General features: G+C 47.5%; 6 protein-coding genes across 11 annotated transcripts; 3 read left to right on the top strand and 3 right to left on the bottom strand.

Annotated features, from left to right (window-relative positions):
- The first annotated feature begins 38446 nt into the window (after positions 1 to 38446).
- Positions 38447 to 41231, top strand: HYI (hydroxypyruvate isomerase (putative)). Its single transcript, XM_019643804.1, has 8 exons — positions 38447 to 38740; positions 38820 to 38931; positions 39968 to 40082; positions 40288 to 40366; positions 40454 to 40503; positions 40606 to 40675; positions 40813 to 40947; positions 41072 to 41231. Exons 1-8 carry the CDS (start codon positions 38542 to 38544, stop codon positions 41143 to 41145), a joined length of 834 nt encoding a protein of 277 aa, XP_019499349.1. The 5' UTR covers positions 38447 to 38541; the 3' UTR covers positions 41146 to 41231.
- SZT2 (SZT2 subunit of KICSTOR complex) lies at positions 41223 to 91871 on the bottom strand. Of its 3 annotated transcripts, XM_019643801.1 has the most exons (72): positions 91781 to 91871; positions 82336 to 82461; positions 81849 to 82022; positions 81382 to 81552; positions 77535 to 77666; positions 76668 to 76809; positions 76141 to 76247; positions 72261 to 72471; positions 71871 to 72041; positions 71196 to 71430; positions 70875 to 71004; positions 69942 to 70084; positions 69540 to 69692; positions 69284 to 69398; positions 68892 to 69109; positions 68576 to 68791; positions 68107 to 68185; positions 67770 to 67864; positions 67319 to 67487; positions 67051 to 67165; positions 66824 to 66937; positions 66445 to 66615; positions 66189 to 66280; positions 65830 to 65953; positions 65564 to 65728; positions 65269 to 65473; positions 64872 to 64987; positions 64492 to 64738; positions 63434 to 63575; positions 63183 to 63275; positions 62950 to 63028; positions 62553 to 62846; positions 62243 to 62384; positions 61959 to 62066; positions 61808 to 61871; positions 61396 to 61581; positions 60863 to 61030; positions 60688 to 60775; positions 60483 to 60554; positions 60111 to 60312; positions 59189 to 59288; positions 58330 to 58459; positions 56355 to 56507; positions 56169 to 56271; positions 55974 to 56079; positions 55773 to 55884; positions 55037 to 55155; positions 54760 to 54924; positions 54407 to 54491; positions 54092 to 54256; positions 53837 to 54004; positions 53334 to 53467; positions 52719 to 52885; positions 52506 to 52603; positions 52282 to 52414; positions 52030 to 52160; positions 51801 to 51901; positions 51554 to 51730; positions 51086 to 51353; positions 50903 to 50982; positions 50692 to 50817; positions 50365 to 50564; positions 48255 to 48345; positions 47939 to 48019; positions 47783 to 47857; positions 45243 to 45456; positions 44697 to 44850; positions 44424 to 44546; positions 43910 to 44315; positions 43670 to 43786; positions 42234 to 42302; positions 41223 to 42093 (listed from the first exon to the last, which is right to left on the bottom strand). In XM_019643801.1, exons 1-72 carry the CDS (start codon positions 91805 to 91807, stop codon positions 41950 to 41952), a joined length of 10296 nt encoding a protein of 3431 aa, XP_019499346.1. In that variant the 5' UTR covers positions 91808 to 91871; the 3' UTR covers positions 41223 to 41949. The 3 variants fall into 3 exon arrangements, with proteins under 3 accessions (XP_019499346.1, XP_019499348.1, XP_019499347.1); XM_019643802.1 differs by lacking the exons at positions 41223 to 42093; positions 42234 to 42302; positions 43670 to 43786; ... (2 more) ...; positions 44697 to 44850; positions 45243 to 45456 and adding an exon at positions 46090 to 46377; XM_019643803.1 differs by lacking the exons at positions 71871 to 72041; positions 72261 to 72471; positions 76141 to 76247; ... (4 more) ...; positions 82336 to 82461; positions 91781 to 91871 and adding an exon at positions 71518 to 71587.
- A 60-nt stretch (positions 91872 to 91931) lies between these two features.
- Positions 91932 to 96902, top strand: MED8 (mediator complex subunit 8). Its single transcript, XM_019643840.1, has 7 exons — positions 91932 to 92017; positions 93397 to 93515; positions 94203 to 94347; positions 94641 to 94781; positions 94989 to 95070; positions 95432 to 95680; positions 96521 to 96902. Exons 1-7 carry the CDS (start codon positions 92012 to 92014, stop codon positions 96583 to 96585), a joined length of 807 nt encoding a protein of 268 aa, XP_019499385.1. The 5' UTR covers positions 91932 to 92011; the 3' UTR covers positions 96586 to 96902.
- Positions 96903 to 102094: 5192 nt separating this feature from the next.
- ELOVL1 (ELOVL fatty acid elongase 1) lies at positions 102095 to 113282 on the top strand. Of its 3 annotated transcripts, none has more exons than XM_019643839.1 (8): positions 102095 to 102234; positions 111118 to 111177; positions 111361 to 111551; positions 111689 to 111769; positions 111904 to 111960; positions 112048 to 112153; positions 112242 to 112378; positions 112550 to 113281. In XM_019643839.1, the coding sequence occupies exons 2-8, from the start codon at positions 111132 to 111134 to the stop codon at positions 112769 to 112771; spliced, it is 840 nt and encodes a 279-aa protein (XP_019499384.1). In that variant the 5' UTR covers positions 102095 to 102234; positions 111118 to 111131; the 3' UTR covers positions 112772 to 113281. The 3 variants fall into 3 exon arrangements, with proteins under 3 accessions (XP_019499384.1, XP_019499382.1, XP_019499383.1); XM_019643837.1 differs by lacking the exon at positions 102095 to 102234 and adding an exon at positions 108339 to 108496 and having other exon boundaries at positions 112550 to 113282; XM_019643838.1 differs by lacking the exon at positions 102095 to 102234 and adding an exon at positions 110191 to 110419.
- Positions 113283 to 113385: 103 nt separating this feature from the next.
- CDC20 (cell division cycle 20) lies at positions 113386 to 125566 on the bottom strand. Of its 2 annotated transcripts, XM_019643835.1 has the most exons (12): positions 125517 to 125566; positions 117206 to 117404; positions 116843 to 117036; positions 116579 to 116727; positions 116398 to 116494; positions 116082 to 116210; positions 115790 to 115986; positions 115596 to 115690; positions 115219 to 115447; positions 114942 to 115067; positions 114044 to 114161; positions 113386 to 113704 (listed from the first exon to the last, which is right to left on the bottom strand). In XM_019643835.1, the coding sequence occupies exons 2-12, from the start codon at positions 117340 to 117342 to the stop codon at positions 113526 to 113528; spliced, it is 1650 nt and encodes a 549-aa protein (XP_019499380.1). In that variant the 5' UTR covers positions 117343 to 117404; positions 125517 to 125566; the 3' UTR covers positions 113386 to 113525. The 2 variants fall into 2 exon arrangements, with proteins under 2 accessions (XP_019499380.1, XP_019499381.1); XM_019643836.1 differs by lacking the exon at positions 125517 to 125566 and having other exon boundaries at positions 117187 to 117268.
- Positions 120934 to 135042, bottom strand: MPL (MPL proto-oncogene, thrombopoietin receptor). Its single transcript, XM_019643834.1, has 12 exons — positions 134964 to 135042; positions 134682 to 134814; positions 134189 to 134367; positions 133375 to 133673; positions 132807 to 132969; positions 132425 to 132551; positions 128552 to 128733; positions 128247 to 128389; positions 125517 to 125676; positions 125222 to 125318; positions 122608 to 122695; positions 120934 to 122406 (listed from the first exon to the last, which is right to left on the bottom strand). The coding sequence occupies exons 1-12, from the start codon at positions 135040 to 135042 to the stop codon at positions 122119 to 122121; spliced, it is 1938 nt and encodes a 645-aa protein (XP_019499379.1). The 3' UTR covers positions 120934 to 122118.
- Between the last annotated feature and the right edge of the window lie 5001 nt (positions 135043 to 140043).

Below are 140043 nucleotides of genomic sequence, written 5' to 3'. Positions count from 1 at the left end.
TTCCAGAAACATTTGGAGTGAGCTGTTTGATGAGGTGCACAGCACAGCGTGGAGAATCGGGGATGGCTGAAGCTAGTCATTGTTGGAAGGATTTAGCCAGGCTTTCCTGAACAATCTTAGCTCCTCCAAGAACCTGGAGGGGCCAACTGCATTCCAGCTGTTAGTGAAGGGAAGAAGACGTAGGTTGGGATCAGCGCTGGGATCAGAGAAGGACACACATGGGGAGCTGGAGGTGATACAGGTCAAATTCTCAGTAGATGAGGCCTGGGGAAGGAGGGGATAAGCCCTTAACCTGAGGGCCTCTCAGATAGGCCCTGGATCTGGCTAGATACCCCTCCCCAGTTTGTCTTTGGGGTGGCAAGTTTGATCCATTGGGATTACTAGGTCTCTTTACAGGCACCCCACAGGCCTCAGCAAAGGCCAGATAGCCTCAGGGCTTTGTGGCATGAAACCCTCCACCCTCTTCAGCCCTGCAAATGTGTAGGGATCGTGGCAGTGAAGGGTATCTTATAATAGACTGCCTGTGGAGAAGAGCTTGGTGAACACCACATTTCTTGTGGGGAGACTGAAGTGGGCAGAGCAGCTGTCCAGGCTGCTGCTTTTGGAGTGGGGGGTGAGAGACATGGAGTGGGGGCGCAGACGAAGGGCACTGGGAGCCTGGCGTAAGATTCAGCTTGCTGGCTCAGTTCGCAGTGAATCCCAGGATTTGTGGGTTTGCCTCCACAGCAGTCACACAGCCTTGACTTCAGGGCATCATCAAAGGCTTTGGTGACTACTAAGGGTCCCCTGCCTGCCCGCTGGGGTCTGAGAAGAGGCCCTGGAGGAGAGAGTAGCTAAAGGATGGGGCTGGTGGGAGCATCCCTAAGCAAAGCTTCAGGGATGAAGACACGGATGGGGTGGCAAGCAGGGGGTAGTGGGCTGGGCTTGAGCCAGAAGGGACTCTAGGACACAAGCAAATAGCACACCCACTGCTCTTTGCTAAAGACCACAGCATTTCCTGAGGAGGAAAGGGTGGGGAGATGAACCAAAGCCTCCCAGGGTAAGTGGCTGGTGGCCTCTGTTAGGCTAAGGATGCTGGCGTTAAACGCACTGGTTCTGCGGGGTGGGGTGGGGGTGGGGTGGCGGTGGCGAGAGCCAGGGAGAAAGGTCAGAGAGCAGAGGGATGTGCAGCCACTGTGGGCAGAAGGACTTGTGGGGAACATATGAGTCCTGTCATCTCACAAACCCTCAGGAAAATCCACATGATCCCTCTCCGCCTTTGGAGGTGGAATTCTGTTTATCTGGGATGCAGGGAATGGCCTCAAGGTTGTCAGAGGGAGAGCAGGCACAGCCCTGTGTGGCCCACTCACACTCAGGTGACATGATAAGCCCGTGAGATCCAGAGAAGGTTCAAGTGGGGGCGTGAGAGAGGCCCTCGTGCTTGGAATCTAAATGAGAACCTCCTGTTTCTGATCCTCCTTTTCCCAGGATAAACAGGACTCCATGCAGTCAGAGATGGGTTGTTTGGTGCGGAAGAATAGCTTCAGGACTCCAGGAGGCCCCCAGCTCTGGTCCAGCAGGACGAAGAGGGAGGCGTTGCTGCTTGGAGACCAACTCCAGCCTGCCCAGTTTCTGGCTGCAACCTCAGCTATATCAGACAGACCTGGCCTAGGGGACATTTTAGGGAACACGGGCCTGGGGTAAAGGGGGTGGGGGAGCCCACAGTGCCTGCCTTTAATTTGATCCTAGTCTCATAGAGTGTCCTTCAGAGCTATAGGAGCTTCAGAAAAAAAAATGGATGGAATTGGCAAGACCGCAGGGAAAGCAGTGGGCTTGAGCAAGTCATACAGGCCACTTCTGAGTGAGGGAGGGGCCCTCTTTCCAAGCCTTTGTGAGTCTGTCACTGCCAGGGCTCTCATCTCTAGGGCTGGCCACTGGGGAACAGGAATGTCTAGGTGTGATGCTTGTGAGGGGAGCAGGTGGAGAAATCTGAATTATGACTGCTATTGGGACCCCACCCAGGAGCATCAAAGGCTGATAAGTCTGGTGAAACGCAGGTTACGCCTTTTTTTTTTTTTAAAGATTTTTATTGGGGAATTGGGGGGATGGGAACAGTGCTGGGGAATTAGGGGAAGGGGAACAGACAAGTTGCTGTCGTTTTGTTCTTCAATCTAGTTGTGGAGGACGTCGCCCCACTGGCCCAAGTTGGCACCATCATTGCGCTCTTCGCTGGCGAGGCAGATCAGTCGCCGGCTTCTGGACGGCCGCTCACTGCGGCTGCTGGCCGCTCACGCTGGCTGCTGGCTACACACGGTAGCCCATGGCAACCCACTGCCACAGGGACTGCAGCCTACGCCGTCGCCGGCGACTCATGGCAGCCCAGCTCCAGGTTGAGCTGTTGTTCAGCATCTCAGCTGCAGAGGGCAGTGTCACTGGCCCTCACATGTGGGATCCGAACCGGGGCCCTCCGGCATCCCAAGCGAGTTCTTAACCATCGCGCCACTCGGCCGGCCCCAGGTTACGCCTTTATTATAGGTCTGTGATAAAAGAAAGATAGTTCTGAACAGGAGAATATTCCTTCTTGCTGCTGACATCTGCCAAACTTCTAGAGTTGTCAGTTTCAATGCTAACACACCCAACACACACTCATAACAAATGTTTTGTAACATCCCCTGTACTATCCTGAAAAAAATGCATAGGTAGTATTACCTACTATACAGTTTCAAATGTCCAAACTCTTCGAATATTAAAAATGTCCAAATAAGGCCCCAGCCGTAATAGAAAGGAGAAATAAAGGGAGAGTGAGTATGTGGTGTATCATTATGGAAGTGCTCAGGCACGACTGCACTAAGACGTAATGAGGGTCAGATGCTTACATGAATGTGGGATCACTTGTGAACAACATGGCTACAAATACAGTGTTGGGCATGAAAATACCTCAGAAGGCTTTGCTGTAAGTAGTTTTCCATAGTGTGAGCTGCTATTAGAAAAGTTCTAAGCAAAATCAAGGTCCACCTTCCCTGGATCTACACTGTAGTAGCTGCATTCCTGGAGGGGTTGCCCGTGAGGACAGTGAAGTCACTCAGGATACTGGCGGAACCTGGAGGGGGGTGGTGATGGGGGAGAGCAGTCAGTCCCGGTTCAAAGTCTTCAAAAGATGAGGAATAGCGTGTACACAATCCCCCAGGAGGTGTTCAGAAAATGTGTGGGGCCATTCTTGGTTGTCCTAATTGCATGCCTCAACTGCAAGGGGCCAGGGATGCCAGATGCTCTGCAAACTTAGGACAGCCCTGCACAGTGAAGACTTGTCTTATATCCTGCCCAACTTGGGAACAGCCCACTGGACTGTTATGCAAGTCAATAACCTGTTTATAATGATCTGAACCTAGATCCTAATGCTGTATCGCATGACAACAAAATATGCAGTGCCGTCAAAACAGCGTGGCCCTGGTAGTTGTAGCCTCTAACTTGATGCAGAAAATGCTGAGGGTTCTGGCTTCAGACAGACCTGGACTAGGGGACATTTCAGGGGACACTGCACATGCACCAAGTGGAGCCTGGTCTGGGCTTGACCCTTGAACAAAGCCAGGGAACTGGACATCTGGACAGCCCCACTCTAGATGAAGAGCCAGCTCCTCAGCATGTGAAATTGGACTGGGAGGTCTACGAACCTGGTCTTCAGGTCTGGATGACAGAGGTGCAAAATGATTTGACTGAGACTGGGTGGCACTTCTCCAGTGGAGCATCACTATGGGACAGAGCTCCTCAGTGTATGAAAGAGTCGTCTGAAGCCACTGTCCTCAGAAGGTAGCTTTGCACATAGCAGGCTCAAGTTCCTTCCATCGCCTCTTCTCAGCCGTTGGACAGCACCTCCAGGAAACAGCTATTCAGGAGAAGACAGAATAGGCTAAGAGAGAGGAAGAGATGCAAAAGCACTGGCTACAAAAAGTAAAGAATGCAAGGAAACCTGTCATGCGATGGGGGCAAATATTGCATTTGTATGAGTAGCACATTTCTTTCTTTTTGTTGGTAACACCTGCTATTCCTCTGGGGAATACTTCCAGAATTCTGAAGACATCTTGGTGTGAAGGTCATCAGGTAGAGGTGTGCTGCCCAGGCCTGGCCAATCAAAAGGCCCCATGCTCTCGGACACAGCGGTCAGGACAGGGGAGGCATGTTATCTAAGATGGACCAGTCATCAGTTGCCTGGGCCCTGCAAACATACAGATGCTGAGAAAAACAAACGCTTTTCCCCCTGGTGTTGCTAAGCTGAGGGAGAATATGTGAATTTGGAACTGTCAGCACTGATCTCCCCTGGCAACATGGAGGAAATCCATCTAGAGCTGAAGAGGATAAGTTCAACACACAGAGGGAAGCAGAGGGCGCCCTGCTGGCAGCGAGCAAGGCTTTGGATCCGGCTGTGCACAATGCTAGAGCTGTCCACAAACTTCCTACTGGAACAGGCTGACGACTCCACGCCCACTTCCTTATTTTCCTGCTGTAGCTAGCTTGAGACAGATTGTAATTGGAGGAGCCCCAACTTCTACAAATAGCATTAATTGATTAATTCATTCATTAAACATTTACTGAGTGTCTATCATATACCAGGCATTGTTTTATATCCTAGAGCTACAAGAGTAAACAAGTGGATTTGATCCCTGCCCTCAGAGAGCTTACTGTTTTGTGGGAGAGGCAGAATGAAACAATTCCAGAATCAATTATTTTATATAAGAATTCTAAAAAGTGCTATGAGGAATACCTGTAGAATTAGTTCCAAGAAGACATGGGAACTTTGTCTCTTTTGCTCACTGATGTGTCCCCAGGGTTCTAGAACAATGCCTCGTACATAGTAGATACTCAATAAATACTTATAGAAAAAAATGAACGGAAGACAAAGTTCTGGACATAACAGAGTGGAGGTGCAAGAGTCAGGGAGTTTCCCCAGGAAGCAACATTTAAGCTGAGATCTAAAGAACACAGAGGAGCTGGCAGAAGGAGGGGAAAGTGTGAGGGTGGGGCACGCGGGAGCAGGCCTGTGTGAAGGAGGAGGAAGAGGCTGGCATGGCTGGAGCATTGGGAGCAAGGGGGAACGTAGTGGGAGATGAGGCAGTGGGTGGGGGGCACTCACCAGAGGCTGCAATGGCCGCACTCAGGATTTAGATCATAATCTCAGAGCAGTGGGAAGCTAGTGTTCACAGAAGCGAACAAACCAGTCAGGGTCCTTGTCCTCAAAGGTCTTAAATGGAAGCAGAGAATAAAAAGGGAATAGGAAGCCAAGTGAAAGCAGATAGACTAGTTTTAAGGTTGTTGCATTCACCCTGGTGCGAGATGAGAGAGGAATATGAGAGAGGAAGGCATAGCCAAGAGATGTTTATAATCACTACAATCAAATGAGCAGAAGTAGTACTCACATACCCAACAGGAAATGACTTCCTGAGCTGAAAAATGATTGGGTAAATAAATCAGTGAGTCCCAGGGAAAATTAATAAAGAATTATATACTAGGACATATCCTGGCAATGAAAATATTATTTTTTTCCTAAGCTGTAGGAAAAATATTACATGGATCCATCCATTAAGTTGGGTTACAAATGGGAAATTTTAGGTTGCTCTTAGTCTTTGCCTCAGCATTTCTAAATGCTAGAAGATAGGGAACAATGGTTATAGTTTTGAATGAAGAAGATTGTGACACAAGAATTCTTTACCCAGCAAACTGTCATTCATGTGCAAAAACAACAGAAATATATTCCAGATTTACAGAGAAGGGTGTAGAAAAATGTACCACTTATGTGTTCTCCTTAAGTAAACAACTTGAAGAAACACTTCAGCTGCTCAAGAGATGAATTAAAATTAAGAGCTTGAAAATAGGAACATTATAACAAAAAAGATTTGGTTGCAAGCATTAATACCAACCTAATCTACCATAAGAATTGAACAAAATATTCTATTCTAAAAAAAAAAAAGATTGGTCTGGCCGAGTGGCACGTTGGTTAAGAGTTGGCTTGGGAGTGCAAGCTCTGAGCAGCAGGACCCCAGTTCGGATCCCACATGTGGGCCAGTGACGCTGTGCCCTCTACAGCTAAGATGGTGAACAACAGCTCGACCTGGAGCTGGGCTGCTGGGGATTGCCAGCGATGGCATAGGCTGCAGCCCCTGCTGCAGTGGGCTGCCATAAGCTACCGTGAGTGGCCGGCAGCCAGCGTGAGCGGCCAGCAGCTGGAGTGAGCTGCTGTGAGCTACCATGAGCCGCCGTGAGCAGCCGGCCAATGGCAGGCGACTGATCTGCCTCAGCCCGGAAGAACGCAATGATCACAATATCAACATGAGCCAGTGAAGTGACCTCCTCCACAACTAGACTGAAGAACAAAAGGACAGCAACTTGTCTATTTCTTTTCCCCGATTCCCCAACGCTGTTCCCTCCCCCAATTCCCCAATAAAATCTTTTTTAAAAAATTTTTAAAGAAGTACATAAAGGCCCGTTGAGTGGCTCAGTTGGTTAAGAGTTGGCTTAAGAGCACGTGCTCTGAGCAACAGGGCCTCCGGTTCGATTCCCACATGGGCAAGTGACACTGCGCCTGAGCTCAGCTGTTGCTGAGCTGCCAACAGGTGGCAGGATGGCTCGGCTGGTGTAACAACAAGATTGCCTGTTTGTGTGTGTGTGTGTGTGTGTGTGTGTGTGTGTGTGTGTGTGTGTGTTTTAAAGATTTTTATTGGGGAATTGGAACAGCGCTGGGGAATTGGGGGTAAGGGGAACAGACAAGTTACTGTCCTTTTGTTCTTCAGTCTAGTTATGGAAGACGTTGCTTCACTGGCCCAAGTTGGCACCATCGTTGCGCTCTTCCCCGGGCGAGGCAGATCAGTCGCCGGCCTCTGGACGGCTGCTGGCTGCTCACGGCAGCTGCTGGCCGCTCACGGTAGCCCATGGCAACCCACTGCAGCAGGGGCTGCAGTCTATGCCATCACCGTTGCTAGCGACTCACGGCAGCCCAGCTCCAGGTTGAGCTGTTGTTCAGCAGCTTAGCTGTAGAGGGCAGTGTCACTCGCCCTCATATGTGGGATCCGAACCAGGGCCCTCTGGCATCCCAAGCCAGCTCTTAACCAACGCGCCACTCAGCCGGCCCCACAAGATTGCCTGTTTGATGGTGGGCTACGTCCACCCACAACTAAGATTGAACTCGACACCTTGAGCTGAGCTACCACCCAGATGGCTCAGTGGATAGAGTGTGCGCCCTTAACAACAAGGCTGCTGATTCGACTCCCACATGGGATAGTGGCTACGCTCACCTGCAACTAAGATTGAACACAGCACCTTGAGTTTAGAGGCCATGAGCTGCAAACAGGAAGCCAGATGGCGACTGGCGCCCTCCACAACTAAGATTGAAGAACAACTTGGCTGGTCCCCCTCCCCAATTCCCCTATCACTGTTCCCCTCCTCCAATTTCAGAATAAAATCTTTAACAAAAACAAAAAACAAAAAAACCCCCAAACAAACAAAAAAAGACATATGTGATTGAAATGCAAGTTGGATTTTTAAGAGACTGGGAAATCAGTGGGGAGGGAGTAACCCAGGTAAAGATCCACTGAAATGTATATTTGACATAAAGTAAAGGAGTTAGGAGATACTGACTTTTCTTAACTTTTCTAATCAGAGAAATAGAGGTTTAAGAATACACTTGGTAAATCTAAAAGCCAATCACTAGTAAAATTAAAAAACAGAATTACTACCTTTTAAATTATGATAGGTGACAAAAGAGAACAGAACATTCTATATGGCAAAAGCAGAAAGTACAGTATTCCTAAGTAATAGAGATGCAATATGAAAAAAGATTTTAAAAAATAATCTGGTACTAAGATTTCAAATGACTTCAATGAAGCAGGGGAAATGAGGCGTGAGGAGTCGATTTCAGGTGTATTAATGATCTCATCTTGTTTTGGGGGGAAGTTATTAATTTATTTGATTCTTGACATTGATAGAAAAATTTATTTTAATATTCAACAAAATATGCAAGGACAGCCACTAGATGTGTAGAAACAGAATGCAGAACTTCCAGACCACAAAAGGAACAAAAATATATTCTCAAGCCCTCAAAAGGCAGGAAGGGGAAAAGGAAATCAGAAATCCATGTCAATAGAAAATAGAAAATAAAGTAGTAGGCATATGTCCAAATACATCAGTAATCACAATAAACCATTATTTGCAAGTGATATGATGGTCTCCCTGGGAAAGAAATGATAACCAGCTATAAAACTATTAAAACCAAGAAAAATGTTCAGGAAGGATGCCAGAAATAAGACCAACACACCCAAATCAATAGCTTTTCTATTTGTCTGTAGTAATCAATTAACAACAACTTCAAAATACTTAGGACTAAACTTAAAACAATGTGTGCAAGATAAGGAAATAACAAACTACCCAAGAGAAAAAGAAGAAAAGGTTATAAATGGTCAATTTGCAGAAAAAGAAAAATGGTCAATAAACATAAAAACAAGCTCAACTTCACTAGTCATCAGAGATATGGAAATTGAAACAATCTTAATACCCAAAGTGAAAAATGATTCTTAATATTTAGTGATGGTGATGAAGTGTGGAAGCAGACATTCTCACAGGAATAAAAATCATTAAAGCATTTTTGTAGGGCAGCTTTGGAATGTCTTAAGTTTAAATGCGTATGTCATTTGACCCAGCATTTCTGCTTTCAAGAACCTAGTCTACAGAAACATCAGCATTTATGCCAAGATACTCATCACAGAATTATTTATAATAATAAAAAAAGGAAATAAAGAAAAAACTAAAAGTAGAGGAAAAATCAAATAAATGACAATATATCCATATATAAGAAACTGCCAAGCAGCTGCCCCTCTTCTCTGCTTAGGTGGATTTAATATTTCACCTTGAAACAAACCTCCATTCAGGAAGGATAGCCTTAGTGGGATCCATTATTTATGGCAGTGGATGTTAGATAGGCACCCCCTGACCTAAGAGAATGGTGAAATGAAGCCTTCTGTGGCTTCATAAAAGCAGGATTCTTTTTTTTTTTTTTTAAGATTTTATTGAGGGATTGGGGGAGGGGAACAGGGTTGGGGAATTGGGGAAGGGGAACAGACAAGTTGCTGTCCTTTTGTTCTTCAGTCTAGTTGTGGAGGACATCGCTTCACTGGCCCATGTTGGTATTATCATTGCGCTCTTCCCGGGTGAGGCAGATCGGTCGCCGGCCACTGGACAGCCGCTCACGGCGGCTCTTGGCAGCTCACACCGGCTGCCAGCCACTCACGGTAGAAAAGCAGGATTCTTACATATGCCCTTGGTATGTGGAGGTTTGGTCTTTGAAGAGAAGGTAACCTGATTTGCATCAGAAGCCCACAGCCTTTGAGAGGGAAGGGATGGTGACTGAGGGCTCTCTTCTCTGATATTTGATGTTAGGGAGGCCTGATCAGGTGGAGTGGTCAAGTCTTGATGTGAGTCTGCCGATAGGAAGAACATCATGGTTTCCAGTGGAGAAATCACCATCAAGGAAAGAAGAACCTGGGCTCAAAACAAGTATCTAAGAGATTATAGGGAAAGCTGTGCCTTTAGGCCCACGTACCTCAGCATGGTATTGTTTTGAGGAAATGATAGTTGAGTTCTAGCTCTCCTAGGCCAACAAGGTCATCACCAGAGTAGAAATGCATTCATTGGATTATAGGAGCCAGGTTCAATAGGAACGCTATGTGGTGTCAACTGAAGAAAAAATACTAGCGGCTCAAGGGGGTCAAACTGATCCCCTTCTGTGGGATGTCATGTGGATGTAGAGAATTACAGTGCCCTACAAGGCTCAGTGTTACCTGGCCCCTCTAGGGCAATATGACCTTATCTCCCATTACTGCTCCCTCACTCACTCTGCTTCAGATACATCAGCCTCTTTACTGTTCCCAAACATGCTAGCATGTTCCTGCTGAATTTGTGCTCGTGCTCTTACCCGCTGCCTGGAAAGTTCTTTTCTCATATTGTCTCACTTCTTCTTTTTTTGTTTTGTTTTTTTGTTTTTTTGTGTCACTTCTTACAAGTCTGCTCCAACATCACCTTTTGAGTCAGGCCTTCCTTTTTCACCTTTTGAAAAACTGCAAACCGCTTCCCTTCCCAGATAGCTCGTAGTTCTCCCTGTGGCCTTTCTCACTTAAATTTTCTCCACAGCAGTTAACACCTTACTTATTTGGTTTATTGTTTATTTGTGATCCATCACTTCCAATCCTCACTAGAATGTAAGCTCCACGAAGTCAAGTTTTTTATGTTTGGTTCACTGATTTATCCCGAGCACCTAGAACACTGCTTGATACATAACCAGTGCACTATGAATATTTGCTGAAAGAATAAATAGAATGAATAGAAACTTGTAGAAAAGCTCTAAAATGTGTAGTAAGTAAAAAAAATTCATATTACCAAATAACGTGTATAGTGTCATGCCATTCATGTAAAAATAACATATATGTGTTTGTGCTTGTGTATGTGTATAAAGGATAAATAGAAAACTATTACAGAGAGGAGAGTATTAGGGGGGTAATTAAGTGATTTATTTTTTAATTAGTTAAAATTAAATTTTCCTGTGTATACTCTGTATCATTTGGCAATTTTTTACATATGAGTATTTATTTGTGTAATAAAATAGAAAATAAATGAATACTTTTTATAACTAATACTAAAAGGTAACAGATCTGGAACAAGGTCCTGACTTTTGGTACTAGCAGAGTAGTTTATATCAGATTAGTTTTCCTGCAGATAAAAATTACAAACGCTGGCCAAAATATCTTTTAAAAATGACTTGACACTACTGGAAAAAGGCAAAAAGCAGGCTGAAAATTGAGGGGATTCAATCCTTGAGAGAAGCGAAACATGCTGGGTGACATCCATGTTTACATGGTTTCTCCTTGTAAAGCATGAGGATAGAGAAGAAACAGAAAGCTGCAGCCTAAGGAATCATAGGCCAGAGTTTAGGGCTATCAGAGCAGCAGAAAATTTAGGAGGAAAAACCAAAAAGGAGAGAACTACGAAAGGGGAAGCACCAACTCTCTATATAAATTTTACCCAGATCCTTGGCTGACCTCTAAACTACATGAATGGAGAGACTCCAAAGAGATTAGGGGAAAATAACAGCTGGAAGCCTGAAAGAGCTGAACTGATACTAATATCTCTTATGAATATGGATATAAGAATCCTCAACAAAATATTAACAATCTGAATCCAGCAACATATAAAAAGAATTATACACTTAGTGGGAATTTATTCCAGGAATGCAATTAAAATGTTAATTTAACACCCCAAAACCAATTACTGTAATATACAATATAAATATACAAAACAACAACAAAAAACTACATGATCATCTTAATAGGCACGCGCGCGCACGCGCACACACACACACACACACACACACAAATGCATGAAACAAAATCTAACCTCTTTTCATGATAAAGCACACAACAAACTAGCCATAGAACAGGACTTCCTCAATATTATATGGGACAGCTATGAAAAACTCACAGCTAACATCCTAGTTAGTGGTAAAAGACTAGAGACTTTCCCCCTAAAATCAGGAACAAGGCAAGGATGCCCATTCTTCCACTTCTATTCAACATTGTACTAGAGGCTCTAGCCAGGACAGCTGGGCAAGAAAAAGAAATAAAAGGCATCAAGATTGTTAAGGAGAAGTAAACATGTCTCTATTTGTAGATAACGTAGTGTTGTGTGTAGAAAATCCTAAGGATTTCAGTAAAAAACTATTAGAACCAATAAATGGGTTAAGTAAGGGTGCAGGATTCAAGATCATATACAAAAATCAATTGTATCTCTATACACTAGCAATGAACTCTGAAAATGAAGTTGAGAAGACAATTCTATTTACAATAGCATCAAAATGAATGCAATACTTAGGTATAAATGTAATAAAATATGTGTAAGACTATTACACTGAAGACTACAAAACATTGTTGAAAGAAATTAAAAGAGATCTAAATAAATGTTTAAAATCCCATTTTCATGGTTTGGAAGACTTAATATTGTTAAGATGGCAATACTCTTCAAATTGATCTAGAGAGTTCATGCAATCTCTATCAAAATTTCATGATAAGATAGTCCTGAAATTCATATGGAACTGCAAGGGAACCAGAATAGCCAAAATAATCTTGAAAAAGGAGAATAAAGTTGGAGGGTTCACACTTCCCAATTTCAAAACTTACTTCAAAGCTACAGTAATCAAGACTGTACTTGTATAAGGATTACCATGTAGATCAATGGAATAGAACTGAGAGACTATGGTAGATTGATTTTCAACAGGGATGTTAAGACCATTCAATGGGGGAAAAACAATCTTTTCAACAAATGGTTGTGGGACAACTGATTATCCACATGCAAAAGAATGGATTTGAACTCCTCCTCCACTATACACAAAAATTAACTCAAAATGGATCTAAGATCTTAATATAGGAGCTAAAACTATAAAACTCTTGGAAGAAAATATAGGAGGTAAATTTTCATGACCTTGGATTAGGCAATGGTTCTTAAATATTACACCTAAAGCACAAGCAACAAAAGGAAAAAAAATACATAAATTGGACTTCATCAAAATTAAAAACTTTTGTGCATCAAAGGACATTATCAAGAAAATGAAAAGACAACCAACAGAATGGAAGAAAATATTTGTAAATCACGTATTTGACAAAAGATTTGTGTCTAGAACATATAAAGAACTCTTACAACTTAATAACAAACAAGACAAATAACTCATTTTAAAAATTAGGTTATTTTAACCCCAAATAACCCAAAGGATCTGAATAGACATTTCTCCAAAGAAGATCTACAAATGGCCAATAAGCACATGAAAATATGCTTGACAAAATTAGTCATCAGGGAAATACAAATCAAGACCACAGTGAGAAACCACTTTACAACCACTAGGATGGTTATAATAATAACAACTGTAAAAGAACAATAACAAATGTTTGGGCAACTGTGGAGAAATTGGAATCCTCATGCAATGCCGGTGGGAATATAAAATGGTGTAGCTGCTGTGGAAAGCAGTTTGGCAGTTCATTAAAAAGTTAAACAGAGTTACAATATGACCCAGCAATTCCACTCTTAGGTATATACCCAAGAGAAATAAAAACATATGTCCACATAAAAATGTGTACATGAATAGCAGCATTATTCACAATAGCCCCAGATTGGAAACAACCCAAATGTCCATCAACTAATGACTGGATAAACAAAATGTGGCATATCCATACAATGGACTCTTATTCAGGCATAAAAAGAAATGAAGTACTGATTCATGTTACAACATGAATGAGCCTTGAAAAATTATGATTAAGTGAAAGAAGGCAGGAACAAAAACCCAAATATTTTATGATTCCATTTATATGAAATTTCCCAAACTGGCAAATTCATAGAGACAGAGAGTAAATTAGTTTCCGAGGGAGGGAGGAGAAAGGAGAAGTGGCTGTTAATGGCTATGGGGTTTCTTTCTAAGGTGATGAAATGTTCTGGAATTAGATAGTGATGGTGGTTGCACAGCTTTGCGAATATACTAAAAACCGCTAATTGTACACTTTAAAAAGGTCAATTTTATGGCATGTAAATTCCATCCCAATTAAAAATAAGCAGATTAGAAAAAACAGAATTAGAAATCAGGGAACTTGATGATGGGTCAATTTAAATAATCTAAACTGAAGCACAGGAGAAAAAAAAAGGTTAAAAAAACACAAAAAACAACAGCTCATCAATAACAAGTGAGATAGCATCAAGAGATAACATCCATGTAATTGGAGTCCCATAGGAGAAGAGAAATAGAATGGAGCAGAAAATATGTTTGAATTCTATTTAGAGAAGTTTTGCCTCAAAGTACTCCAAATTAGATTAGAAATATATAGCAAACCCAGCTCAGAAATCCCCAAGCTGGATAAAAAAAAAAAATTACACTGGTGCATATCATGGTCAAACTGCTGAAAATCAAATATAACAACAACAACAAAAATCTTAAAAGCCACCAGAAAACAAAACAAAACACACATTATATACAGGAGACCAATGATGAAAATGTCAGCTGATTCCTCACCAGAAACAATAGAGCCCAGAAAACAATGGAATGACATTTATAAGTGCTGGAGGAAAAAAAGAAGATTGTCAACCTAGAATTCTATATCAAGTGAAATATATTTTTAAAATGAAAGTGAACACCTGAAACAATACTGAATGTAAAATGTAATTGAAAAAACAAACAAACAAAAACTAAACATGCTCTAACCATCAAAAAGTGAATATTAAGGAAGTTAGCCTTCTGCCCATCACATATGTTACAAGTATTTTTCCTAGTTTGCTTGAACCTTGACTTTAACAGTTTATTTTTCTTCTCAGAAACCTTTATTAAAAAGTTTTGTCCTATGAAAAAAAGATAATAATGGTTTAATATTGTAAATACATTTTCAAATAAAATGTGTTTGTCTTAATAAAAAATAAAATGAAAGCAAAATAAAGACATTACCAGATAAGCAAAAACTAACCAAATTCATTGGCCATAAACTTCACTGCAAGAACTACTAAAGTAAGTTTTTTAGGTGAAAAGTAAGTGTTATCATATGGAAAACTGGATCTACAGGGAGGAATAAAGAATACTGGAAAGAGTATATATATATGTGCATTTAAATATAGAACTATTGCTATTTTTAAAATTCTTTAAAAGTCAATTGTTAACAGTAACAATGTATTGTAGTGTTTATAAAATATATAGAGGTAAAATATATGACAACAATAGCACAAAAGCTAAGATGGGGTATAAATGGAATTATATCATATTGTATGTTATCTTATATATCATGTGGTATAACATTAATTCAGCAAAGATTATGGTAAGTTATAGATGAATATTATAATTCCTAGAGAAACCACTAAATAATAATATAAAGAAGTATAGGTAAAAAGCCTATAGAATCCAAAGAAGATATACGAATGGCCACTAATTGTAAGCACATGAAAAGACCTCAATATCATTTATCATCAGGGAATCAAAACCACATTGAGATATCATTTCACACTCACTACTATGGTTATAACAAAAAAAGATAGATGAAAACAAGTATTGGCAAGGATGTGGGAAATTGGAATCCTTATATATTGCCAGTGGAATGTAAAATGGGTCTCTTTGGAAAACAATCTGACAATTAATCAAAAGTTTAAAAACAGAGGTACCCTATGACCCAACACTTAAACTCCTAGATATATACCCAAGAGAAATGAAAACACATGTTCACAAAAAACACACACAACTATTTATAGTAGTATGCATCATTCATTATAGCTAAAAGTTGAAACAATTCAGTGTCCATAAACAAATGAATGATAAATAAAATTTGGTATAGTCATGTAATGGAATATTATTTGACAATAATAAATGAAGTCCTGATACATGTTACAACATGGATGAACCTCGAAAACATTATGCTAAGTGAAATAAGACAGACACAAAAGGCCACATATTATAAAATTCCATTTATATGAACTGTCCAAAATAGGTAATTCTATAGACACAGAAAGTAGATTGGTGGTTGACTAGGGCTGGGAGAGGGTCAGCAGCAGAGGGGAGGAGAACTAAAGAGTTTGAGGTTTTTTGGGAGGGGTGATGAAAATGTTCTAAAACTGATTGTGTGTGGTGATAATTGCACAACTCTTTGAATATACTAAAAACCATTGAATTGTATACTTTAAGTAGGTGAATTGTATGGCATGTGAATTATATATCAATAAAACGATATTTTTAAAAATACCAATGGAGAAGATAAAAATGGAATATTAAAAATACTTGATTAATTGAAAAAAAAAGGCAGGAAGAGAACAAGGGGAAAAGACCATAGGGAATAAATAGAAAACAAATAACAGGATGGTGAACTAAAACCCACTCATATCTATAATTATATTAACTGTAAGTGGACTACCTTGATTAAAAGGTGGAAATTGACAGACTAGATTTAAAAAAAAAAAAAAAAAAGGAGGATCCTTTAATTCTGCCTGAACTTTGTTCTGGGATGCAATTAAGTTACTTTTAAACAGTTTGATCCTTTCAGGTCTTGCTTTTATAATATGCTAGGTGAGTCTGCTGAAGTGCTTGGGGTTAGGCTAATTGTTCCCCATTCCTGAGTCATATGCGTTGCCTGAGTGCTCTGTCCAATGCCTGGTGAATTTAGCGTTTTGCAGTCTGGTCTTGTGTGAGTTCCAGGCACTGTTCTCTCTAATCCTTTTGGATGGTTCTTTCTACAGTTTCAGGAAGTGTCTTCACACACATCTGTTGACCAGTAATCTGTTGATAGTGGAGTGGGATCCTCTTTAAATCTTCAAGGTTCTCTCTGAAGCTCTCCACTATTTTGTAGTCCATCCTAGAAACTCTAGATGCCTTGTCTCCAGAGTCTCAGTCCCATCATCTCAACTCAGTGCATCTCTAGGCTCTGTTAAAGTTCCCCCTACTTATGCCATGGCCTAGAAACTCCCTCAAAGCAGTACTTTTGGGTGATCATAGCACTTACCTCATTTGTTTCCCAACTCTCAGGGATCACTGTTCTTTTTTGCCTGACGTCCAGTATCTTTAAAACTTGTTTCATGTATTTTGTCTGTTGTTTGTTTCAGGGGAGAAGCTAAATTTGGTACCTGTTACTCTACCTTGCCTGGAATTATAAGAAAGCCAGTGTGGCCATATTAGTAAGAAAAAATAGATTTTAAGGTGAAGAGTATTATTAGAGCTAAAGATGTCATTTCTTAACGATAAAAGGATCAGCTTTTCAAGAGAGAGGGTGTTGAAATCTCCAATGATTGTGGGTTTGACTAGTTCTCCCAAATAGTTCTATCAATTTTTGCTTCATGCATTTTGAGGCTCTGTTATTAGGTACTGCTATGGACTGAATATTTGCGTCCCTCCATCCCCAGATTTATATGTTGAAGACTTAACCCCCAAAATGATGGTATTTGGGGGTAGGGCCTTTGGCAGGTAATTAGGTTAAAATGAGATCATGAGGGTGGAGCCTCTATGATGGGATTAGTGTCTTAATAAAAGGAAGAGCTCTTTTTCTCTCTGCCACATAAGGATACAGCAAGAAGGTTGTCTGTCTGCAATCCAGGAAGAGGGCTCTCACTACGAACTGAATCTACTAGATTTTGATCTTAGACTTCCCAGCCTCCAGAACTGTGAGATAGAAATGTCTGTTGCTTAAGCCATCTCATCTGTGGTATTTTGTTATGGTAGCCCGAGCAGACTAAAGCACATACATATTTTAAATTGTTATTTCTTCTTGGTAATTGATAAAACAAGTGCACTAAAAATAGTAAGGATATAGAAAATTTGAACATTTTCAACCAATTTGATCTAGTTAACATTTATAGAACACTGATTGAACAACTTCAGAATACGCTTTCTTTTCAAGTGCACAAGGAACATTTACCAAGGTAGACCATGTGCTGGGCCATAAGACAAGTCTCAATAAATTCCAAAGGACTAAAACCATACAGAGTACGTTTTATGATCACCATGGAATTAAATTTGAAACAAATGAAAATAAATTTTAAAAAAGCAAAAAACAGAACACCTCCAAACATTTGGTACTAAAGAACATGTTTTTAACCTGAAGGTCAATAAGAAATTACAAGGGATAGTCAAAAAATATTTTGAACTGAATGATAATGAAATTATAAAATATGAAAATTTGGGAGATGAAGCTAAAGCAACACTTAGAAGGAAATTTATAGCTTTAAATGCTAATATTAGAAAAGAAGTTTTAAAATCAATGATCTAAGCTTCCATCTTAAGATGCTAAAAAAAGAAGGGAAAATTATACTCAAAGTAAAGAAGGATAAAGGAAAAAAATAGAGATAAGAGTAGAAACAAATAAAGAGAAGCAGACAAATACCGAAAAATCAACAAAACCAAAATCAGTAAAAAAAAAACAACCCAACTATTGATACATGCGATAATATGGATTGAATCTTAAAAGCATGCTAAGTGAAAGAAGCCAGACCAAAAGAGTATGATTCCATTTTTCTGGGGTTTTAAACCGTGGCCCATCGGTCAAATCTAGCCCAATTTCTGTTTTTGTATGACCTTGAGTTAAGAATGGTTTTTACATTCTTAAAGGTTTGTAAAGAAGGAGAAGGAACAGAAGGAGAAGTAGCAGTGACAGAAATCCTATGTAGCCCACAAAGCCTAAAATATTTACTATCTGTCCCCTTCCAGAAAAGTTTTCCAATGTATGATTGAGACAAACTAAACTATGGCAATAGAAATGAGAATAGTAGTTACCTCTGGGGGGAAGGGTGGGAGGCGACTAGAACAGGGCACCAGAGAACGTTGTTGTGTAATGGAAATGTTTAATATTTTGATCATGATAATTATTTGGATGTATATTCTTGTCAAAACTCATTAAAATATGAGCATTTTATAATAAATAAATTTACCTTAATAGAAGAACCAGGAGATCTTCCCCTGCCCCGTGAGTTACATTCACTGATTAAAACAAAAAAGCATTAAAAAATATGTCTAACTCCTCTCTCCCCCCCATATCTTTCCTTCTAAGTGGGATTGATATTTTGAATAAAGAGCTTTGTTCTAGCGGTCTTCTTTGATATTTTTAGCTTGATTGAGAACTAATTAAATAAAAAACAGTGTTTATAGGGCTTCAGAAATTATTGTTTCCTTGGGACTGGGCTTCCCAAGTAACAATTTAACATGATTGAAGATATAAATTTATGTTGTGAAAACTGCAACAGATGTTCTCTTTCTAATGTTTGTCTGTCTATATGTGAATGGGGCTGAGCAGTGTATTCTCTCCACTTACATTCAAATTTATGAAAAACACAGGGTAAATCATTTTGCAACATGTTCTGTTTTCCATGCACCGGTATGAATTTGGCTGATAGAAAATTGACTTGGTATTTAAACTGATTTTAGATTATATCCCAGTATGATTTTTTAGTTTTGAGAATCTAAAGTTATGAATTCTTCCTTCCTTCAAATTTATGATTTTTAATGCAAAGTGCTGTTGACCTGTGTTTTTTTCCCATCTGTATGTCAGAAGACCTAGTTTCCTTTTCCCTCTGATCAAATAATAAAATTGGATTGTATAAAATTGGATTGTTAGGGGAAAAAATCACTGTGTAGGTTTTGAGATATTTTTTGATTTATTCATAAAGCAGTACACAGGAGTAAAAAACCCAAAGCCACTAAAAGAGCCAATAGTACTATAGTTCTTTATTTTAGGGATATTTCACTTAAAAGTAGGTTTCTATGACTTTTTTAGATATCCAGTTGGTAATTAGCAACAGAAAATAGGGAGGAAATGTTTTAAAAGTTGATTTAAAGATCCCATTTCTGAGGGAAAAGGAGGAACAGTGAAAATGCTGGCAGAGTTCTTAGACCTCTGCCTCACGCCACATATAAAAATAAATTCCAGATGGGTGAAAAATATAAGTAGTCTATTTCCAGCAATAGCTGTCTGGAGAAACGCTCCTAGTATGAGCACTTAAAATGCTGGATGAAATACAAAAAGCATCTTTTTTTTTTTAAAGGCATGACAATGTTGTCAGAAAAGGAAGGGAATTATCAGAAACAAGAAGACAGCTCCACTCCAGAAAAATTCCAGCTGGAGCTGATGTTTGCGGGGGACATCTGTCCATTGCTGGCGGCCTAGCAAAATGCAGAGGACAGGAGTTGCCGCTTGAGGTCTAAGGGGGCAGGGAGGTTGGATTGAGGACCCCCATATAAAGCTGGGGTTCCCTGTGGGTGAAGTAGAAAAGGGACTGAAGTCGAAAATACCACCAACAGAAAAAAGACAATGAGGCTACCTGTCTTCAAACCTGGGGCTGTGGTCACTTGGAAGCAACGCCTCATAACTGTGTTAAAAACTCAAGCCTAAAACTTACAGTGATTCTGGGTTTGTAGTGCCCTCAACTACCTGGCAAAAACAAACATGAAAATATTTTTCCAGGGAGGAACACATTATCAACCAGGCCACAATTCCCACAGATAAATGTTCAAAGAATATGAATTCATATACAAAAAATATCCTCAAACATTGGCAATAATAAAACACTATGTGTGTGAATCAGCAGAAACAATACACAGCAGAATCAGACCCATACATACAATAGCTACTAGAATTATTAGATATAGAATATAAAACACGTATTTAATACATTTAAAGACATACAAAACACGTAAAAAGTTTGACATAGGAGCAACAGTCTATCAAGAGGGATTAGGCAGAGTTGAAAAGAAACCAAACAGAACTCCTGGAAATTAAAAATAAAGTGGAAAAAATAGAAGGCTTAATGTGTAAATTATACATGGGTGGAAAGAGAAGATAAATCTAGGAAATTATCCAGAATGCATTAAGAAGAGAGAAAGATAGTGAAAATGTGGAAGATTAAGAGATATGGGGGAGCAAATGAGAATATCTAACATAAACCTTATCAGGATTTCTAGAAGGAACAGGAGCTACAATATTCAGAGATTATGGCTGAGAATTTCCAAAACAGATGAGAGATGCCAATTATCAGTATGAGATTCAGAAAGATAGACAATTCTCAAACAGGATAAATAAAAAGAAATATTTTCTGTACAAGATGAAGAAAGAAAAAAAACCACATCATTACATTACAAGGGGACAAGAATTAGACCAAAACTGTCTTTTCAACAGCCACAATGGAAGTCAAAAGATGGGAGAATATTATCTGCAAAGTGCTGGGAGAAACTAATTGTTTAATTATGGGCTTAGCAAAATTTTCTTTCAAAAGTGAGGTCAAAATAAAGGCATTTCTGGACAAGCAAAAACAGAGTCATTACCTTCAGTTGACTCAAGAAGCTGCTAAAGGTTAAGCACATGAAATACTTATTTTCAATAGTCATTAGGGCAATGCAAACTAAAGCCACAATGATAGCACTACACACCCACTGCAAGGGCTAAAATTTAAAAAGACTGACCACGTCAAGTGTTAGGAAGAAACTGGAACAACTACAACTCTCACACATGGTTGATGGAAAATGCAAAGTGGCACAACTACCTTGGAGAAAAGTTTGGCAGTTTCTTAAAAAGTGAAAACACACATCTATCCTATAATTCAGCCATTCCACTTCCTGGTATTTACCTCAGAGAAAAGCAAATATATATTCATACAAAGACTTGTACCAGTGTTTATAGCAGCTCTCAGCAGAAAACTGAAAGCAATCCAAAGTCCATGAAGAGGTGAATGCATAGGTCAATGGTGGCTAGCCATACAATGGAATATTATTCAGCAGTGAAAAAGAGTAGGCTGTTGATGCACTCAGAATGGATGCATGCAACATGATTCTGCTGAAAGAAGCCAGACCAAAAAGAATACACACAATATCATTCCTTTTATAGAAAACTGTAGGATATGCAAAATGATCTTTAGTGACAGGAAAACAGATCAGTGGTATTGTTAGGAATGAGGCAGGGGCAGGGAGGGGCTGGAGGCAGTGATCACGAGGAACACGAGGAAACATTTTTGGGTGCTTTAAATAAAGTGTACGATGTGATAAGTTCTGACATCCCCATCACCACCATCAAGACCAAGAGGCCCACACTAAAAATTATTAAAAGGAGTGTCAGGCTGAATTGAAAATGATCCAGTTGGAAGCATAGCATTGCAGGACGGAATACCTATTGGGTTGTTGAAAAAGTCATGACGCCTTTTTGCAACGAAAAACATAGAAAAAATATGTCATGACTTTTCCGACAACCTATATCTATATCTATCTATATTTATATCTATATCTATATTTATTATTGTGTTTCAATTAATATTAATTGTTTAAGACAACAACAATGTCTTGTGGAGTTAAAACAGATGTAGAAATGAAAAGGATGACAAAAAAAAAGTTGGGAAGAGAAAGAGGTAAAGGGAGTTAGACTGTCTTAAGTTTCTTTTATTGTTTAGGAAGAAAAGTAATTTAAGGCAGACTCTGGTCAGCCAAGGAGTCATGTTTTTTACATACACTTTTTATTTTAGAATAGTTTTAGATTTACAGAAAAGTTGAGAAGATAGCACAGAGAGTTCTCATCTACCCCACACCCAGGTTCCAATATAATTAACATCTTACATTATTTTGGTACATTTGTCACAATTAATGAACCCATATGGACACATTATTATTAAAGTCCACATTTTATTTACAATTCTTTAGTTTTTACCCAATACCTTTTTTTCTGTCCAGGATTCAACCTAGGATACCATATTACCTTTACTTGTCCTTAGGCAATCCTTGGCTATGACAGTTTCTCAGATTTTCCTTGTTTTTTATGACCTTGACAATTCTGAGGAGCACCGGTCAGTATTTTGTAAAATGACCCTCCGTGGGATATGTCTAATTTTTTTCCCCTCATGAATAGATTGGAGTTTTCTGTCTCTGAGTCAAAGAACACAGTGGTAAAGTGTCATTTTTTTCCACATTTCAAGGCGGAACCTACTACCAACATGACTTATCGTTGTTAATGTTAACCTTGGTCACCTGGCTGAGGTAATGTTTGTCAGGTTTTTACATTGTAAAATTACTTTTTCTCCTCATGTACATACTGAACTCTTTGGAAGAAAATAACTATGTATGGTTCATTCTTATGGAGTGGGGAATTATGGTCCACCTCCTTGAAGGTGGATTATTTATATAAATTTTTTGTTATTATTGTGCAAGGGAGATTTGTATTTATTTATTTATTTATATCAGTGGATACTTACTTATTTTATACTTTGTGTTATAATGTAGTACCATTTTACTTATTTGTTTGTTTGTTTTGCTCAAATTGTTCCAGCTTTAGCCACTGGGAGTATTTTATTTGATTTCTGTGTCATTTTGACATCCCCTCATCTTTTTTTTTTTTTAAGCATTTCTTTATTTTCTGGCATTATAAGATAATATAGGCTCATCTTGTATATTTTCTTTCTCAGTTTTAGTCAGCCATTTCTCCAAGGAGCCTTGGTCTCTTTGATATGAGAATGGTATTAGAAACCAAAGTCTGTGTGCTAGTTGTGCTCGTTGCTAATGGGGTGTCATTCTTTCTAGGTCCTCTCAGCTGACAGAGCAAAAAAAAATATGTGTGTATACTAGCCTGCGTACACAACACACTTATGTATGTATGTGTGTCTATATAAATAATTATAAATATGTATTTCTATATGTAACCATCTTTACCTAAATAAAGTTAAACATGGGTTTATACTGATGTAAGAAGATATATCCCATCTTTATGGTAACCACTAAAAGAATAAGGAAAGAACATAAAACTAACAAGGTAATAGAGAGAGAAATGGAAAAATAAAAAATAGCCCCAAAGACGGCAAAAAAAGGAGAAATAAAACAACAAAAACCTGACAAGACAAATAGAAAACAATGAACAAAATGGTAGATTTAAATATAAAGAAAAATAGGGCCGGCTGAGTGGCGCATTGGTTAAGAGTTGGCTTGGGATGCCAGATCTGAGCAGCAGGGCCCCGGTTTGGATCCCACATGAGGGCCAGTGATGCTGTGCCCTCTACAGCTAAGATGGTAAACAACAGCTAGACCTGGAGCTGGGCTGCCGTGAGTCCCCAGCGACGGTGTATGCTGCAGTGGAGCTGCAGTGGGCTCCCGTAAGCTACTGTGAGTGGCTGGCAGCTTGCGTGAGCAGCCAAGAGCCATCGTGAGTGGCCATCCAGGGGCCGGCGACCGATCTGCCTCATCCAGGAAGAGCGCAATGATAATACCAACATGGGCCAGTGAAGCGACGTTCTCCACAACTAGACTGAAGAACAAAAGGACAGCAACTTGTCTGTTCCCCTTCCCCGATTTCCCAACGCTGTTCCTCTCCCCCAATTCCCCAATAAAATCTTTTAAAAAAATTAAAGTAAATAAATATAAAGAAAAATAAACAATGTCAGAATGCAATTAGTAGGACATTCACCTCTCCAGATCCACTCTGTACCCTTTACCACCCTGCTCTTTGCCTCCGGGCTGACCTGTGTGGACTATGTGAATGGATTCCTTGCCTTCTGGCTTCTTCTTGGGTTCAGCCAATGCAGATCCTCAGTAAGACACTTCCCTTAGAAGTCCACTTGGGCTGGCTGTGTTCTTGACCAAAAGTCCTTGCTTCTCTCCACTTGGCCCACTCTGTAGGAATTTCCTTCTGGATTCCAGAAACTACTCCCTCTTTTCATCCCTTCAGACCTAGGGGTGCTAATAGTTCTGCTGTTATTAGTTCTGGATTACCACATTATCCCTGCCCAAGACTTAATAAACAGTCCCTTCATAAAACCCTCCTTGAGTAATACTAATTTCAGTGTGCCATCTGTTTTCTATTTGGACTCGGACAAATACAGTAATTGTGGAATCAGGAAATAGTCCCTCAACATGGATTCTAGAATTCAGTTGCTGATATATTTGAGGAGCACAGTGATAACCTTGCTGGGGAAGAATTTTTAAATGGGTAATCCATGGCATGTGGTGGCATCATCATTACTCAAATTATCAATGGTGGCAGCATGTGATGAAATGCAGATGGAGGGTAAAACATTAAGAGATCAAGCGGCTCTGACTTAATTGCTATGGCAACAACAGTAGTTGTAAAATAGTGGAACCAACAGGATTTTTTGCTTTTACCACCCTAAAAACTATACATAGGGAAAAAGAGAAAATAGCTATGGAAATACAATTAAAAAGACACATGGAAAACCAGAATACCTCTGTGGGGGCATTGAAGGAGTCCCTTGCTTCCCGTAATTGCTGAGCAAATGTGGCTAGGAACCGAGTCTAGGGTCTAATTGTAAGGGTTGTGGATTTGCAGCACCAATTAAATGCTTAATTCTGCCAAGTCTCTCACACCTGGGCAAGGTTATTGGTGGGAGGAGTGGAATCCTGGGACATGGGAAGGGGATACCTGATGCCCAAAGGTTAGACTTGATGGGGCTGAAATTTTTGACCCTCCATATTCCTCCAAATCTCTTCTGCTGGCTGAAGGAACTAGCTGTCCTCTGCATAAAAGCCTAACAATAATTTCACTAGGGCAGTAGCCTCGTGAGCCAAGGCTAATTCTCCTTAGGACCCATCGCCTTACCTTTTTTCACTTTCAGGCCCATAACAAGGCCCAGATGGAGGGGTATAAGGCTGGCTCCAGAAGAAGGTGGCATTTAAAGAGTTACAAAACCTTTCCAAGGTGTAGAGTCAAGAATCTAAGGGGGCGATCGGGTGGCTCTGTTGGTTACAGCGCGTGCTCTGAACAAGGTTGCTGGTTCGATTCCCACATGGGCCAGTGAGCTGCACCTCCAGCAACTAGATTGAAAACAGTAGCTGAACTTGGAGGTGAGCTGTGCCCTTCACAACTAGATTGAAGGACAACAACTTGACTTGGAGCTGATGGGTCCTGGAAAAAACACACTGTTACCCAATAAAAATATTAAAAAAAAAGAAAAAGAAAGAAATCTAAGGAAATGTGTGGGAGTACATTATAAGGGTGTCAGACGAGTGGTTCTCAAGGTGTGGTCCCCAGTCCAACAGCATCGCATCACCTGTGAACATGTTGGAAATTCAAATATTTGGGCCTCACCTCAGATCTATAGAATCATAAACTCTGGGAGGAAGGCCCAGAAATCTATGTTTAATAAGATCTCCAGGTGATTCTGACACACCTTACAGTTTGAGAACCACTGATACAATAGATCTATTATATTCCCACTTCCTGAGTCTCCACACACCCTCCTCTACAGCATATTGCTCAAAGCTGTGGTCTTAGATCAGAAGCACTGGCATCAACTAGGAACTTGTTAGAAAATGTAGAATCATGGGCTCTACCCCAGACTCACTGAATCAGATCATGCATTTAAAAAGATCTCCAAGTGATCTGTATGTACATTAGGCCCTGTTCCCCAGTAGTGGTTCTCACACTTCGGCATGGATCAGAATTACCACACTTTGAGGGTGACTGTACCAGGTAAACCTGCTCACTTCTCCCTAACCAGGGTCCTCAAGAAGGCCTGGAGGACACTCCCCTCACTAAGGCATTAGGAAGTCCTTGAAGAGCTTGCAATGACTGTCATGTACAGACTGGAGATGACAGTTGGGGATAATACAAATGAATATTGGGTTCCTTGATCTCCATGGGAATAACAGGATCCCAATAGCAGAAAAGGCAGGATGGCTGTGCCTAACTGTCAGAGATGAGGTAGGCCCACAATAAATTACAGACATGGAATGACAGTCAGCATACTGTCATCTATAGGAAACTCGCAAAAATTTCTAGAAATGAAATAGTTGGGCAGCCTACGAAGGCACTGCTTGACAAACACAATTTAAAACTCCTAGATGTCTGGGGAAGAACTGGAGGGGTATTCATAGCCTTTTACCCGGTTCCCAGACCTACTTAAATCAGTTCACAGACTCACAGACCCTCAATTGAGGAACAATCCTGCAATGTGGCCACAGATACTGTGCGTCTTCCCCAAATGACTTGCAGCCATTTACCAGGGTAACTGTGAACTAGTGAAAGGGGAACACTAGATCTCTCCGAGGTTACTAGGTATTGGCTCTGAATTCCTTCTGATCCCCAGGGCCCCAAAGCGCCACCAGAATCTATCAGTGAGACTCGGAACTTATGAAAGTCAGTTGATGTGTGATGACCTAGCCAAAGTCTGTCTAATACAATGTCCATGGGGTCATGTACTCACCCTATGTTTTATCCCCACTCCCAGAATATATAGTGAAAAGACAGATACATAATAACTGGAAGAATTCTCATATTGGTCCTTGCACCCATGAAATGAAGGCTATCATGATGAAAAGGGCAAAGCGGAGGCTCCTGAAATAACCTCCCACTCCTACCCCCACCACACCAACCTCCCATTCCCACCACACCAAGAAAGTCAGTGAAAAGCAATGCTTCAACCCTGGGGAAATTACAGAAGTCAGTGCTCTCATCAGAAACCTGAGACGTGCAAGGGCGGTGATTCCCAACACATCCCCGTTTAACTAACTTGTCTGGCTAGTGCAAAAGCCAGATAAGCCATGGAGAAAGATAGTAAGTCTTTGCAAACGTGGTCAGGCAGTGATGCCAATCGCAACTAGAGCACCACATTGTGGAATTTTTACTGTGGCAATTCCACACAGCCCATGGCACCTGGCATTCAGCACTTGACCTGGAAAACATTTTCTTTCCAGGAAAATCTGAAGTAATTTGCATTTGCACAGCATGGCAAATAGTACACCTTTACCATCTTGCACCAGGACACTGTCAAGTCTCCTTGCTGTCATAATATTACGTGAGGGGAACTCAATCATCTTGATATCCTACAGGACATCTTGGTTCATTACATTGATAGTATTATGCTAACTGGACCTAGTGAGTGAGAAGTGCTTAGCACTCTCTAGATGCCTTTGAAAGATATATGTATCCCTGAGGCTGAGGGGCCTACCATATATGCGAAATTTTCTAGGGGCTCAATGATCTGGGGCATCCTTCTTAAGTGAGGGACAAGTTGTTGCCTCTTGAATTTCACACCACAAGGAAAGAGACACGCTGAGGTTAAAGGGAGGTCACCTTGGACCCCTCCAACTTGGAGGGAGCAGAGCTTTGTTCTCATGGTGTAAATACATACTCTGCTAATTTGTCTTCTCTGCCTGAAGTGCTTCGTCCACCATCATTTGTAGACTTACAGAATGCCTTATCCTTCACCATGGTATCAAACTCAATGTCACCTCTGAGAAGCGGACACATTTTAAAGCATAAATGTGGCAGTTGGTTCATGTCCATGAAATTCACTGACTGGTATTACCATGTGGCTTATCACCTAGAATCAAGTAGCTTAACAGAATGGTGAAGTGGATTACCAAAGGCTCAGTTACAGTGCCAGTGGGAAGACAACACCCTCCGAACAGTATATGCTTTAAACCAGATGTCAGTATATAGTGCCATCTCCCCCATAGCCAGGATGCATGGGTCCAAGAACAAAGGGCTAGTGATAGGAGTGGTTCCTCTCACTATTACACCTAATCATGCACTAGAAGATGTTTTGTTTCCATTCTTGCAACCTTAGGATCAGTGGATCTGAAGTTTCTAGAGTCTGCAGTAGTAATTTTTCCACCAGGAAACATGGTCATGGTTCCAGTGAACTATTGGGTTGTCGGAAAAGTCATGATGCATTTTTGCAACGAAAAACAGAAAAAATACGTCATGACTTTTCTGAAAACCCAACAGAAGCTGAGATTTACCCCGTTCATTTTAGGCTTCCCCTGCCATTAAACCAACTAACAGAGAAAAGTTCTCTGGTTTAGCTGGGGTAATGGATCCTGATCTGATCACCAGGGGAAATTGTGCTGCTGCTACCCAGTGGGAATGAGGAGGGCACCTGTTTAGAGCACCTCTGGTTCCTCTCTTGCTCTAAAGCTCTGGTCTGTGGAAAAGTGACAATTCAGTGTCAAACTCACCAAAGACTCAGGTCCTATGGGAATGAACGTCTGAGTCATTCCACCAGGTCAAGAAACTCGTCCAGCTAAGATGCTGCATGAGGACAAAGGGAACTTGGATTGAATGATGGAAGAAGACAGCCATGATGACCAATTTAGGCCCTATTACCAGCTAAAAAAGTAGGGACTGTAACAGCTGTGTTTTGTGTTACTTTTTTGCCTCCTGTACTGGTTTCTATTGCTATTTAACAAAATATCACAAATTGGGCAGCTTAAAACAACACCCACATATTAGCTCACAGTTCTGTAGGTCAGAAGTCCAGGCAGGCATTGGCATAGATGGCTGGGTTCTCTGCTCAAAGGTTCAAAGGGCTAAAATCAAGGTGTTGGACTGCATTCAATCTGGAGTTCAGAGTCCTCTTTCAGGCTCATGTGGTTGGAACTGAATTTAGTTCCCTGTGACCATAGGATTGAAGTCTCCATATCCTTGTTGGCTGTTAGCCAGGGCTGCTCTCAGCTCATAGAGGACATCACATTCCTTCTCCATCTCCAAAGCCATCAGTGAAGAACTGCTCATGCATTAACTTCAAATCTCTTTCACCAGGAAGAGCCCTGCCCCTTTATGAGCTCACCTGATTAGGTCAGGCTCACTTGGCATAATTTCCCTTACAGAACTGATTTGGGACCTTAATTACATCTGCAAAATCCCTTCATAACAGTACCTAGATTAGTGTTTGATTGAATAACTGAGAGAAGGTGTGCGTACGCCAGTGGGCAAGAATTTTGGGAGGCCATCTTCCAATCCTGCCTTCCATACCTCTCCTTACTTTTACCCAATTGCTATTTGAAGAACACCAGTAGTAGTGATGCTTTAGATTTTAGGAAGGATTATGCCGGATTGAGATTGCCTCCAGATAAAATGGTAGCCAATGAGACGTTGTGCATCCCATTGATGGGGACATGAATTTTTCACCCAGGTGGAGGATAAGAGTATATATATTGAGTAAGGAAAGAGGGGGAACTGTACCAGAGATATTCTGTTTGTCCCTCCAGATTTCTTTTCCTCTTTGCTCTCTGTCCAAGATGGATCTATGTTGATTACAATAATGGGTTCCCTTACCTTCTGGCTCTGGTTGGTTTATCTAGTGGGGAGCAGGAGATTAGAGGGGAGAAAAAAAGTAAGGTCAGGGTATTTATTTCTTCCTGCAGGCTGCCCTCGTCTGAGGGCAACTAGCTCTACGACCCTCTCCTCCTGGCATTCACTAACCACACCCCCACCCCCTTCACCCTTTTAGGTCTAGGAGTGGTCACAGCTCTGCTGTTACTAGCCATTGGTTGTTGCGTTACCCCACTTATATCCCCTACACCCTGCCCACACCTTTGTAAATAGCCTCTTTATTAAATCTCCTGAATTATTCTAATTTGAATGTGCCATCTGTTTTCTGTTTGGACTCTAACTGATACAAGAACCTGTTAAGAGATAGACACAGAAGTGTGGCAGATGGAGATACAAACATTACTTTTATTACCACAACTGATAGTGGACAATATGGCTGAGGTCTGCAAGGCAAGCAGGTTTGCTAATATTTTACTGCTGAGGTCAGCCCTGGGAGGGCTTGCCCCTGTAAAACTCATGGCATGGAGGAAGAGAAGGATGTGTGCTTTCTCACAGAGAGCAGGGAGGATGGGACTGAGCTGAGCATTCAGGCTCCTCCTTTTTGCCAAAGTCACCAACCAGTTGAGTCATTCTGTTTCCCCTGGGGAAGGCCGAGGCGGCAAGAGGCCAGGAAGGAGCCTTCCACACAGAAACATGAAGCTCGATAGAAAGGTGGCACCCTTCCAACACTTTGAACAGCAAATGATACTTTAAATAAAGGGAAACATAAGCAAAAATAGCCAAAGACTTAATATTCAGAGTTTCTATAAAGAACGCCTATAAACAATGAAAACATTAAGAGCCAACTGAGAAGCGGACAAAGGCTACAAATAAGCAATTCACAGAAAAGGGAATATTAATGGCAAATAAACATTTAGAAAGATGTTCAACCTCAGTAATAACCAAGGACTTGATTTTTTTAATGTTTTTTTCCCCAAGGGATTGGCAGAAATCTTAAAGACTGATGCTATCCAGTGTTGATGAAGATGTAGGTAAATAGGCACTCGTAGACTTTTAGTAGGACTGTAAATTGATAAAGTCTTTTGAAGGGCAATTTAGCAGTGAATTAGAACTTTGTGCATGTCCTTTAGCCCAGAGAATCCACTTTTAGACATATATACTAGAGAAATACTTTTTATACACACAAAAAATGGCATATATAAGGATGCTTATTGTTTGTAATAGTGATGAAATGGAAGCAATCTTGCCCATTAATAGGGGAATGATAAAATCTTCATCTTCTGGAATAAAATGTAGTTAAAAGAATGGCCAAAGAACGGGAGATGACTGAGTTTACATATATTTTTTTTTCCCCAAGGAAAGATATATATATCGTTATATGGAAAAAAGCAAGTTGCAAAAAAATATATACATAACACCCTGGGTAGAATTCATGAGTGTAAAAATTAAACAAGGGAAGAATAAGATTCTGTAGTCAGGTTTACTGAGACTTTTCCAAATTCCAAATGTAAAAATAAAAGATTTGAATATTCACACTCGCACCCTTCGAGTTATACAGACACTGGTTGTATTTAACTAGGTTCAAAGTTTGCATGTGGATGGGTGTGTAATTAGTTAACACCCCATTAGTTAAGACTGCAAGAGCCTTTTTGTGTTACTAACAGCATGCACACGTAAGGGAGGGGCACAAGAAGAGTTTCTGGATGCCATCCAACCACTCAGTAATAGAATGGAAACTAAAGATAAAGCACCAGTTCTAGGCACCTCCTTTTAAAGATAAAGGTGTATTACACAAAACGGCACATATTATAATATTCTTCCAAGAATGTAGATGATCACTCATGCAAGCACAAATTTCGTAAAGTGATTCACTGCTGTTTTGTAGAATGATGCTATTCAATATACTGTACATGTGAGATGATCCTGTTTAAATGTGCTAAAATTTTAGTTATAGAGCCCTAATGTAGATGTATCACAGATATTCCGCTACGACATGCTTGAATACAATAGAAACCTATGAAAGAAAAGTTTAACCAAAGATTTAGTTTCCTTTTTGACACAGCTACAAGCTCTCATGAATCCATGTGATATGGACTATTACTGGTAAAATTGAGTAAAGTAGGAAAGTTAAATTCTGAAGACTTAGAAATGCAGGCTCAATGGCTCAAAAAAAATAGAGTGACACTTGAATGTTGATATTCTTAAATCTAGACAGCTGTAACTGAACACATGGTTGGACGTGAAAATATATAACATGATATATAAAATCTGATTTGAACATGTTGTACAAAAGTGATGAAAAGACTGGTAGCTCAAAAAAGAAAGATAAACAGGGCCGGCCGAGTGGCGCGATGGTTAAGAACTCGCTTGGGATGCCAGAGGGCCCCGGTTCGGATCCCACATATGAGGGCCAGTGACACTGCCCTCCACAGCTAAGATGCTGAACAACAGCTCAACCTGGAGCTGGGCTGCTGTGAGTCGCCGGCGACGGCGTGGGCTGCAGTCCCTGTGGCAGTGGGTTGCCATGGGCTACTGTGTAGCCAGCAGCCAGCGTGAGCGGCCAGCAGCCGCAGTGAGCGGCCAGCAGCCGCAGTGAGCGGCCGTCCAGAAGCCGGCGACTGATCTGCCTCACCCAGAAAGAGTGCAATGATGGTGCCAACTTGGGCCAGTGAAGCGACGTCCTCCACAACTAGACTGAAGAACAAAACGACAGCAACTTGTCTGTCCCCCTTCCCCCGATTCCCCAGCACTGTTCCCATCCCCCCAATTCACCAATAAAAATCTTTAAAAAAAAAAAAAAAAAAAAGAAAGATAAACAGAAATGAAGATGCTCTTAAATTAGAGCAAGGTAGAAAAGCCTTAATGAAGATGGGATGAAATAAAAAACATCAGCATAAACTCATGACTTTGAAACATAGAGTCCCTCTCAGACACTGAAACACCTAAGTTGTTGTGGGGTCATCCAACATAGCACTACAAGCTATGTGAAAGTATATAAAGTCATGAAATGATATAAATACATAGCCCCAGTGCCCAGGGTTCAGTTCTCTAAACTGTCTTTTTACCAAGAGAACCAAGTGTTTCTTGACATGTGCATAATGCTGGATCTTGGAATGGGAAAAGCAAAGTTAGTTCTGGGACATCTTATTTTGGGGACGAGTTAAGATGAAGCAATGAAGCCCAGCTGGTTGGTTCCCCTACAGAGGTTCCAAGTGCTGAACACAATGCTTCTCTCAGTTTTCTCTGCCAGTGCGCTCCTATATTAGCTTTATTCTCTCTGGCTGACTGTCCCCCCGAGGTATGGTTCTATTAGGAAGGAGAAGAGGGAGCAGATGTTGGGTGGGGAAGCTACAATATCTATAACGGGTACTATGGTTGGTCCAGCTTGGGTCAGGTGCCCACTCATTGACCAGTCACTGTGGCTCCGAAGAGAGAATCCTATAAGATGGCAGCACTCATATACACCTTATTAAGGTGAAGAAGTGGTAAAAGTGATATAGCTCCCCCAAACAAGGGAACTGTTCCCAGAAAAAGAGACCCTCTACTAGTTATCTACTGCTGGTAACAAATTACCCCAAAACTCAGTGCCTTGAAACAACAAACATTTACTATCAAAGAGTTTCTATAGGTCAGGAATCTGGGTGTGGCTTAGCTGTCGGACTCAAACCTGGTCTGTCACAAGGCTGCAATCAAGTGCTGGCCAGGGTACAATCATCTTGAGACCGAACAGGAGTGGATCTGCTTCCACGCTCACTCACAGGGCTGTTGGCAAGCCTCGGGAACTGGCTGGGTGTTGGCTAGACATCAGCTCCTTGACACGTAGGTCTTACAACAGGGCAGGCAGCTCACAATGTGGCAGTTGGTTTTCCTCACAGCAGGTGAAAGAGTGAGGGAGGGCAACCAAGAGAGAAGCCACAGCATTTCTGTAACCTAATCTCTGAGGTGACATTGCTGTATTCTTTTGCTGTATTCTATTTGTGAGAAGTGAGTCACTAGGTCCAGTTCACATTCAAAGGGAGGGGGCATGAGATTCAGGAGGTAGAGACCATTGGGGGCCATTTTATAGGCTGTCTACCATAGGTTCTGAGTAGGTAATACAATAAAAGACCACTACACTGAGCAGTAACATGTTGAATAAAAAAGTGGTAATTACAGGACCAGCTGAGTGGCTCAGTTGGTTAAAAGCTTGCTCAAGAGTTCAAACTCTGAGCAATAGGGTCACCAGTTCGATTCCCAGCCTGAGGTGAGCTGCCGCTGAGCTACTAACAGGTGGCAGGATGGCTCAGCTAAAAAAAAAAATAAAAGTACCTTTAAAAAAAAAGTGGTAATTATAGTTTTATACAAACAAGCTGAGTCTGTAGAAAAACCTTGAGATGATGATGATACTACAATGAGGTTGTTAACATAAAATGTGCTAACAGGTGGTAGTAATGTATACAGGTTTAAATTTTTTTATTAAATATGTAACAGATACAAAATATATTTATAATATATGTAAGATATAAAGAATTGTGATAAAAGGAAGATACATGACCACATCAGCTAGTGTTAAGAGAAAGGGGATGACCATTACTTTAGAAGTTTCCAATGTTACCCCCATCCTTCCCCCTCCAGAGGTCACCATCATCCTGAATTTTGTGATCATCATATTCACTTGCTTTTCTTCATAGTTTTACCACAGATGTTTGTATCTTACAAACATCTTACACAAGATATTGATTGGTTTTTCCTGCTTTTGACTTAATATAAATGGAATCATATTGTATATATTTCTCTGTGATTTGCTTCTTTCACTCAAGGTTATGTTTCTGAAATTTATCCATTTGATGTGTTCACACTGATGTTTTCAAGTTGACCCAAATTTCACTAAGCTCTTTGCATATTACTCTAATACAAGAGCAAACTCAATTTTATCGTTTGAGCCACCAACTTTCTCTTCACTTTTATATGCAACATTGTATGGCTATACTCCAACTAATCTATATATAATTTGGGTTAGTTCCACAGTTTTGCTACATAAATAGTGTTGCTATGAACATCTCTGATCCTTTTCCTGGTACACTTGTGCAAAAGTTTCTCCAGGGAATACACCTAGGAAAGGAATTGCTGAATCAAAGGCGTATGAATATTCAGCTTTTAAGAGATAATGTCATATTGTTTTCCAAAGTGGTTGTAGTGCTTTACACTTCTATCACCAATAAATAAATGTTCTAGTTGTTTCTAATCCTAAATTTGATATTGTCTGACTTAAAATTTTTTGCCAATCTGGAATTTCATTGAGGTTTTAATTTGCATTTCACATACGAGTTATAATATTTTTTTACATTGGCAAATGAATCCAGAGTGAAATGACACTCTGAACTCCACATTCAAATTTTAGCCACTATCCAAGTAACTATTTACAAATTATTGCTACTGTAATTGTCATACTTGTGCAAATGTTTTGGTTAAGAGTTAAATGCAAAGAATCAAGATTTGTAATAACAACTTAGTGTAATGCCTATGTTGCAAAGTGGTATAATGTATAGACAGTCAAATTGTGAGTAAAGAAAATAATTTTCATGGGCATTGCTCTCCTTTTGTATTTATTGTGATATTATTTAAAGTGAAGGTGTTGTAAGGGAATTAACGGGGAAAGAGAGTCATGCACATCTAGTTTATACACCATCTCTCCTGCCCTAAAGGGTATACAAGTAAAGAAGGAGTGGACCATTGAAGGTTGGACAAATTTTGTTCCTGGTACAAACCCCAGAAAATGGTGGTGTTTTTAAAATCTTAAATAGAATTTAGCATAGAGATTTACAGAGATGTATTAAAGGAATCACTTCCCTTAGATGTTACTCTGTATGGTCAACATCGGATTGTAAACATGCTGTAGTTGAGATTGATTAAATTGTAAAATTCACTAAGGTCACATCCTGATTGGACTACACCCAAGAAACGTGCTCCAGGACAAGTCAAAGTTCCAAGTATAATGCCAGCTGCCAATGGACAAGAAATCAGGTGATCTATACGTAATAGCTGGTGGTGGCCTGTTATCAGAGGCATAGCTGAAGAAATGAGACATGCCAAGCACGTGGATAAACTATGAGGGCAGCCTGGCCCCTAGGTGTCTGAGTTTGCCTGCCTTGGGATGGAGGCTAGCAGTGACAGAACAGTGAAAGCTTGGGTGCTCCTGATGATGCAATTTGATCCTTCTTCTGTCAAAGCTAGCACAAAAAGGAGACCAAGATGAGTTCTACTCATGTATTATTGGAGTATAAACTTACAAGATTTTTGAAGAGCAATTTAGTGCAGCCATGAAAAATTTAAACATTTTTTTGACCATGTAATTCCAACCTTAGGAATCTGCCCAATGTGGGGAGCGGGGAGGAGAGTGAGAAATGGGACTGGGAGGAAAGAGAGATCAAGAGAAATGGAGAAAAGGGAAGTGAATTTGTGCATGTGTGCGTGGGCAAGGGGCAGTGTGGATGGGTGTCGGTAGGTGGCAGCAGCGGCAGCTGTGGTGGCGGGCTCTCAGCCCCCTCCTCCCAAGGCTCCCTCCTCCTCCACAGCCCTCTACCCTCATCCCCTTGCCAACCCTGGCCCCAGCTTCAGGAGAGTGTGTGGGGGTGGACAGCATGCTGAGCCTCCTCATATCACCAAGAGCTAGCAGTAACTTCAACATCGTAGTTGGGTCTGACATTTTCTTTCAACATTGCAAACTAACTTGTTTATCATCCATTATAATCTTATGGGACCCCCCTCATATACGTGGTCCCTCATTGACTAAACATTGTTATGTGGCACATGACTAACAGACCTTGGGCAAGCAAACACAGTAATGGACATCTCTACAAAAGGAAACTAAGAAAATGATTCAGAAATGGGACTGAGAGGTGCATTAAAATACTTTTGTAGTGTGTCACAACACTGAAAAACCCTAACGTCCTTCAACAGAGTAGTATGATAAGTTCTGGACTGTCTAGGTGTGGAACAATCAGCAGCCAATGTAATGACTTTGAAGACTATTAAAGAACACAGGCGTAAAAATTAAGGAATCCTCAGCTAAAACTGGAGTCAGGAAGGACTATAGAGGATGCTCTCACCCCCTACCACTCATTGTCAGTTATTCCAAACAGGAAAGAACATACCTTGCATCTCCAACAGGAAGGTGTATCTACTTGACTATCCTTGCAGCAAGATTTTCTTCTTGCCCAGCAACAAGCCCAGCCAATGGGAAAACGCCACAATACAGCCAATGAGAGATCATGGTCACCCTAAACTCTTTCTTCCAATGAACTTTCATTTTTCTTCTGCTAATTACTTTTGTGTCAGCTGAAGGTCATCATCACCAATTCAACACCAACAGGAGTCCCCAATTTGGGATGTGGTGAGGGAAGAGAGACTTTATTCAGTGAAAATAGTTCAACCGTGAAACAGCACAGCTTGGAGCTGGCTTCCAGCTTCTGTGTTACAACTCTGGTGTTGTAGCTCAACAGGGTAAAAAAAAACCAAAACACCTCACACACCTTCAAGGGAAGCTGAAAGAATGCTCCAGGGAAACAGATGGGAAGATGGCTTATACAGCAAAGAGTTCCCACTCCCAGATCCTGATTGGTCCATTCTCACGGCAATGAGAACTCCAAATCCTCACAGTTTGATTGGTCCAAAAAGCACTGTCCTGATTGGGCAGAATAGAGCCATTCTGATTGGTCACTAAAGATGCAAATAATAATGTAGTTACATAGCTCCAATTGGATCGGGGAAGTCTCAGTTCTATTGTTTGAATTTGGGTCCTAGGGGCTCTCTTGTGAGGATTGACTCAGGTAGGAGCATAGTGCAGGTTTGATAGTGGGGTCTGTGAAATTTCCCTGAAGTGCAGTGTGCTCTGCTTTTGAATTTGAGCCCAGTTAGCCAATAAGAGTCCTTTTTGGCAGGTATATTCTTCTTGGAGTCAACACTTCCTTGTCCCACCCTCTTTTCTATAGAAGCCTTCCATCTTGTATAACTCCTCTGGGTATCTCTGCTTGCCAGATGAGATGTTGCCTGATTCATGAATCTTTTAATAAAGCCAATTAGTTCCATATATATATATATATATATATATATATATATATATAATATATATATTTGAATTTTATGTTTTAGAACAGGGAAATGCTCACAAATAATATTAAATGACAAGCAGGCCATAAAACCGCATATACAGCATAATTAGAATTTTCCAAGAAAAAAACCCTGCACATTTATTTTTTAATCTGTAAGGGAAAGTTAACGGGTGAGTGGTATATGATAACTGTTGGTTTCAATGTTCTTTATTTCGTTATACCGCTTTCAAATGTTCCATGATGAATGGATGCTGTTTTTAAAAAAATACTAAGTATTTGTATGAAGTCCCATTCCTTCATTTTAACTGGGCCCTGGAGGCAAGCTGGCTGTTTCCTGCCACCCCCAGCCTCAGCCAAATGGGTGCCTTGGCTCTCCACCTACGCCCTGCTTAAGTCCGGTACAAGCTGCTCTGCTTGGCCCCCTTGGCTCTCCCGGAGCTTCCCTTTCTCCTCTTTTGTGATACAGAGGGTGCCAAAAAAATGTATACACTTTTTAAGAAAGGAAAAACTATTAAAATTATAATACTCAATATATACCAATAACAAAAGATAAATACAAGTCATGTTTGACTTATGCCATTTCAAGAGGTGCTCAAAGTGGTTACTATCAGAGTAATTTTAATACAGTTTTTTCCTCTCTTAAAATGTGTATACACTTTTGGTACCCTCTGTATTTCACTTTTCTGGGCTGTCCAAGGTTTTCACAACACGTTGCTTTTCTAACCAAAAAAGGCCCGCAGAGCGCTGGGGGCCCCACTCGCGGCGCCAGCGCGCCCCCAATCGGCCGACCTGGGCCTGGCTCCCAGGGTGTCTCCGCAAGCTCCCAACGCGCCCTCTCCGGCGCCCCGCCCAGCTTCCGTCTTCCGGCCACCGCGGACTCTGCCCGGCGCCCTTGCTACCCCTCGGCCATGGCTCCGCTGCGCTTCTCGGCCAATGTGTCGTGGTTGTTCCCCGAATTGCCCGGCCTCCCCGCGCGGCTGCGGGCTGCGGGCAACGCGGGTTTCAAGGCTGCTGAGATCGGCTGGCCTTACGCTGAGACGCCGGAGGCGCTGGTGCGCGCGGCGCGAGAAGCGGGGCTACAGCTGGTGCTGATCAACACGCCCCCCGGTGCGCTCTGGGGGCCCGGCCGGGACCGGGGGGGGGGCCAGGGGCCCTAGCCGCGGGCTGAGGTCCATTCTCTCCGCAGGAGACCGAGAGAAGGGGGAAATGGGGCTGGGGGCCGTTCCCGGGAGGCAGGCGGCCTTACGAGAGGGGCTGGAGCAGGCTGTGCTGTACGCCAAGGCTCTGGGCTGTCCCAGGTATCTTCTTCTGCCCTCCTCCCCATCTATGACCCAAGACCCTGCTGCACGTGGTTTGGGGTCTGGGAGAAGACACCAAGTGTTGGAGAGGCTCAGGAGTCCGAGCGCACTGGCTCTTCTCCACCCCTGCAGTCGCGGTCCTTTCTACAATATGTTATGTGTTGTATGTTATTCTCAGTTGGCAACTCTTTCATGCTCCTTTCCTGTGGGGTCCCATGCTGGGAGCTCAGTCTGACCGGGGTGAGAGCAAAGTAAACATAAATGGTGGAGGTATCCATTTGAGGACGGGTCAATTCACTGTGGCTGTGGGAGCAGACCAGGCACCTGTCTGGGATCAGAGAAAGCTTCCTACGGGCACTGATGTTGAACCGGGTCTTGAGGAGTGGGCATTTGTTTGATGTAAGGAGCATTCCAGGCGGGGATGCAGTGGCGAGTGTTCAGCAGAGTTCATGAGGCTGGAGAGGTAGCTTGTCCAGGTTGGATGTGGCTGAGAAAGATCAGGTGGTGATGGGAGAAGGTGGAAGCTCCAAGGGGCTGATCAAATGTCAAATCCTGCAGGGCAAATAGGCTGAGAAGGAGCTGACAACGAGGGGTCATTAGTGGGGGTGGTGGGCAGAAACCAGATGGGAAGGAGCTAAGACAGATGCAAGAAGCAGAGACAAGCAGTATGGACTTCTTGAGATGGGTCAAGGTCAAAATAACTTCTAAAAGGTGAGACTTAAGCATGTTTATAGGCTGAGGACAAGGGAAAAGGAGAGGTTGGAAGTACTGGATGGACTCCGTGAGGGACTGAGGTCTCTGAGCAGGTTAGGTGGACCCTCAGAAGGGGTGGGAGAAGTCGTGGCCTTAGGCTGACACGGGAGTGTCTGAGGCCTGAGCATCAGGGCCAGGTGGTACGGACTAGAGACCTGGGGGATGGGAGGGCCGGCATGGTCGCATGACAGCTAGAAGGAGGTGCACACAGGGAGCTGAGGGAGTGAAGGCTCTGCTTCTGCGATGGACTCCACAGCCCACTCCAGGCCCATTTTCCCCACAGGATTCACCTGATGGCCGGCCGAGTACCCCAGGGTGCTGATCGAGCAGCAGTCAGGGGTGAAATGGAGACAGTTTTTCTGGATAACCTGAGACATGCGGCTGAGGTTTTGGCTCGGGTGAGATGGCAATGAAAACAGACACACATACTTACATGAATGTGTGTGTGCAGGGGGGTGCAGTGTGGAGAGCAGTGAGGCACAAGACTGGCCCCTGGCCCCTGGCCCAGGTCACAGGGACTAGTGAGGGGCTTGACCAGTGGCTGAAAGATGGGGGACAAACCTGGGGAGAAGAGCTCTATTCATGGATCCAACATGGTGCTAGGAGAACCTCGTGGGACTGTTGGAGCCCATTAACACCCGCATCACTGACCCCCGGTACTTCCTGGATACGCCCCAGCAGGGTAGGACCCCCAGCCCAGTGCCACCTCCTGTCTCTGACTCTTGCGCTCTCTCTCAGTCTCATGGTCCCCCTCCTGTTTTCTTTCCAGCGGCAGCCATCTTACGGAAGGTTGGACGATCCAACCTCCAGTTACAAATGGTAAGTGGAAAAAAGGGAGTACTTCTCAGAGGGCCCATGTTCTCCAAATCTGGGAAGAATGGTGGGGCCTGAGGGTTCTCTGACTAGTCGTCTCTGCCCCAGGACATATTCCACTGGCAGATCATGGATGGGAACCTGACAGGAAACATCCGGGAGTTCCTGCCCATCGTTGGTGAGAGGGTCCCTTTCTCTGCTCCTTCCTGGTCTGCTATGCTGCTGCTTCTGTCTTCCCATTCTTCCAACCCCCGACATGTGTCCCTCAGGCCTCAGCAGGAGCCTGGGCCCACATCTGCTCTTACCTGTCCCCAGGGCATGTGCAGGTGGCACAGGTCCCAGGCCGGGGGGAACCTGGCAGCTCTGGAGAGCTGAACTTCCCCTATCTATTCCAACTGCTGGAAGATGAAGGCTACAAAGGCTTTGTAGGCTGCGAGTACCAGCCTCAAGGTGAGGGGGTGGGCTGAAGCTCCAGGTCTGGCCCCGGAGAACGGAGCACTGGAGGGGCAGGTATCGGACAAGGGCTGTTTTCCTCCTCATGGGTTGAGATGCCACTGCCTCCCTCTCCCCTCAGGAGACACAGTGGAGGGCTTGAGTTGGCTGCGCTCCTACTGGGATAGGCGGGGCCACCCACAGGCTGGCCAGTGAGGTCCTGCACTCCATCCACATGCTTTTTTGGGACAGTGAGTTGAGCATCCTGAGTCTCTGAATTAAAGACAACCTGCTGAACATTTTCATACGTGTATGTTATTGGGGGAGGGGGACACACAGTGTCTAACACTTCAGTTTCTCTGGGTCGCTTCCCTCCTGTTGAGAAGGGACACAGCTCATGCTCAAGTCCTCCAGTTTGTGCCAGTGTTGCTATGGAGATGGGAGAGCTTTGAGCCCACCTCCTTATGTATAAATGAGACACCAAGGGTCCGAGAACAAAGGGATTTGCCCATTGTCACTGGTGCTTCAAAGGTAGAGCTGGGATTGGAACCAAGGTATCTTATCTCAATGGCAATGTCCAGCAGTGATGTCCCAGTGGGAAATGAACATCAGAGGGCTCAACGTGGGAGGCGGGTGGCTGACGGCAAAGACGGGGGCAGGATTCCGGCACAGGAGCTCTCGGGTGAGTGAGCGCTTGCCACCTGGTGCGAAGAATTGCTGGGACTCCTCGAGGTGAGTAGGGAGGAGTCCCCTTCTGGAAGGGCCCAGGGTCCTGAGAGGAGATGGGCATGTCCAGGAGTTCACCTCACCCTCTGAAGCTCTGGGCTGGTCAGAAGCTGTAAGTGTTTTGGGAGGGCAGCCCCTGCTGCCAGGCTGGGGCTGCAGAACCCCCCGATATATTCACAAAGCCTCAGTGTCTGGGCTTGCGCTGGGGCACAGAAAGGCTGGTCAGTACTGCTTTGAGTGGGCAGTCTTAGAGGTCCATGATTCAAGGAACAGTGACATTCAGTGGTCCATTCCTCAGAGGAGACGGGTCCAGAGGGTGAAACAGGCTGTGTTGATGACGGACTCAAGGTGGTGATAGGTGGACACCAGCTGGGCAGGGGGGCTCTCGCTGTCCTGGGGCTGTACTGGGAAGGGCTCTCGGAAAACCACTGTCAGAGACTGTGGGGAATACGGTCGGGGTACAGTGGTGAGAGGAGGGCAGGGTAGGCACCCCAACCTCATTAGACTCGCGTGGAGCATTTGGAAAACAGCCTCCCACTAGGCTGAAACAAAGCCCCTCACCTCACCCCGGTTCTCACCGTCTTTCCCAAGTGGGAATCCAGAAACACTAGCACAAAACAGTCAGTGAACTTCTGATTCAGCACAACCTGTGCAAAAGACAAAAATGAGACGGGGAGTGAGGCTTGTCTCACCTAAGGGGGCAAAGACCCTCCTTGAGGGCATCCTGGAAGTGGGACCACACTGAGGAAGGCCTGCTTCCATCACTACAGCTGACTCCATCTGCAACTGTCACCCAGAACCTCATCTCCAAATTGAACCTCAGTCCTCATCCTCCCTGGCCCCTGGTCAGCCTGTCTAGCCTCATCAGAATGAAGGGAGGGGCCTTGATTGGAAGGTTCCTGAAGTCGTCTATCTAGAGGCCTTGCACAAAGCTGGCACTGAAGCCCAGCAATGAAGGGGAGTTCTCGACCCTGACACGACCCTTCCTCACCTCCTGTCCTGTCTGGGTCTTGTATCTCTCTGACCTCCCCTAGGACTGTCCTCTCATGTCTGTCTGTCCCTAATGCTCAGCTTTGCCATCTCTCCCTTGAGTGATTTTTCACTGCTGGGGCTGCAGTGACCCCCCTATTCATACAGATGCTGCTTAGATCTCTCTTCTGAGCGCCAATCCCCGATGTCCACATCAACTTGGACTGTGGTCCTAGAAGGTCCGTATGGCCTCAGACTGAGCTCATCAGCCTTCCCAAGCACAGTCCTACATCAGCATTCCCACCGCTTCCCGGAGCCCCCATCTGCTCAGAGCAGTCCACACTCCTGCAGCCTTGCCCTACCGAACTCGGCTTCCCTGGACAACCTGCCAGGACACCTTCAAACTAATCTTCCCCACAAGCATTAGGCTGCAGGACAACTGCTTCTTCTTTTAAAATCTTTTGAATGTCTCCTTTGCTGGACTTCTACTCTCACTAGGTCCATTTCTCTAGTCTCTTAATCCCCACGTGCGGGCCGGGCACCATAGCTCCTTTCTCTCTACCTGTCCTTCCCAGCAGTGCTTTCAACCTCTGATGTGCACATGAATCACCTGGGGATTGGGCTTAAAAGTAGGTTCTGAGTCAGTGGGTCTGGAGTAGGGCCTGAGTGCATTTCGATGCTGCTGGTGTGAGGGCCACACTTTGGGTAATGAAGCTTGAAAGCCCAAAAGGTCCTTTCTGGGACTGCAGCCTCCAAGACCAACCACTGATGAGGTTCCAGAGCTTGGCCCTCAGATCCCTAGCCAAAGCTTGTTTCTGTGAGCCACTGAAGGCAGAGCTCTGGGATGTCCTCAGTGAGTCACAGGCGTGGCTCCATGCTCAGGGCTCCCAGGGTTTTAGTCTATCTGTGCAATCCCATCCCATCTAGGCGTCTCTCCAGAGCAGAGCTTGTTCGGTCAGGCTGGAGCTCCTTGATGGGACACCTGTCAGCTCTCTGATGGGGATTGCCGAGTCTCCCCTTGCAGAGGAGGGTCCAAGGGACTTACCAGGTATTGAGTTCCCAAGTCTGGGCTCTGGAAATGACGACAGCTCTGGGGAAAGCGGCTTAGGAGAACCTTGATCAGGCTCTGGTACCAGGAGACGGTCATAGACAGGAAGCAGTCCTGGGGGAGCATCCACAGATCTGCTGTCCCAGCGCCACCTCTGAGACCCCTGCACCCTCCTTCCTGGCTGCTCATGGAATTCCTAACAACCATCCCAGCCCCTCTTGGAACCCACAGACTTACCAGCTGGGGGTCGATGTCCCCAATGGACTTGGCATGCACTGCTTCTAGGAGCTCTTCCAGCTCGGCTAGAGCCAGGCGCCCCCCAAGCCGCAGCCGATCAGGCCCTGGTGGCTCCAGTAAGAAGAGGCGTTTCCACAGGGTGTCCCTGCGGCAGTGCCCTCCAGCTAGCCGTACCAGCTGAGCCAGCCGTGCCCGGGCCACGCCCACCTCTGCAGCCAGTGGGGGGAACAGAGGAGCTGGTCCGGGGGCCAGACCAATCCCCGAGGCCTCCTTAGGGCTACCCACTGAGCTCCCAGGAGCCTCTGGCTCAGGGGGCAGTCTGGGTGGCTTCCGGAACCGGCGCATGTCAGCAGTGAGTCTGGGGAAGAGCTCTCGTTGGCTGGTAAGCACCACGAAGAACTGCAGCCTGAGGTGGGGAGAGGGACAGGAGTGTGGTGGCTACAGCAGGAGACATAGGGCAAGGGCAGGGGGCAGGCTGGGCAACAGGCACGTTCAGGGTGGGGGATCTGCTGACCGCAGAACATGTCGCTCTGCCTCTCCTTGTTCCTCAAAGGGTGCAGCACAGTGACAGACAAGCAGCGACACATCAAAGTCATCCTGGTGACGAAGTCCCTCAGAGTCCAGGTAGGAGCCAGAGCTGTGCGGTGGGGATGAGATGTCAACCCTGAGATTCTAATAAAGCCAACCTCACCCCTTCTGCCCAGGAAAACACGGGTCTCCCTGCTGCGAGGATGGCCTTGACCACAGTTCCACCAGAGTGCGTGTGGATGTGCCCTCTCCGCCTTACCTGTGCCACGCCGACACCAGGGCGTATTCATTATGTTCCGGGCCCCCTGGCCGGGCCATCCGCAATGGCTTCATGTGGTAGGAGCTGGCATGGTCAGCCACATAGTTGTACAGCTGGTGGGCAGCAATGAGTGGTGTAGGGAGCTCCAGTGTCCCTAAGAGCAAGTTACAGGAGACAATGAGCCTGGGACAGACACACTGATCTGGGGGGTTGAGGGGTGAAGAGTCCCAAAGGCTGTGACTGACAGGGAGACTGACTCTCCCTTTCTGGGGAGTTCCTGAGGTCCTATGGAACATTGAGATGGGACAAAGTGGCTCAGGACAGACAGAGGGCAGGGTACACAAAGTCTAAACTTTGCTATGAAACAGACTGTGAAGAAGTTAAGACAGAGATGTGGGGACAGGGTTCAAATGCTATGAGGCGATTAACAATATGGGATACAGAGACGAGGTCTGGCCCTGGGAAGTGGTCCCAGCGGCCATGGCCTGGAGACACCGTGTGGCCTGTTTTTTTTCAGGTTCACTGGCTTGAACCTTGGGCACCGACCTTGGTAAATGTGATTGCGGCCGAAGTGGGGCCCGTCAGGGTGGTGAGCCAGGAAGTGTCGCAGGAAGGTGGTGAGGTGGTAGCCGTGCCTCAGCACCAGGTGGGCGCCCAGCACATGTTGGTGCACGAGGCGCAGGTGGAAGTCATAGCTGAATGAGTGCACGTGCATCAGGTCCCGCACTTTGTCGCACTCCTCTGTGAACAGCATGGACAGCTGGGGAGGCGGCAGGGGCTGGGTCAGGAGGAGATGGCACAGGCTGTACAGTACTCCCATTCCCCTCGCTCTCACATGGGAAAAGACAGCTCAAAATTAACCGTTGCTGGGGGACCCCTCTGCCAGAATAGCTTCTCTGAGAAGCCCTCCTCGTTATAGTCTGTTATAGTCTCTTTTTTATACTGTATTTGTAACTCTGTTTTCATGAAACTGACCACTTGAGAAGATGGGCCTTTTTACTCCGTATTGCAGATTCTACTAAAGCCTGGCACAGATTCACTGATGCAACAACTCCTTATTGAATTTGTGCCTGGTACTGTTCTAGGTGCTGGGGATATACACTGGGACACAGGAATAAACCCATTCCCGCAAGGAGCTTACATCCAAGTGGCAGGGAGGTAAGACAATAGACATCAGACAGTATATGAGCACAGAACACGTTAGAAGGTGGTGTTATGGAAAATCCAGTAGGTGAAGCGGTTGCTGTTTTAAACAGGTGGTCAGGGTATGCAGGTGTGTATTTACCATCAGGAAGCTTTTCCTGGCCCCTTCCCATCCCTCCAGCTTTATTTTCCCATCAAACTGTGTGCTCTTCCCAAGTACATCACATATTCTCTCTACACTTTTGTACCTGCTGTTTCTTTGCCTGGAATGCTGCTCTCCCTGATCCCCAAACCCAGCTAACTCCTCATTCATAAAGCTTCATCTGGTCATCCTGCCACGGCTAGGCCAGGGTGGGCCTCCTCTAACTCATCTGCCAATGAATGGATGACTGAACCACTGATGCAGGAAGAAGGGAAGGCACAGACGGAGCTGATGCTTCTCTTGGTGGAAATCGCCATTACTGAAAGTGTGTTAACAGTTGGATCTGTGGTGCTAGAATGGCCGGATCTACATGACCACTTCCGGGGGGCACTGGGCCTAGGAGTTAATAGGAAAGGAAATAAAACTGTAGAAGAAGCGATGGCCTCGGAGTCAGAGTAGCTGCATGACTTTGGGTAGGTTACAATCTCTCTGATTCAGTTTCCTTATCTAACATGGAGATAAAGTAAAGGTCTTTGTAAAGTTAGAGGCAGGGTAATAAACTGCAGTAACCAAGGATGAGCCTCAGAGTCAGAGACCCAGTACTGGCCCCGACTAGCTGTGTGCCCTGAGGCAGATTCCTGACCGGCTATGAACCTGTTTCCTGATCTGTATAGTAGGAGTAAAACTCCTCTTCACTTAGTGTATATACTAAGCACTTAGTAAACAATAGCAATAATAAAGCAATTTAGAATTCAAGTAGGCTTAGAGATTAGGTAAGTAGGGGCAGAGAGAGCCAAGCTGGATGGGGATCAGGGGGAAGAGAAGCCAAAAGGACTTCAGGAAGCTCAAAAGAGTAATGGCGGTGGGTCCTTCCCGCCATTACTACCGCCACGTGTGAAAGAGTACCTGCCTATCCATAGCTCCCTTCTTAACACTCTGGCCCGAGTAGGTTCCTGCATATAAAGTCATCAAGATTTTCTGGATCACATTATCCTGTGATGACTGGATTAGGTATCCACACCCAAGTCAAACGCAACCCTATGGGCAGGATGTGAGCTGTCCAGGTATGAGAGGAGTCTACTATCTGGACTGGAGGGCAGCAGAGGGGGGCCAGGCTGATCCTGGTCTCTCAGAAACGAAATGTGAGCCACACAGAGGGCACAGGCCCTCACATGACATGCGGAACAACCTGACGGAGCTGCACGAACTCAGATACAGAGGGCGTCAGGTCCCTGACCTCACTCGACCCTCTCACTCATTCTGAGCACTCCTGAGTGCCTGGCCCTCATGGGACACAGAGGTCCTGCTTTGAGGCAAACAGACAGAGGCATAAATAACAACTAGGTAACGGGTATGCTGTGTGGATGGGAACTCTAGTCCACATTTTAAGTGACAGTGACTACACTGACAATGTCAGGCTGTCTCCAGCTCTAGATTAGGCCAGGACTGCCTGTGGCACCGACGTACCCATGTGTCAGATTACCCGCTCAGATGTCCTCACTGTCTAACCATCTATGGTTCTGGATGGACCACAGTGCTGGCTACTGTCAGTACCAGAATGGCCACTTGTGCTGGACTGCCTTCTGCCCTCTTGCTATAGCTGAATACAGCTCTGGACGGACTACCTACAGAGTGAGACTGGTGGACGGTCCAGTCACCAGAATGACCACTGACTAGCCAGCCTGCAGCACCAGAGTGTGCCTGGGCCAGACTGCCTCTGCATTGCTTTCACTGGCCGCAGCACACTAGGGATGCACTTACTATGCCTGAGACCCCATATTCCTCTGTCTCCACCACATACCTGAGAGTTGACGGCTTGCCCCATGGGGATTCGGGAACACTCCAGGGCAAACTGTTTGACACAGAAGTAACAGCCCTGGAGAGAGGGTGAGGATGAGGTCAGGAGTGCAAGTGACAGGAGGACTGGCTCTCCCCACTCAGTTCTCCTCCTGCTCACCTGGAAAGCCAGCTCCATGAGGATGATGCCCCCGGGCAGTGCCCGCTGCAGGTGGTACGTGGTGACTGGAGAGCCTGTGCTCTGAAGAAAGGAAAAAGATGGATTCAGAGGCAAGGGTTGGGGGTTCACCAGCCTCGGGCCAGCAGGGAAGTCCCTTGAGTCACTGACTTTAATGGTGTCAGGCTGGGATCAATGAGCTCAGCCATTACCCAGGGTTACTGACCTCAGGACCTGGGGAAATAATTCAGGCTTAATGACACTGGTGTCTGGGGCATCACTGAATCACTGTTGGGGAAGGTACATGATGATGTGTTACCTTGGGGCTCCCATCAGTCTTGGTTTTAGGGCAGGAGAAGGAGCCCCGACCCTCTGTTCCAAGGATAGCCATGGCCCGCAGCCGGCTGGTGCTGCAGAAAAGGAAGAGGGATAAGAGGATGAGGCAGGCCAGTGGGATGAAGGATTATGGCTGTCAGACTCACCATCTAGTTCATGCGGAATTATTTTGGAGGAGACAGGACTGGGGAGAGGAAGAACCTGCCCGGGGTACCACAGTGAGTAAGTGGCACGGTTGAGGCTAGAGTCCGGGTCTAGACTGCGGGGCAGGGCTCTCTCCACAGCCGCTGCTGCTTTAAGGGGAGTGGGAGCCGTGCTCAGCGGGGAGATGAGCAGGCCTCTCTCTACCAGGGAAGAGGATGAAGGTAGCGCCAGAGATGCTGCTGAAACTATGGGGGACACCCATGAGGGGATGGAGATGTTGGTTTACTGGGGGCAGCAGGGGAGGGTGAGAGGGGAGAAGGTAGGTACATCTGAGATTTCATCAGGAAAGTTCAAGGATATGCTTGATCTCCTGGGTAGGTACTTCCCTCTGAGAGGGAAAAGGGGTTCTCTCTTGACGGGAAGGGCACTTTCAGTGTTTCACAGGCCTACTGTTCTTCCTTTCTCCACTCCAAGGCCAAGGGAGAAGAGAAGCAGAGAAGGTACTGTGAACGAGGGCAAAACAGAAAGGGCCAGCGGGACCCACTCATTACACTCGGATGGTACAGCCCGCCAGAACTCTTGCTGGAGGGGTCTAAGCCTCTGGTGAGACGAAATGTCCCATTTAATCCTCAGTCAAATAGGGATAAGACCTAACTAGTGATTGGTGATAGTTAAAGATCGGTGACAGAGGAAGGCCTGACTTGAAATTTTGCTCTAGAAACGTATTTTTAAATCTAGTGTGTTTTTTGTTTTAAAAAGGAATTCAGATTTCTGAGGAGATCAAAACTGAATGGAAAGTAAGCAAACTGGATTTGCAGAAAAGCTCCTACAGCTGGGACCTGGCTGTCAAGGGCAGCAAGGTGGAAAGCTCCTTGGGGTGAGAGATGAGGGGTGGGGTCCCAGAGACACGGGCCTGTCCTCCCTTCCTAAGGCCTAGAAAAGAGGGGAGGTCTGGGAGGTGGAGAGCTGGTTACAGGAACACTAAGGAGTCGGAACTGGCTTTCAGGGCCAAGGAGGTATCTTGAGTAAGGAAGTATAATTACATTTACTAGCTTGAAAAGGCATCAAACTGAAAATAGAGAGGAGGGAGAAAATAAACTCACAAATCCAGAGACACGAAAGTAAGTGTGTATAATGTGAACAGATAGTTTCCCATCAGCCACTGGGAAGGGACTGGGAACACAGACTCTAGAGGCTCAGCTGTTGAGAAGAGTGTAGAGCAGGGCCACAGAAACAAGAGTTTGAGATGTGATACAGAAGGAAAAGGTGGTTGTGGACTTGTCACTGAGCTCTGGGGAGATGGAAGGTGGTGACAGATGGGCTGCCTACTTTCCAAGACTCAGACCTGTCACTACTGGCCAGTGAGGGAACATGACCAAGAGGCCAGAGGACAGTGATGCAAGCAGGCCCAGTGTAGGTGTCCTTGGCGAAAAAGACAACTAACCTTGGCGAGGAAAGGATTTCCTGGGTCAGGACCCATGTAAAATCTCAGGAGGGGTAAGTGGGGTGGTCAGGACAGCAATCATTAAGACCCAGGTCTAAGGTCTAAGGACCGGCCGAGTGGCTCAGTTGGTTAAGAGTTCACTCAAGAGTTTGAGTTCTGAGCAACAGCGGTTCGATGCCCGGCCCGAGCTGAGCTGAGCTGCTGCTGAGCTGCCAACAGGTGGCAGGATGGCTCAGCTAAAAAAAAAAAAAAAAAAGACCCAGGTCTGGAAGCTTGAATGTGTGTACCAGATCCACGTGTGTGGATTGTGGATGTAAGACGTGTGTGGGCATGAGCTCTGTGAGAATGCACATAGCTCTGTGAGTTCCACGAGATGTGTGAGGGCTGCACGGAAGTGTCCAAGATCCTCACATGTGTGTGCTGGCCTAGCAGGATGAACGTGCACAAGGCCTGAGCTGTCCATGTGGGACCCATGTGAAGACAGGAAGGGCATGTGGGGCCTCACCTGCGGGCGGGCGAGGGAGGCCGCAGTGGCACCAGCGCAAAGCCCATGCTCTGCAGATACTGCACATACTGTTGCAGGAAAGCCAGGCTCAGCTCCTTCAGCCACGGCTCCTCACGGGCGCCTGGCGGAGGCACATCCAAGGATTCACAGCTTGCAGGGGCCTCCCGGCTCCCAGGCCCTGACTCAGGGCGATGGCGCCGCTGTGGGAGTGGAGATTAAGGCAAGCTGGACCTACTGTCAACCACCCTACTGGGGGTGGAGGAACGGAGATCACTGTGGGGTAAAGGGAAGCCCCAAGGGAGAAATCTAGGAGTCTTTGAGCCTCACCTGCCCCTCAGGCGGCCCACAGGTCTCCGGGGGCCCATGCAGCCAGGCAGCTGGATCGAAGAGCAGGGCTGTTGCGCAGTAATGCACCAGGCGGGACGACTGCTTCAGGGTCTCCAGCTCCCCGGCCTGGGGAGATGGGGCAGTGAGCACGAGCACTGATCAGGGAAGTGTCACAGGGTGCTCCTGGAGGATGCGGGTTTGGGCCACTCACACTGATGGGCATGCTGGCTGGGGCGGAACGCTGCTGCCAGGTTACAAATAGGTTCTCCATCTTCATCTGGCGCTCCAGTTCTGGGGGTTAGAGGCATTAGTAGTGTCCCCCAGGACCTGCCGCCTCTCTCCCTCCCAGACTCCACAGATTGCCCTTGCCCACTGTCCAGCCCAGTGTCCTCACCTCTGCGCTCTGTCATCTTGATCTCCAGGAACTGTTGTCCATGGTAGGTGACGGGATCGGGAGGTCTGGGCACAGGGCCGAGTGAAGAGCTGGGGCGGGCGGCTGTGATATCCCTCAGGGCCTCATCGAAGGGGAATGTGTCCAGGGGAAGGGGGCCCCCACCCCGAGAAGACCCACTCAGCCGACCCTGCTCACGGCTCAGAGGGGGGCTTGCACTCCGGATGAGAGTCTCTGCTTCCATGGATGGCAGCAGGAACGGGTTTGGCTCCTGAGAGAGATGGAGCCTCACAATGGGTTCATGGCCTTCGCCCTCAGACCTCTCCCACCCCATGGCCTCCTCACTCAGACTCTCCCTCCTCACGCTCTCTGCCCTCAGTCTGTCCCCTCTTCCCTGCTTCAGGGTTGGTACTTCCTTAAACTGACCCCTCAGGAGCCAGAACTAGAGGAGGGAGCCTGAGCAGCAGGCACCTTTTCATCCCGCACTGGGAAGTCCAACTGGCCATAATGATGGAAAAGTCCAAGCTTCTGGCTGAGGAGGCAGAAGATGAGATGGGCGCGTGCGTTCTGCCACTGCACGAGGCGGCCCAGTGCTCGGCCCAGTGCTGCCCCCAGGTCCGGAGCCCAGTTGTACGTCAGCAGCTGTAGCTACAAGTCAGGAGTCAGTCAGTGAGACCACAGAACCCCTTCTCCCACCCAGTCCCTAACCCACATCTACCTTCTTGTCCACGACCTCCAGCAGCAAGAACCTCTGCCGCGGAGCATTTCGCCCTGAGCTCCCATCACCTCCTGGCTCGAAGCGCTGCAGGGCTTTGGCAGCTACAGGGTGGGGGAGAGGAACAATGGGGTCTGGAGACAGATCCCCTCAATTCCACCCTGGCCCCGCAGGGTCCGAGGCTGCCCCATCAGTCCCTCTAAACCCAGCCTTCCCTAGGCCATGCCCTCACCCTGCTGGGTTGGTCTCCTCCATTGCAAGAAGTTCCTTCCCAGAAGCAGCAGGTGCCACTCAGCTGCTGGGCGGGGAGTTGGGCCCAGCTGTCCGAGTGAACAAGGACTGAAGATGTCTGGCTCTGAAGCCCTAGTGGGAGGAAGGGACGCATACAAAGCAGACCATCCATGGCCCCATCCACTGGCCATCGCTTCCCTGGATCTAGGCCTCCACCTCTCCTAGCTCAGCTTTCATGAGACCCCAAACTCACAAATGCTGCTCAAAGATGCGAACACTAGTGTCTCCAGCCATTGAGGTGACCAGATTGGTGAACTCAGACAGGATGGATGGAAGAAGGAACCGGGACACCATGTAGGTGGAGCTCCTGGACACTGAGGCACATCCTAGATCCAGGGCAGAGAAGTCACAGTGGGGCTGAGGGATGGGGACCAGGCCACGGGGTTCATTATGGGAGACGGGGGGCCAGGGTCTCACCAATCTGAACCATGAACTCCATCCAGCGCTGAATAACATGAGCAAACACAGGCTGCAGGGTCCCCGCCTCGCCCTCCTCTAGCTGCACGGTCCGGCGTCTGAAGACACAGCAGGAGTTAGAACCGTGCATCCATACATGACAAGTGTGTTTACACAAACCAATACAACCTGGGACTTCACACCACACCTCCAAGACACGACACACATACACACCTTTGTCTCTGGGCTCCAGAATCTGGGCCTGGTGCCCGCTCAGTTCCACCGGGAGTCCGAACATTTTCAGTTTTGTGACGCCTCCGGCCCCGAGTGTCTTCTGGCCGATCCAGGACAATGTCATCAGTTGTTTTGGGGGAACCCAAGTCCCCAGATTCTGTTTTACTCTGGGGAGCAATGCAGTGAGTGAGAAGGGGCTATTGGAAAGGGGAACAGGGTAGAGGACGGAGGCATTGTGGAAGGGTAAGAAAAGTCTGGAGGATTGGGAGGCCCAGGGTCAGGCCCTGGCTTTACGGGCACGGGGGACTGACTAAGCAACCTTGGGCCGGCTACTCAACTCTCCTGAGCTCCGGATGCCTCACTGGTAAAAGCCCTGCTTATCCTGAAGGCTGTGAGGATCCGGTAAGAAAAGTGGAGGTGAAAGCACTTAATAAGCCAAGGCTCTCTCTATATCACTGAGAACTTGCCACCTTCTGAAAATGCCAACCCAAGGGGCAGAGTAGTTTTACGTAACAGGAGATCTGAGGCAAGGCCTCTAGGGGAGTTCAGGGGGAGCTAGGAGGCAGGCAAGAAAGTAGGTGTCAGCTTCACCACTTCCTCCCATTCTCCCATTACCAGCATATCCCAGAAGCTACGCCGGCCAGCTTTGCTCGGGGGAGTCACAGGCTCCCCAGGGCCAGGGCCAGGGGGGAAGGTGCTAGCGCGGCCTGCAGGGCTCTTGGTTTCCAACGACCCGCTCCTGAGACTTCCTGTTGGCACCAGACATTACAGACTCCCGTCATTCACCATCAATCCCCATTCCAGACGACCTAGTCCCAAGACTAGTATGACAGTGACTTACCACTTACTCTGTCAGTGAATGATGGTATATATAAGTGATGGTGCATGGCTGCATGTGTTTGTGTGAAGTGAGTTCCTGGTGACAGTCCCCTCTCTAAGTGGGTAGCCCTAAGCATGCATATGTTTCTGCCAGTGGATCACCTTGCTGATGCAGGGAAGGCAATGGACAACTGTGAGTGTATTTTAGAGGAGGCCTCTGTGATGTCTTCCTCCATACTGCATCCTGACCTGAAGCACCATCTTGCCTGGATCTGCGATGTTCTCTGGCCCCCACATACCTGGGGATGTGTCCTCCGTGCATAACGAGGGTGGCAGCAGCCTCAGCTCCATGATGGCGTCGGCCAGGGCCTGACGAGCTGCTCCTCGGAGTTTCTCCTCCAGCTGCACAATACTGATGTTCCCCTTTTCCCACACATCTAGTCGAAGCCGTGGGGCTCCACTCTGAGCTGAAGGAAAGAATGGGGGTCACTTGAGGGTGCCCCTAGTTTCCACAGCATTAATTGAACCCCCTTCCTCTGACCAAACTGCCCCACCTGAAGAACTGTCCGGCACGACTGGGCAGCGAGTGACCTGGGTCAGTTGTTCAAATTCCTCCTCTTGCATTAGGTCGGGGGGCCCCGGAGATGAGGGGGACCATGATGCCAGTGAGATGGGGGCCCCCTCCTCGTCCACAAAAGCTAGAGTGATGCAGGCGACCCCTGGGTAGAAATCCACAGGCAGACTCAGGTCTGGAACTTCCAGACCCCCTTCCCCCCAACCAGATCCTCCTCAGCTGCAAGGGTGGGAAAGACCCTCCAGCCACGAGACAGGAAAGGCTTTCCCACACCTCGCGGTGCCCTACACTGTACCTTTGCCGCCAGTGCCCTGTCCACCAGGCTTGTTATACAAGTAGATGTCCAAGTCAGGGAGGCTGCCCTGTGGTGGGAGTGGGTGCTGGGGAGAGAACAGCCAGAGCATTAAGACTGGCAAAGGGACAAAAGCCATCGGGGAATGGGTGTCCACAGTGGGGAATGGGGGACAGGAACACAGGAAGACACAGGTAGGTGATAAAGGTGTGTGTGGGGGGCATGAGTGTACACAGTACATGGGCAAAGGTACACATGGGGCATCTGTGGAAAAGAGTTACACAGTAAGGGTGTCTGTGTGTGTGGGGAAAGGCCTGGGTGCACGTGGGTGTAGACAGAGGCAGGTGAAATCTCACCTGGAAGTGGTTCCGGCTGTTGCTGTCTGTGTACTTGGGAGAGTGTAGGAATATGAGCAGGTTCTGCCGGAGGTACCAGGCCAGGGCAGGCAGCCAGGGCCTGCAGGACGGGGGCAGGGCCAGATGCAGCACCTCTGAGGGCAGGCTTCCGGGGGGCTGGATGAACTGCAGAGAGTGGGGAGGGGTGTCAGAGCTGAATGAACAGGTTCCGGCTGAGACTGTCCCTGTGACTGTGGCTTTGCCATGGACGGATGCTGAAGTCTGGGAGGGCGCTGACCTCCACGTCAGCTGGTGTCAGCTTGCAGTTCCGAACAAGCATGACTGTGATGACGTCCAGAGTGGCCTCATCCAGGCGCCGACGCAGAACCCGCACTAGCTCATCTGTGATCTCGGGACCTTTACATAGATATGGTAGGAAGGTAGAGACACCGGCAAAGGATCCAGCTACCCCAGACCAGCCCTTAAACCCAGGCACAAACATTCTCCCATACACTAGAGCAGCCAGCACTGGGTTCTAGTTCCGCCAAGCTGCTCACTGTGTGTCTGTGGACAAGTGTCTTATCTCTCAAAGCCGCAGTGCCCTCAGCCATAAAACGGAAATAGCAGCATCTACCTCATAAGTAACAATCTTAGCCCAAGACCTAGTACACATTAACTGGGCCATAATGTCAGCTGGAAAATCCAGTTGCCTAACAGACACCTCAGGCGTAACCTACCTCAAATCGAACCTATCACCTTCGCCTCACACTCACCCCTGGTATCCAGCCAGTGGGACCACCATCTATCCACACAATCACCCAGGCGAGATACCTGGGTGTCCACTTTAATGACCTCTCTTCCCCTAGCTGCATTTCAATCAACTATAGGCCTCACCCTCCCTGGGTGTCCCTTCCCACCCAGCTCCTACTAGAGGGAAGCCCAGAGCGTAGCATGATCTGGAGTAGGAAGGCTCCAAGAGAAGGATTCTGGGACCTCATCTGGACACTCTCTTCCCCATCCCCTGCAATCCTTACCTGCCTGCCCTACGCCATGCACCAGCAGCTGGATATGTCTGTCCACCTGGCCCACAGGGCGAGCAGCATCTGAACTGCGGCTACAAGTCATGTCCAGGGGAGAACGAGGACCCTGCAGGGAAACTGCGGTCAGGACCTGGCTGCAGGGAACAAAGTCTGCGGGAGTACCCACAGGGCAGCAGGGAGTCGGGGGATACATGCCGAGGCTTCCTCAGAGTAGATGGGCTCCTGGCTTCGGGACAGAGCTAGGGAGTGGGGCAGGGTATCGCCTTCCCACGGCCGCTCACTGCAGGATGTCTCCAGGAGCCTGGGAAAGAGTGGCAAAGTCTTTGGACATACCCCCTCCCGCGCCATCCTTAACCCATGCTTTATCCCGTCTTCCCTGGGCCCACATACCGAAGATAGTACACAGCCTTTGTTGCTCTCTCCTGATAAACAAACATATTCTTCCGGTTCACCACCGAGAAGGCATTGAGCACAGAGCGCAGGGCCTGGATGGCTGTGGGAGTAACAGAGACTCAGGAAACTCCCTTTTCTTGATCCCCCTCCACACTCCACCCGCCCTCTCGTGTCATCACATACCCCGAGAGACCCCCATGCTGGGCCCCATTTTGAGGCGTGAATGGACTCGAATCACGGTTCCCCACACAACGTCACAAGAGAAATGGCCAGGGACAAACTGCATTGTGGCTGCTAGGTACCCTCGGGGTGCACAGCTCTCATCAGCAGCATAATCTGTGGGGGGGAGGGAGACAGTGGATCAGAAATGGGACACAGCCCTCTGCCCTCACAGACTTCTCCCCTGTGAACTGGTCTACTCATCCTCATTCCCCCGGCTCCTCAGCCCTGTCTATTCCCCTCTGCAGGAGAAAGACGGTCATTTGGGGTAACAAGGCAGGACCACGCTCTTGGAAGACAGGTCATACATAGCACAAAGTTTTCAGAACTATCTCAGGGAGACGTAGTGAAGGAACTAAGAAGTGTCAGGAAAGGCAAAGCATGAGAAAATCCTGAAGATAATGCCAAGATACTGTAACCCTGTCACAATATACATCATAGCATATATATCCCATCTGTTGGGAGTTACAATAACTCCATTAAACCAAAAGGTATGACTGCTTACACGCACCCGCTATAGCGTAGGAAAAACTACGTCCTGTGCTTTGTAGGACAGCTATCCCAAAGAACCCAAAGGGCAGCATGGTGGTATGCAAGAGCCCACAGCCACAGTCCAATGCCTTGGTCAACCCTTTCCAGGTGTGCAGGTTGACAAGGAACCTTCCAGTTGTCCAAAGGTGGCAATTTGGTTTCCCCGAGAAGCTGCTATCAGATGTGAGCAGTGCATAGGAAACCCAAGAGGCTGCAGAGTCTGGAATAGAATGCTGGTTGCTAAGGGCTTCAGAGAAACCACATGGAGACTAAATGAGAAAGGGCTGTGTCTGGGTTCTGACTGGTCTGACATTTCAGACTGCTGGAAATCACTGTAAAGAAAAAGTGCTGGCTGTCCTAGCTCATGCTCAATTTGCGGAAGATGCCATCAGAGCCCTGGGAAGCCCACTAATTATGGGAATTCTTTGATATGGAATACATCGCAGGATGTGCTGAGAGAGGCACTCTCCTGAGCTGTCAAGGAACGTTCACCTACAGACTTGCTGAGAATGTTAAAATTGAGGAGTGGTCTGATTTTACTTTTAAACCAGAAGGGAGAACTAACTGCAAAGAAATGGCATGATTTGGCTTTCCTCTATGAGTTGGGGCAAGAGGTCATCCAGAGTGAGAAAAGGGAGCAGAAGTGTGGGGACGTCCAACACCATCTTGAGTATGTTTCCTAATGATGAATGTTTCCTAACGATGAATAGAAATCTCAGAAATCCCAATGCGGTGGGTCCTGTGCCTGCCTATCTGAAGAGACAGCCAATCACAAGGCAAATCCTCCTACTGAGCCTCAGGTTCCCCTCTGGTCTTCTCTCATCTATGAACTGGCCTATTCGTCTACCCAGTCCCCCTTTGACCCTGTCTATCATGCTGCAGAGGAAAGATGGCCAGGCAGAGGCAGGACCTTAGGAAGACGGGTCACAGCCAGTGGCCCTTCCATGACGTCTTCTTTCCTGTATTCTTCAACCTCTCCCTCTCTACTGGCTCTTTTGATGTGGAACATAAATGTACTCAAGTCTTACCTTACTTTAAAATTCCTGCATTGCCCTCCACTTCCTTTAGTTCCTGCCATATCTATTTTTGTCTCTTGCATCACAGCCAAGCCGCTGGAAAGAGTAGCTTTTCTCTGCCCCACCCATCTAACATCCTTTCACTTTTTAACTTCCTCTGATGTGCATTTCGATCTGTCCACTTAAAGTATTTTCATTAAAATCACTGATGAACCTGAAACAGCCAAATGCAATGATCCTTTTGTGTCCTCTCCTCCTTGCTCTCCCTGTATTGCTTGCCACTGATGACAAAGTGATAGTAACTCTGTCCTCAGCTTCTCACCAAAGTCTTCGATAAAGGAAAAGGGCCACAGCACCCCTTCGGTGAGGGAGGCTCCTGGGTGGGACCTCACCATCGCTGGGCAGTGGTAGCCGCTGACGGGAGTGGAAGGGGGTCTCGCTGCGCCACAGATCTTCTTCACTCTCGGCCACGAGAAGAGAATTACACACGTGACTGTCATGAAGGTCCTGAAGAAGCAGCCGCTGGGAGAAGGAGCAAGGTATCAGGGACCTGGAATATCCCCTCATAAACTGGTGGTGGTGGTGGTGAGAGGTGATCAAAGGCCAGAGAGAATGCCCATTATCACTGGGGTCAGAGGTCACAGAGAGCATCGGTAATCACTGGGAGGGTCTGGGAGGGTATCTGACAGTCACTGGGCTCAGGGCTCTGAGCGCTGAACCCGTGAGGAACTCTGGTCCCTCCTCTTTGCCAGAGTCTGCTCATCCTCCTCCAGGCCTCAGCTTAAACGTCGCTTCTAAGAAGCTTTCCCTGACACTTCAGGTGGTCAGATCCTGTTGTATGCTCTCACAGCAGTCTCTCCTTTTCCTTTGTAGCAGTCTTCACCATTGTAATAAACAATTTGTGTGATTTAGTTGTTTAATGTCCATCTCCCGCACTCGACACAAGCTCCAGAGTCAGGGGTTCCCTCTGCCTTGTTTCCTAGTATATCCCTAATACCAGCACAGAGCAATGAGAGGGAACACCTCATTGTCCCTGGGAAGGTATAAGAAAAACCCACAGTGCCGGGGGTGGGTTAAGGAGCATTGCCTAGTTTGTGGGGAGTCTGGCGAGTAATAGCATCCCAGGAACTTGGGGGTCAAAGAAAATGTAGAAGATGGGTCAACAGCCTCTGAAGGTCAAGTTTCTGGAAACTCCTTCCTCGTCTGGACTGTGTCACATGCCTGGAGAGTTCTGTCCCTGCCGTCCCTTACCTGGTTGACCTCCCTGCAGATCTCCCCGACTCGCCTCACCAGGAGCTGCTGCAGGTGGCGACACTCGGTGCCTGGCCCCCCATCCTCTCGAATCAGGCTCCTAGGAAGGAGGAATAGATTAGATACAGAATTGCAGTGGGGAGGAAGTTGGGAGGAGGTGATGGGAGCTGCAGCCAAGAGGAAGCATGAAAAGGAAGTAAGACTGGACAGAGGGAAGTAAATACGATGTGAAGTGGGAAAGGAGAAATTCTCAGTAGCAATGCTCTCCACGCTTGCCTCTCCAGCCTCCATGTGGGCACCACTGAAGCCTCCATCATGCAGCTCACCTCTTCTTTATTCTCAGAACTTCTTTACCAGAATGGTAGTCTTCCCTTCTCTCAACCCCACCCCACCTGAGACAGAGCAGTGTTTAACCAGATGCCTAGGTGTGAATTCCGGCTCTGCTACTTTCTAAATGTGACCTTGGGAAAGTGCTTAACTTACCTGTGCCTGAGTTTCTTCATTCATTCCATGAGGATAATACTACTTTGTATGGCAGTTATATAAATTAAATGAGCTGATCCAGGTAAAATGCTTAGAACAGTGCCTGCCACCTAGTAAGCACTTGTTAAATAGTGCCCATTATTCCTTAGTTTTATATATCAACTTCTGAAGCTGCTCTGAACTGTAGATGTCCTTAATGCTTGGCAAGGAGCCAAAATCCCCATCAGCTTTTCAAGTCCTTTAGGAAAGCAGAGTGACATGATTTGCTATAACCAGTGGGAAGTGGTCAGGAGCCCCCAGCCTTAGAAAACAAGTCAGACCCCCACCCAAACCTTCAGTCCCATGTCTTGCTTTTTAATAACATTCCACAGGGGGTGTTGTGGAACCAGGGAAAAGCAGCTGACATCAGTCAGGATGCAGGGCCCTGGCTTCTACATACCGTGCGTGTGCATACACTTCCACACGGTCCTGCAGTATCCGTACGATGAGCCAGAAGTCAGGCAGGCAGGGCCCAGGGAGGCCTGAGAGCGAAGGCTGTGGAGGTGCCGGCCCAGGTGGGGTCCGCAATGTGAAGGGGGCCTTCTCACCCAGGGTCTCATTGGGACCCTCACTGTCTGAGCCACTGCTGCCACCATCATAACCTGTGTCAAATGTGCTGAAGTTCAACTCCATCCTTAGGCTCATCTGAGCCTCCAAGTGCATCAGGCTCAAGGTTAGTCCCTTCTGATGCCCCCTGCCCAGACCTTTTGCTGTGCAGTCTTCAGTCCACTTTCCATCCGCTTCGAGTCCTTCACCCCCTGCCCCCACTTACCTAGGTGGTCTGAGTCTACACTTCCCTGACTGGACATGAGGCTTAGTCCCCGGCTGGGCACAGGCTGGCTTCCTGTGAAGAGAAGTAAATGCCTGGAGTTTCTCTCCATCCCACTTAGGACCACCTTCCAAAAACGGAAGCAGAGCCAGGGATGTACAAGTCCCGGGTCTTGGCCCCAGACTCTGCTGCCCACGTCCTCTCTTACCTCCCTGTGGCAGGCTGGGCAGACTGACGAGGGAGGGGCCTTCAGAGTCCTCTGGGGAGCCAGGGGCTTGGGGGCTGGCTATCAGGGCCTGAAGGGAGGAAGTCAGGGATGAGTCCAGGCCCCACACACCCACCACCACCCCCGCCATTTCCAGGTCAGCCCCGGAAAGACTCACCTCCCCTTCGATGGCTTCAGCCCTGTCCTCATGACTGTGCCAAGCCCAGGTTGCTGAAGGGGGCACCGCATGGGACTCACCCGGCTGTTGGCCAACGGCCACAAAGAAGAAGCCACTGTCAGGATCCTCAAGAAGAACATGGCCAGGGAGGTGGAGCCGACGGAACTCCTGGGGAGCAGGAGCCAAGGTCACAGTTTAGGCAGGAGCAGCCCTCCTTATTCGTGGTACCCCACACTCCCTCATCAGGCCCTCACAACCGCCTCATGAAGCAGACCCCAGCATCCCTATTGCTGAGGTCTGAAAAGGTTCTGTGACTTGCCTAAGGTTCCACGGGCCAGTGGCAGGGCTGGGAGCTGGGTCTGTTCCCACTTAGTTGGGCTTCCAGGCATGGGGTGAGGGACAATGTGGTGAAGAGGTGGGCAGGAGGATAATTTTAGGGACTCAAACCAAGAGAGGGCCTTCCAGTTCTGTATCTAGAGTCCAGGGAAGGGCGGGCCCCAAGGTGCCCAGGGAGTATTCTGAGAGCAGCATACCTCCTTGAACTGTGTGAGGGAACGCTCTGGCCCAAACACAAAGCTCAGTGGCAGAGTTTGGCGGAGGCAGGTGGAGCGTCCCGGAGAGCTATGGATGTGGGCCGCCGCGCGGTGCAGGGCAGGGCTCTGGGGGATGCCCCCTCTTCGGAGTGCCCCCACCATCTCATCCTCCAGCAACCAGCGGATCTACAATCAGAGGGCAATCCAGGAAGTGGCGAAGGGCATTTCCCTTGCTGACTGGGCATGCCCTCACTCCTAGACTAGAAGAAACTGGAAAATACTTGGCCTCACAGACTGAGCTCTCACTTCGATCTCAGAATAAAGGGGTGCCTTACCTCACTGATATGATGGAAAGGGTATCAGTTACAGTGTTGGGGGCTGTCACTCAGGTTAGGGTAGGGAAGGCCCTCACCTCACTCATGGTGGTCTCAATAGCCAGTCTGTGGGGTGCGGCCAAACTGGACAATCCTGGGTGCCTAATTGGAAGAAAGGTTTAGATACTAGTTTCCAGAAAATAAAACTGAGCTGGGGCAAGGAACTCTGAGAGGGGGAAAAGAAAGTACCTGTCTTCTTCCGGGGGTGGCAGTGGGGGCCCCAGGCCATCATCCGACCTTAAAGATGATGGTTGCCCTGGAGATCTTGGGAATGAAGTACTGCTCTCAGATGTTGACCTGAACAGGTGGGAGCAAAGGTCAAAGGTCAGCAGCTAATATCCTCCTACGACCTCCTCAGCACTCCTTTCTTAGAATACTTCAGGTGCCCTTAGTCCTCAAGTGCCCCTAGATTCCTTAATGGTCCCCCTACCCCAACAAGGCCCCAGGTCCCCCCACCAAACTTGCTGCCACACCGGTGGTGCTGAGGGTCCGAGGTCGGGGGGAGCTCCACTTCCAGCGGCAAGGTCAGCACAAAGACATCCAAAGTGACACTGAGGTCCCTCAGGGGCACTCGGCCCCCAATTGGGGGGCCCTCCAGACTAGAAAGCACCTGGCCTGGGAGAGAAGAAAAGTTAGGGGTTGCTGGAGGTCCCAGGACAAGTGTAGATTCCAAGTTCTCAGTGCTGAAGAGTTATACCCATAGACTCTCCCCCACCCCCAGATAGGCAGGCAGACAGGCTATACTGGGACCTGTGGCCCTCCCCTGAACACCCCCAAACTCACCCAGGCAGGTGGGCAGGCTGTACACAGGTACTGAGCTGTGCTGCCCACGCAGCCGCACGGAGCACGTGAGGTGCAGGAAGAGCGGGGGCAGGTCATGCACGAGGCTCTCAGGCCCAGTGGGTGAGTCGCCCCCGAGGATACTGAAGGAGTCTTCATCCGGGTTCACAGTGTCTGCATCTGACAGTGAGGCGGAGTCGAGCCCAGCAGGCCCCAAGTCCGGCTCACGGCTCTCTCGGTATTCCACCTCCAGCTCTGGGTCACTCTCAGTGACCACACAGCAGGCAGATGTGTCTCCTAGAGGTGCATGTTGCGTGGTCAGTGGGGGAGGAGGGCAGTAAAGGCTCCTGAACCCTGGCTTGAAGCAGCCTTCCCCACCTCTTGCCACTTGCCCACACACCTTCTTCTCCCATGAGCTCAGCCTCTGAAAACTCCAGGTCACTGATTTTTCTGTCTATTGTGTCCCGGGGGCCCTCATCCTGAGCAAAAAAAAGAGACAGCTTGATCCAAGGCAGGACAAAAGCCACATTCAGGCCTCGGGGAACCAAAAGTCAAGTGGATCCAGGTGGGCCAGTTGGGACCTCTAGGACACACATCAGGGGAAGAAGGGAGGTAAGAGGAAAAGCCGCTCACCTCTCGCCTGCTGGACGGAGGGCAATAGAAGAAGTAGTGGGGATTGGAGGGCACAGTGCGGAAGTGGAGACCACTGATTTCCAGGAACTTCTCCTGTTTGGGGGTTAGAAGGAGGCTATAATGTCAGCCGCCCCTCAGCACACTACCTGCTACCCTAGAACGGACACCTCCACATCCCCAACCCAGGAGAGAACACTGCCCCCCATGTAGGCAGGACTCTACCCCTCTTCTACCCTCACCAAGCTCCCCACCTGGATGAGGCTATGAAGGGCATCGTGTGCCTCTCCTCTGAGCTGGCAGACGTCTGTCAGAGAGATCTCCAGGCCAGGGTCTGGGTTTCCAGGGACACGGGTGCTCTGAAACTCAGGCTCGCTTAGGTCCTCGGTCTCTATGCTGAGTTGTCAGGGTGGGGATGGGGGGCGTTGAAGTGTTAGGACAAACCACTAAGTCCTACAGGAGCCTGTTTCCCAACTGGGAGTAGCACACGCCTGTCTGTCTTTGTCTCTAGGAAGGGTGCTTAGCACAAGGGCATGGGCAGTGGAAGAGGCAAAGAGAACCAGCCCACCCACTTGGGCTCAAACCTCCACATTTCTTAGGCAGGACATTTCTGTGAAACAGGAAGGAGAAAGGATGACTCCCAGCTTTCTGACTTGAATCACTGGGTGGAGGGTGATATCATTCACCATGGATGGAGAACACAGGTGGAGAAACAAGGTTTGGTGGGAAGAAAATGCATTCATTTGGGGAGCATGAAAGGTGGGGGATTTAGAGCTCCAGAGAGGAAACTGGGCTGGAGTTCGGATCTGGAAATCAGCAGCACTCAAACCTCTGCCTTGCCTGTTTCCCCAACACTAATATACTGCAGACACAGAGACGTAGCTGCCTGCCTGCTTGCCTTCCTCCCTCCCTCAGCAGGGACATACTGGGCCCCTCACGTGAGCTGGGGACTCTGCAGTGGGTAAACATACAGTTTTTGCCTCACATATTAGTTTGGGGGATAATTCCTATTGTATAAATGTCCTCAGAACAAGCTTTGAATTTCACCGAAGCTGGCAACTCCCTACATCTAACCCAGCTCAATACTCCACAGCAGGAGAGGAGGGACGCGAGAGCCAGGAGGGTGACTGCGCCCCACGCCAAACGAGAGAACGAAATCTGGGCAGGAGGCAGGAAGCCAGCAACAAAGCGTTGCCGCCTCTCTGGTGCTTGGGTGCTACCTTGCAGGGCCATTCCCGGGGGTCAGACAATCCCAGTTTATGTGGGCTCTGTCTGTGTGCCCCCTTCTACATTATTCCAGAACAATCCTAACCTGGATTCAGAAGCCAGGACAGCTCGCTCCCGAGGCTCGGGGCCCTCCTCGATGCTGCTGCTGAAGGGCCCAGGGCTGAGAGGACCCGGGCTTGGGGGTGCGTGAGGCAAACCCCGAGTGTGTCCGCACAGTGCGAGCAGAAAGGGGGTGATGTCTACTTCTTGTAGGAGCTCCTCACAGGCATCCACTGCCATCAGCAAGTCCTGGGAGGTCACGCTTTGTGCTTGTTGCAAACTCCGGAACAGGCCTGACAGAAGTGGAAAGGGCCATGAGGGTCAAGCTCTGGAACGGCCTCCCTAGTCCCAGTCCCTGTAATCCCTGTGTCTCCTCTCTGACACTCCCGCTTGTGGTTCCCGTCCCCCCCACACACACACACTCACCACGGACGTAGCATCGCTGAGCATGCTCCTGTAGCAAGGCACAATGGTTGGCTGCCTCCTTGCACCTGGGCTCCATCCAGGCTGAGGAGGAGGAGGGCTGGTCGAGGAACTGAGTCCTAGGAATGCAAGGAATGAGGGAGCTTGGTCACCTTCCCTAAGTGACACCTCAGAGTCACCATCCACCCATACTCCAGTGGCTTGTCCACAGGTCCCCACTGAATGTATTCACGGCCCAGCACGTTCAGCTGATTTGCTGAAGGAAGTCCAGCGAGGAGCTGGCAGGACATGGCTAAGCAGCTGAGTTCCTGCCACTGACCATCAACCTGTCTGTCCACACCCGAGTGTGTACCTGAGCCCTGGGTGGAGGAGGACCTAGGTCAACGATAAGGGCACTCACCGGAAGGTGAGGTCTCGGGGCGCCTGAGGGGGCTGTATGCCAACCATTTGCTCCCTCAGCGCTTCCAGGGCACAGCTGTAGATGAAGACAGGACACCGTGTCCGGGGCCCATCTGCACCCTCTGTCTGTGGAGCCTGACGCCCAGTGTAAGCCTGTAAGTCCCGACGGAAGGGTGGGCTCAGCTCTCCTGGATTCTGGGCACTGTCTGTGGGAAGAGGTGTCACATGATCTTCAAGCTCTTTATAGGTTCTTATTCCAGCTCCTGCTTAACTGACTTAAGAGTCAGCAGCCTTACCACTGGCTGGGGTGACACTGAGGATGGGGACCTGGGCCTTTGTAGCCCTGACCCCAGTTCCTCCCACATCTTTCTGGCTGGAGGCCCCACTCCAATCCCCAAACTTAGGCTTTGTCTCCTCTTGAGAGGGTCCCTCCAGGCCATAGGCAGCCAGATGCAGGACATCTGAAGAGGAAAAGAAAGACGTAAATCAGAGCCGCCTGGTGACCCAGTGAGGGCGCTCAGGGGTGTGTACTGAAGGGCTAATAAAGGTCTGTGGTTGGTACCTGAGAAGGTAGCTGGGAGGAAAGTCAGAAACACATGCTGGGGGGTCATAAGCCTCGCATAGCAGCGCCACTGAATGGGCTGGCCCAAGATGAGAGGCTTGAGAGTTTCAGGAGGGCCCACACTCTGTAAGAGAAGCAAAATTAGAGCCGTCCATCTATAAGGGACCGTCCAACCCCTGCTCCCTTCCTCTGCCCTAGAGGGTATAGTTTGCAAGATCCAGAACAAAGAGGCATGACAGTACTCTGTCCTTGGCAGACGGCCCTTAGAATCCCCAGTGAGAGAAAGTTGGGGTATGAGTATGTGATGATGGAAGGAGGTCAGTATGAAAAAGGACTCAAGGAGATGAATCAGTGCTGACCTGGGTAGGAAGAGCAGAGTCTCCAGTTGCCTGAGCGCTGACTGACTGAGCCTTCAGGATCCCATGGACCCCCACTGGTAGCATCTCTGGACCTACAAGGGGGTAGAGATGGGTGGAAGAGGGCAGGGCCAGCAGAAAGGCAGGCTCTGAGGTGAAGAGCGGGGAGACCAAAGCCCAAAGGCAGACACCACCCTTTAGGGATGGGGAAAGGGGCTGGGCCAGAATCTGGTGTTAGGAAAAGAGGTGGGACGCTCACCTGGACTATGGCAGGTCCGCCGCAGCACCTCACTCAAGAAGGTGGCCTGGTCAGCAGTGCTCAGCGGGATCTCCCGGTCACTCAGCTCCTGCCCCAGGCAGCTGTGCAGCAGGCACAGCACCATGTCGCTGGCGGGACAGGGCGCCTCGGCGAGAGGGGCGCCCTCTGGCTCTGCCCGACACACACTCCGCTCAGCACCGAGAGCCTCCTGCTGCCCAGTGCCCAGCTCAGCCCTGACCACCACAGCCCCTTCTTCCAAGCCTCCTCCAGCCCCCATCACTCATCTGCTGGTCAGCTGATCAACTGCTCTTTATGCTCTAACATGCCTGGGCTTGCTGGCTCTCTAGGTGTGGGGTAAGTGGGTACTAAGTTCACCCACCTCTGGAAAGCAGAAGGAAGAACATCTGGAGCTGCTGGCACTGAGGCAACAGTCCCATGAGGTCAAAATGGAAAGGGATCTCATGGACACAGGTGTCTCCTCCCTGGTCCAATCCTAGGAAGGAGGGAAGGAAGACAGGAAACACTGTGAGATCAGGTTTCCTGTCTGTGGTTGCCTTCTCCCCACCCACTCACCTGCTCCACCCCAGGGGCCGCTTCCCCACTGACCATCAGAGACCCTCGGCTCTGGGGACAGGGGACCCCATTCTTTGCTTTGGCACAGCTGTATCAGGTATTCAAAGCTCAGCAGGGAGCCTATGCAGGCAGCATCCCGAGGGTGAAGCTAAGGGAGGAACAGCAGAAGTCAAGGGTCAGCCCCTCCGAGGAAGTCCACACAGTCAGACATTCAGAGGGATCAGGCAGCCCACGGACTGTGGTACTCCCCCAGGGATGGCACCAGCCTGGTAAGGGGGGCGGTACTTCGGAGGTCACTCACAGCTCGAGGGATCTCAGAGTATGTCAAGTCCTGCAGGTGCTTCCAGCTCTCAGGGCCGGCTCCTACTCGCCCATACTGTGGCTCCACCCACACCTCGGTGACCAGATTGAGCTCTGAGTCTCCCTCCAGGGCTTCCACCTCCACATCATTGTCATCATCTGTTGAGAAGCTACAAGAAGAATGACCCTGAGCCCCGGGAGGGAGGACAGCCCACTCCACAACCCCATGGCAGGACTGCATCCAAGGAAAGCAGGAAGGCGGTGGCCACAAAGAACAGCCACAAGCTGCACGCAGCCTTTCTAGACCTGTGCCTGCCTGATGAGGCATCAAAAAACATCACCCCCTGCCCCGACGCGGCTCCCTCAGGTATGGGAGACAGAACTTCAGGTGACAAGCAGCGAGAAGCAGGAACATGCAGACAGGCGGCTTTCCGAGAGGGGCCAGGCCTCACCTGTCCTTGGTGGAAGTGGAGTGTGGGGGGAAGAGGATGTACTGGACAACGCACGTGTGCCTCTCTTCCACTGCAGCCTGCCCTGGAGGCTCATTCTGAGGGTCAAACAAGAGATCCCAGGCAAACTCCAGCCCAGAAAGAGGTCTGGCCCAGCCCAGCTCTGGCCCTCAGAGCTTTAGTCCCCTCGCCACACTGTCCTGGGACGGGCCTCAGGCCTTGGTTCCTGTGGCCACAGAGACCCCGTGAGGCAGTTCCCAGTAGTCCCCACCCAGCTAAGAGACAAGTGTTCCTGGGATGACGGACCTTGATAGGGGGTGTCATGAGGGACAGCACTTACCTGAATTGGAAGTTCCAACACCATGTTGATGATTCCTTCCCCGCTGCAGGCGAAGTGGAACCCTTCAGAGAGTCGGACTCTGAAGCCCCGTAAAGGTGGGGGAGGCGCAGAATGAGACAGGGAGAGACACTCAGAGCATACCCCTTGCCCTCCACGCCACTTATGTACCCACCTTCCAGCAGCCATCCAGGCAGACCTGTGCCCTGGTGGCCCCGCTCAGACTATTGGTCCCTCGGGTATAACAGGTCCAATTAGGACCAGAGGCCAAAATAAGTAGAGTAAGGAAGAGGAGGTGATGGCGGGGGCATGTGCTGCTCTGTTCTGGACACTGTGCATAACAACAGCAGCACAGAGACTAGGGCTTAGAGAGGGGCTGTGTCTGGCTTAGGCTTTCTGCCAGCATCTAAACCCAGAATCTACACTAGCGCTCTTCCTGCCCCAGGTTGCCTGGCGGGCTCAGGGCACATACTCAGTGAGGATGGAGAGCAGCTGGGCAATAGCGCTGAGTGGCAGTGCAGGGGCCAATCCTGACGGGACACTCCAGAGCCAGCGCTGATGGTAGAGGTAGCGGGACAGCGACGCCAGGCTAGAAGAGGCTGAGCGGCCTGACACCAAGGGCAGTGGCCCTGGTGGCTCCAGTGTCAGCAAGAAGGGTGCCCGGTAGTCCAGGGGTAGCTTCTCATACCTGGGAAACAGGGGTGACTCCCAGTTGACTGCTACTCATACCCAGCTAAGCCTCAGGCCTCCCATGTGCCTCTGGTCCCAACACCACCCTCTGTACCAACCTGATGAGTAGCTTGTCCAGTGGCTTATGCAGGACCACAAGGCAGGGCCGGTCAGACAGGGCCTGCTGTGGCCCCAGCATGGGGGGGGACTTGGAGGGAGAGCTGCCCCCACCAACGCCCCCTAGTCCTTTTCGTTTCACTTTGGGGGTTAGCTCCTTGCTTTGTACCCGGTGGGGAAACCGCAGCCGCAGAATCTCTTCCCGCAGGTCCGACACAATCTGAGGGAAAAATGTGATCAGCTCCTTCTACTCCTATCTCCTACAGCTCTGGAAGCAGGGGCCCACAGACAAGGTGATCTGGGAGCTCCTCGCTCTACTGGCCTGTGGCTTTGGGGAGGAGCCAGGCTGTACTCCAGGCTCCCTGGGCTGGGAGTCGGTCAGGGCCCAGCTCACCTTGTGCCGAGCCTGCGCTGGTGTGCCGATGGGGAAGCCCAGGCGCAGAACCATGCATGGGGCCTTGGAGATGATGCGGACCATGTAGAAGGAGGAGGGGGGCTGGTCTGGGGCACTGGGGAGAAACGGGAGTCAGTGAGCAGGCCTAGGTGGGAGTCAACGGGTTTAGGAGGAAGTAGGGCTGAGGGCTGGGGTTCGAGGAAGGGACATGGGGTGAGGCGGTAGGGAAGGAGTGAGGGGACATCACTTTGCCCACCTGGACAGCAGCTTCACATAGGAGTAGCCCTCCACTAGCACGAAGCTGCTCCAGTCCCGAAGCAGAGAGGTCAGCGAGGAGTGTGAGATCCTGCACTGGACGGTGCTGTAGCGCCCATTGCTACCCGGGGTGTGCAAGTGCTTGGGGATTGGTCTGGGAAGAGGGGTGCACGGTGACGTCACACCACCCAGCCCCAATCTTGGGGGAAAAGAACAGGTTGCTACCTCTCTTCTAGGCCCTGCCTGAGGACGTGGGGGTTGATGAGCAGGAGTACCAGGGAATGGTCACAGTTTTTCTTGGCCAAGGTTAGTAAGGGCTCCTCCACTGCTCTCCTTCCCTATCACTCCCTGTCCCCTCACCCCTGCTCCTCCATACCAACGAGGGCCCGAGAAGGATACCTACGTGTCATGCTCCAGGATTAGCACGAGGCGATGCATGTGGAGCCAACGCTGCCATGAATTCGCATCCATGGACAGCACTGGCTTCCAGTAGGCAGCAAACTGGGCATGGGATGAGTCAGACCCACTGTGTTGAAGGGAGAGCACCTGGGGACAGGGAGCACAGCCCTATAGGAGCGTTCTTGGAGAACCAGAGTGTGACCTCCAAACAGCACACAGAACCAACCACAGGGTTCAGGGGTCAGAGATGGCAGTGGTTTAAAGCTAAAGGAGCCCACAGCCCAGCCTGGGACAGAGGCAAAAACTGCCTCCAATACTAAGGCTAGATTAGGGTGAATGAGCCCAGGGACAGACTGTGCAGCCTTTTAAAGCTGAATCCAGGCAAAGGATGGGACTTGTCACGCTTCTATCACAGACTTTGGAAGTAAGCTGCGGAGTGATGGCAGGACCTCAGAGGAGCCCACTGCTCATTAGCATAAGCTCCCTACCTGGCAATGCTAGGCTGTCAGCTGGGTGCCAAGTGTGAAGAAAGCACAGGATAAAGGAAGCTATGGTCTTCAGGAAGTGCACAGTTCACAGTGGTTGGCAGTGGTGGAAAATGGGTGAAAGTGGGGGGACGGGGAGGCCAGAATATGCCATGGGAGAGGGGGTGGGGAGGCTTGCAGGCGGCTGGGCTACCAGCACCTAGACATGCTGCAAGTCTTCACCTCTGACACCCGTGGTCTGCTGAGGACAGCCAGAGCCTCTCTATAGATCCTTCTCGTCCCCTGGGGGCTTGGAAGGAGGGTGGAGAATTGCTCTCAATGCTCAGGGTTCTAGTTTAGGTGCCTCAGACTTGAGAGGGAAGGAAAAAGAAGATGGTTCTGGGCCCCAGTGCTGCGTCGATCCAAGTCTGGGTGGGCATGAAATGGGGATCATGAGCGTCAGAGCTACTCACCGGGGTGGTGGAACCAGGAGGGATGTAGAAGAGTGGCACTCCGCTCTTGGTGCTATCCGGAAGCGTGAAATGTTCTGGGACTGAAGAGAAGGACTGAAGGTGGGCTAGCATCTGGTCCGTCTGGTTAATGCTGTAGGACAAGGGCCAAAGCCTGAGCCACACCTGACTCTGGTGGGTACAGAGGAGGGGAGCCCCAGCGGGACAGGGGACCCTGAACACAAGCCTGGTGCTCAGGGTGCCTCTCTCCAGCTCCCAGCTTCACACATCTGTCCCTCCACACAATAAATGGGGCACCACAGACTGAGCGGTGAGCTCACTCACCTCTGCAGTGTGTTCCAGAAGCGCCGGATAACGTGTGTACGATACAATGAGCGAATGGGTTGCCTCAGCGCACAGGACACATCATGCAGAATGTCATAGCCCCCTTCCATTGTCACTTCCACCCGTGTTCCTCGAGGGCCCTCAGGCTCCAGGGGCCAGGGCGCCACAGCCACATACTCGATCCGCATGTTGTGCTTCCACAGCAGCACCAGCTTCACCTCTAGCTGGGACCCTCCTTCAGGGGAGGCAGGAGGGCTAGTTAGGGGGAGCAGGCAGAGGACTCCAGGCCTGGGACTGAGGCCTATCAGAAACCCCCACCTACCTCATGGAACTCTAGCCTGGCCAAAGGTTCCAAGCATGGTTCCATAGATTTCAGGCCCACAGCCTGCCAACTGACACAAACAGAATTTTGCAGTAATCTGAAACAAAGCCAAGTAGTTCAGGACACCACAGCACCCTCAGGTGACTCACTTTGGACAATAGGAGATGGAATTGGGCAGCTAAATGCTAAGAGAGCTAAGCCCTGAAGGCAATTCAGCACCCACTTGTTTCAAATGACGAGCAGAGTCTTTCACTGTGACACTTTTGTGTGTGTCCTCTGCTTTGTTCAGCAGGTCCTCCCACACGCAAAGTCTGAGAGACTTGTGGAATCTAGCAGGGCCTAGTGACCCTTACCTTTGGCTAGTGTGACCTCTCGGACACTGTAGCCCTCTCGAAGCCGCACAGACACAGTGCTGACCAAGTCGGCTGGCACCTCCTTCTCCGTGTGCTTCTTCCGTCGCAGAGCCAAGGCAGGGTTGCTGCTGGCGGAGACCAGGTGCTCATTAAACAGGCGGTGCTGAGAGCCTAGTGAGAGTGGGGGAGGGGACAGTGGTTATCTGTTAGCTGACAGAGATACAGGGGGAGGGGGATACACTGAAATCATGGGGAGAGAACAGTGCCAGAGTGTTAGCCCTAGTTACACTTTCAGTCCCCCCGGCGACCCAAACCCTAGACAGATTCCTGCATCATCTCAGCCCGTTCTACACTGCCCGGTTCCCACAACCGCCCCAGTCTGCCTCTCACCGCAGTAATATTCAGGGTTCAAGGCTTCCCCACTGCGCAGGAAGGAGTAGAGGAGAAATGCCCGGTGGTAGACGGTCAGACCCAGGTTGCCTGGTTCGGGCTCGGGACAAGTGGACAGGTAGGAGCCAAATGTTGCCATTGCGATGAACTTCATCAATTCCACATTGGGCACGTGACCAAAACTGCAGTCATAAGAGTAAACTCCTCCTACCTGGAGAAAGTGAGCAATTGGGGACCTCGCTCCCAAAGTGGCATGGGAGAAGGAAGTACAAAGAGAGGAAGAGACTGGGCTGGGGGACTGCTCCCAGCCCCTGGACCACAGAGTGGGAAGTGGGCCAGTGTTCTCCCAGGACAGACCACTGCTCTGCGACTTTCCTTCCCTGAGCTCTTCTGTCTGAAGTCTATGCCATCTGGTCACATCCTTCTTCCTCAACATCAAATACCAGCCTGTCCCCATTCACTAAAGATTTTGGCAGCTGGTTCACTGGCTTCCTGTCATCATCCTGACAGGCTTCAGTGTCTCTCTAACAAAGTGCTTCTCAAATTTAGGGTGCATACAAAACACCTGGGGATTTTGTTAAAATGCAATATGTCTGGGGTGGGGCCTGAGATTCTCCATGTCTAACAAGCGCCCTGGTGATGCTAATGCACGTCTCTGGACCATATTTTGAATATCAAGCTGTAGCAGAGCTTGGCAAACTACATATAACGTGTAGGCCAAACTTGACCCATCAGCTATTTTTGTAAATAAAGTTTTATTGGAACACAGCCACGCCCATTCATTTTCATATTGTCTATGGCTACTTTCACACTACAAGAGCAGAGCTGAGTAGCTGTGACAACCATATGGCCTGCAAAGCTAAAAAACTCTCTAGCTGGCCCTTTACAGAAAACGTTTGTACACCTACTCTAGACAATTCATTCATCTTTCTGACCTCTCAGTTCCTTAACCCTCATCTCCAGAAACTTACTCTATTCCACTCACCTGCCTGCTGGCTACATGCTGGCCCTTTGCTCTACCTGAAACTACAGTAGTCCCCCCTTATCTGTGGTTTTGTTTTCCATGGTTTCAGTTACTCCTGGTCAATCATGGCCTGAAAATGTTAAATGGGATATTCCAGAAATAAATAATTCTTAAGGTTTAGATTGCACGCCATTCTGAGTAGCGTGATGAAATCTTGTGCTGTGCTGCTCTACCCTGCCCAAGATGTGAATACCCCTTTGTCCAGCGTACCCACACTGTATACACTACCTGCCCGTTAGTCATTCAGTTGCTGTCTCAGTTATCAGATTGACTACCATGGTATCACAGTGCTTGGTTTAAGTAACCCTGATTTTCTTAATAACAGCCTCAAAGTGCGAGAGTAGTGATGTTGATAATTCAGATATGCCCAAGAGAAGCTGTAAAGTGCTTCCTTTAAGTGAAAAGGTATATATGTGCATGTATAAGAAAAAAATAGTATATATAGGGTTCGGTACTGTCTGTGGTTTCAGTCATCCATTGGGGATCTTGGAACGTATCCCCTGCAGATAAGGGGGGTACTGCTATACTTTACCTTTACAATTCAATTGCTACATCCCACTGATTACACACAATCTTATCGCTTTAGGTTCCTTCCTCCCTCCTTCTACTGCTGCTCTCTGATCTTATTAAGACTGCCAGGCCTTGAATCTCTGCTCTCTCCAAGTCTATCAGCAGTCTCCTCACCCTCCTTTCTCAACCCAGCTCGGACCCTGTATTCAGGCAACTTCATAAGCATCATTCTCAATACCCAGGCCATTTTTCTGCGTCCACCTCAAAACCCCAACTAGGATGACAACCTCTACACCTGGCTCCCAAATGAGATCCCACTGGACCCCAAGGGAGAAAACCGCACAGCTGGATAGGTTGGTGCCACATCTGAACATACGGCACTCAAACCAACTCGTCCTTCAATGCTGTCCTCAGTACTGTGCCTTCCTCCCAACTCTGGCCTCCGCCCTTATAGTACTCGTCCTCACCTTTCCCTTCAAAGAGAAATCACGGCCCTTGGTAGAATGTGTCTACCTCTTCGCTTCTATCCTAGTCTCAGAGAAAGACATGACACTCTTCTGCTCTAAAGAGTCCCTCAATCTGTTTCTTAGGCCAACGCCCCCCTGTCAATTTAGGGACTTGAACCCATCAGGCTTCCTTTTCTTTCCCTTATTTTCGAACTCCATGGCTCCTTAAAAACATGCTTAAGTGTCCAGCTTAAGAAACAAAACAAAACCAAACAGAAAAACGCCCCTCTCCTTCCATCCAGTATTTCTCTTTGGCTACCATTCTCTCTCACTCCCTACTTGATCTGCACAGCCAGGTTCCTTGTGTCAACACTTCTCTCTACTTCCTTCTCGTCTATCCACTTGTCAGTCTATTGCAATCATTCCCATCACCACCTCTTCACTAACATGGCCTGAAAAAGATCCCCGTGACCGCCTAACCACCATGTCCAAAGGGCACTTTTCATTCCTCATTTTACATAATCCTTCTGCTACATCTCACACTGTTAACTACTCCTTTCTTCCCCACACTCTGAATTCTCTGACACCAGAATCTCTTGGCTCGTGTCTGATTATTTCTCTTCATTCTATGCTGGGCCCTTTTCCTATGAAAGACCTTTAAACACTAGTATTCCCCAGGGTTCTTCAGGGACCCTCATCGCTTCTCATTTACCATCTGTAAGCTGACAAATCTTAACTCTCTCTCAACTAGCACTGTCTCCTGAGTATCAGATCTGCATATCCAACTGCTAAATGCTATGAATAGCAGCCATTTATTAAGTAATTATGCACTGCGTTAAGCACTTTAAATGCATCCTCTCACCCTGTAAGGTAGGTACTATCACAATCTCCATTTACAAATGAATCCAATCAAGAAGTGAAGTGATGTGCCCAGTGTTACCCAGCTAATAAGCGGAGCCAGGATTCAGGCCAGGCATGCCTGACTCCAAAGGCAATGTTCTTAACTGCTATCCTGTTGACCCATCAATCACAACATGCATAAGCCTAGATTCATCATCTGGTCCTTGCTACACCCACCCCAGGTGCTTCTTTTCCTGTTTGCTCTGCCAGCGACCCAGTCAGCACTGAGGTCAGAAACCTGGACACATCCTTAACTCTTCTTTCTCCCTCACCCCTCACACCTTGCTAATCATAAGTCATGTTGGCTCTGCCTCTTCATTTTCTCAATACTAGTCCCCTCTCATTTACCCTAATTCCCCGAGTTTAAGCACTAATCTTCCCTCACCTGAAGACTGCAATTAATAGCCTCCCTGCCTTCATTCCTGCCCTCTACTCAGCATCAAGAGTGATCTTTACAAAACATAAACCCAACTAGTGACCTTCCTTTATTTATCCACATCACCCACAGCACTATGCTGAAACTCCTTAACAGAGCAGAGCCAGCTTGTCATGCTCTGGCCTATGGCTAGCCTTGTTTCTCATAGCTCTTTGCCTCCTACCCTACAGTCCATCAATCCAGATTGGCTGTGGTTCCCTGACTATGCCACTTCCCTCCTTTGTTTAAGCTAGTTTGAACTGGGTTTACTGACCCTGGCAAACAAAACAGTGATAACTAATCTAATGAAGGTGGGGTTGGGGCTGACTTCCAGATTTCAAATTCTGCATTCTTTCTACTGTAACATGCTGTCTCCCATCTCCTAAGGAAAGGACAAAGACAAGAGTCCTCTCTCACCATTGCCACCTACCCTATTCTAGACATGACACCTCTCCCCACCACACACATGTAAATGATGCTATTGGTTTCACCTGGGAAATCAGGGTCCCTGCAAGAAAATAACCAGCCACATCCCACCCTGTGAGATGCCACATTTCCCTCTCCCCCTTCCTAGAAAGTCCTCACCTGCACAAAGGAACAAGCCACAGTGCCACTGCGAAGCTGGTTCAGCAGTGTCTCACAGACAGCAACATCAGGGACACTGGTCACCCCGTCTGTGATCACAATGATACCTGGAGCAGGAAACATCAGTCTCACACCCAGGGACACTGACTGGTCAAAGTTACAGGGAGGCACTCAATTATGGGGCCCTGAAGACCTCAGTGTCTGTCAACCAATGTGCTTTATAATCTTCAAACACCTTTCCTCTCCCCTTCCCTCCTGCCTCTTCCGCTTGAGTGCTGGATCCCAGTCTCCTCCTGAGTGATGTCCTTGGAGCTCTACTCTTTCCCACTAGGGTCCTCAATGGTTGTCAGAGCTGGGGGTACTCGAGATATACACTTACCTCTTACAAACAAGAAACACAGATCCTCTTCCCTGGGGACCGCTGATCCCCTGGAGCCTCTATCTTTGCTGGTAATAGCCCCACAATCTCCCCAATCCCTCCTGAGTCCCTCTATTTCCCCAATCCCGCCAACACTCCTTCTACTGACCTGCACTTGAGTTTGAGGGGAGCAACTGCAGCGCCAAGATGCCCTGACGAATCATACTGACCAGCCCGAGATCAGCTGTCACCATGGAGACTCCCACTTTCCGGCCTGGAGGCTCCCCTGCGTCTGGGGACTGATCCTCTGCCTGGCCCACGTTACAGACAAGACAGAATGGGGCCGATGGCATTGCTCAATCCACAGCAAAGCAGGAATTTACAGCCCGTCCAGATAGGCCTAATCCTGTGAGGACCCCAACCCCCCGACTACGCAGCCAAGCCGAGCCTGTGCTCCCTCCCTCAGTGTGTGTTCAGACACTGACCCTCAGACAGGCAGGAAGTCCAGTACCAGACGAAGCACTAGATTGTACTGGAGCAGGGCTTCCCCACCTTTTGCCAATAGGGCCCCTTTTCCATATTTTTCCATCATCATTATGAAATATTTTATAAATCAATAAAATTATGTCTGCAGACCAATAGAACTGCCACTTGCTGGCTACTTCCATGTCTAAAGGCGTGACAGAGTGCATCCCAGTTAGCCCAAGCAGCTTTATCCCTGATTGTACAAAATACAGACTAGAGATCAAAGCCACTCATGATCATCTTCTCAGATCAACTGGGGGAGAAGATCCAGGACGAAAAAAACCACAAGCCAATGGCCTTCACATTTTCTCCTAGCAAGACTCTGTGTCTTGAGGAGAGTACCGGGCCCTCCCCTAGCGAGCACTTCTATCCCTTGGCTCACTCTGCCTCTGGCCCGTAGCCCTTTTTCCCACCCTTTTCCCTCTGTGTTAGGTTTCCCCTCCTCTCTCTCCTCTGTCCTTTAAAAGCTCCTCTTTCTAAGTGGTATCTGCCCACTTTCTCTCCCACATACCTGGCTCTGGGGGTCATACTGCTGCTGCAGCATAGTGGCCACCTTATCCTCAAAGAGACAGAGCTGCTCATATACCTGCTGCAGGAACACTTCCCGCTGGGAAGGGTCCAAAAGGCAGCCCTGGACCAGCACCTGAAAAGTACAAGGGAAAGAGCAAGACACGAAGGTCAGGGCGACACTGAGCAGTACTCTCTGGTCTCCCTGTTTATTCTCCACAGCTCCCGCTAGGTGAGCCTCACTTCCCACTCAAGCAGGACCCGAGGCTGGCCAATTCCGCAACCAGTTCCTCCCTCTTCAGGTCATCTGCTCCATCAGTCTGAAGCCCAGGTCCACCATCTCTCTGCTCAGGGCCCCCAGGTCATCAGTCACCTTAATCTGGGTTCACAACCTTCCTCTGCTTATGGTCCTCCACACTGGGTTCCCCATGTGCCCACATGGGGGCGCCATAAGGTCTTCCAGCTCCTTCCATTTTGAGCTACCAGACAGTTGTCTATAAGTTTCCCCACCTCAGCCCGGCAAAGCCTTTTCCATTCTCATGTTTTTCTATTCTTTTTTTTTTTTTTAATTTTTTTTTTAAATTGGGGAATTGGGGGGATGGGAACAGTGCTGGGAGATTGGGGAAGGGGAACAGACAAGTTGCTGTCGTTTTGTTCTGGCCCTCATATGTGGGATCCGAACCGGGACCCTCTGGCATCCCAAGCGAGTTCTTAACCATCGCGCCACTCGGCCGGCCCTCATGTTTTTCTATTCTTGTTGATTTCTAAGCACTGCACTCAGAGGCTGTCTGGAACTTTTTTCTTTTTTAAGCTCAAAATCTTCTTATTCCCCCTGTGAATACTCTTCCCTCCCTTTACCCTCAGTGATAACTTCCCCCTCCTCTTCACAGAGAAAGGAAACCAGTCAACAGAAACTCCCGCTACCCCTAACCCGGAGGGTTTACTACTCTCCAACCCACAGAAAACACCCTCAGCATTTGCTAGATGTTCCCTAGGCTTCCTCTGAGCCTCTTAAGAAAAGATTCCTCCTCCTCTTTTTCCCTAAAGCTAATCTCTCCATCTAGTCTTGGCTCTTTTGTCTCTCTAATATCTTCATTCTCTCTCCATGAGATTCCTTTTCTGCTACTTCCACCATAAATAAGTGCCCCCACCCTAAAAATGTTCTACAGGCCTGGTGGCCCCTGTGGTGGCCCTCGGGATCTCCCATCTCTCCCTCTCAGACTCCCACAACCTGTCTCGTGTGCCCACTTCTCCCTAACCCCTGCCCTCCTGTGCAACGCTACTTCTTCACTGCCTATTTAGAACTAGGGAAGTGGGTTGGCACAGGCAGACGAGGGGAGGGGGGACTCTGTACCACTCTACAGGCCAGACCCTGAGAAGCAAGGCAAAATTAGAGGAATAGTAGGGACTGAGGTTATAAAAAGGAGAGAAAGATGTTCATAGCTATATTGTTTAGAAGAGTGAAATTTGGTCAACCCAAGGGTTCAACAATAAGGGTTTGGCTAAAAACATAATGATAAAATGTGATAAAGCCAAGCAGCCATTAAAAGTCATGTTTTCAAAGAATATTTAGCGACACGAAAAACACCCATATTATACATTTAAAAAGCAGGAAGTAAAACTGTGTGTCTGGAATGAACCTGATGTTTCTCCTCTCTTCGGATGAGAGATGGTGGTGAGGGAGGATAAACAAAGATAAGAAGGAAATCCCATAAAATGTAGTTATTTCTGGGTGGTATATTATGGGTGAGTCTTTTTTTTTTCTTTTATGTATTTTCGAATCTCTGTCAATGGACATGTATTATAAATGTGATTTAACTTTTTTTTTTTTTTTTTTAAAGAGCTGCTAGATACATCTTGAGGGAGATATAGAGAGTGTGAGGAAGCTGCTCAAGGCTGACAAGTGGCCCTGGGAGCTTAACTAAGTCTTCTCCTCTCCACAGCTGCTGTCCTTTTTCAGATCTCCTCTCCTCTCCCATGCTGTAATAATCTTCTGTTTGCCCCAATCCAGAATTTGTCCCCTAATCCATCTTCCTCACGGGCCACAAACAAGTGTGAGCTTCCTAATGTACAAATCTGATCTTGTTATCATCTGCTTCAAACCTTCAAAGGTTTCCCTGCTACCTATGGCTAATAGTTTTCATAGCTAACATCTGCATGTTTTCTATGTGGCAGGCACTGTTTTAAGTGCTTGGCTTGTATTGATTCAATCACCCTATAATACTGGTACTGTTAATATCCCCATTTTGGAGAGAAGACACAGACACACAAAGTCATTAAGTAAATTGCATAAGGGCGCACAGCCAGTAGGTGGTAAATACAGACAATGTAATTCCAGATCCAGAGCTCTTGACCACCACACTAAACTCCCCAATAGAATAAAGTACAAGTTCTTAGCCATGACATTCAAGGTCTTTCATAATCCTGTCCCCACTTATTTCTCCAATCTCCTCTTTATCACACCCCACTCCTCCCCCTCCCTCCCACCTCCACCACATTCAAACTTGACTGTGTCAAACTGAATACCATGCAGTTCCCTAGAACGCCTGTGACTGAGCAGTTTCACAGCTCTGTATCTTTGGATTTGTAGCCCCTCTGCGTGGAAAGCCCGTTTCTCTGTCTTTGAATGGTTACCCTCAATTCTCCTTTCAAGACATAGTTCGAAGCCCGTTTGTCACAAAGTCTTCCCTGTCTCTACCCCAGGCTATGATACTCTCTCTCTCTCTGTACTCCCATAGCACCTGAGTCATTAAGTTATCAGTGCCGTTATCACATTCAACTGAAATTACCTCCTTCAATGTCAGTCTCCCTCACTAAACTCTCAACAACTCTCATCAGGACAGGGACAGTGTCTGATTCATCCGTGTCTCCAGAACCTAGCCAAGGCCTGGCATAGAGCAGGCACCATTAGGTGCCAAACCAAACCAAGTGTTGAGTGATTACCTAATACCCATGCTTTCTCTGCCTTGGCTATCAGCGCCTGTAAAGCCTGGCCTCTGGGGACGGAGCCCACAACCAGCAGTCCTCACAGCTGCACTAGAAGAGCACTTTCATCCAGGGCAGAGGGCTGGGCTCCAGGCATGCACCAATTACCTCGTTGTGTATTTCACCCTCAGATGCGGTTCCTTGTATCCCTGTTTCTCAAAGCCAGTTTGATAGCTAAGGTGACAAGGTAGCCATCAGGGACAGTTTCAGGACAAGCCCCTACCAATGAGTTGAGGGTGATTAAGAGCATGTGAGGGGAAACTGGGCCATGCTTATCTAAGCCAAAGACAGATATTCCAGTAACAGACTTGGCCATTTTCCAAAAGGAGTGTCTTGTGATAGCCAGCTTGGGTGTTGAATAAGCCCTGTAATTATCTGTATGGTCAGCATTACACCCGACACTTCACAGGGCTCTCAGAGAAAATAAGCCAGCTCTGTCCTTGGAAGAAATTATGTTTCTGGGTATTTGTTATATTTCGAAATCATGAAACTATTCCTAGAGACCCTCTTCTGGAGGTAGTGCCAGGAGTCAGGACACCAATAAGCCTTCTGATGGAACTAATGGAGAAGGGGGGAAACTGAGAAAGGAGACAGCCAGTGGTCAGAACAAGAAACTTACAAGAGTGAGAGAGACATTTGTCCAATCAATGCCAACGGACCTAAGGCTTATGGGAAGGCTCTTTGAGACCAGAGGAACTGATTCTTTTCAAGAGGAGAGACGCACAGAGATGACTAGGAAACAGTTTCAAGAAGCCAGCAGAGCTGGGGACTGTTGGGCACGGGCAGTAGAGATAGGATAAGAACTTGGTCAGAGGACTATCAGGAATGAGGTCTTAGGGTAAAAACCTGGAGAAGGGATACAATACCTGGTGGGACTGCAGACCAATGATTGAGGAGTAGGCCTGGATAGTTACGTAGATCTCAGGCTGGAAGTCAATGCAAGATCCAGGCACTCGGAAGGGCCGAAGCAGCCCGCCTAGGCAGCGGGAGAGGGCATGGAAAACTTCATCAAACAAGATCTCCCCTGTGGAATCATCCTGAGGGCAATGCAGACAAAGATCTCTTAAGGGTATGCAAAGGCAGCCCTGAACAGATAGCAGAAACAGCAGCTTCCATGGGTCAGTGGGACTCTTATCTTCCGGTATGATCACACCCCCAGAGACAGTGCCATGGGTAGAAAGGGACCCGTCTTAAAATACCCATCATTCCTTTACAGCCTGTCTCCTTTCCACAGCAATAGGCTGGGATCATTTTTCACTTCTTCCAGGCCTCTCCCTCTCCTCCTCACCCACGCCACACTCTTTCCTCCCACTGTCTCCCCCCAGCCCCTTACCACAATGCCAGTAGATGGGCTAAGGTCCAGCTCAATGACAAATCGATACTGCCAAGCCAGGAAGGTGACTCGGGTGGAAGGTACAAGGAGGAATGGCCTGGGGACCACTGGTTCATCTGGCTGCCATCCAGGGGGCAGGACACTGAGGACTTCCAACTCCTGCTCAGACTGAAGCTGACAATTATGATGAAGAGAAAAGAAAAGGGTCAGGGAAGAGTCACCCTTTTCTTTCCAGGACCTGAAATTCTATCTCCAAAACGACACACCATTGGCTCCACCTCCTGCAACCCAACCAAACACTCTTCCTAGCTGGAAAATCATTCAACAAAATTGCCCCTGTGGAATCATCTGTGGGCAAAGTCACCTTGCCCCTCCTAGAATCAGACCCCTCAGAGTTAGTCTCCCCTCCTTTCTCTTTCCAGTACCCTCTTAGAAAAACAGATCTTCTGAGCCAGCCCCTCGAATCTTGAATGTCCCTGGGCCTCACCAACATCTCCTGGGGTGTGGCCTGCACCGTTTGATGCAGGTGATTGAGGAACCAAGCCAGGCGAACATTTCGGGAGATTCGATAATCCTTTCTCATTAACAGGAACACCTGCCCAGCTTCTTCCACCTGGGGACAAAGAGACATTAATAAATTTATAAAAAGTCACTGAGTTCCTAGTATACGAGTGCATAGATCACTGTGCAAGTAACTTGACCAAGGAGCTCACAACCCAGAAGTAAGAGGCAAGGCAGCAGAGGTGAAAAGTTTACCTCCACCTCCGTGCAAGGTGTTCCCAAGGATTCAATTCTCAGCTCCCTGCTCCCATTCCCCCTGTGGACCTCTATGTAGATGAAGTGACCATTACACATTATCAAGTGTTTATGTGACTTACTCCTATAAACTATAAGTTCCTTGAGGGCAAGGATTGTACCTTGTCCTATTTTTGTGTCCCCGTGCATGACAAATTGTTTAACATAGAGCAGACACTCATAGAGCAGATAGTTCCTCCTAATCATCCTTGACAGCGGCAGGACTAACGGAATCCTTACTAGGTGAATGGCACACCTGCTGAATATCTAAAAATCAAACTTCTGTGGGTCACAATCTCCCACCCCCACACTTGTCAGTTATCAACACTAGTTCTTTCCTTCCATTGCCTCATGGGCAGTCAGTTCAACAATGTCCTGACAAGCATCAGTTTCTTTGCCAACGTCCTAGTCCTTCCACTACATAAGCCTTGACGAATCTTGGCTCAGGATGAGGTCGACATTCTCCCTTATACATACACATATCATGCCAGCTGCACTTTGACAAAAAGAAACTTGCAATCTTTGGCAGGCCTTTACCGGTCCTTTTACTTCCAACCTTTCCTATTCCCCTCAGAAGGCTTTCCAAGGCCTCAACCCTCACAGTCCCAGCAGGTAAACACACCTACTGTTTCACAGAGAAAATAAGGGTCACCTGGTCTGAACTCCCCAATGTTTCCTCCTAAGTAATCCTTATCTGTAACATTCCTTTACCCTCTTGCATTTGCCTCAGATGAAAAGATTACTCTCTTCCTGTTCTAGACAAATTGCAAAATTCTCCCCTGGTGTCCCTGACTAGTAAGGAGGAAAATACCAGGCTGGGAGGATTGAAGAGAGAGTGGTAGAAGAGAAATGAAAAGGTCAATGACTGCCCATTAAGAAATGTGGTGTTGAAAGGAAGTGAAGTTTTTTTCTCCCCAAGATGGGGAAATATGCATGGAGAACGGATTGAAATAGCCCTGGAAAAGTAATAATATAGGGTGCCTAAAGTCAGAGAAGAATGTGGAGAGCAGAGATACAATGACTAAAAATGAAGAAAGTCTTTCTTCTTCTCCAAGACAGAAAGCAAGCATAAAAAGATATAGAAACAGGGCCAGCCAAGTGGCTCAACTGGTTAAGAGTTAGCTTAAGAGCGCGAGCTCTGAGCAACAGGGTCACTGGTTCGATTCCCACATGGGCCAGTGACACTGTGCCCAAGCTGAGCTGCAGCTGAGCTACCAACAGGTGGCAGGATGGCTCAGCTGGTGAGAGTATGTGCTCTTAATAACAAGACTGCCTGTTCGATGCTATGCCCTCCCACAACTAAGACTGAACTCGGCACCTTGAGCTGAGCTGCCGCCCTGATGGCTCAGTGCATAGAGCGTGCACTCTTAACAACAAGGCTGCTGGTTCGACTCCCGCATGGGATGGTGGCTACGCTCACCCACAACTAAGATTTAACACAGCACCTTGAGCTTAGAGGCCACGAGCTGCCGATGGGCAGCCAGATGGCAATTGGCGCCCTCCACAATGAAGACTGAAGAACAACTTGGCTAGTCCCCTTCCCCAATTCTCCAACACTGTTCTCCTGCCCTAATACTGTTCCCCTCCCCCAATTCCCCAATAAAATCTAAAAAAAAAAGAGATCACACATTGAGGAATTCTACTCTCTATTATACTGTCTCCATTCACTGGGCTGAGGCAGGCCCTAGCTAAGATTTTGGCTTTTAGCCTAACAGTCAGGTCAATCTACTGAACTCTTTTTTTCTACATTTTATATCTACATTAAAAAAAAATTTCTTTTGGCTACCATGTGATTCAGAAAGATGCCCTAATGACCAGGGGAAATAATAGCAGCCTAGGCCAGACCTACTCAAAGCAGCCATTCTGTGAACTGTTTGAGGCTGGTCCCTGACAAGAGGAGTTGTGCTAGAACGTAAAACCACCACTTGCATTGAGAAAGTCGTGTTATGAAGAAACAAACAAACGTCAGCTTGAACTAACCTTTAAGATAAGTGACCTGAGCTGCATTTTAAGTCACCTTTAGAATAAGACAGATAAGAACTGGTGTTTAATTGGAAGTGAGGAGGTAAGTAACAAAAAGGTGTCAAAGATGAATAAGGTAGCATCAGAAACCAGTAAGTGGCAGAATGATTTCCAGTTTAGCAAAAAAAGTTGATATAGTTATTTACCATCATTTCTAACCACCAACCCCCTCCAAAGTTCCCAGCAAATTGTAGTCTTATTGCCAAGCTCCTAAAAGCAGAAAAAGGGTCTATTGGCAAAGAAGAAAAATACAGCAATTACTTGCCCTTTCTCTGATCCAAGGTCTCAGGATGGGACATTCTCATAAACCAGGCAACTTCTCCCCCAGGACTGACAGAGCTAGTGTGGGTGGGATATTAGCGACCGCTCCTGTCTGTGAGTTGACTATGCTGGATCCCTAACAAGGTTCTTATCTTAAAAAGGATAGGTTGAGGGCCGGCCGAGTGGCGCGATGGTTAAGAACTGGCTTGGGACGCCATAGGGCTCCGGTTCGGATCCCACATATGAGGGCCAGTGACACTGCCCTCTACAGCTAAGATGCTGAACAACAGCTCAACCTGGAGCTGGGCTGCCGTGAGTCGCCGGCGATGGCGTAGGCTGCAGCCCCTGTGGCAGTGGGTTGCCATGGGCTACCATGTGTAGCCAGCAGCCAGCGTGAGCGGCCAGCAGCCGCAGTGAGCGGCTGTCCAGAAGCCGGTGACTGATCTGCCTCACCCGGGAAGAGCACAATGATGGTGCCAACTTGGGCCAGTGAAGCAATGTCCTCCACAACCAGACTGAAGAACAAAAGGACAGCAACTTGTCTGTTCCCCTTCCCCCAATTCCCCAGCACTGTTCCCATCCCCCCAATTCCCCAATAAAAATCTTTAAAAAAAAAAAAAAGGATAGGTTGAGGCTCAGAGTATTATCAGAACAGGAAGGATATGCCAATTTAGCAGTCCTTTCTGTTTTTCACTCTATCCCCGGAGCCTAGTGCAGTGCCTGGCACATAGGATGCTCAATACAATTTTGCCAAATAAGTGAATTCACTATACACGTATGCTCTAAGCAAAGCAAACTCGACATTTAAAACTAATCATAATCAGTACGATTGTTCTCAGGGTGAGATAATATTAACACTTGTCTCGGTGCTATGTTCCTTTTCTTCTTTTTTGGTAGTTAGTAAAGGCTTCTTTCAAATGTCAGCCTGTTTCAGCTATGCAAGGAAACACCCAGGAAAGGAGTTTTGGCCCCTGTTGAGCCAAGGTTCAAAGGCAGAGAGCACACGTCCACGGGTCAACAACATAAGCATAGTTGGAGACACTTGGTCACTCTTCTAGGATTAAATCTTGGCAATTCTGGGTTTAATAAATGAACCTTTCCATGAATCCCTGCATTGTTAGGTACCTCTGTTGGGCATCCACAAAGCAATCTATAGTTCTTCATAGCAGCCACCACAGTTTATAATAAAGAATTTGTGTGCTTTTAATGCTTGTTTCCCCTATAAATCTAGAAGCTCCAGGGAGGTAGGAGCTGTGTCTATATATTGTTTTTTGCTGTATCCCTAGCAACTAGCACAGTGCCAAGACACACTAGATGTTCAAATATTTGTTGAAATGCATGAAAGGGAAATTGCTCTCACAATCAATTTCTTACTATTCTTAATTTTTCACTTTTATCAACATCTGCTCTTTGTTGTTCAACAGTTTCCATCCTTCCTCATCCACTTTATGGAAAAACTAGCCTATTCTATTGTTTGGATTTTTCCTTTGCTTCCATGAAAGGTTTTTGGTGTTTTTTTTCCCTACCAGTTTTTCACTAGTATGTTCTTTTCTAGTATTATATTCTTTTTTGCTGTTCTTGGAATTTGGGTAGGGGGTTCTGGTGTGGGTTCTAACAGATTTGTTTTGAAATAAATTGTGATTCGATAGCTGAGACTCTGGGCTCGAGCTTCAAGTTCCTCCTCTATAAAATACCACCACCTACCCCAATGGTATAAGTATAACTGTAATATCTGTATAACGATAACAAGTAAACCATCAATCAGTTGCTTCACTGAGTCTATCAAACATCTGATGACAGCGTCGAGTCTTTGTTTCTCCATAATAAATATCTCCAGCTTCTTTAAGTCTCAAATGGCATGGCTTCAAATTTCATTAGTATATCTTACATCATATGCCTCCGAATAAACTCTGGCTGGTCTATTTTTCAACTTAAAATGTGGGGGCCAGGGGTCAGCCGAGTGGCTCAGTTGGTTAAAAGTTGGCTTAAGAGCGTGAGCTCTGAGCAGCAGGGCCGCCAGTTCAATTCCCACATGGGCCAGTGACGCTGTGCCCGAGCTGAGCTGTCACTGAGCTGCCAACAGGTGGCAGGATGGCTCAGCTGGTGTAATAACAAGATTGCCTGTTCGATGATGGGCTATGCCCACCCACAACTAACACTGAACTTGGCACCTTGAGCTGAGCTGCCACCCGGATGGCTCAGTGGATAAAGTGTGCGCTCTTAACAGCAAAGCTGCTGGTTCGACTCCCGCATGGGATGCAACTAAGATTGAACACAGCACGTTGAGCTTAGAAGCCACGAGCTACTGACGGGCAGCCAGATGGCGACTGGTGCCCTTCACAACGAAGACTGAAGAACAACAACTTGGCTGGTCCCCTTTCCCAATTCCCCAACACTGTTTCGCTCTCTCAATTCCCCAATCAAATCTTAAAAAAAAAAAAAATGTGGGGGCCAGGATGGACCTACGTTCTATTAACTTTTTTGGAAGCTTTACCATATTGTTGGCTTGGGAAACCTCTATGACTTTCTCACTTGTGCTGTTGTTAAGGAACATCCCCCATTCTGTCCTCATGCAGCTGGCTTTTGGGGACATACAATTATTCAATTCGTCCTATTACATTGGATAAGTTCAGTCTATTATTCTATTGTGAAGCTTAGAGGGCTGTTTTGTCTTCTAGTAAATCTCTTTCCAGCTTAATTTCCCTGCTAATTTGATCAGGGTGCCATTAAGTCCTCATCTAAATCCAAAGAGGACAAAGGCAAGGTGAGCATGCATTCATTCATCAGCCAACAAATTTACAGAGAGCCTGCTACATGCTAGCATGGGGTTGGGTCCTAAGGATACAATGGAAAGCAAAAATTGGCATTCTCTGCTCTCACAAAATTTTCACCCAATGGAGAAAAATGTTAATCAAATAATCACTCTAATTATTGTATTATTACAAACTGAGTATGTGCGTCAAAGGATAAGATTGTGGTTCTGATAGCGTGTAACTAAGTAACATGACCTAGGCTAGGGTCTTAGGAGAAAGTAACACTGGAGGTTGAGCGGGGTGTGCTGAGGAGGGAAAGGGGAATAAGTCAGCTGGAGGGTATAGATGAGCACTGTGCTATTAGAAAACTTTCTTCAGATTATTAGTTAGTAGGCTGCTTAATTATAGGACTGTACATCTTCCATTTCTGCATCTTATCTCAAAGGTTATTTTCAATGGTGGACTGACTATCCAAGGCCAAGCTGAGGTCTAGTTCATTGATCAGTTCTTAGGAGAATCCACTCTCTTGAAATCAGGAACGTTTGCTAACTTGAGCTTGCTCACAACATTCCCCCTTACATCTGATCCTGCAAAGTCAACAACCAGGTTTTCAAAACATCATCTCAAAGTTATCTTCACATTCAAGATGTAATTTGTCAAAACCATTAGACTGCAGAATTAATTTAACCAGCTAGAATGGTATTTTTCAAAGTGTGATCCAAGGACCAGCTGCATCAGAATTACCTGAGGTGCTTATTAAAATGCAGATTCCTTGGTATCACCCCAGACCAACTGAATTAGAGTTGCTAGGGCTCAGGAATCTGCATTTAACAAACTCCCCAAGTGATTCTGTCACTTTAATGTTTGAAGGTCCCTGAATAAGTTGTGCTCTCACAGCATCCACACTCCTACGGAGCTTCAAGTCCCTAATATTTAATTCCCGAGTCTGGAGTGCATGACTCTGGTGATCTGGCAAAGAGTGAGCAGGCATTTGGAGTTAAGAGACCTGGAATCAAATGTGGTTCTACTACTTGCTACCTAGGCGAGCTTGGACAAGTTACTTAATTTTTCCAGGCCTCAGTTTCTTCATTGATAACATGCGGATAAGAATATCTACTTCAAAAGGATGTTATTACAATTAAACAGGACAGTCAGAACAATCATACAGGAAGCCTATCATTCTTTGGAACATTTATTGAGGCCTACATACATACCATTTATGACAAGATGAATAAAACATCATCAAATGCTGTGCTGAATACCATGTATACCAGCACAAAGGAAACAGTCACATCTCATTTATTTGTTTTTTGCACCTGTCCCTTTGCGGTTAAGGTATAAATTATTTTTTGAGGCTTTTCCAATCCTTGTGCTGTTTTCTGTTAACAGAGACCCATGAAATAATGTAGATGTCCCCCACCTTCAACTGTCTGAAGCCTCTTTACCACTACGCGTATGCCCAAGTCTTGAAACTGCAGCACGGCCTCAACCTGAACCTTCTTCTCCAGCCTCTGCTACCCGTTACCCCTGAGGTGGTGTCCCTAGGAGCAAATGCTGGCTCTGCTGCTTATTAGTGAAGTTACTTAAACTCTCTGTGCCTTAATTTCCTCATCTGTGAAATAGGGATACTAATAGTATCCATTTCATGGGGGTTTTAGGAGTATTAGATGATTATTTGGTAAGCACTCTGTTAGCTATTCTCATTGTCACACTGCAACTATACTTAGCAGCTGCTTCCTCTCAGTTCTCTGAAGGCTCTAAGCTCCTTCTCATCTCAGAATTTTCACTATTCCCTCTGCCTGTAATGAATGCACTCTGTCTCTTCTCATGGCCAACTTCTACTCATTCTTCAGGCTTAAATGTCATTCCTCTGTGGAAGCTTCCTAATCCACTCTGCCCCCACCGCTTCTTAATAAAGTAGGTTAAGAACCCGTTAAACACTCATTCACTTTGTATTTTTCCTTTGCAGCCCTTATCGTAACGCAGTGTTTGTTTACTCCATTAAAATAGGGAACGTGTCAGTCTTACACTGCTCCGACTGCTCCGTATCCACCCTGATAATTAGCACAATTCTGAGTCCATAGTAGCACTCATAAAATATTTTGAGTATTTGATGAATGAATGATTTCTTAAATCTGCCTATGCCCAATCTTTCTTTCTCTCTTGAGATTGTAACAAACTCTAAAAGTCAGTCACTTTTCTGCCGAGGGGCAGAAGAATTCTTCACTCCCTTCATCTTGTGCCATAAAATTTTCAGAAATACAAATAAAAAAATTAAGAAATGCTTAACTTTGGCTGAATATGACTCCCAGGAGGATGTGTCTTGGTTCCAAGTTACTTTAGATCTGCACTGTTTAATATATTCGGTAGCCCCTACCATATGGGGTCACTGAGGACTTGAAATGGTGCTAGTCTAAAATGAGATGTGCTGCAATATAAAATACCCACTGGATTTTAAGGACTTGTTACAAAACAAAGAATGTTAAATGTCTTATAATTTAAAAATATTTACTACATGTTGAAATTATAATATTTTGGAACTATAGGGTTAAATAAATATATTACTAAAATTTTCACCTGTTTCTTTTTACCTTTTTAAATGTGGCTACTAGAAATTTACATATATGGCATGCATTAAATTTCTATTGGGTAGTGCTGTTTTAGACTATCTGCCTATACGGCATATTGTATTTCCCCAGAAAAAGACCTTTATTTCCGCTCATTTTAACCCATAGCAAAACATACTCTAAATGGTTTTTCTCAATACTGATATTTCTGATGCATGGGCTATTCTACTATCCCCGTGAAGATGTCTGATTATTTTTAAAAAGGCATTGTTTCCTACTTAATCTTGGGCCTCATCATATCAAATCCCAATGAACTGGAGATTTACTATTCTGTACCTACTTTCCTATTTACAATTATAAACATTATGGTTAAGAACACAGTATCTGGAGCCAGGCCACTGTTTTGGAGTCCTGGCTCTATTACTTACTAGCTGTATTTTTATTGCTCTGAATATCTGTGTGCCTCAGTTTCCACAACTGAAAAATGGATATGATAACAGTGTCTACTTCACAGGGTTGAGCACATCAATTGGTATTGGTGAAGTGCTTAGAATGGTACTCGGTATGCAGTAAGGATTCAGTAATAACTACTATTTGTGTCATTATACACACCCCTCACCCTTCCCACCTATTCATATATTCTCTTGTAATATTGGACACCTCTCCTAGTGATGTTGTTCCTTCCAAATCTGAGCGATTTTATGCTCAGAACTTCCAACTCCAAAACTCTGCTACTCGCCAGCTGAGTAGCACTTAGGTAAGGAACTTAACCTCTCTCACTTGTCGATTTCCTTATCTGTAAATGAGAGTTGATATTGCCACCTTCCTTGCACAAGTTTGAATAACACAATGTACAATATATGAAATTCCTTGCGTGGTCCTTAGCACCTGATGGATACCTCATAGGCGCTGTCTGGTTTAATACATGCGATCCTCACAATACACCATAAGATAGGTGTTTTTATGAAGAAGGAAACAGGATCTGGGAAGTCAAGACTTGCCCTAAGTTGCACAGATAGCTAAATAGCAGCGCCAATATTGGAACGAGGTTTCACTCCGAGTCAAAAGTTTTTTTCATGAAACCAAAGCTGCTTTCCCACAGCATGAGCGCTAGAACTAAATTAATTCATGCTGCTTATGGGGTTACAATGTTTGGAGAAATGCAGAAACCGGCTAAGTATATATTGCTCAGTTGCTCGCTGAAACTGCAACAGAAAAATCAAAATATAGTGTTTGTTAATGCCATTATCAGGACAAAGAACCCGACAGCCCTAGAGTTGGCGACGTGGATGAAATTTCAGTAAACAACAAAGTGATGAGTTTCTCCTCTAGCCGCACCCCGCCCCCCCTCCCCCCGAAGAAATTGCGGACCACGAAGAGGTTCAATCGTGGGGCCTTAGGGGCTGGGCCGGTCCCCGCCCCAGGCTACGCGTCCAGGTCGTCCCCAGACCCGGAGGAGGCCACGGCAGCTCGTGGCCGCCGCACCCTCCCCCTAGGATCTCAGGAACCAGCGCTGCGCCCGCCCGCCCCTCACCTCCGGCTCCGGGCGCTCCGAGGCCATCACACAGCCCTCCCGCGCCGGCCCAGGCCAGAGAAGATATTCCACTCGTGACCCCTGACCCGGCTGCCGCGCACCCGGCAGAAGCCGGAAGTGAGCGGGCGGGCCGAGTTCTGAGCTCTCTGATTGGTTGGCGAAGCCCTGTCAGAGTCACTCGCGGACTCGGAAACCGTAGAGGAGGTCGTTGCGGCCGCCACAGCTGCCGCTATGCAGGTGAGAACCCAGTCGAGGCTCTTCATCGCCTCTAGCTTCGAGTAACGGGACCGAGAGTGAGCTGGCCGAGCAGAGATGAAGAGCTGGGGCTGAGAGGAAGGGGCAGAGCCCGCGGGCTCAGGGATAGAGAAAGTGGGGTGAGGGGCGAGGCCGACTGGAGAGGGAGAGGCGGAGCTGAGAGATGGTTTGGGAACCCCACTGACAGGGGACAGTGACTGCGACTAAATCGGGAGGGAGGAGGCAGCACTGACTTGTTGGGCTGTGGGGAAGGATCAGGTTGTAATTTGGGAAGGTTGAGATTCAATCCAAGGAAGACTGCTTAAGAAAGTGGCTTATTGGCTCAGGCAGGACCCGGCCTAGGCTGTCGGACGCTGCAGGATGCAGACATAGTAGGGGATCTGTAATTGGAGAGAAGCCCGAGGGGTGACGGGATTGTGGGGCCCCGGTGACCGAAAGCTAAGTTAGTGAATCTGAAGCCATGGGTGGAACCCAGAATCAAGGCTCCTGCCACACGCATTGGCGTATTTGCAAGATGCTTTCCCAGCCTGTGCCTGTAGTTGTTAAGGATGAAGAAATGAAGTAAAATTGGAGACCATAGATGGAAAGGAATTGCTTTGCAACCCACCCCACCCCACCCCACCCCAGCACTTACAATTGTCTAGTGCTTGGGACATATGCTTTTTTTTTCATTTGTCACTTAGTTTCTTTCACCTGATAGTCTGTCAGTAAATGTTTATAGATTGACTAAGCTTGTGAAAGGGGTACAGGAATATTGGCACAGAAGTAAAATGAATGCAGATTAATTTAGCAAGGAGGAGGTTGAAACATCAAATGCTGAGGGCAAATGAAGAGAGTGTGTGAGTGTGTGTGTGTGTGTGTGTGTGTGTGTGTGTGTGTGTGTGTGGTGCAAGGCCCATATTCAGAGAAATCTTCACGTGTAGGTCGATTTCCCAGACAGTGTGTGCCATTGACAACCACAGCCAGGCTCACAAGGCAGGTTCCAGGTCAGAGGAGTACATATGCAGCAGAGGTGCACAAAAGATAATAAAACCAGGCATGAGGTCTGGTGAAACTTTCTCAATGAGAGAAAATAGAGTGTACCTAATACAGAGAAAAACAGGCATGGATTAGGAGGTGATGAGAGAAAGGAATCAATTGGTAGGAGAAACTGAGATCAGATGAATGGGTTGAAAGGTCTAAGGGTTGATGCTGTCTATAACCCAAATACCAAAGATAGAAAACAACCTGGCTCTCCTATGCCGGGGAGATCCTATGTCACTTGACTGGTGTTACACACTGTCACGCTGGCTTTTCAGCCTTCCTCTGTATGTGTCATATTTACACCCATTTGGGTAACCAGCGTGTTCCTATTGGTGCAGAGGGAGGAGAAGCAGCTTGAGGCATCATTAGACGCACTGCTGAGTCAAGTAGCTGATCTAAAGAACTCACTTGGGAGTTTCATTTACAAGCTGGAGAACGAGTATGACCGGCTGACCTGGTAAGGGTTGCCAGGGCAATCTGGGGAGGGCTCCATGGGTGGTGGGGCAGGCCTCCTGGTGGATAGGACATCTCCAGTGATGTAACCATTTATCAATTTGCAAACATCTGTTGATTTGGAAAGAGCTGGGTTTCCCAACATTTAACAAATGAAGTTTAGCTTAGGGCCTCCATAGCAAGAAAGTAGAGAAATGACCAGTTTCCCAACCTGGGTTCTTCCTAGCTGTTGATTTGCACCCTTTGACTTCTCTGGGAAGAGGTCCTCCCTCAGTGGGTCCTGCTACTACAGCAGGCATACAGTGGTCATACTGGATCTCTTACCACAGATGTTGCTGAATCTTTTAGGTACAACCTACTCTGGAAATGTGGATCCTATTTCCAGGCCAAAAAGGAAGCTTTTACTCAGTTTCTGAATTTTTAGTGATAACAGTGTAGCCATGGTTCCTATTATATTATCCACTGTTCCTCACCCCATTCAAATAATGAGCTGCCTTTTTTCTCCATCTGTGTCAGAAACTGAAAGCATGTCCCTCTTTCCTAACCCCGCAATCCCTATAAGCCAGTCTGGTTCCCACCCCATCCAGCCATAGGTCTGTCTTTTTGGGGTAAGCCTGAGTATTCCCAATCTGAAAGACTGCTTCGAGGCCACTTTACCGGGAACATTCTGACACCTTCTTACTACCACCAGGCCCTCTGTCCTGGACAGCTTTGCCTTGCTCTCTGGACAGTTGAACACTCTGAACAAGGTCTTGAAGCATGAAAAGACACCACTGTTCCGGAACCAGGTCATCATTCCTCTGGTGTTGTCCCCAGACCGTGATGAAGATCTCATGGTAGGAGGAGGGGACGGTGCAACTTGGGAAATTAAATTCTTTGATGACCTAGGGCACAATTGTTGATTGACTATTCTAGAAGTTCTGAATGTGGAGTAGTATGTGGCGATAAAAAGCGTGTGGCAATAGAAAGTGAGGGCTGCATTTTGGTGTCCTAGGATGCTAAATATTGTAAGTCTTAAGCTGTGTTTTCCCTGAAAATTCACTGTTTGCCTGTGGTGGGAACTATATATCAGACCAGATTGAATCTTCTTGGAGTGCATAGGAGGATCAATAAAATCTGTGTTTTACAGCGGCAGACTGAAGGACGAGTACCTGTTTTCAGCCATGAGGTGGTCCCTGACCATCTGAGAACCAAGCCTGACCCTGAGGTTGAAGAGCAAGAGAAGCAACTGACAACAGATGCTGCCCGCATTGGTGCTGATGCAGCTCAGGTTGGACTGAGTCACTGCCCTGCTCTCCCCCACCCCCCACCCCATTCCCCAAGTCCTATCATGAGAAGCTAGGCATTACCATTGCTGTCTGGTAGGGATGTACAGTTGGTTACACGTAAGTTGCCCCTAGAAGAGCACAAGGCAGATACTTTCCCACAATCATTTTTTGCTTGCCCTAATCTCTGAATCAATTTATGTGTGTTACAGAAGCAGATCCAGAGCTTGAATAAAATGTGCTCAAACCTTCTAGAGAAAATCAGCAAAGAGGAACGAGAATCAGAGAGTGGAGGTATGGAGGGATTGGTGGCAAAATGGAGAAGGAAAGAAGAATGAGATAAGTGTTACAGGAATAGTGGTTTTTGTAAGAATGATGTAAGAATAAGCTGCTTAGGAAAGGGTTACATCCATTCTGTTAGCCTTTTGTATTTAAGACCAGCCCTGGAGCAGGTGGAGGAAAATGGGCAAAATGAGAAGGGAGAATTCTGAGAGAGTCGTGGGGATCCTCTGGCTCTTCTTCTGGGCTGACAGGGAGTCTAGATGCTGCTGATGTCAGAACTCCAAGCCTTGGTACTCACACTGGTCTTCCTGCTGCTAGGGTCAGTCCAGGGCCAGAGGCATACCTCAGGGTCCTCACCTACCTTTTTCTTCAGGTCTACGGCCAAACAAGCAGACCTTCAACCCTGCAGACACCAATGCCTTGGTGGCAGCTGTTGCCTTTGGGAAAGGGCTATCTAATTGGAGACCTTCAGGCAGCAGTGGACCTGGCCAGACAGGCCAGCCAGGAACTGGGACAATCCTTGCAGGAGCCTCAGGATTACAGCAGGTGCAGATGACAGGAACTCCAAGCCAGCAGCAGTCAATGCTCAGTGGGGTGCAAATGGCCCAAGCAGGTCAACCAGGTAAGATGGCAGGGATTGAGATGGTGGCAGACCTTAACCAAGGAAGAGGGGGAATAAGCTGAATTGTTTGAGCCTCCAGCATCCCCAGAGCTGGAGAATTTCTCCTATTCGCTTAGACTATGATCCAGAAAACAATTTTTAGGAGTAAAATCTCATTTGAGACTTAATAAACACCAGAGAATGAGCAAAAGCTTTGAATCGCAGAAACCGCTCTGGCCTCCCACCCCCATCTCAGACCTCTGTCTCAGCTACCCTTCTTTCCCATTCACTCTGGATACTAGTGTGTTGTCCGGGTCTTTTAGAGAAACCAGTGGTCAGATTTTAATTAAAACTATGTGGTAGGAGGGTTGGAAATTGACAAGCAGGCAGATTTCCCAGTGCTACATGTATTTTTTTCTCTGCACCCTGTCTTTCCTGCTCACTTTTAGTAATGATGAGAATAGTCTGGAGGAGTTTAGATGCAAATAGCTAGAAGAGATATTTTCTTCCAAGCTGTCTAGGAAAAGGTACAATTAAAATAAGAGAGGACATATTCTTTTACCTGTGGCATTAAATGGGGGTCACACAGGTTTGGCTATCTTTTCCAGGAATAGATGAACAGGAGACTGACTCTCCCAGTATCCCCCTGCCCCCTCCCCCCATCAGCCCTTTCCTCCTAGACACCTTTAGGGAGAGAGCTGGTGAGGAACCACATCACTGAACTTTGTCACCCAGGGTCAGATGCCACAGAGGTTCTGAGATGATAGAAGGGGTGGCAGAAGGAAACCTGAGAGACCACATTTCTGATTTATCATGAAACGCTTACTATGCTTCAGGTATCTTTCTTCATGTTCCTTTTAGGGAAAATGCCAAGTGGAATAAAAACCAACATCAAGTCAGCTTCAATGCATCCGTACCAGCGGTGAGTGTGGCCAGCAACCTCCACTCCCAGGTGCTCTTTGCAGAGTCGGGCAGTGAAATTGCCTTTGGTCCAGAGCTTACCTAGATGGGTACAATAAAAAGGACATGGGCTTCCAGCCACAGACAAATCCCAGCCTCACCACCGATGAGCTGTGTGACCTTGGGCAAGTGACCTAATTTTTCTGAGCCTGTTTTCTTATTTGTACATGGTGATAATACCTACCTCATAAGGTTTTTGTGAGGACTGAAATAAGAAAATGAATGTAAAATACTTAGCACCGTATATGAAATAATGGGTATTCAATAAATGATAGTTTCTACAGCCACTTCTCCCTGCTGTCCTCCTCAATCCTCGATCCAGAACTGACCCTGATCTGATACTGCTTCATGTCAGTGGTAAGCTGATGGACACAAGATCATGGACCACTCTGTTCTGTTTGAAAGCTTGGGCTTATTTTGTGTTGCCAGAAACTGCGGCAGCCTCTGTGTCCTTAGAGGCACACTGTCTCTGCAGGCCATCCTGCCCAGGTTCCATCCTGGCCCTCTCTCCACGCTGTGGGTGATGAGGCTTCTGGGCTAGGATAAACTGTCTACCCGTAACTCTGGTGAAGCTTGGGCCTGCTCTGCCCTCCATCCTCTGAGAAGCCAATTCAGCTCTTACCTGGGAAATAGTCACAAAGTCTCCTATCCTTTACCCTACCCTATGCACATGGAGGAAAGTATTGCAGATCCAGTAGGTGGGGGCTTCCTCAGGAAGTAGCTCTACCAGGCAGGACTGCATGGGAAAGGGTTTTTCTTAGCGTATGAAAAAGCCCCTTCCTCAGACTCATTTTTCTTTTTTTGGAGGGCGAGGGGAATTTCATCTCATACCATCTTTCATTGGGGTTCATCTTTCATCATAGGCGTAGTTCCTGGACTCCAGCCAGGACGGCTTTCCTCCTGTCCACTGAGCCTGTGGCTCAAATAAGTGCCAGATTGATGGTGGGCAGGGGCAGCTGTCAGTACTCTGCCTGATTTTATAAAGCTGAAGAGCAAAGTGAGTTTGGGTCTCCAGCCTACGCTGCCTCTCGTAACATTCCCTTGTGGGCGAGGCCAGGGGTTGAGTCAGCAGAAGTGGGCCAAAGGGTTTCTCTGAATAAAGTTATTGGAATTTTGATGATCATTGTGTCAGGTTTATCTGACAGCAACTTATGAGAAAGCTCTATAGAGATGAGAGATCATATATCAGAGAGTTTCAATGTTGCTGCAAGGCAATTCTAATTTGTTCTCCATAAAAAAGTTTTCTTAGCTTTGATTAGCTTTGATCTGAAAATCCTGAGAGGTATAAGGACAACCTGCTCACACCTTCCAGCTGCCTTTTTTCTGTTCACTTTCGTCACTTGCTAGTACTTTGGCATTTGTTCGGTGCCAGGCAGAATTCTGCCAGGCTGTGGCAGCAAAGGACTGGAAGAGTGGTCTGAGATGTCACATTCATTTCTGTTCCATCTAGACAAGAAATGATATCCAGAAAGCACACTGACCATAGTACAAAACAGATAGGGAGTCCTGTCAACACCGCTGAGGCAACACCACACCCTTTCCCCATTTCACAGTACTGCTTTACTGCTCTGTCAGTTCATTCGGGTGTTCTTTATATTCTGATCAGTTCTCTTCGTACTGGCGATATCAAAGCTGTCATATTGCCTAGGGCTCAAGCTGTGCTTTTCTAAAATCCCTGCAACATCTTTTGGCAACTGCTATCCCTTATTCCACCAAAAGATTTCTTCCTCTTGAAAGGCACCAAAACCAAGTTTCTTTGCTGTCCAAGGTTAAGACTGATTTCATTCCCACCATACTATTTGAAATGGATTCCTTGTCCTCCAAGAATGGAAATGCCCCCCTGCCCCAACGGAAACACACCTACATCTTGTGCCCGTAAACAAACACTCCTTATTCTGCAGGCACTCACATCTCTATATATTCTTTACTCTGGGAGCACATGCTTTCATTTTCAAGCCCACCCTCTACCCCCAAATCCTCTGGAACACACCAACCTTTGTAGCATTGCCAGCTTTTGGGGCCCATAAAACCCAGTAACTACCTCAGTGGAGAGTACGTATCTCCCTCCCCTAATACCCATTCCCTCAGAAGGGAATATTATGGAGTTTCCTTTGAAGAAGAGGACATGACCTGCTCAGAGTTAGGATTTGCGAAAGATGGCTCTCTTGCCCCACTCTGGTACTATTCCTCCGTTTCTGACTGCTCTCTTTTGCCTGAAACTGCTTTCTCCTACTCTTGGGGCCCCTGAAGAATGAGATTAGGCCATTGTCTTCCAGGTTTATGTCTTGGATGGACTAGGAAGCAGCAGCTGTGAAATCTCGAGATCTTGCTACAGCACAAGAGTTCATCCTGCTGAAGGCGGTAGCTTACTGAATCAGTGTCTATGTAACACCCATTGCCTAGCACCTTTTCCTCTCCAGCTCTGCCCCGAGGCCAGGACTAGGATATTGTTGAACCTCTCTTTGCTCATTGCCACAGTCACCCCATTGTCTTCTCCTTCTGGTGTCTTGCTGTCCTACCTAGTTAGCTTAACTTCAGTTAACCTTGTCATTTCTTGGGAAACAGCCATGATAGCTAGGTTGTAGCTAAGTGCTCCTTTCAACTGGATCATGGGTCCTGGCATTGGGACTGAGCTGGGGTGTGGGGTGTGTGTGGGGGGGTGTTGCCCACCTCCTGTCCTACTGCTGGAGAAAAGCAGCTGAACTCTGCAGGAATGCCCTAGTGCAAGGCTGGTCCCTTTTCCCACCCCCTCCTCACCTCCCCCAGACAGCTGGGAACAACCTCTCCCTTTGTCTGAGCTTCTTGTACAGAATAATCCTCCTTATGGACAATGTATTCTCTGTGCCCTGTGGACATAGGAGCCGTGTGAGCTGATCCCAGCACCAGGCAGGACGGAGGCTGAATCCTTCCAAATGCCCACCCTGGGTCAACTTCTGATTACTGTCCAGAGAAGCTACTAAGGGATGTACATTTTCTTCCATTTGCTCCAGATTGGGGAGGATAGCCTTTTGATTGGGGAGGATAGATTGGGGAGGATAGTTTTGCGATGGGCCAGGGGTAGGGCCAAGGGTTTTGGTCCCGTTTTGGTTCAGTCCTGAGGAGTTCACCGTGCGTAACTGGAGGCTTGATGTGGCTCTGGGCTGAAAGCCGTGAACACACGGGCAAACATTTGGAAGGGATTTGCCACCCTGTAGTTGGGGCTTTCTAATTGGAACAGAAGGCAGACTCCATCTGACAGGGCCATAGCACCCCATCACTCCAACATGTGTTTTTTCCCACAAGACAGACTTCCTCTCTCCTTCCCTTTAATTCCTCTCTTTGGTTCTTGAGCTCCTATGTGTCACTGTGGCAGATCCTAGATCCCTGTTGTGGTCCCCTGATGGGTTCACATGCTCTCAGGATGTCATCTATCATTTGGATGTGGCATCTTCCACAAGTGCGTCATGGACAAGGCACCTGACTTCCCTGGGCCTCAGTTTTCCCACCTGGGTGATCCCTGGGATCCTTCCTGGCTCCAAAGTCTCCAACAATGATTCTTTTTTGTTTTCCTCACTGTATGACTGTGTTATATAAAATAGGCCAAATTTTTCCTAGATTAGCCCCCAAATCCCTCAAACCCCTACAGACTGTTCTTAAAGTTCCCTCTCTGTCACCTACAACTTAGCATACCAATAACCTTCTAGACCACTACCCTAAAATTGTTTTCTAGCTTTCACTAGTTCTCTAGTGAAAAGTCATCTAAGAGGTGGTAAGATACCACAGAAGTATATGTATCAGACATCACTTTTCCACTCTCAGGCGTCCCTCTCTCTCCCCTGGGTAAGATACATGTACAGAGAGACTCCTCCAGCACAAGCAGTAAATTACGCTTTTTCCATGTGATGAGAACCTTCCCTGCTGCATCAATCTAAAGAGCCCTGGGCTGCTCCCCTTCCTACTTCCCCTCTGCCTTTCCACTCCCTTCCCTCCTCTCACTCAAATTTCCCTAGTTGGTGGTCATTTTGATGATTCTCTTGCCCACGCCCCACATGGAGACCATCTTTGTTTTTTTTTACTAATTTCTCTGGGCTGCACCCATTTTCATGGCCTTGGTTGTTGTCCTTTTAGTGTCTCTTCCATATTAATCTTTCTTGAGCCCACATCCCCACTCACTGACTCACAGCCATGCTCTTGAAGTAAAGAGCTTGCAATCACTGTCTCTTCCACACGTCCCCTTCACTCTTCAGCCTGCAGTGGGCTTCTCCTTCCGCCATTCCTCTGGAACTGCTCTGTCATTGACCTCATGGCTAAATCCAGGGATTTTTTTAATCCTCATCTTATTTGCTCTCCACAACATTTAACGGTGCTGTTTCCTTTTCATCTTTCCTGCTTAGCTCCTATTTCTGTCACCATTCCTTCTCTGTAGTGTTTGGTCCTCTATCCCTCTGCCTGCTTCTTGAATGTTGTCACTTTCCAGGGCTGTCTAACCCTCTTTTCTTCCTACTCTTGGTCTTGGTGGTCTGTGACCACCACTTTTATGTACACAGCTCAATTTTTTTCTCAGCCTAAACCTTTTTCGCTGAGCTGCAGATGATTTGGGGCATCTCATATGATCCACAGGTACCTCAGGTTCTGTTGGCAGCTCATATCACTTTTCAAAATTTTTTTTTAGCTGAGCCATCCTGCCACCTGTTGGCAGCTCAGCAGCAGCTCAGCTCAGGCCGGGACTCAAACCGCTGTTGCTCAGCGCTCACGTTCTTGAGTGAGCTCTTAACCAACTGAGCCACTTGGCTGGCCCGGTACCTCAGGTTCTGAATGTCCAAATCCAATCATCCTTTCCTCCAACCCTGTTTCTTTTCGAGTTTTCGTGGGTGTGACCTAAGCCAGGTCTAGATAAAAAAATGGTACACCTGCGTAGGGCATTTACCATGAATGGAGCCTGCCGAAGTGGGGTTTGCTCTGAGTCAATGGGTGAGTGGTGAGTGAATGTGAAGGCCTAGGACACTACACAACTGTAGATTTTGTAAACACTGTACACCAGCACCACCACAAACACGTGAGTAATGCATTGCGCTATGACATTATGACAGGTACAACACTAGGCGATAGGAATATTTCAGCTCCATTATAATCTTATGGGACCACCGTTGTGTACGTGGTCTGTCATTGACCAAGACTTTGTTATGTGGTGCATGACTGTAGCCTGAAGGGCTTCAGACTAAGCCACCAGATTCCCTAGGAATATTTATTAATTTTTTTTTCTTTCCTTTTGTTGTTGTTGTTGTTGTTGTTGTTGTTTTGCCATTACATTACTTCACTGGAAAAGTTTGAAAAACAGCTCAAATTTCCTGGAAAGGCAAATAAGAGTCTGTGTGATCTAGCACCCTGACTTCTTCACTTGACTTGTTTTCTATATTGTCCTGCCACCCACTCTATTCCCAAGCTGTACAAATTGCTTGAAGTTTCCTGAATGTAACAGGCCTCCGTTCCTTTGTTCCCACTGGTCCCTCTGCATGGAACACTTTGCCCCATCGTTCCGTCTGATGAATACCCAATCCTCTTGCAAAATTCAACTCACGAGTCACTCCTCTGTGAAGCTTTCCGGTCTGTCCTCATCTCAGTGCCACTCCCACCAGGTAAGGTCAGTTACCTCCTCTTTTATGCTCCACATTTGTACTTTGTACAAACTAGCTCTTTCTGCCCTTTATTGCCCCCCAAGTTCAAGCACCCTAAACTGTTAGGGTTTGAATCCCAGTTCTTCCACCTGAGAGTTGTGTGATCCTTGGCAAGTTAATGTGTGTGTCTGGCATACTACAGCATGTGGCCCATCATAAACACTATAAATGGTCACTGCTATCATTATTATTATTATTGTTATTGTTATTATTATCATTGTTATTATTAGTTCACTTTAGAGTGATAGTATAAAGTAGCATTTGAGTTAAAAGAGCAGGTTCTAGTGCCAGACTGACTGCCTGAGTTTAAATCTTAGCTCTGCCACTTACTACCTATGTGTCTTTAGGCAAGTTAATTCATTGCTCTGTCTCTCAGGTTATCGTCCTACTTGAGGATGATAATAATAGTGGCTACTTCGTAAGATTGTTGTGAAATTTAAATAGATTAATACATACCAGGTGCTTAGAATAGTGCCTGACGGTAGTAGAAGCACAATAAATATGACCTATCTTCAAGGTAGTGTCTAGAATTCTGCTCTCAGTAATTGTTGCTTAAATCAGTGATTGATCAATAGCTCTAAGGAGGTGACCTCTTCTTCCCTCTGCAGCTTGTCTGTGCTCACATATTAGGAGCTCGGCCTCAGGAAACACCCTTCTGTGCCCATTTCACCCCACACAGTGTGTCCTTAGTTCCTAGGCACTGACACATGTTTACACTATCCTGCTTGATGTGCTAAGTCACTTTTGAAACTCGTTTTGTGAATTTTCTTTCTCCCACTTAGTTATAGGTGTATACATATATATATATATACTCTTTCATGAAAGCCCAGTTTGGTCTATTAAATTCCGTGCTTTTGATTTGAGACCAAATGACAAGCTCCCACACCTGAAATGCTCTTTTTCATCCCTCCAATACTGTAATCTGTTCCCCAAGTCCAAACTCACTAATTATTTGATTCCATAGTCTGCCTACATTCTGTCCCTAAAAGGGGGCCTTCACTGCTCACAGATCTCTCTGTGCAGCTGTGATCACTTCTCTCCTTGATTGTCCTTACTTACTAGGTCAGGGCTCAGGCCTTCACGGGTGGCGGTGTATGATTCACTAGGTATAACAAACCAGAGCTCCATGCATGCCTGTCTTCCCTTCACACTCACCACCAGTTCTTGAGGCCTTGTTTTGTCATGGCACACTCCACTGTTCTTACCACTAAACTAAAAGTACTCTCACCTGTGGCCATAAGGAAATACCTGGGACTCAGGTGCTGCTTCACACCTCCATGGACCCTCTACTTGGAATGCCTGCCCTCTCTTTTTCCTGCTCCAACCCCCTTGTTCACCCAATGAACAATTCATCCTTCCAGTTCTGGTGTTACCTCCTCCTGTAAAGTCTGTACTATCTCTTCTCCTGTACACAACAAGTTTTGAATTATACCTCTCCTGTGTCTTCTAAACACCTCCATTACTGTACCTATAATTCCATTGCAGTTTACTTACAAGTTCAAATCCTGACCAGGACACTTACCTATTGTGTGGCCTTAGGTAAGTTATTTCACTTCCAAGCACCTGTTTCCACCTCTGTAAAATAGGATTATAGATAGCACTGACCTCAAAGGCTACATTCAACTGAGCATATTTTAAATAAATTTAAATCTTAATTTTCTACAGGACAAAGTCCAAGTTTCATAGAAGAGTTATAAGACTCTTCAGGCATATAGTCCGCCCTCACATGCTAAGTACTATTCCCCTCTTCCTCTACTCCCTTGAGCAATCTCATTTTTACTGAATGGTATATAGACTGTTTTGATTGCAATACATTACAATTAAACCAGCTTAACCAAAAACAAGGGAACCCAATTGTATTTGGGTTATGCAGACATGGAGTGAAAAGTGACTGGCTCTAGGTGGGCTCAGGGGCTCCAGTGTTGTCTAGACTCTGTGTGTATTTCTCTACTCTTGAGCAGTATAGCTCACCTCATGGAAGAACTATTGGATTCTGTGCCATCAAGATCTTGAGTTGGTGGCAAGGGGGAGAACTCTGTGATGAATGGACCGATGGGGAGGGGCAGGAATTTCTTAAAGGAAATGAAAGCAGGAGGATGGGAAAGTGTCTGAATACAACCCAAACTAGAGCTACCATGGTTCACTTTGTATGGTTTCCTATCTACAGAAAATCCTTGTGGTTTTTTCATGAGCCCCGTCCTTTCTCCTAGACTTACAGTACTGTGTTTCAGATTGCCTGCTGAACGTCTTACCTTGAACTTAGGATGTTCCAAAACTGCATTCTTTTCCTTCATCCTGCTTCACATGTTTAACTTTGCTGTCAATTTTGGGTCCTGTCTCTGTTCTATCCCCTCTTCTTTCTTCTCACTCCCATTGCTCTAGGTCAGGCCTTCACTATGTCACACCTTTGCCTCTGAGCTGGTCTCTCAGTTGGTCTCTCTTCCTCTTTTTCCTCTTGATAATATAGCTTACTGTTGCCAAGTTTGTCTTTGTAAAGAACAATGAGGATAGAACAATGGGGATCATACCAACCCCTTTCTTAAAAATCTTCAGGGACACCCCCAATACAAATGAAACTCCTCATTTTTTCATTTAAAACACATCATGATATGGGGCCAACTTGCTTCTTAACTTTCCTTCTGTCATATGTGGGCCTTTTAGTCACCCTATCCTTTAGCCAGACACAATCACTTGCAGTTTCCTACACCTGTCCTGTGCTTTTCCTCCATCCATCTTTTCGTTCACAATTTTTTCTCAGCCTGGAACGCCTATGTTGCTTCTACCTTACTTGCTATATGACCTTGAGAAAAACCCTTTACCTTTTGGATTCCATTCTTTTCGTCTGGTAAGCGGTGATAATAGTACTTACGTTACGGGATTGAACCATGAGAGCATATGGAAAGCAACTGGCCCCTCGCTTGCCAGAGAAAGTATTGAATAGTAAGCTGCATTTCTTCTTTTCCCTTTTTGGCCCTTCTCACACATCTTCCAGATCTTGCTAATTCTCTTCCCTTCATCTTGATAGCCTCCCTGACTTGTCCACCAACCAAAAGCCTCCCCTTTTCTCTTTCCAGAACTCTTCCTGCAGGTTCTGTCATAGCTCTCTTCCTTCCACCTGAGTTTCTTCAGTTCAGTTCAGCAAACACTGAACGATACCCATAGTGTGTTGGCATTGGCTACCCACTCTTGTCTCTGAGTCCAGGCAAACCCCCAAATTCTGAATGATAAGTGTTTGCATACAGTCTCCCTCCTGACAACCGGATATCTTTGCAACATCAGTTTCTTCAGCCAAGATCTCAGCCTTAGGCAGAAGACACTAGCTAGCTGGCTAAGGCCCAGGGACATGTGGAATGATTAACTGACAAATCCTTCACCCTCATCTTTGCTTGCCTGTCCTTGTGGACTCAGCCCTCCCTTCGCCTCCGCTGCGTGAGTACTGTGTAGAAAGTGCCCTTTGTCCTTTACAGGATGGGGCTGGGGGAAGCTTGACGCAGCCCCTAGAAGGCTGCTTCCATGTCTACCTGCCACTCCAGTTGTCCCTCAGCCTAGTCCCTCAGTTCCTACTGTTCTCAGTCAACTGCAGGTCCCCCATTCTCTTCTCACCAGTGATCCCCCTGCTCGCTCGCTCACTCACAGACAGGCATACCTTATTCCACTTTTAACCCATTACCATTCCTACTCCCTTGATCCCACTTTCCTTTAATTTTTCTGCTGAAACGTATTATAAAACCTCAAATAATTATGGGAATAGAGTTGTTCGAGCTTATACAGGTGGTGGTTTCCAGACTAAACCCCTGGAGAAAGTAAATCAGTGCCTTCTGTGGAAAGAGGATGGAGAAAGGCCCCTTAGAGAGCAATGAGTGAAGAGTGAGTCAGACAGGGTGGGACCCGGAGGAAGTTGTCATCTCACTTCCTGTTAGGAAAGCTCCGTAAAGGAGGGGGAATTTTAGTTGTTGGACCAGATATTCTTTTCCCACGACACCGGACCTTCATCCTTATCAAGACTGTGAGTTCCTGGGCCCCTCCAGTTCCTCCAGTTTATCAGCTTGCCCCTCATGTGGGGAGCCTTCACTGAACCCTCTGACCTGATCCAAGGCGTTCCACCTAGCTTCCCTGCAGGTCCACTTCCCAAACAGTTCCGTTTCCTCCCAGTCCATTGACAAACTCGCTCTTCGTTTCCACACATTTCAGTCTGTGGGGTGTTCTCCTTAGCCAAAGGCTAATCCTTCCAGTGTGTATCCCAGAACCCACCATTTCCTTCCACACAGCACGTAAACACACTCAAGCCTCTTCCCATTAAAACAACCATTAGGATCAATCTGGAGGTGAGAGCCAGGCATTGATACTTTAAAAGCTCCCTAGGTAATTCAAGTGTGCCGCCAAGGCTGAAAAAGATAAACAGTAAAATCCAAACCATGCCATACAGGGCTCTTCATAAACTGACACCGGCCTGTGTTTCCTGCCCTTTCCTATGTGCCCTCCGAGCCGGAGCCACACCAAACTACCCAGAGCTCTCCAAACCTGCCAGATGTTAAGCTTCTGTGCCCTCACACACAACGGTTTCCTCTGCCTGGAATGCCTTTCCCTGCCTTCTAGAAAGTGTTTAATCCTCAGCTTAGGTGTCATTTCTGTGAAGCCTTCAAGAACTAACCCCCACCCTGGGGTAAGGTGTCTCCTATCCCCACACTTTCATAACCCTCTGGGTTTATCTCTATGGGAATACTCAACACGTGCTACTCTAGTCACTCATTTATGTCTGTCTTCTCTACTAGACTGTGTTTCACAGGAACTCCACAGCCATGGCAATGCCATTTGGTAGGACCTGGGGCTAGGTGGTCAATATCAAATATTTGAAGATGCTTTCTGCCAAGATTAGGACAAAAACAGAACGAAATGAGTCTTTAGGCGTGTTCATTCATGTAGTCAATGAACGCTTATTGAGGGCTTGCCGTGTCATTTCCCAGTGTGGTACAGGTGGCGACATGGATAGTTGATGAGTGTGTGGGAAGCTGGATAGACGAAGACTCTGTGTGTGTGTGTGTGTGTGTGTGTGTGTGTGTGTGTGTGTGTGTGTATGTTCGTGTGTTCTCCAGCCGACTCATGGAAATCTCCATAGCGTCTGCCTCCCTTTCCAGTCCCATCAGTTTCCAAACCTTCTTAGGTCATCAGCCTGTATCTCTCACTGGTCGCCCTCCAATGCCCTCTTCATATTGGCTGCCAGAGGGAAGTGATTCAGCTAGATGGTAAGCCCCATGGCGGGACAGCTCTACCTTGTTCATTGATGTGTCACCAGTTCTTAACACACAGTCTTGCACATGGTAGGTAGTCAATAAATATTTGATGAATATTTGATAATACAAATCTGACTGTAGTCTCCTCAAAAATCTTCAGTTTCCCTTCCGCTTCCAGAATAAAATCAAACTGCCCCGTTTGGTCTTCAAGACTTACTACTTTCAGCCCCAGCTAGCTTCACTTCCCTTTTTTCCCTATCGCTACCTTGAGGGCCAGTGTAGACAGTAATTCACTTAGTGTACCTGCCCCAGGCCACTTTATTTTCCCACCTCCATGCCAGGAAGCCTCTCAGCTCTTCCTAATGCTAGGGCTCATCCAGGTTTATAGGCTCGTAGAGAAGGCTTCCATACCCACCTGCACCCTCGGCCAGAGACCTCTCTGCTCCTCTCTGCCCACCTCTCCTGTCTCACCCTCCCCAGAGGGGGCTCTTTGAGAGAAGGGCTGAGTCTCGGAACTTTTCCCAGGGTCCTAAGTCAGGTGGGCCTGCCACAGACAGAAGATGTGTTGGCTGTGTTGGCGGATTAATCACCAGAGGGCCCAGAATGAGGTCATCCAGGGGTTGAATGTCAGGAAGAAACAGGGTGCAACTCTGGCGGGCCCGGGCCAGGCCGCGAGCCCTGACAGCCGCAGGCCGAGCGATGCGGAGGGAAGGGGTGGGGAGTCGGTGCTGGGCGTGCTTCCTGCCCCGGGATCGGACGGCCCGCCCCTGCTCCCGCCCCTCCTGCAGAGCCCAGTCGGGGCTCGACGGCCCCTCCTGCCTCAGCCGGAGGCCCAATCAGCAGGCACCCCCCACCCGGCCCGCCCCCTCCCCCTCTGGTGACAGAAAGTCGGCCCAGCAGATGAGGAAGTGGCAGGCAGGCTGGCCCTGGGGACTTCTCTCTGGCCCTGCTCCCTCTGAGCCCTCCATTGCTGCCCGCCTGGCCCCCGACTGGTGAGTCTGGACCGTCCTGGGCAGGCGCTCCACTTGCCCGGGCCCCCTGTCTGTGTGGCCCGGCTCAGCCCTGCCCTCTCCTGCCCAGGCTGTGGGCGAGGCTGTTCTTGGGGAGAGTGGGTGGGAGGTCCCAGTTCTCTGGGGCTGGGCCTCTCCAACAACCTCCCTCCTGTCCCGGCCCCCATTTACTCAAACCTAGGCCTTACCCCACCTCCTCCTGGTCTTACCCCTCTCGTTTCTTGTCCCCGCCCTCTCCTCCCCTCCCTTCGCTTCCCTCCTCCCTTCCCCTCCCCCTTCCTTTGCCTGTCTCCTCTTCCCTTCCATCCATCTTAAAGGAAGGACAGACGGGTCTGAGTTCCCCTACCGGGGACACACCCAGATTCTCAAGCTCCGAGAGAGGTCCTTCCCAGAAGCCTTGAGCCACTCCTGACCTCCAGGGTGCATGCGTGTGTGCATGTGTGTGGTGAACTTGGGGGTGGTGGTTGAGAGAGATAACAAGCTGGCACACTCACATGGGTCAGGGAGGAACTGTGTGTTATAGCGCATGCTATGCCTCCAGGGTTAGTCCCTACAACAGAGTAGACAACCAGCAATCTGATTGTGAATGAATGAATGAATGAATGAATGATGGTTGTCATCTGTGAAAAGAGATCTGTATGTATGATCAAGGGCAGGTGTGCGTTTGCCTGTGGTATGGGTGATTTGATATTCACTCCCCTCTAAGTGGGCTGTATGAGTTTATGTGACCACATTTATCTGTGACTCACATACATGTGAGTACACCTGTGTGTGAGCATAAGCATTTTCACGGGGTATTGCGGGACCTGTAAGGGAGGATGTGTGGGGTGTGTTCGCCAGTGTGAATGTGTTTTGGAGCAAGTCTGAGTTACTGGGAACTATGCATGTCAAGAGTCCATGGAGGCTTGTTTGGATGGTGTGTCAGAGGAGGGCAGTTGTTGCCAGCAGGAGGTTGTGGGCTCTGTGTACATGTGTGCTAGCCATTGTGAGTTTGTCTTTGGGGGTGGTGGGAGCTGTGTGACAAGGTGTGTGGATGGGAGGACTTGGGCCTAACCATGATGGGCCGTTGGGGGTTGACATGGGGGCTGAGGGAACATCCGTGAGATATGTGCCCAGTGATTGTGCGTGAGGGGCGTGTGTACAGCCTCCGTGAATGTGTCAGGTGTGTTCTTCAGTCAGTACCTGCACAGGTCGCTCTCTGGATAGAAGGAAACTGGCTGACTAGAGTGCAGACAGCATCTGCTGCCCTGGCTGTTCAGGGACTGCCTTATCCCTCTGGGACGCCTCAGAGTCCCAGGCTCCCCTCCGGCCAGCTTTTGTCTCCCCCTGAGCCCTCCCCCGACATTCCTTCAGGTTCTGAGGGGGAGAGAGCCTAGCTCATTAGACCCCTCCCTGAGGGAGGGGAAGATTCCTGAGACCTCCCCCACTCCCCCACCTCCTCACATGCCACTGGCTTTCCTGCCCCTCCCTGGCAGAGAAGGGTAATTGTGCCCATTCTGAAGTAGGACAAACTGAGAATTTACAGTTAGCTTAGGAGAAGATGCTGGGCATGGGTTTTCTGCAGCTCTCTTTGGGTGAAGGTTTGGGCTGGGGCTTGAGCCCCTGGAGGTTTGTGGCTCAAAACCTAGAACCTCAGCCCATCGGGCTGGTTTAGGGTGGATGGGTGGTTGAGTACGGCCCTTCCTTGGCTTTCTCAATCCTCATGGGCACTGCTCCTCCAGGCACTGACCTGTGGCCTGGACCCACCCTCCATCCCATGTGCGGTGCAGCGGGGGTGGCTGGAGGGCGGAGCTGCTGCCAGATCTAGTCAGACAGGTGGAGCCGCTGGGGCAGGAGTGTGAAAGAGCCAGGCTCCCAGAGAGGAAGGGTGAGAGGAGAGCACCGGAGAGGAGACAGAGGCTGGAGGTGAGCGCCCAGGAGGGCAGAGGAGTGTCCCAGTAGAGCAGGGGAGGAAGGGGCAGGAGGGACCGGGAGGTGAGAGTCCCAGAAGGGACTGGAGGCGCCGAGAAGTGTGTCCGCAGGGGAAAGGAGGGACCTTAGGGAAAGGAGAGTCCTGGAAGGGACAGGAGGGACTGGGAGTGAGGCCCGGAAGGGACAGTCCCAGGAGATGAGCATCCCGAAATGGGACAGAAGAGGTTGAAGCAGAGGATCCCTGGAGAGAAGGACCCAGAGCTGGGGAAGCGAGAGACTTGGGTGAGGAAAGGAGATAGAGATGGTTCTGGAGATGAGCTCCCTATTGGTGAGAGGGTAAGACTTTCCGGAAAGAGACCGAAGTTGAAGAGTTCTCTTGTGGAGGAAGAGGGGATGGAGGTCACGAAGTAAAAATTTCCGGAGAAGAGCAGAGAGTGAGGAGAGGAGAGGAAGGTGTGGAGAGGAAGGGCGGAACAGCCCTTCCCAGGCAGGCAGGATGTGTAGGAAGCAGATGCCCCCGCCAAACTGCCTCCTCCTGCCCCTGGTCCCCAGCAATTCCTTCCTCTCGCTGTTAATGTCCTGTTTTGCCATGAGGCATCTAGAATTGTCCTGTCTGGTCTGTGTCCTGTCAAGGGTGGGATGGCAGGGGCACAGTCAGCCCTGGCTTCTTACCTCCCTTCTTACCTCCCCAGAGTGTTTAGCCAGGATGGAGGCTGTTGTGAACTTGTACCAGGCGATGATGAAGCACGCAGGTAAGGTGCTGTGCACCTGCCCTTCCTCCCTCCTCCCCTGAGATCCCTGGATCTAGGGCTGTCTCCTAATGGAGAATCGCCTCAAACCCCTTGACCCTTTGTGACCTAACCTCATGTCTGTATACCTGGTGGGGACCCTTTGAACCTGTGGCCCCTCCTGATTCCTTTGACCCTTATTCACAGATCCCCGGATCCAGGGCTACCCTCTGATGGGGTCCCCCCTGCTAATGACCTCCATCCTCCTGACTTATGTGTACTTCGTTCTCTCACTTGGGCCTCGCATCATGGCCAATCGGAAGCCCTTCCAGCTGCGTGGCTTCATGGTTGTCTACAACTTCTCACTGGTGGCACTCTCCATCTACATTGTCTATGAGGTGGGCCCCTGGGATGCCTTAGAGCCAGAGCATGGCATCTTCCTCCCAAAGAGGCTCAGATCCATCTCTTCAACTAGAAAATGGGAGGGATTGGGGGAGGGAGAGAACTCTGGGGGTCTGATTCACACCCTTCCTAGTTCCTGATGTCTGGCTGGCTGAGTAGCTACACCTGGCGCTGTGACCCTGTGGACTATTCCAACAACCCGGAGGCACTGAGGGTAAGTAGGGGCAGGACTAGGTCATAAGCAGCCTGGGGACAGGAGCAGGTTGGGTGTGACCTGTGTTCATGGGCCAGTGTAGGGAGGCTCTTGGCGTAGTGTGGGGGTCCTAAGGCTGCACTGACTTCTTGCAGATGGTTCGAGTGGCCTGGCTCTTCCTTTTCTCCAAGTTCATTGAGTTGATGGATACAGTGAGTATATGAAATGTGAGAACTTGGGTGAGGGTCAAGGAGTGAGAGGCCCTGGCTCTGAAACCCCTTTCCCCATTCTTCTCTCAGGTGATCTTTATTCTCCGGAAAAAAGATGGACAGGTGACTTTCCTACATGTCTTTCACCACTCAGTGCTTCCCTGGAGCTGGTGGTGGGGAGTAAAAATTGCCCCAGGTGAGTGGTGAAGTCCACTGGGGGAAGAGGGGCAGGCACTGGGCAGCAGAAGCTCTTCTCCCCTGACCCTGTTCGTTGTCCCTCACAGGAGGAATGGGCTCTTTCCATGCCATGATAAACTCTTCTGTGCATGTCATCATGTACCTGTACTATGGATTGTCTGCCCTCGGCCCTGCAGCTCAACCCTACCTTTGGTGGAAAAAGCACATGACAGCCATCCAGCTGGTGAGCAGCCTGGACCTGGCCTATAACCATTCCCCCAACATTCCTAGCCTGGATCCTTCCTTTATCCAACCTCTCATCTTTGACCCCTATCCCACCCACTCAATGTTCAGTCTTTGTCTACCCCTCTTCCCTCCAGTCCTGTTCCCTCTGACCTTTGCCTTTCTGTCCTAGATCCAGTTTGTCTTGGTCTCACTGCACATCTCCCAGTACTACTTCATGCCCAGCTGTAACTACCAGTACCCAGTCATCATCCACCTCATCTGGATGTACGGCACCATCTTCTTCGTGCTCTTCTCCAATTTCTGGTATCATTCTTACACCAAAGGCAAACGGCTGCCCCGTTCAGTTCAGCAAAATGGAGCTGCAGGTACCACCAAAGTCAAGGCCAACTGAGAAGCATGCTCTAGCTAGGCGCCCACCTAAGTGCCTCAGGACTGCACCTTGGGCAGCATCTGTCATTGTCCTCCCCACCTACACCTGTGACCAGGGCTCATGTGGTCAGGACTGAGCAGGGGACAGGCCCTCCCCTCCCCACAGCTGGTACAGGGACCACTGCTTCCGTTCCTCACCCACTCCTCCCGGCCAGCCCCAGGGACATGGCCTGATTGCCCTCTGCCACTCGAGCTGGGGGCTGAAAGGGCTGGACACTTAACTTCCCCCTCCCTGCCTTAAACTTGGGAGAGGAGCACTCAGGGCTGGCCCCCAACAGGGCCGTGTGGCCTTTTTTCTCACAATGAAGAGGTCAGCAATAACCTGTCACTGTGGACCCAGGCTCTCTCCTTTTCCACCCCACACCGAAGCAGGAGCTTCTTTGGCCAAAGGTCAGAGTTGGGAGGCCTGGGAATACAGCCTGTGAAGGCTGCTCACTCACTATGTCTTCATTAAAAGTGACAGAGGAAACCACTGAGACTGTGTGTGTAAGTGTGTAAATGGAGGAAGTGGGCTACAAAGCTTGCTAGCTCTGTCTACAAACAGAAGGGATGGTCAAGGCTCTCACAGAATGGATGTTTCTAGCTCTCTAATCATAAAGAGAAGCCTCTTGGGAAGGCCACTGGGACAGATGTCACGCAGGGAGAAGAGAGAGAGATATAACTTTATTAGAAAAATAAAAAAAAGCATACAAAAAACTGAGGTGATGAGTTGGTCCTCAACGGATGCCTTGATGGATGAGGCTGCTTTTGGCTGCACTGGCCTTCTCTCGCTCCCGCCGCCGGGCAGGGTCCAACTCAAAGCAGCGCCAGAGCCGCAGGGTCTCATCTGCTGCTGCTGATGCCACCGTGGCCCCATCTGGACTCATGGTCAGACTTAGGACCCGGGCTGTGTGACCTGGGGCACGAGGGAAAAAGTGAGAGCAGCGCATATAAATGCAGACATACTACTATTTAGCCCTCCAATTTTGAGGGCCACCTACCTTTTTTGGTTTTTGTTCTTGTAACAGGTTTATTGAGATGATAATTCAATAATTCACATACCATAAAATTTTTCTTTTAAAGTGTACAATTCATTGGTTTTTAGCATATTCACAAGGTTGTGCAACCATCACAATTCCAGAACATTTTCATCATTCCATAAAGAAAGTCACTCCTCATTTGCCTCTTCTGGACATTTCATATAGTCATACAATATGTAGCCTTTTGTGTCTGGCTTCTGTCACTTAGCACCTACCTTTGAGTTCAGCCACCTTAGCCATGGTTGGGTACTTCCAAATAACCAGCTGGTTCTGGGCAAAGCCATGGCCTGAGATGAGTTCCTTGTAGTGGGAAGACCAGAGGATGGAGCACACCTGTGGAGAGGGGATGGTGTGGGCATGACATAGAGCACACGCTACTCAAATCAGAACTAAGTCCATTCTAGTGGTAGGCATCTTGCCAGGAGCTATGGACTCAGACTTGAATGACTAAATCCAGAATGAAGGATGCATGAGGCGCGGTGTGGGGGCGGGGTAAGGAGAGGAAGCTGGAGTGGTTGCAGAGACCCACCAGCAAGAGCCTCAAATTCTAATGGATTTGGATTATATGCTATAGGTGATGGAGAGCTATTGCAGGATTTAAGGACAATAACAGACCACTCAGACCACAGTATAGAGGACAGACAGGAGATAAGAATGCAGAGAGACCAGTGTAGTGGGCCTCCACTGGGAAGGATGATACCGAAGGGAGGGGGGACATATGAATGGAATTCTGAGATAAAATTGATATATCTTGGTGACTAGGTGAGGAGGATGAAAGATTCTAGAGGTTTCTTCAGGTTTCTGATTAGGTTGTCTCAAACAATGTAAGAGGAGGAGGAGGGGAAGGAATACATTTCAGGGAGCCAAGGGGAAGTAACAAGTTTAATTTGGGACATATTAGGGTGGTACCACCTTATAAGATATGGGAATCGAGCTAAACCACAGGGTGTTGGAAATATGGGTCTGGAGCTCCTGAGTGAGAGCTGACTTAGAAGTTTGGAAATCATCAGGGTAGAGTGAGTAAAGCCATCGGAGGGGCCATGATTGCCCAGGGAGGCTATGAAGAGTAAGAACATATTTGGGAGTAAGAGGCTGTAATAGGGAAAAGACTACCTGGGAGTGGGCATCCACAGCGTTCAGACAGGCCCCGGAGCAGACATTCCAGATGCGAATGTGTCGATCACTGGTGCCCCCTCCAGTTGCTAGGATATTGGACTGCCAGGGACACCAAGCAACAGCCTAGATGGGATTAAAGGTGGGGTCAGCAAGCACCAGACAAGGAGCTACAACGGTCACAGGTAACCCAGTACAATCCCACCATCCCATCTCCCCGTATTTCCCAGGTTCTGGGTGAGGGTCTACAGAGGCCCCAGCCCAGCCCCCTTCTCACCTTGACAGCCCCTTGATGCTGAGTGAATGTCTGCAGGGGAACCCAGCCACCCTCTCCAGGGGCACTAGGCCACACATTGACCAAGTTATCATTGCCACCACTGGCCAAATGTCGTCCATCTGGGGCCCAGCGCAGCCCGCACACTTCCTGGCTGTGACCGCTCAGTGTGGCCACATGGTGTTCTGCTACCCGAACATCATGGTGATGGATGTGGCCAGAGCGTGAGCCGCTGCAAGAAGGAGAAGGGAATCAGGTTCTATGGCAGCACCAAATGCCACCAGCAGACCAGAAATGCTTCAGTTCAGAGGTGTACAGTCTGGGGAGAGTGGGCAAAAATTATAGCCTGATTTTACAACAGATTAGCAAAAACCACTGACCTGGACAGGATATAGCTATTCCAACATAGGGAGCCCACTCGGGCAGAATGACTGGTCATGTTTCGAAGCCGCTTTTGCTGTTGCACATCCCATAGCTAGAAAGAGAGGTCACCACTATGATCAGAGATTGGGTCTTGGAATTAACATCCTCCTGCTGGGGGACAACAGAGCTGTAGCACAGGGACAAGCCTCACCTGCACCTCAGCACTACTGGTGCCCACAGCCAGGTAGTTGCCCTCTTTGATCCAGGACACAGAAGATACATAGTCCCCGGGCTGCTCCATCTGCAGCAGCTGCAGGATGTCACCAGAGCTAGCACTCCACAAGTACACACTGTTGTCCAAAGCCACAGCCAATACATTCCCAGAGCTCCAATCCACCAGGTTCAGGTCTGCCAAAGGGGCAAAGAGAAGAGCATGAGCTTCCTTGTTTGCCTGGTCCCAGGCCCTTTCTCCATTCACCCAGCAAGGAGCAGGCTGCACTTACAGTAGTCATTACGGATTTCAGGGGCATCCAGGATACGGTCTGGCAGGGAAGGAATGTAACGGCAGGTCTTCCGGGTGGAGCCAGGTGTGGCCTTCTGGCTATAGAGTACTTTCAGTCTGTTCTGGTAACCTGTGGCAACCGAGTGAGTCTAGACACAGGGCGAAATGACACCTCCCCCGGCCCCTAGCCTGGAAAGCCAGATAAACACCTCCCCTCTCCCAGTCTTGGGTGGGGAGAGCAGACAGGCATCTCCACTCAGCCCTGGGTTAGGGCTGACACCTCTCTCCAAAAGCCAAGAACTTCAGGTCTTACTTACCCTCTGGGACTTTTTGTGGTTTTCCACTGAGCCGAAGGATCTTGGCTTCCTCCACATCAAAACCGTTCAAGTTCAAAGCCCAGGCTTTCTGATGTTCCTGGCACATAAGGGTGGTGGTGAGGCAGGATGGCGTTGTGTACCCAGGCGGATCCCTTGCCTTAAGTCCCTCTGCGACACATACCTTCTTAGTGGGCGTCTGGCTGTTTTCAGGGTGGTTCTCTTTGCTCAGAAGGAAGTTGGCCACCTCCATCTGGGAAGCACTGCGATGGGGAATATAGCGGTCACCACCAGGTTTGCTGGGAGTGGTCTGAACCTTGGAGCTGGATTTGCCTGGGGTGGTGAGAAGGAAGCCAGACAGTCTGACAAGGTTCCCGAGGCAGAGGGCATGTAGGCTGCTCTCAGTCGTTCCCTCTCCCTCCCTGTGTCCCGCCACACCCCCACTAACCGGGAGTTCGGCCCGGGGTCCTGCCGGCGCTGTGGGATCGGTTGGCGGCCCGCATGGGTGAGGGGCCCGGCCCCGAGGCTTCCTTAGCTTTGCGCTGCCAGCGCGCGGGGGGTGCATTGGGGATGGGTGTGTCCAGCTGCAGCAGCGACTGCAGGTCAGTCTCGAACACGAACTGCGCCATAGGAGCCGAGCGTCTGGAAGAGGAAGAGGAGGGGTCCTTGGAGGGGGTTCCTGCCGAACCCTGGAGGATGACAGGCGACTGGGCTCTAGGAAGGCCAGCCACACAGTCAGGGCCACACCGGCGGCAGCCCTTCTCTGCCCGGCACCTCCGACCGCAGTCCCACCTCGGCGGGACCCAGCTACCTCACACCGTCAGCTCCGAGCAGGTTCCGATCCCGGACCAGCCTTACAAATGCCGGCCTACACTTCTTGAACTCTCCGCTCCGAGTACTCATTGGTTCCTTCAAAACCCAACCGTCGCAACCGTCGCCCTCTCCCATTGGTCTCTATGGCACTGGGGGCGGGTCTTCCGGGGCAAGTCACAGATCTCACGAGAGTCCAGCTGTGGAGCGTGATTTGAAGGGTGAGAGAGAGGCGTAAGGCGGGTCCCAGAGAACTCGTGTTTGAAAGTGAGAGGGAGGGACGCGGAGCGTCTGGGGGCGGAGCCTGCGCTGCCTCCTCCTTCCCGAGCCGCTTCCATTCATTTCTCCAGTTCGCCTGACCCGCCCTTCGCATTTAAAGCCATGTTTGTGGATCGTATTTATGATACCTAAGTGCAGAACTCGGTGAAGCGACCTAAATAAAGCACTTGAGCCGTTTAGAGAAGGGAAAGGCAGCGGCCGGCCGGCGTGGGGGCAAGGGTGAGACGGGAGAAAGGGCTGAGTTTATGTACAGAAAGAAGGCCAGAGCTAGTTAAGGTGCATCTGCTATTTGCTTGGTGCCTGTAGCAACACTGCTAGGAAGGAAGTAGTACATGTGTTTGTTTTTAAAAATTGTTTTGTTTGTTGTTGTTTTACAAAGAGGGAAAATGAGGCCGAAAGTTGAATTCCTTATAGTCAAGAAAAAGGATCAGGTGTCAGGAATTTTAGAGATCCGCTATTCTAATCTGTGGTGGTGTACCCTTCCCATCCTGGCAATATACCCATATTTTACAGAGGAAGAAACGGAGTCCCAGGGAAGGGATTTGCCCGAGGTCACACAAATTGGTGGGAATCCAGGTCTGACTCCCATTCAATCCAGTGCTCTAATAATGACTTGAATGAATTGTGTGAATATGCTTAGAGGTGAAACAGCAATAATAATAATAATGGGTACCATTTACTGGCTATTTGTTAACTGTGTTTAAACAGTTTACATACATTATTGAGTTTAATCCTTACTCCCATAAGGCAGACACTCTCCCTTTATAGAAAAAGAAACTGGGAAAGAAAAAGGTTAAAAACTTGCTCAAAGGCACACAACCAATAATAATAAGTAGTGAACTCTGGTGACAGAGAAAACTCTGGGGCCCTTAGCCCAAATTTAATATTGTTATTATCTTTGATTTTGCTGTGTCTTTGTTCTCTATTTCCAATTACCTAGGAAAACAAGGAGTTGGATGTCCTGGGGTTATAAATTGGGAGTCCCTGAGCCCCAGAGAACATAGAAAATGCAGTTTAGAGTCAGGCTAGTCCTGGCCTTAAATGTTAAGCTAAGGAATTTGGCCTTATCTGCTAGGCCTTATGCAATCAGTGAGAGTTTCTGTGTAGGGAAGGGCCAAACAAAACACATCTGAGGGTGGGACATGGCCAGCAGTTTGCAGCTTCTGGAGTATGGGTTAACTGCAGAAAAAAGGATAGGGTAAATAAGGGTATGACCTCAGGGAATTCATACATTTTTAAATAATGAAAGAAGCCAGATTATACTGACATGGACCTTGAAGTGGGAGGAATTCTAATATGCAAAATGGTCAAGCAGAATGATGACAGAAGAGGTCAGCTTTGGCCTTGAGACACAAATCATCGGTGACCTTGGAGAGAGTGGGATCAGGAGAGTGGGCGCTCGGGTTCCATTTGGAAGGGCTGCAGAAAGAAGAGTGAGGAGAATGTGGAGGCAGCAAGCACAGGCTACTGTGTGAGAAATCTGGGAGTGAGAAAGGGTCAGTGCAGGAGGGAGTTTGAGGGAGTACTAGCACCAAGAGGCCTATGCCTATTTGAAGGTGAAAGCAAAAGAGTCAGGGGAAGTGAAAGAAAGAGGCCCGGCAAGGGCCAGCTGATAGGACAAGGGGCCAGGGTACCCTCCCCAGGAAGACATGGAATAGAAAACACAGGGAGCTTTTTCAATCCAGGAAAGAAAGATCACTTCCTCTTAGGCTGGAGGGAAGGAGAACAATGCTTTAGAGATGGATAATTAGAGGCTGAGGAGCTGGTTAGATGGGAACTCCCACCTGAAGGACTTGAATCTAGGGAGGCAAAGGGCATGGAAGGAATAAAATATAGGTGATATTCAGGGAGTGGGACAAAATTGGGCTAATAATAAAAATTGCTCAATAATGTCAACTATAATTTTATATATATATATATATATATATAGTCACAGGGTGTGGAGTACAGCATAGGGAATAGAGTCAATGGAATTGTAACAGCTATATATGATGTCAGACAGGTAGTAGATTGGGGGAGGAGGGTTATCACTTTGTGAGGGGTGTAAATGTCTAACTATTACATTGTTTTGTACACCTGAAACTAATAAAATTTTTTTAAATAGCTCAATAAACACTGAGTATTCACTATGTGATTGGCATTGTGTTAATACTTTTAATATCACATAGGGAAACAGTGGAAACGAAAGAAATCAGGAGTGAGATGAATAGGAATATCAATCTGGAGGCAACATACAGATTGAGACTGGAGAGATATAAAGAGAGGCTGGAGGCAAAGATATTAATTAGAGAGCTGTAGTAGTAGTTCAGTGGAGACAGAGGAGATGGAATTTAGGAAGTAAAAGTGATCAGGACATGATGGCTGAGTGGGTGTAAAGGTGAGAGGTTCATTGGTTTGGGTTTCAATCCCAGTCTTGAGTCCCTAGGAGTAGAGTCAGAGCCTTGAAGATGGCTGGAGAAGGAATTATGGAAAATGAGTATACTGGGTGTCATCCATTTGTCCCATCCAGACCTACCCTCCATCCTTCTCCACCCTGCCCTGTACCCTGTGAGGCTGATTCATATGGCCTGTATCAGTGGATTCCCTTGGGCTCTGTCTTCCGTTTGGCTTCCACCAATGTGAAGATATTTTGAATTGTGTCTCCACCCAAAATTCATATGTTAAATTCCTAAGCACCAATACTTAAAAGTGTGACCTGATTCGGAAATAGGGTCATTGTAGATGTAATTAGTTAAGATTAGGTCATTTGGGTGGGCCATAATCCAATGACTGGTGTCCTTATAAAATGGGGAAATTTAGGCACAGACACACACAGGGAGAACACAATATGAGGATGAAAGCAGAGATAAGAGTGATGCTTCTACCAAGCCAAGGATCACCAAAGATTGCCAGGAAACCCCCAGAAGCTAGGGGAGAGGCATGGAACAGATTCTTTCTTACAGCCCTCAGAAGGAACCAACCCTGCTGACACCTTGAGCTCCTAGCTTCCAGAACTGTGTGACAATAAATTCCTGTTGTTTAAGTCACCAAGGCTGTGGTACTTTGTTACGGCAGCACTAGCAAACTAATACAGAGATCAGAGGATGGGAAAACCGTGAGCTTGAGCTATGTATTCCCCTGGGTCCTTCCCTGCTACATCCTCACAGGTTGGCTATATCTCTCTATCTAAGGCCACAGCTTCTGCCAGGCACCCCTCTCTTAACAGCTACTATCTCCAGATCTAGTAACCACTCTCCCTCCTTACCCCTTAATGCCTCGGGGTGGAACCAGCTCCCAGCTGTTGTTAGCCCTGGGGGACTGCACTATTCCATGATGGTTTTCCTAAATCCTGCTTCATCTTTATAAATATGGCCTTTATTAAACTCTCATCAAGATACCCAGTTTGAGTGTGCCATCTATTTCTGCCAAGACCCTGACTGATACAGTGGGTATGCTTAGAGCCAGCAGAAAAACAAAAACAAAACAAAATAAAACATTTGTTTGAGAATTTGAATGGGTCAGGAGAATCCACAGCCAGAGTGGCCTAAGCATTTTTACTGCCGCATATGAATGGCTCAGAGGATAAGGAAGGTTAGCATGAAGTTAAGGTGGTGGTGTCCAGGAAGATTTCACTCATTTAGAAAACATTTATTGAAGGCCTACTACCATGCACCAAGCACTACTCTAGGTGCTGGGGGGTAAAGACAAATAAATCACGGCCCTTGCCCTCAAGGAACTCACAATCTAGTAGCAGGAGACAGATACAAGGCATCACAGGTGCTGTAGTAGAAGTCTGGGCTGGAGACAAGAACTTTGGAATGGTTGGCATAGAATAAGGGCAATGAGAATGGATGGGATTGGAGACTGCGTTAAGAATGTACTCTTGAGAGACTGTCATAATTAAGGAGCAGAAGAGATGCCAGGATAAGAGAACAGAAAGGAATAATTATGATTGTTCAGATATATTAAACACTTGCTATGTCCTGGGCACTGTGCTTTATTTAGATTATCTCACTGAATCGTCTTCACAACTCTGTAGGGTTCTGTCACCCCTGTTTTATAGATGAGAAACTAAGGCTCGAAGACTTTATTTGCCCACAGCTAGTAAGTAGGATGACAGGAATTGAATCTGGTGCTGACTCCAGAGTTTATGCGCTTAACTACTGGTATACTCACATAGGCAGGAGCAGAGCCAGGGGAGACGGCGATGTTATGGAAGCCAAGGTAGGAGAGAATTTAAAGGCGAAGCAGCCAGTCACGATGACAAATGCCACAGAGAGATCAATAAATGGAGGGGTAACAAGATCCTATTGGATCTTGCAATTAGAAAGTTTGAGGTGAACGATGCCTAAGCAGATTCATTAGCAAAGTGATAGTAGTAGGGGAATTAATTGAAGTAGTCCAAAGAGCAAATGACAAGCGGGAGGTGAAGAGTTCTTTTCAAGGAGTTTGACATTAAAGAGGAGAGAGAAAGAAGGTGGAAATTAGAGGAGCTTAGTCAAATGAGCCTTGTCTGAGGAAAGACTTATGTCAGCAGCCGTACTGAAAAATCAGTGTTGTGAAGCCCAGCTATGAGGGTCAACAAGGGGGATGGAGGTGAGGTTTGAGGTGTTTATAGTGTGGGGTGCAGTGGAAAGAGAGGCTGGGAAGAAAGATCTAGAGGGTTTGGATCTCTCCAGGATACTGGGAGTGAGGGGCCTGCCAACAGGTCAGTGGTAAGTAGGAATGGTTGGCAATGTGAGTGGTACAGTAGGACCCTGCCTCAGCCATGGGTGGGCATACAGACAGGGGCATGGATCCCAGGCAAGAGTGCTGCAATCCTCGGTAATCCAGCTGGGTCTGGGAGGAACAGAGGGGTAAGGGTGTCTTCTCCGAGGATTTAGGTAGAATTTCAAGGAGGCTGGGTTCCACTTCCTCACAGGCATCTGAGACTGCAGCCTTGGGCTGGGAGAGATGGGAGGGAAAGGGACAAGATCAGGTCCTGTGGGAGGAGGACCTGGATTGTGTAGGAATGAGGGTTTGGGTGGGGGTAAGGCCCAGGAATGGAATTCTGGAGGGCCAGGGCCTTGAAAAGGTGGGTTGTGGGGGCAAGGATCCAGCTCCAGGGAGGGCTCGTGGTGGGTAGTAAGGGAGAAGTGCACTCACCGGACTCAGGGCTGCAGTATCCCTAAGGTACTGGCCTAGAACCCGGTGTAGGTCTGGAAGTGAGGGCCACAGGGCATGCCTCAGGCTCCTTGGGGAGAAGGAAGAGAAGGAGACTTGAGTCATGAGAGTGAGCTGGGAGGGAGGAGGAGAACACTGGGGTGGGGGAGTGGGGGGGGCAGTGAGGTGGGCAAATAAAGCTTAGAGTGTAGTCAAGGCGATAAAGTAAGATGGAGGGGCATAGGTGAAAAGGAAACCTCAGGTGGGGGAGGGAAGTCAGTGGTGGAGAGGTTCAAAAAAGGGGTGGTACAGAGTGTCCTCAAACATTTCTCCTTCAGGGTCTTTGTACTTTCTTTTCTCTCTGGAACACTCGACTTATTCCCTCACTTCATTTAGGTCTCTGCTCAAATGCCATCTGTCAAGCTGCCTTCCCTGACTACCCTGTCTAAAATAGTACCATCTCCCTTCTGCATCGCTCTCTATCTCATGCTCTGCTTTATTTTTCTTTATAGCTCTTGACTTATTGTGTATTTATTGTTATTACATGTATTTGTTTTTGTCTGTTTCACCCCCACTAGAATGTGATCCCCATGAAAGCAAACATTTTGGCTATCTTCTCACTCCTGTATCTCCAGGGTATAGAACAGTGGTCTGTCCCATTATAGGTGCTCAAGAAATTAGCTGAATGAATGAATGAATGAATGAGCCAGTGGAACTTATTATTAAGTTACTGGGGAAGGTGATCTTTCTGGGAAGGGTATGGATTAAGGTATGTTGGGGGAACCTCCAATTCTTTAGGTTCATATTTCCACACAGAGGGATTTTAGCTGAACAACACTTCAGGCCTCTTCTGTGACCTCACTCATATTTCTCCAGGGGAGGAGGAGTGACATCTGGTAATTCAGGGAAAGGGAACTGAATATGTCTGGTTCAGCAGCACCACCTCCTTCTTTTTTCCTAACTTTTCTGTTGGATCTGGCTACCTGCATAGAGGCTACATTCCAGTCTGCTTATATACATGAGCAGATTAAAAGTTCAAAGACAGACATGTTCAGAGATGGGAACCCAGAAGAGAGGCATTTAACCTAGCCTATGTCATCAAAAGAAGCTGCTTGGAGGAGCTGCCTTCTGAGCTGAGTCTTCAAGAATCAAGAGATGGGGCCGGCCGAATGGCTCGGTTGGTTAAGAGCACGAGCTCTGAGCAACAGGATCGCAGTTTCGATCCCCACATGGGCCAGTGAGCTGCGCCTGAGCTGAGCTGCCGCTGAGCTGCCAACAGGTAGCAGGATGGCCAGGTGGTGAGAGTACGTGCTCCTAACAACAAGGTTGCTGGTTCGACTCCCTCATGGGATGGTGGGCTGCACCCCCTATCCCCCCCCCCACAAATAAGATTGAACACACCTTGAGCTGAGCAGCTGTGAGCTGCCCACAGGCAGCTGGATGGCGACTGGACTTGGAGCTGAGCTAGCTGTGCCCTCCACAACTAAGATTGAAGGACAACAACTTGGCTGTTCCCCTTCCCCAATTCCTCAACACTGTTCCCCTCCTCCAATTCCCCAATAAAATCTTAAAAGAAAAAAAAAAAAGAATCAAGAGATGTGGAGGACTGAAGGACTGAGGTGGTATGGATTCTATCCTTTCTGTTTAAAACCGCCAATGACATTTCTCCTCAGCCTTAGACTTCCCACTAAATGAGTCATTCATTGAAAACGTTTATTTAAAGGCATGCTATTTGGCGGGCACTGTGCTGAGGATTTAAAGATGACCAAGTAAGGTATAGGGAAGACACATAGAGAAATAAATATAGTAAAATTTTACTGGTCCTATGATAGAAGTCTGTACAGGGGCACAAAGAGAGTAGCCAATAGGGGAGGGTTAGGAAAGGTTTCCCAGGAGTTGGTCAAGAAAGTTATTTAAAGGTAAGTGGGTATTAGTCATCCAGGGAGGATATTCCTGATAGAGGGGACATTATGTGCAAAGGCACTGAGAAGTAAAACCACTTGACTTCTGGAGGAATTCAACAACAGTTTGGCAAAGTGGATGCACAGTGTGAGAAAGGATGGAAATGCTGGCAGGGGCCAGATTTTGCAGAGCCTTGTTTGTCATTCTAGAGTCTGGTCTCTATCTTGGGGAGCTAATAATGAGATTTAAGGAGGCGAGTGATACATTAACGTGTGCATTTTAGGAAGATTTTTCTGGTGACTGCATGAGGCTAGATTAGAGCAGAAAGAGGTTCTATTTCAGCGATTCAGGTAGTGTATGTAGGGTTAGGGGAAAGGGGCCATGTTTAGAGCGAGGTTTAGGAAGTGAAATGACCAGACCTGACTGGATAAGGAGTGAGGCACCTAAGTGTATTGGCTCGGGTGACAGGTGGACAGTAGCCTTGTGACTGCGATGAGGAGCCTGTTTGAGATGTTCAGTATAGCGGGCATGTTCGAGTGTAAGGAGGCGGCGCGGCCCCCCAGGGGAGACGTGAAGGAAGCGGCTGAAGCCACAGGTGTGGACTGGAGGTTGTCCCGAGACCAGGTGTCAGACAGAAAACTTGGGATGCTTGTTAAGAGGCCTCGGGCTCGGCCCTGGCTACCGCCGTCTCCCGCCTGACCAAGGTGGGCGGTACCTGTAGTGAGCAGGAAACTGCCACCTCAGCAACAGCAGGCCCAGGAGGGCGCTGAGGCCCAGCACTAGGAGCAGAGCGGTCACCAAGGAGATCCAGGCTACGGGACAAAAAGAATCAGATCTGGGCCGCCCACGGCCGGAATCCCGCCCGAGGGTTCAACACACCCTCGCCATCCCAGGCCGCCGCGTACGTCTGCGCAGCCGCACAGCAGTGCGGTCGGAGCCCCACCCCTCTCTGCACCGGCCTCGCTCCATTCTCTCTGCCGCGGACCGCCTGTGCCCCTCCGGGCTCTTACCTGTCTCGGAGGCGGTCTCTACCCTAACTGGGTCTGACCAGGTGCTCCAGGGGCCTTGGTAGGTGGGACCGTGGAGCCTGGCCCGCAGCTGTAAAAGGTAGCGGGAGCGCGGGCGCAGCTCTAGGGTCTCTCCCTGGGCCCCGAGAGGCGTCTCCAGTACCTGCAGAGAAGCCAGCGAGTGGTCAGGCTCCGGGTGCCCGTGGGCGGGCTTCGATAGACCGCCATCTGTTGGACCAAAATCCTACCGCTCTGAATCCAAGGGGTCCTCCCCAAAGATCCTCACTGACAGAGAATCCGCATCCTGGCGGAAACTTGGAATATAGAACACAGCCTTTCCCTGAGCGGCCTCGCCCTGTCCGAGGCATATAATGCCCGGAGAGAAATGCTCCCTGACACACAGACCTCATCTGTACTGTGAACTGGTCATCCTGATAGAAATGCATAGGACACACCCCGACAGAGATCCCGGGGCACACACACTGATCAGGACACACAGACATCTTTCTAGAAGCCCTCGCCAGAACGCCAGGTCCATCGATGAAAACCCCAGACACACTCAGATACTCTGGGCCACACAGGCCGTTTGCAAATGGCACGCATTCAGCAGCGGATTCCAGAATTGTGCTAGATGCTGTGGGTACAAGGACAGATTCCAAGCAGAGGGAACAAGCATCGTGTATACAAGCAAGGAGGCTTTATTAACTTGATAATTTAACAAGCATTTATGAACTGCTTGTGATATGCCAAGCATTGGGCTAGGCACTAGGGAAAAAAGGTAAATAAAACATGGTCTCTCACCTGTCCAACGAGGAAGAAATACAAACAAGTAAATAATTACAAGTTATTAGTGCTATAATAATGATATAAGTAAGGCATCAGGAGCTCGAAGAAGCGTTTAGTGCTGCCCGTGTTGCTTGGTTGGGGGCTAGAGAGTAGTTCAGTGTACAAAGAGCATGGATGGGCAGGCTTGAGGTCAAAGATAAGGCTAAGGCAGTGGTGGTAGGGATCTGAGGACTGTTAGTACCATAAACTCAACGTATTTGTTGATAAACAGGGGGAAGAGACAAGGGAAAAGGAAGGAGAATCAAGGAGGATTCCAGGTTGGGCAACTGAATAAGTGGTGGTGCCATTGTCAGAGACAAGGAACAGAGAAGTAAGTTTGAGGAAGAAATACTGTATGGTTCCATTTTATTAAGTTCAACAACAGTCAAAACTTATCAGTTGTGATGTTGGAATCATGGTTACCTTGGAAGGGAGGTGTGTGACTGTAGGGGGCATGAGGAGCTTCTGGGGTGCAATAAATAACCTATATCTTGATCTGAATAATGGTGACATGGGTGTATACATATGTACAAATTAATCAACTGTATACTTAAACTTCGTATACTTTACTGTAGGATATATAGTAGTCCCCCCTTAACTGCAGTTTTGCTTTTCACTGCTTCAGTTACTTGCGGTCAATCACGTTACAAAAATATTAAATGGGAAATGACAGAGATAAATAATTTGTAAGTTTTAAATTGTGTGCTGTTCTGAGTAGCATGATGAGTGCTCACGTCATTCCATTCCATCCTACTCACAACACGAATCATCCCTTTGTCCTCTCTGTTAGTCACTCAGTAGCTGTCTCAGTTATCAGATCAGTTGTCAAGGTATTGTGGTGCTTGTGTTCAAGTAACCTTCATTTTACTTAATAATGGCCCCAAAGTGCAAGAGTAGTGATGCTGGCAATTTGGATATGCCAAAGAGAACCCGTGAAGTGTATGTATGTATAGGAAAAAAAATAGTATTATATAGGGTTCAATACTATCCATGGTTTCAGGCATCCACCAGGGGTGTTGGAATGTATCCCCCACAGATAAGAGGGGATTGCTATATTGAGTCTAAAATGTCCCTGGGGGCTTCTACGTAGAGCTATCTGGTAAGACGTTATATATACTGTGTATGTGGTAAATGAGAACAAAAGTAGAGAAAGAAATGAAGATTTAACTAATGTATATGTGTACCTTCTATCTGCCAAGCAGTATGCTAGGTAGCTATATAGTTAATTTTTACTGTGACTCTGCTGATTTTACCAATGAGGAAATTGGAACTTCAAAAGTTTAGGTAAGGTCCGACCAAGTAGCTCAGTTGGTTTAAGAGCTTGCTCAAGAGTGCCAGCTCTGAGCAACCGGGTCGCCGGTTCGATTCCCAGTCCAAGCTGAGCTGCCACTGAGCTGCCAACAGGTGGCAGGGTGGCTCTGCTAAAAAAAAGTTTAGGTAATTTTTTCTATGGTATAGAAGCTCCTTTCCATATGGTACCGGTAAGTTTGGGATAGTTAATGTATGGTCATTAAAACCGTGGAGTTGAAGCACTCACCTGGGGAGAGCATATGTAATTTATCTAGAGGAGAAAAGAGTCTAGGATGGGATTGTAGGAAGCACAACATATTAAGGAAGGATGGAATAGGAGAGGCTAAGAAAGGCGAGAAGGTTTGGTCAGAGATGTGGCATGAGAATCAGGAGAGACTGATATCCCAAAGGCAAAGGGAAGAGAACATTTTAAATGGGAGTAGTCAGCAGTGTCAGATGCCAAAGAAGGATTAAGATACCAGTTGAATCAGATAAACACAGATCTATACAAGCCTAGACATGAAATACATGGACACTTTTACCCCTGATAACAGACATGGTAAAACTCAGGAATACCCTGTGTGGTGAGGTCTGTGGGCGTTTGTTCCTTGACCTTACCTTCCAGTCTTGATGGCCTTCTCCTGTGTATCGGAGCTGATAGCAGGTCTCTTGGGCTGCCCAGGATGAGGGGTGCTGCCATTCCAATTCCAGCTGCCCACTGGAGACCTCCCTCCAGTGCAAGTTCGGAGTGGGGATAAGCACTACAGGGATGTCATCAGGGACTGGCCTAAGCCCTTCTGTGCATGAGACATCATGCCACCAGGGCCATGGGTCAGAAGTGTCAGAGTTGGTGATTCTGGGCATAGGGTGAGATGCAGTAGGTGGGCGGACCATGTGGGAGGAGAAGGGAAGAAAGTTCTTACCAGCCTGGTGGATCCAGAAAGGGGAGCCCAGGTAGCTGTGAAAAGCACCCTGGGCTGTGGTCACCTCCACAAGGATGTGAATAACACTGTCATTTCGTGACTTGAAGTGGCAGCGGGAGATCTGGGAGGGCTGTAATCCTGGAGTTTTGTCCTGCTCTTCACACTTTTCCCAGATGGGGTCCCTGAGAATCAGCCCCATAGAGTCGTTAAATCAGGCCTGCCTCAGAGATTGATACTCCCCATCCCACAGGGGCTATGCCCTGCAAGGGTTCTAATCTAACTTCTCTTGGATGGGCCTCCAGGGCTTTCTCTCTGTGTTCATGCCATAATGTTTTATTTTCTGAAGTTTGTTTTGGTGTCCAGCCTTTTCCTCTTAAGGAAGGAGCTAGATGATACATGAAAATAGCACAGGCTATATAGGTTTGGCTTATTGGTGTATAAATCCAGCCATGAAAATTACTTGATTTCTCTCTTGCCCAGTTTCCGCATTTGTAAAATGGGTTAATAATACCTACTTCACAGAACTGTTTGAAAGAGTAAAGAGGCTTCATCTTTCTGCAGGAAAATGTTCTTATGTTTTTAATCTGTTCTCATACAGCAGCCCTCTTAGCCAGCTCTATATTTTATTTTACTATTAGATTATTACAACAGCCTTCTAACCGGCTTTTCTGCCTCAATTTTTGCCTCTCCCTTCAATTTGTTCTCCACACAGCTATCAGCATTTGTTTCCAAAATGTTGAACTGATAATGGCCAGAATGTATCACAAATGCGTCCATTTATTTTGATCTTGACCCCTGCCACATTAGATGAAGCCACCATTATCTCTTGCCTGGATTAAGGCAAATTTCTAACTGGTGATCCTGCTTCTATTCTTACCACTTTCTAATTTCACAGAGAAACATATCTTTTAAAAATGTAAGTCATATTATGTCACTCTTCTGCTTAAAATCCTTCAATAGCTCCCCATTCCACTTGGAATAAAATCCAAACTCAGTACCAGGGCTTACAGGTCTCTATATGATTTAGTTCCTCCCTACCTCACCATTTTCATTCTCCTGCAATTCTCACACCAATTTACCACCCTTCATCCACGTGGGCCTTCTTTCTATGCTACAGTTATGCCAAACGCACTGTCTTTGCACTTAACCTTGCTCTGAATTGCTCTGACTCTCCATTTTCATGTGACTTATTCCTTCTCCCCACTTAGGTCTCGGCTTACCTGTCACCTCCTTGGTGAGGCTTTCTCTGACCCCTCAGTCTAAATGAGCACCAACCCCCCCATCCTCCCACTTAGTCTCTATCATGTAACCTTGTTCCTTTATTTCTTGTTTGTCACCCCATCCTTTCCCCTCTCTAAAACGGAAGCCCCAACAATGCTGGAAACTTTTCTGTTTTATTTGTCATTCTATCCCCAGTGCCTGGGGATAATTGTTTATTGAACAAATGAATTGTGTCTGCTTTCTGATTATAGACTGTAAATATCTAGCTGTTACTAAAATTTTTTTTATCATTTTATGTATTAACGTGTATATGTTTATTCATTTATTCAACAAATAATTGATACTATGTGCCAGGCACTGTGCTAGGCCCTATGAATACATAAAGGAATAACCTCCAAGGAGCTCTCATTTCAGTGGGAGAGGCAGAAAAACAGATGGTATTTTTCTGTGATGTGCACAGGCTGGTTTGGGAGTATCAAGGAGGATCATCTAGCCCAGAGTGGGAGGGTCAGAAATACTTCCTGGACAAGGCAGTGCTTAGACTGAGTCTTGGACTATAAATAGGAGGCAAAGGGGACAAACAGGCATCCCAGGCACATGCTTGGGCATAGATAAGCGATATGGGGCTTTGGGGGAAATTCTGAGTGGTGCAGAATGCTTTTAGCACAGAGGGCCTGGTGGTGAGTGGTAAATGTGAGACAGCAGACCGAGGTCATGGAAGATTCTGTGGCCTTTCTAAGGAGCTTGAGCTTAGTCTTGTAGTAATTATGGAGACATTTACGGATTTTAAACAGGGAGTTGCCAAAATTAGCTTTGTACTTTGGGAAGTTCACTCTAACTTCAGTTTGGAGGAAAAGATTGGTGAGGGTGGACTAGAGGTAGCGAAATCCGTTAGGACAGTGTTGTGGTTTTCCATGTGCAAAGTGATGAGGATCTGAAAACAGGATTGTGGCAGTGGGGGTAGAGGGAAATAGATGGATTCAAGGGGTACTGAAGAGGTAGAAATGACAAGACTGTTTCTGATTGGGCCTGGAGGTGTAGAAATGGCAGAAATCCAGGGTGATTCCCGTGTTTCAGTCCTGGAAAACTGAGTTGATGGTAGGATGGAGGACAATAAAAGGAGGAGCAGGTTTTGGTAGAGGAAATGATGATGACTTCAGTTTTGCCACCCTTTAATTCATTCAAGGCACCGCTATACTATGGAAAATCTGTGCAGTTATTAAAAAGAATGAGTTACATCTTTGTAATGATCTCCAAGACATATTTTTAAGTAAAAAAGTAAGTTAACAAACCATATATATGTGTGTGTGTGTGTGTGTATATATATATATATTCATATGTATATGCATATATAATGATCCAATTTATGTTGAAAATAAATTTGTATAGACAGATGTAAATGCATAGAAAAAATGGAAGAATACATTGAAACTGTGAATAATGTTTTTGTTTTTTTTCATCATTCATTCTTTCAGTAATGTTCCAGGCACTGTGGTGGGTGAGAATATGTTGGTTAGTAAAAACAGACACTGACTTGGCCCTCATGGATCATGTATGGTCAAGATTAGCCTTTTTCAACTGGAATTCTGAGAGAAAATTTTATTATTAATCATTTAAATAATCACATAAATTATAAATGTAAAATTGTAACTATTATAAGTACTTAAGAATTAGAGGTACGCGGTACAACAAGTACGTATAGTAGTGCTATTGGAAGGTCAGGGGAGGGTTCCCTGAGGAGGGGACATTTGAGTTGAGTTCTGAAGGATGAGCAGAAGTTAAGTAAAGAGAGGAGGGCTGTGTAAACGGCATGTGCAAAGGCAGGAGGGAATATGGTAGGTAAGAGGGAATGAAAGAAGGCCCGTACTGGACCGTAGAGAGCAAAGGGAAGCCAGTATAAGATGAGGCTGAAGGCATAGGTAGGGGCTGAGTATTTAGGACTTTATAAGGCCATGATGAAGTTCTTTTCTTTATCCTAAGATCGATGGAAAGCTTGAAGATTTTTAAGCAGGGAGTGTTGTGTTCATTTATGCACTTTTAAAAGATCACTCCAGCTCCTGTGTGGAGAATGATTTGGAGGATTCAAGAGGTGATCAGTTAGTGAGTATTCTCAGTGGCCCCAGTGAGAGATGATGATGGCCCGGACTAGGATAATGGTGATGGTGAACGAAGGTGGGCAGGTGCTAGAGATGTGGGCTAGGTAAGATCAACACGACTTGGTTAGAGATTGGATATGGTGGGGGTGACAGATCAGTGAGGTGTTCAGTGGAAATTCTTGAAGACCAGGTGTAGTTTTGATTGGAGTTGATAGATAGTGGAAAGTTACAGTACGTATTTGAAGAAGGGAATGTTTGAGTTTAACAAAGGTCACTCTGTCAGCAGCAAAGAGGATACAATGCAGGCGAATGGGAATGTAGGCTGTTGCAATGGTCTAGGTGACATGATTAAAGCTGAACTAAACCAAGGCATTCCCAGTGGGAATGCAGAGAGGTGGAGAAGAGAAAACATCCATTGGAGGATGAGAGCCTGGCGGCCATTTGGTTTGGGGACAGGAAAAGGAGTGAAGAGGACAAAGAACAATCTCTCTCTTCTTTCCACAGTATTGTACCTCTCTCCCATGACATCAAGCTCAATCAACTGTTTAACTCTCACCTGTTTCTGGGGCAGCACCACGGCCTGCTGTGATAGAAGAAGCCTTGGGAGCTAGCATGGTCCTGCTGCTGCCACTGACAGGTAACATTCTTCAAGTCCAGGGTAAAGCATTGCAGTCCAATTTCCACTGAAGTCAGATAAGGAAGGCCCATCAGGACCCACGTGCTCCTACTCCATAGGGCATCCAGATCATCTTTACACACATAACTTGGAACATTTATTCCTACTCTTTGTTCTCTCCCTGACCATAGGTCACTCTGTCCAGTGGTAAGTTTGAGGTCATCAGGAACGACCATGGTTATTAGAGCTTCCGTGTCCAGCCCAGTCCTCCCTAGAAACCTTCCTGTTTCCTTCTTATCTCCCTATTCCTTTATTGACTCACCTGCATCCCCAGGCAGGTCCATGGTTACAGGGAGGGACCAGGGTCCCCAGGAGCCACGGAGGGAGACCCCATCAGGTTGGCTGCGCAGCTGGAGCCAGTAGGAGTTCCCAGGTTGGAGCCCTGAGATGAGGCAGCTTCCGCCCATCACTGTCAGAGATGGAGCCTTGAGAGAAGAATCCCAGCCTCAGAATCTAGGTCTGCCTCTTGGCCAAGACAGCCTCCATCTCTTACATTTGAAGCCCCACAGCATACCTGTGGAGAGACACTTAGTTCCTTACTGGAGAGATCTGTTCACAGACTGGGGACCAGGTTGGTGGATTTCAGGTAGTGTTCGGGGGTTTTTAGGGAAATCCCCATTGATTTGGAAGCCTGAAGCTCTCAATTTTGTTGGTGTGAATGACACGAAGTGAGAGATCCCTAAATAGACATGGCTCCTGAGGACTAATCAGAGCTTGTACTAACTCCCCAAGGACCATCCCATCTGGAATCCCCACAGTATGGCCTGTCCTATCTTGGGGCAAAATTAGGAGTAGGAGATAGGAGATGGGACACAAGATGGGTAGGATACTTCTCTAGTTGGGGAGGTCTGCTCTGGTCCATCCTGTTGGGACATCATGGGCTGAGCACATGCAGGCTCGTCCAGAGCTGGGGCTGGGTTTGGCCTCCGCAGAGCTGGGCAGCAGGTTTCGGTGGAAAGCAGCTGCATGACTGTGGTACCAGTGGAGTTCCTGGGATCCTTGAGGCCATAGCGGAGTTCATGCCTCAGGAAATCACTGATTTCGGGAGCTGGGGCCTCCCAGCTGATCTGAAGCTCCCCTGGCTGGCTCCAGCCCATGGCCTTGATCACACTGGGGGGAGCTGGAAGGCCTGAGGGCAAGACAGCGTACATCAGAACTCTCTGAATGCCACAGTCTACGGTTCAACTCATGGACTGAAGAGAGGGGTGCGGAGGCTGGACTGGCTCTCTGGTGGAGGACAGGGCAGGGAGGCTCCTTATCCTGTTCTCCTTTCCTCATGAGAGCAGTGACCTCATTGCAGGTTAGTTAGACGCTGTGCTCCTCAAGAGCAGGGCTCTCTTTTCGTCTCTGTATCCTTGTTACCTAGCACAGTGCCTGGCACACAGTAGGTATTCTGTAACTGTTGAATGAGTGTGTAAATGAATAGGTTAATGATGGGAGGACCAGGGTGTCTCTGATGTGACATGAAGTCTAGCTCTGGCTGCCAAAGCTGGGAGGAATGATAAGGGGGTCTTGAGGTGCCTCTGGGGGCTAGTAATGGAGGACATCCATGTTGTCCTGAAAGAGCACAGACCAGTCTGACTCTAGGATTTGGCCCGGAGGCAGCAAATAGAGGGACCAGGATGACCGAAGGATGGCGCTTACCCACACTGTCCACAAAGAGCACCCGCTGGGTCAGGTTCTGGTTCCGCAACGCGTTCCTCACCCAGAGGTGCAGTGGAAAGAAGAGACGGACTTCATCCTGGGCTGGAAACTGGCACACATATCGGGTTCCAAAGGGGGGCACACTCTGTGAACTCAGGGGGCAGGTGCGGGGCTCCTCCCTGTGGGCATAGAAGTCCATCCTACCTAAATGGCCACCATGGCCAGCCCTCAGGACCCAGGCTAGGCCCAAGCCCTCCTTCTATTTCCATCACTGCCTTTCTCTTCTCAGTGCCTGGGATAGGTGGGATGAGGGGTTATGTAGGGCCTAGAGCTGGGTCTCTGCAAAGCACATCTATTCGATAAGTGGCTACTTAGGGCATGTACTTGGAGTAATTCTCTGGTAGGGCCAAAGGCAGGGAAGCTCCTGGAATAGGGCTCAGCTGAGGTAAGGAAAGGACAGATTCAGGGGAGTGGGGCACAGCCCAACACATACCCTGGGTAGGCATACAGCAGCTGGTATGTTCCACTGGGTGCTGCCTCTTCCTCATCCCAGAAGCAAGTGAGGTCCTCAAATGTTCGAGAAAAACAGTTCAGGGTCTCTGAGTCCAAGGCCAGCAAGGAGGCATCTGAAGAACAGCTGGTGAGTTGGACTCTGAGTTCTTCCAGGCATGTTTATGGGCAAGAGTAGGGAACCAGTGGGACCCTCCTGCCTGGCACCCTTCCCAGGACTCCCTCTTTTTGCATATAGGTGATCTCCACCCTCCACACACCTCACCTTGGTTGGTGACTTGTGCCAGGTTTGGGGGGTCCAGGAGGAGGCAAGAGGTGACCACCAAGAGGGCCCAGGAGGGCATCTTCTCCGGCACTGTGTGCCTGCCTTAGCCCATCCTCCCTTCAGGAAGCCGGGCCCCAATCCCCTCCCGGGCCAGCCCCTCAGGTTCCTGTCAGATACAGCCCCACGTCCTGTCCCTGTCTCTGCCCCTGTGGGGCCCATCCAGACCACACTGGGGCCAGGGGCCAGGGGAGGGGGAGTGGGACAAGGCGGGAGGGTAGAAGGAATTTGAAAGAGAGGATACAGGCCTTTTGGTGGGAGGGAGATGGGGGTTATGTTTTTGACCGTGTACCAAAAGGAGACTAAGCCTCTACGTGTGTCTCTGTCAACTATTGTAGGAGGGTGCATTAGCAACAAGAAGGACACCATTTGCTGAGAGCACTTACTATGCTGCTATGTGTTAAGCACTTTGTATCTATTGACTCAACTCATCCTCACAATAAGCTTATTATTTCCATTATAGAGATGAGGAAACTGAGATGCAGAGAAATGAAAGATTTGCCTCAGATCACATCTCTACTAAGAGGTAAAGCTTAGGAACCCAAATGCTTAACAACCGTGCAATGCTCCTGGAAGAGGTAATCTGCCAAGAAATGTCCGTCTGCCTCACAGCCATGACAAAATGGCGGCCATTTCCACTTTAATAGGTTTTGTGAATTTGTGTACAAATGAACACATTCCTGGAACTAAACTTGTCCTCTCTATGGTGGGTAGCTCCATAGCTGCCTCTAATCCTTTGCTACTCAAAGTGTGATCTGTGCCCGCAGCAAAAGTATTACCTGGGAGCTTGTTAGAAATGCATAGTCTTAGGCCCCAGATGTACTAAAACAGAATCTACATTTTACCAAAATCCCCAAATACTTTGACTACACATTAAAGTTAGAGAAGTACTGGTCTTCAGTACTTTCATCTGGTTGGCTCAAAATCAGGGGATGGTTGGTCTCAGCTCTTCAGCTCATGCTCGTCTTCTTCACATTAGTAGCAGAATAGTGGGTATGACCCCTTGCCTGAAGTCCAGGCCTCCTCCCAGGAGTGCTGTATCTGTGGGTGGCATTTATGCCAACTCTCAGGAGCTTTGACTCTTGCTAGGTGGGTGGGCAGGGTGGGGGGAATGCATGCTATATAAACTCCCACATTTAGCCCCCTGGCCTCAGCTGGAGCTCCTATTGATGGCTCTACCGACTGAGTGTCCTCAATATCACCTTTCTCTCTTGCTCCTGAGTTAATGATACTAACAGAGAGCATTATGGAAGGCGGGGGGGGGGGGGGCGGCGGGAAGGGAGGGAGGAAATGGAAACCCTTCAGCCCTCCTGTGTGCTCTTAGTTGGTCTTAGTTTCTCTGGCACCATTTCTCTGCAAGAAGCCCCTGAGCCAGGTTTGTCCTGATTTCTGTCCTGCTCTCAGGTTACAATGACCAGCTTCCTCTGCCCAATGGGGATGAGTTTGGGTTCCTCTCCCAGCCCCCAACCAGGGGCCACACAACCTCTGTCAGGTCAAGTGAGAAAGGAACCACAGCTTGAATGTCCCTATAGGCTTATGGCTTTGACGCTATGTATATGCCGATGACTTAAAATTAATATCTCCAACTTCCCCCCCCCCCGGGTTCCAGATTTGAATCACCAACTGCCTACTTGGCATTTCCACTTGCATGTCTAATGAGCATCTTATAGACTCAAGATGACCACAATAAAACTCATGATTCTGGTTCCCACCCCAAACCTGTTTTTTTTCTTCTCTAGTTTTACCCACCTCTGTAAATGGCACCACCATCTACTCAACGGATCAAATCAAAACCCTGAGTACTTCTTGGTTCCTTCCTATCTTTCTCTTATTCTATATTCAATCAGGTATCTTTTCATAATGTACCCTGAATCCGAACACGTTTTACCACCTCCACTCTTACCATACCAGTCCAAGTCTGGATTGCTGCAGCAGCCTCCTAACTGCCTCCACTCTTACCCCACTTCAGTCCATCCAGCACATAACAGAGTGATATGTTTAAAGTGCAAATCAAATTTCTTCACTCCCTTGCTTAAAATTCTCTAATGATCTCCTACTGCACTTAGGATAAAATCCAGACACCTCCTAATGGCACACAAGGTTCCGCCTGACCTAGCCCCTCCCTACTTAAATCTCATCTCCTATCACTGTCCTTGTCACTCTGGAGCAGCTACAATAGCCTCATTGCGTCTGTCATCTTAATCCTTATCATACTCAACCTTTCTGCAATGTTTGATATTTTTCTCCTTCCTTGGGTTCTACAATGTATCACATTCTCCCCATTTCCTCTTACTACTGTAACATTCCCTCCCAGTTTCTTTCTGTCTTTGCTCTTGCTGAGTGATCTCATGGCTTCATTCAATGCCTTCTACATAGTAGTAACTCCCAAGTCTTTATTACTCTCTTAAACTTCTCAGTTACTTCTTGGATATCTCTCTTTGTTGTTTCATAGGTACTTCAACTCACCGATTCCCAAACAGAACTATTACTAACCCCCACACGCCCTTTCGGATCTTCTCTTCCTATGTTCGCATCTCATCATAGGCCACCTGGACATCGAAGCCTGAAGCCTGACAGTTATTATCAAATCTTCATTCTCCTTCCACTCTTGCGTCTGAGTTTTACCAAATCCTGTGACTTCTACAGGGAGGCCGTGTAATAGTGGTTAAGGGTACAGAGCCCACAAGACAAGAGGCTTATATCTGTGACTGTCAGAGAATTGAGACGAGGGCTTTCTGCTCCTGCGTGGACAGAGCTCTAGCTACCTGTCCTTGTCATTTCCCCATTTTTCTCTGCTTCCACACAGCTGGAAAGAGCTGCCTTACCCAGGCCTTTACTTCTTTAGAATATCAAGCAGGAAGTGGAATAGGGTGATGGGAAGGAGACCACTTAGGTTTGCCTACTCTTTGGCCAGGGAGTCCAGTAGGCTCCCTAAGGCCCAGCCCAGGTCAGCAACCCCGGGCTTTCCTGTTGGGATGTAAGGTCGAAGCCCTGGCTTATTAGGTAAAAGCCTACATCTGATCTCTGTGCAGCCATTGCTGAGAGAACTCAAGGGGTTGCTGGATGAGCATTGGCTCAGGCAGTAGCTGCTGTTAAACTGCTCTCTGGGGGTGGGGTAGGGGAGGGGGAGTCTTGTTTTGTAGCATTTGCTGCTTCTTGTGGTGTAAGTACCCCACCATGGCCAATTTCAAGCTACTAACATGATGTCACTGAACAGTGATTGGGAAGAGAATCAGCTTTCTTGAGCCTGTAACTATCTCCGTTTTCCCAGATTTCCAACACCTGCGTTTTTATCCAGTCAGAAAGTCCCAGATAGGTAGCTCCAGGCACTTGGAGCTCCCCATCTCTTTCCCCACATTGCCAATCTTTTCTCCAAAATGATTGTCCCATTTACACCTCCTCTAGCAGTGTGTGAGGGCCCGATACTCCCCCACACCTTTGTCAAGGTGTGAAGCTTGCCATTCCCATAGTTGACCGGTGGTCTCTCCTTACTCAGTGCTTTTTCTGAACCTCAAATTTGCCTTTATTCTTTCTGTGCTTAAAATCCTTTCATGGGCCCACAGGATCATTTGAACCAAGCCTCATCTCTTGATGCTGAAACACAAGCTTTTATACCTTTCATCTTCCCATTCTTGGAGCCTCTCACTCATGACGCTCCCCTCACTGTTTCCCAAACCCAACCCTGATCCTGCCACAGAGCCTTGTTTCTTTGCTTCCCCAGGCACAGAACCCTCCAACCCCTTAGCCTGCTGGAACTTTCTTTGTGATTCAAGATCTGTCCCTAGGTCACTATTTCATGAGGAATCTGTTCTTATCTCCCAACTATATGTAATTGGGGGGAAAGCTAACTTAAAGACAGAAGTGCAATTTCACATTTCCTTCCAGAGGCTTCCTGGCTCTTTTGTGCTCAGAAAGAACGGGGTGCACCTTTGAGCATGGCCTTGATAGGAAGGCATTAGAGAGTTAAATTTGCTGAAAATGATGGGAATTTGGGCATGTTCTGTGCTAATGCCAGAGAAAAAGGAGGAGGGCTAGTAAGTGAAAGACAGCAACCTGAGGAGAAGAAAACTTCAGCGAGAAATTCCAGGAGAAGGACTGTCTGAGGAAAATTTTAAAACAGGGATGCCTAATAGTTTTACATTTACATCCTATTCTGTGGATGCTTAGCTTCCCTAAAGTACCCCCCAGACACTCAGCAAATGTGTCCTATACACAAAACCTGATATTCATGGTGGTTTGGGGACAAAGGGAGCAATACCTTTCCCTGTTCCTGTGGAGTTTAGAGAGGACTGCAGCCATGGAAAGAGAGTGACCAAATGATTTATGAATTTAGCAAGAGCAGGGATTCAGACTGAGGGGTGATCATGAGGGTGTAAACCCTTGCAGAGTCCTAGTAAAAACAGAGGAGGGCATGGGTTTATCTGAGACTGTGGACTAGAGACTGAGTTGTTCTGATTGGATATAAATGGAAAAGGTGACTCCAAAGGCCTGCCTTGAGGACATTTGGGTTGCACGCACCCACCCTGTCCTTCCTCTGAATCCCCTAAAATTTCGTGCTTCTGTTGGGGAGCTTTCACACGTAAACAGCCACGTTAGCTTGACAAGATGTGAACCCTGCCACGTGGGGACTGGCACCTTAACTCACTCCTCCTGGGGTGAAAGTTGGGTGGGAGTGGGCCTGCCTCGTCCTCCCTGATTCCATATCCTACCGTTATCCTACCAGCTACCATTAATGAACACTTCACATTTGCCCGCACTGTGCTATTATAATACACGTCTTATTTCATCACACAAAGATTCTATGAGGTGCCCTTTTCCTTACGTTATAGAAGGGAAAATAGAGGCTGAGATGGAGTGATGAGTTGTCTACAGTCATTATGTTTAAGGAGCAGAGCTGAGATTGAATTAAGGTCTGTTTGACTCCAAAGTCTGTTCTTTTAACCACTACATATGCGCCTCTGAATAAGACCTCTGATTCCTGCATTTTATTCATTTATTTAATATTATATGCCTGGTATAGGGC

This window comes from Hipposideros armiger, unplaced genomic scaffold (genome assembly GCF_001890085.2).
Source record: "Hipposideros armiger isolate ML-2016 unplaced genomic scaffold, ASM189008v1 scaffold_82, whole genome shotgun sequence".
Lineage (NCBI taxonomy): Eukaryota > Metazoa > Chordata > Mammalia > Chiroptera > Hipposideridae > Hipposideros > Hipposideros armiger.
This window is presented reverse-complemented; position numbering and strand designations above follow the sequence as displayed.

Coding starts and splice junctions, on each gene's coding strand:
- HYI (XM_019643804.1), top strand. CDS start 38,542: ATGGCTCCGCTGCGCTTCTCGGCCAATGTGTCGTGGTTGTTCCCCGAA. Junction 38,741..38,819: donor GCTGATCAACACGCCCCCCG/GTGCGCTCTGGG, acceptor TTCTCTCCGCAG/GAGACCGAGAGAAGGGGGAA. Junction 40,948..41,071: donor CTGCGAGTACCAGCCTCAAG/GTGAGGGGGTGG, acceptor CTCTCCCCTCAG/GAGACACAGTGGAGGGCTTG.
- CDC20 (XM_019643835.1), bottom strand. CDS start 117,342: ATGGGAGAGGGCGACGGTTGCGACGGTTGGGTTTTGAAGGAACCAATG. Junction 117,037..117,205: donor CTCGGAGCTGACGGTGTGAG/GTAGCTGGGTCC, acceptor TTCCTCTTCCAG/ACGCTCGGCTCCTATGGCGC. Junction 114,162..114,941: donor CTGTGGATGCCCACTCCCAG/GTAGTCTTTTCC, acceptor CCCTCTCCACAG/GTGTGCTCCATCCTCTGGTC.
- MED8 (XM_019643840.1), top strand. Junction 95,071..95,431: donor ACGAGAATCAGAGAGTGGAG/GTATGGAGGGAT, acceptor CTTTTTCTTCAG/GTCTACGGCCAAACAAGCAG. Junction 95,681..96,520: donor GGCCCAAGCAGGTCAACCAG/GTAAGATGGCAG, acceptor TGTTCCTTTTAG/GGAAAATGCCAAGTGGAATA.
- ELOVL1 (XM_019643837.1), top strand. CDS start 111,132: ATGGAGGCTGTTGTGAACTTGTACCAGGCGATGATGAAGCACGCAG. Junction 111,552..111,688: donor CCATCTACATTGTCTATGAG/GTGGGCCCCTGG, acceptor CACCCTTCCTAG/TTCCTGATGTCTGGCTGGCT. Junction 111,770..111,903: donor ACAACCCGGAGGCACTGAGG/GTAAGTAGGGGC, acceptor GACTTCTTGCAG/ATGGTTCGAGTGGCCTGGCT.
- MPL (XM_019643834.1), bottom strand. CDS start 135,042: ATGCCCTCCTGGGCCCTCTTGGTGGTCACCTCTTGCCTCCTCCTGGAC. Junction 132,552..132,806: donor GGACCTGCCTGGGGATGCAG/GTGAGTCAATAA, acceptor ATCTGACTTCAG/TGGAAATTGGACTGCAATGC. Junction 128,390..128,551: donor TTTCTGGATCCACCAGGCTG/GTAAGAACTTTC, acceptor ACATCCCTGTAG/TGCTTATCCCCACTCCGAAC.
- SZT2 (XM_019643801.1), bottom strand. CDS start 91,807: ATGGCCTCGGAGCGCCCGGAGCCGGAG. Junction 82,462..91,780: donor CGGAGCGCCCGGAGCCGGAG/GTGAGGGGCGGG, acceptor CTTTGTCCCCAG/GTGGAAGAAGCTGGGCAGGT. Junction 52,415..52,505: donor GGAGTTCATGGTTCAGATTG/GTGAGACCCTGG, acceptor CCCTGGATCTAG/GATGTGCCTCAGTGTCCAGG.